This window comes from Lepus europaeus, chromosome 1 (genome assembly GCF_033115175.1).
Source record: "Lepus europaeus isolate LE1 chromosome 1, mLepTim1.pri, whole genome shotgun sequence".
Classification (NCBI taxonomy): domain Eukaryota; kingdom Metazoa; phylum Chordata; class Mammalia; order Lagomorpha; family Leporidae; genus Lepus; species Lepus europaeus.
This window is the reverse complement of record NC_084827.1, coordinates 130,829,133-130,964,480: the sequence shown is the minus strand read 5'-3', so window position 1 is coordinate 130,964,480 and position 135,348 is coordinate 130,829,133. Positions and strand designations below refer to the sequence as shown.

At 35.5% G+C, this 135,348-nt stretch overlaps 1 protein-coding gene across 2 annotated transcripts; it reads left to right on the top strand.

Moving 5' to 3' along the window:
* The first annotated feature begins 24,480 nt into the window (after positions 1-24,480).
* On the top strand, positions 24,481-123,032 carry CALCRL (calcitonin receptor like receptor). Of its 2 annotated transcripts, XM_062188908.1 has the most exons (16): positions 24,481-24,725; positions 39,104-39,171; positions 77,266-77,353; positions 77,538-77,627; positions 79,038-79,129; positions 81,233-81,365; positions 85,669-85,779; positions 85,873-85,985; positions 87,659-87,750; positions 101,843-101,969; positions 105,610-105,763; positions 107,085-107,145; positions 107,554-107,620; positions 113,304-113,522; positions 113,679-113,720; positions 120,019-123,032. In XM_062188908.1, exons 5-16 carry the CDS (start codon positions 79,076-79,078, stop codon positions 120,241-120,243), a joined length of 1,398 nt encoding a protein of 465 aa, XP_062044892.1. In that variant the 5' UTR covers positions 24,481-24,725; positions 39,104-39,171; positions 77,266-77,353; positions 77,538-77,627; positions 79,038-79,075; the 3' UTR covers positions 120,244-123,032. The 2 variants fall into 2 exon arrangements, with proteins under 2 accessions (XP_062044892.1, XP_062044902.1); XM_062188918.1 differs by lacking the exon at positions 39,104-39,171.
* Positions 123,033-135,348: the final 12,316 nt, after the last annotated feature.

Genomic DNA, 135,348 nt, shown 5'->3' with positions numbered 1-135,348 from the left:
ATCTGAAGTCGACGTTCAACTAATGTCCACTTAAAAAGCACAGTATTTTAAGTTGGAATATGAAAAGTCCTAGCATGAAATCACAAAACATTTCCATCCTGTGGCCTAGAAACTACATAATTAAAAAACAGTATCAATTTGTTCAGCTTAAGAAAAGTTTTATAAGTTGATTGCAAAAATTCAGTGCATAAATCCTTGCCTTAAACTGGGTTTTTGCTGTGGAATCAAAAGCCCGAGTGGAATATGTTCAGTTGTTGTGTGTTCATGGACAGCAATAGATTTAAATAGGAGGAAGTTTTCCTTAAGGGTAAGTTGCCACCGAGGACATATGAACATTACAATGGTGAGTTCATCTTGTTTTCCAGCAGTATTCATTCAAACCACGAGATGGTCTACAATGTTTGATTGCATGTGGTTGTCATTTTTACTGTTTTTCTAAGAAGTCCTCTGGTTGTATTCTGTTCCTTTATTTTGCAAAAATCAAATGTATGTAACTGTGAATTTTATATTGAATTTCATTAGGTACCATATATGTGTATTTATCTCCTTTGTTGATTCATTGTCTATATTCAAAATTAAGTTTTCAGGCTGAAAATTAGTTAAATAATTTTTTTTTACGTTGTAAGAAATAAAATTTATTATCCTGAATAATCAAATCTCATTCTTGTACTTATATTGTATTAAATACTTAAGGAATAGGACTTTTATAGTTATCACAAAGACAAAAATGTACAAAGACAAAAAAAAAAACCTTGTTCCCTCAGTTCCACTCTGCTTTCCCTTAGCTGGAATTTGCTAATAATCTCCATTTAAGGGCATAGTCACATTTCTTTTTATTTGTCAAACAAATTAGTACAGTATGTCTTATCAATTCATATATTCTGTTTACCCCACTGCACATTACATACACATTCACATCAATGTCTTTATATATAATTGGATACATATGAGCAGATGTATATTTAAATACAACCATTCATTATATAAAGAATTCCAATCCTGACTATTGTAGTCAGCCTGGCCTTCTACATTCCAAAGTAGGAAGAAAATAACATGAAACTAGCCTGCTATTCAGCTGGTTTATTAACACTTTTTTTTTAATTTGACAGGTAGAGTTATAGACAGTGAGAGACAGAGAGAAAGGTCTTCCTTCCGTTGGTTCACTCCCTCAGTGGCCGCCACGGCTGGTGCTGCGCCAATCCAAAGCCAGGACCCAGGTGCCTCCTCCTGGCCTCCCATGTGGGTGCACTTGGGCCATCCTCCACTGCCCTCCCGGGCCACAGCAGAGAGCTGGACTGGAAGAGGAGCAACCGGGATAGAATCTGGTGCCTCAACCAGGACTAGAACCCGGAGTGCTGGTGCCACAGGCAGAGGATTAGCCTAGTGAGCCGCGACGCCGGCCAGCACCCACACTTTTTTAAAAAAGATTTATTTGTTTATTTGAAAGGCAGAGCATCATAAGGATATAAAGATATACCATCTGCTGGTTCACACCACAAATGGCCCCAACGGCCAGGGATGTGCTATGCCAATGACTGGAGCCAAGAACTCCATTTGGCTCTCGCATATGGGTGTCAGGGGTCTGAGTGCTTGGGCCATATTCTACTGATATCTCAGGCGCAATGGCAGGGAGCTAGATCAGAAGTAGGGTGGCCACGACTTGAACAGGCTTGGGATACAGCATCATGAGTGGTGGGACATCAGCCCTCATTCACACATTTTTCTCATCCACTTTATTAGCTCCACATATGAGAGAAAACACGTATATTTGTCTTTCTACATGGTGATAAGAGTTTTAAAAATAATCCCATTAAAGTCAGGAACAGGACCAAGATGCTCTCTACTATCTCTTCTACTCAAATATCCAAGCATTCTTAATTTTACAGTCAATACAAAAAAATAATAGAAATTAGATGTAGATATTACTATGGTTATTATAAAATGTGCTTGTCATAACTGAAAATTCAATAGAATCTAAAACATAAAAAACTAGATATCATACTAGCATTCAACAAAATCGCAAGTTAACATATGAAAACAATGACATTTCTAAATACTGGCTTGAATAATAATTTTTTTCAAAATATATGAATAATAGCCACATTTTAAAAATCCCTAATGTACCTAATAGTAAATATGGTAAAAATAATTTTTGAAACTTTCAGGGAAAAATCTCATACAAAAAATTCAAATACATTATGAGGAACATTAAAAAAAAAACACAAACCTAAGGGGCTGGCATTGTGGTAAAGCTTAAGTTGCCACTGGTGACACTGGCATCCTACATGGCAGCAGCAGTTCAACTCTTGGCTCCCTTGCTTCCCATTCAGCTTCCTGCTAATGTGCCTGGGAAGACAGGAGAAAATGGCTCAAGTGATTGGGGCCCTACCACCCACAGGGAAAACTAGATGGAGTTTTTGGGTCCTGACTTTGGCCTGTCCCAGACTTCCCCTCTCTTTGTTGCTCTGCCTCTTAAAATAAATAAATAAATTATATTTAGAAGATAAATATTTTTACATTTATTTTAACATTTATTATTAGTATTTACAAAGAAATAAGCTAACAAAGGCTTATGAAGAAAAAAGTGTTATAATTATTTTTTTAAACTTTTATTCAGTAAATATAAATTTCCAAAGTACAGTTTATGGATTACAATGGCTTTTCCCCCCATAACTTCCCTCCCATCTCCTGCTCCTTCTCCCATTCCATTCACATCAAGATTCATTTTCAATTATCTTTATATACAGAGATCGATTTATATATATATATATATAAGTATATATATATATATTTAGTATATATATAAATTTCATCAGTTTGTACCCACACAGAACATAAAGTGTAAAATACTGTTTGAGTACTAGATGCCCTGGGTATTGTTGCTCGCCTGCCTGCACGCTGCCTTTACTTTTCCTGATCTAGCATGCTCCTTCCTACCCAAGAGCTGCTTGGATGACCACGAATATGGTGAGTGGGAATCTATGCGTATTTGCAGTTTGTGTGTTTGTTTTCTTCATTATGCAAGACTTTATAGGCTGGGCCTGACCGCAGGCTTTTAAATAGGATTGTATTTCTCATTATTTTTTGAGCTATTTCTATTTTGTTGCACCTCTGAGTCTGTGTTTAAAGAAACAGGTAGTATTTGTTTAACCTGGGGAAGCCGCCACCCTTCCACAATTTCTGTAAGGGTTGAGGTGTTTTCTTAGTACACCTTTTGGACCTGCCCTTGGTCCTGACAGTTCACCTTTTGAGAAACTTGAGTCTTATCAGCCCTGCCATTTTCCCTAAAAGCCCTATGGCCTTTTGGATGTTTTGAGTCTCAGGAATCCTTGACGTCAGTGAGGATGCTTTCGTATGTATCCAGTTATGTCTGCTTTTCCCTCCAAATGGACTCAGTTCTCAGCCATAGTACATTTTCATACACCTCCACCAGAGGGGAAGAAAACGATAAGAAAAGAAATAATAAATGGCTGCTGATTGTATTCCTCCCAACTTTGCCTTCCATCCCTGTTTGCCAAAGAAGGATGTATCCATGAGTAATTACATTGGTTGTGACTGAAGTAAAAAAAAAAAAGTGTTATAATTAAAATACAATCAATTTTTTAACGAATTCAAGTAATAGAAAAAAATCTTACGCTATAGAAAGAAAAAGTCATAGAGAAACAAAATGGTATGTAAAAGATAAGGAAATTAGGCAATCAATGCAGCAGCCTCACCTTGAATTGATAAAACATTCTAGACAATAGAAGATAAAATAAGGGAGGGAAATGTTACAGCACCAAAGACAGATTCCATTTCTTGAAATGGTGAATTGAACCAAACAAAGGAAAACCTACTCAGCACATCCTGCCCATCACATGAAATTTCACATATTAGAATGAGAAGACAATTTATAAAGGGAGAGGATAGAATGTAGGGGAGTAAATCTCATGCTTACAAGTAATGAATTGTACCCCCATGTTCATTGCAGCTCAATTCACAATAGCTAAGATACGGAATCAACCCAGATGCCCATCAACTGAAGATTGGATAAATAAGTTTTACACACACACACACACACACACCATGGAATACTACTCAGCTGTTAAAAAAAAAAAAGAAACCCTGTCATTTGCAACAAAATGGATGCAACTGGAAACCATTATTCTTAGTGAAATGAACCAATGCCAAAAAGACAAATACTATATGTTTTCCTTGATCTGAGGTATCTAATAGAGCTCCCAAAAGGTAATGTATAAGATTGAAATTGACGTTTTGAGATTCGATGATTGTTTATAGCTCTTGTCTCGTCTGTTGAGGAACACTTTTATTCTTTTTACTATTGTTGAACTCTTAGTGCAAGGTTAATCTTATGAGTATAGAGTTAACTGAAAACAGACCTTTGAAAAATTTAAGAATGGGAATAGGAGAGGGAGGAAGAAGTAGGGTAGGAGTATGGGCAGGAGGGATGGTAGGGTGGAAAGTATCACTATGTTCCTGAATCCACATCTAGGAAATATTTTAAATTTGTAAACTTTTTAAAAGATTTTATTTATTTTATTTGAGAGGTGGAATTACAGACAGTGAGAGGCAGAGACAGAGAGAAAGGTCTTCCTTCCTTTGGTTCACTCCCCAAATGGCTGCAATGGCCAGAACTGTGCTCATCCAAAGCCAGGAGCCAGGTGCTTCTTCCTTGTCTCCCACGCAGGTACAGGGCCCAAGAACTTGGGCCATCTTCTACTGCTTTCGCAGGACATAATAGAGAGCTAGATTGGAAGTGCAGCCGCCAGGACTAGAATGTGATGCCAGCACTGCAGGCACAAGATTAACCTACTGTGATGCCATGGTGCCGGCCCCAAAATTTGTAAACCTTAAATAAAATTCTTCGAAAAGAAAAAAAAAAAAGTAGATATGGGAAGGAATTGTAGGTGCAGACATTGTGGCACAACATGTTAAGCTGCTGCTTGGGATGTCTGCAACCCTTAACACAGTGCCTAGGATACAGACTGGCCACTGATTTCAACCCAGCTTTCTACCCAGCACTGATGGAACAAGACATAAGCTTCAGCCATTCTCAGCCCATTGTGCAAAAGAAAGATAAACACTGGGATTTATTCCTTGTGCTTGAATCTCATTTGGGTCTCTCACACTATTATTGCCTTCATACTCCATCCACCACAGCACCTGAAAGACCAGTTCCAGGAATTCACCTCAGCCTGGCACCCTCTACCCCACCCCCATCCCTAGTCCTCCGAAAACATAGAAAGTTCCCACCCCTGGCAGTTGGCGCCTTCTACCATGTGTTCCATCAATGTGCACATGGGCAGTTGGTGACCCAACTTTAGGAATTTATTTTCTCTGAATAAATTCATTCTGGCTGTAAATTCATACACCGGCTCCTCTCTATTCTCTGCCTATTTTTAATATTTATTTATTTATTTATTTATTTATTTATTTATTTATTTGAAAGGCAGAGTTAGAGAGATGCAGAGGCAGTGAGAGAGAAGTCTTCCATCTGCCGGTTCACTCCCTAGATGGCCACAACGGCCGGAGCTGAGCCAATCCAAAGCCAGTTGCCTGGAGCTTCTTCTGGGTCTCCCAAACAGGTGCAGGGGCACAAGGATTTGGGCCATCTTCTTCAGCAGAGAGCTGGATCGGAAGCAGAGCAGCCGGGACTAGCACCCGCGCCCACATGGGATGCCGGCACTGCCGGCTGCAGCTTAACCCACTATATCATGGTGCCGTCCCCTAATCTGCACCTCTTTTTCTAACATTTTTGGTGCCCCATATGAGGAGACACCAATCTGCATCTCTTTTCCTAACAAGCACAACTTGGAACCAGCAAATGGTGGCCCAAATACTTTGATCCTTTTCACCCACATGGGAGACTTCATGGAATTCCTAGCTTCTAGCTTCTGGCCTGGCCAAACCTAAGTTTTGAGGGCAGGCATTTTAGAGTGAACCAGTAAATGGTTGATATTTCTGTTTCTCTCTGTCTCCCTTTCAAATAAATAAAAATAAACAAAGGCATTGTCTACATCAATGTAAAGAATGTAAGAAATTCATAAGAGGGGCCTGCATTGTGGCTTAGGCAGGTAAAGCCACTGCCTCTAATGCTGGCATCCCATATGGGCACCGGTTCGAGTCCCGGCTGCTCTACTTCCAATTTACCTCCTGCTAATTGTCTGGGGAAATCAGTGGAAGTCAGGCCAAGGGTTTGGGCCACTGCTCACTACTTGGGAGACCCAGATGACACCCCTAGCTCTTGGCTTTAGCCTGCCCAGCTATGGCCATTGCAGCCACCTGGGGAGTGAATCAGCAGATGGAAGATTCTCTCTCTCTTCTCTTTCTCTCTCTCTCTCTCTTCTTCTCTCGCTGTCACTCATTCAAAATAAATATATCTAAAAGTAACAAGGGAGCAAGCCACAGGATGATTGATTGTGGAAATATAAGGGATAAGGAATAGCTGTTACCTTGTTAGAAGTACTTCAGTATTAACTGACCTCCCAATTAAATATATGAGGTATTTTCCTGAAAATAAAAGGTTAAGTAACTAAAGTAAATACAAAGGCTTTAAATGCTTTCCCTTTCCAACAGAGTTTGTAGGGCAAAGTTCTGGAGCTTAAGATTTTTTTCTTTTTTTTTTTCTTTTTTTTGCAAAATGCACATACTATACAGATAAATGAGATTTTGGTCCTGTGACAACACACATAACCAACATCCAAATTAAGACCAAAACATTACTAGTACTCTAACAGTCTTCACTATTCCTCTCCTCTCCATTTCTTTTTGTTTTTTCCTTTTGAACATGGAAAAGGAGAGTGTATGATCATTTACGTGATGTGACTCAGTGAAGCATCCTAACTATATGCCAAATGATACATCCAACAATTTTTATATTTTCTGTATATATTAACTACCATAAATAAGAGAAAACATTTGATGTTTGTCCTTTTGGGCCTGGCTTATTTCATTTAGCATAATGATTTCCAGTTGTATCCACTTTGTTGCAAATGTCAGGATTTCCTTAGTTTTTATGGCTGAGTAATGTCCTGTTGTGTGTGTGTGTGTGTGTATAACATATATATATATATATGTATATATATATATATATATATGTACACCCCATTTTCTTTATCCATTCACCCATTGATGAACTTCTAGGTTGATTCCATATCTTAGCTATTGTGAATTGAGGTGCTTTAAATACGGTATGCAGGTAATTCTTTCTTATGATTATTTCATTTCCTTTGGATATTTTTTCAGGTGTGGGATAACTGGGTCATATGATAGACCTATTTTTAGTTTTTTGAGCAATTTGCATACATCTTTCATAATGGCTGCACCAGTTTATATTCCCACCAACAGTGTATTAGGGAACCTTTTTCTCTATATCCTCATCAGCATTTATTATTTTTTTAGTTTTGGATGATAGATTTTCTAACTGGAATGAGGTGAAACCTCATTGTGGTTTTGATTTGCATTTCCCTGATGGCTAGTGATCTTGAAAATTTTTTCATGAAGTCTATTGACCATTTGTGTTTTCTCCTTTGAAAATTTCCTGTTTTTATCTTTGCCCATTTCTTAATTGAATTCTTTGTTTTGGTTGTTGTTGAGTGTCTTGAGCTCCTTTATATTCTAGATGTTGATTCATCATTGGACACTCAGTTTGCAAATATTTTTTTGCATTCTGTTGGTTGCCTCTTCACCTTGTTAACTGTTTCCTTTGCTGTGCAGAAGCTTTCCAACTTGTTGTAATCTCATTTGTTTATATTTGGTTTTATTACCTGTGCTTCTAGGGTCTTATCCAAGAAATCTTTGACCAGGCAAATGTCTTGCAGCATTTTTGCTGTTTTCCTCTAGTAATTCGACGCTTTCAGGTCTTTAGATTCTTGATCCACTGTGAGTTGATTTTTGTTTAGAGTGTAAAGTAGGTCTTGGTTCTAACTTCTGCATGTGGAAATCCAATTTTCCCAACATGATTTGTACTTTCTCCAGGGAATGATTTTAGCTCATATGTCAAACATTAGTTGTAGATGCACAGAATAATTTCTGGGGTTTCTATTCTGTTCTATTGGTCTACATGGTTGTTTTTGTGCCTGTCACAGGCTCTTTTGATTTGATTATAAAAGTCCTATAGTATGTCTTACAATCTGGTATTGTGATGCCTACAACTTTGTTTTCATGGTTTAAGATTGCTTTGGCTTTGGGGAGGGGTCTTTTGTATTTCCATACAAAGTTTAAGATAGTTTTTCTAGATCTGTGAAGAATGTCCTTGGTACTTTGATTGGGATTTCATTGAATTTGTAAATTGCTTTGGATAGTATAGACATTTTGATAATACTAATTCTTCCAATTCATAAACATGGAAGATCTTACATTTTTTATGTGTGTCTTCAACTGTTTCTATCATTAATGTTTTATAATTTTCATTGTAGAGATCTTTCACATACTTGGTAAATTTATCCCAAGTTTCGGTAAATTTATCAAAAGTTTTGGTCGCTATTTTGAATGGGACTATTCTTGTAAGTTCTTTCTCAGCAAGATCATTTTGGGTGCACAAGAATGCTATGGGTTTTTGTGTGTTGATTTTGCATTCTCCAAATTTGCCATTCAATTATGAGTTCTAATAGTCTTAGTAGAGTTTTTTGGTTCCCCCATATATAGGATCGCGTCACCTGTAAAAAGGGATAATTTGACTTCCAATTTGTATCCCTTTGATTTCTTTTTCTTGAATAATGACTCTGGCTAAAATGTACAGAAATAGATTGAATAACAGAGGAGAAAGTGGGCATCCTTGGCTGGTTCCAGATCTTAGTGGAAATGATTCACTATGTCTCAGGTTATGGGTTTGCAATATATTGCATTGATTGTGTTAAGATATTTTCCTTTCTTACCAAATTTTAAATATTTTAATCATGAGCAGATATATTTTATTCTTTCTCTGCATCTATTGAGATAACTTGTGGCTTTTAGCCTTCATTTTATTGATGTATCACACATATTGATTTGCATATGCTGAACCATCCCTGCAGTCCTTCAGTAAATCCCACTTGGTCTGGATGGATGGTCTTTTTGATGTGCTGTTGGATTAGATTTTGTTGAGGATTTTCACATTTATGTTCATCAGGGATATTGGCCCCAGTTCTCTTTTTTATTGTATCTTTCTATAGTTTTGGAATTAGGGTAATGTTGACTTCATAGGATGAATTTGGAAGGGTTCCATTTCTTTCAATTACTTTGAATAGTTTAAGAAGAATTGGTATTAGTTTTTAAACATTTGGTAGAGTTTAGCAGTGAAGTCATCTGGTCCTGGCCTTTTCTTTGTTGGGAGGTTCTTTTTTAATGATTCAATCTCACTCTTGCTTATGGATTTATTCAGGATTTCTGTGTCTTCATGCCTCAATTTTGGCAAAGGATCTGTATCCAGAAATCTATTAATTTCCTCTAGATTTTCCAATTCGCTGGCACATAACTGTAATAATTCTTAATAATTATTTGTATTTATTTCATATCATTTGTAATATCTCCTTTTTTCATCTCTGATTTTATTAATCTAGGTCTTCCCCTCGCCCAGCTTTTTGGGTTTGTTGGGCAATTGTTATATCATTTTTGTTTTTGTTTTTTTTTTTTTCAGAGTTATGTATTTATTTGAAAGACAGAGTTTGAGAGAGGGAGAAGGAGAGACAGAGACAATCTTCCATCCATTGGTTCACTCCCCAAATGTCCACAACAGCCAAAGCTGGGCCAGACCAAAGCGAGGTGCCAGGAGCCAGGAGCCAGGAGCTTCTTCTGGGTCTTTCATGTGGGTGGAGGAGCCCAAGCACTTGTATTCCTAGGCACAAAACAGGGATCTGGATATGAAGTGTAGCAGCCGGTATGTAAACAGGTACCCATATGGGATGCTGGCACCCCAGGCAGAAGATTTACCTTCTATGCCACAGTGCCAGCCCTTTGTTTATTAAAAAACAAAAACAAAAAAAATCTCTTCATTTCATCAAACTTTTGTGTAGCTTCTTTTTTTTAACTTTTATTTAGTAAATATAAATTTCCAAAGTACAGTTTATGGATTACAATGGCTTCCCCCCACCATAATTTCCCTCCCACTCACACCCCTCCCATCTCCCGCTCCCTCTCCCATTCCATTCACATCAAGATTCATTTTCAATTATCTTTATATACAGAAGATAGATTTAGTATATATTAAGTAAAGATTTCATCAGTTTGCACCCACACAGAAACACAAAGTGTAAAAATACTGTTTCAGTACTAGTTATAGCATCACTGCACATTAGACAACACATTAAGGACAGATCCCACATGGGATGTAAGTACACAGTGACTACTGTTGCTGACTTAACAATTTGACACTCCTGTTCATGGCGTCAGTAATCTCCCTAGGCTCTAGTCATGAGTTGCCAGGGCTATGGAAGCCTTTAGAGTTCGCTGACTTTGATCTTATTCTGATAGGGTCATAGTCAAAGTGGAAGTTCTCTCCTCCCTTCAGAGAAAGGTACCTCCTTCTTTGATGACCAGTTCTTTCCACTGGGATCTCACTCGCAGAGATCTTTCATTTAGGTCCTCTTTTTTTTTTTTTTTTTTTTCAGAGTGTCTTGGCTTTCCATGCCTAAAATACTCTCATGGGCTCTTCAGCCAGATCCGAATGCCTTAAGGGCTGATTCTGAGGCCAGAGTGCTATTTAGGACATCTGCCATTCTATGAGTCTGCTGTGTATCCTGCTTCCCACGTTGGATTGTTCTCTCCCTTTTTTATTCTACCAGTTAGTATTAGCAGACACTAGTCTTGTTTGTGTGATCCCTTTGACTCTTAGACCTATCAATGTGATCAATTGTGAGCTGAAATTGATCACTTGGACTAGTGAGATGGCATTGGTACATGCCACCTTGATGGGATTGTATTGGAATCCTCTGGCACGTTTCTAACTCCACCATTTGGGGCAAGTCCGATTGAGCATGTCCCAAATTGTACATCTCCTCCCTCTCTTTTTCTCATCTTATGTTTAACAGGGATCACTTTTCAGTTAAATTTAAACACCTAAGGATAATTGTGTGTTAATTACAGAGTTTAACCAATAGTACTAGAACAAAAAAAAATACTATAATGGATAAAGTATTAACATTGTACATCAACAGTCAGGACAAGGGCTGATCAAGTCACTGTTTCTCATAGTGTCCATTTCACTTCAACAGGTTTCCCCTTTGGTGCTCAGTTAGTTGTCACTGATCAGGGAGAACATATGATATTTGTCACTTTAGGACTGGCTTAATTTACTCAGCATAATGTTTTCCAGATTCCTCCATCTTGTTGCAAATGACCGGATTTCATTGTTTTTGACTGCTGTATAGTATTCTATAGAGTACATGTCCCATAATTTCTTTATCCATTCTACTGTTGATGGGAATTTGGGTTGGTTGCAGGTCTTAGCTATTGTGAATTGAGCTGCAATAAACATTAATGTGCAGACAGCTCTTTTGTTTGCCAATTTAGAGTGGACCATGAGAGAGAGAGACAGAGAGAAAGGTCTTCCTTTTCCATTGGTTCACCCTCCAGTGGGCACTGCAGCCGGCGCACTGCACTGATCCGAAGCCAGGAGCCAGGTGCTTCTCCTGGTCTCCCATGCATGTGCAGGACCCAAGTACTTGGCCATCCTCCACTGCACTCCCAGGCCACAGCAGATAGCTGGACTGGAAGAGGAGCAACTGGGACAGAATCTGGCGCCCTGACTGGGTCTAGAACCAGGAGTGCTGGCGCCATAGACGGAGGATTAGCCTATTGAGCTATGGCTCCAGCCTTGTGTTGCTTCTTAATATCAATCATATTTCTTATCTTTTATTTCTTTCCTTCTATGAATTTGGGGTTTTGGTTGTTCTTGTTTTTCTAGATACCTAAGATCAGTGCTAGGTCATTTATTTGAAACAGTTCTGATTTTTGATGTAGGCACTTATTGCTATAAACTTTCATCTTAGTCCAGCTTTTTCAGTGTTTATTGTATTGAAGATTATGTCTCCCTCTAGAACCATTGACATTTGTTTTGGTGTCTGCGCATTGGGTACATGTACCTTACAATCATTCTTTTGAATTCTTTTTTGAGCATTTCATCAATCTTCCCTTCTTCACAGTCTACTATTAATTATTATTGTGTTCCTCTTAGAGTCAATTTGCCTTCCTTGTCAAAGCTTCTTGTTTCCATGTTTATTTTTGCACATTTGGGGGATCTCTTGTTACTGACTCCTCTGGAGAATGGTTTCCTTTTTTTAACCTTTTCTTTTTTTTGTTCGGTTTGAAGGCTTTATTCTTGGAGACGGGCCTCTGGGGCTCACAGGATTGCCTATGGGTTATGCTTGAATTCCAGGGTGTGTGTTGGGTGGAGTCAAGGAGCTTGGGCCACTTGGGGTTGGGACAAGAATCCAGAGTGACACCTCAGATGACCATAGAGCACCTCCTGCTACAGTCAGAGGAAGCAGGGGATGTTGGAACTGGATATTGAAACCAACCCATTCACAGCCTAGCGTTATCTCATAGTGTCGGCATACCCCACCCATCCAAGCACACACACCACCCCAGAGCACCAACCCACTATGCAGTGTGTTCTCTGACCCCTTCTCGAGATTTATCATCAGCATGCTGGGAGCTAAGTCTGAGCTAAGTCAGACTCTGAGCTAAGTCAGAGCCAGTAATGAATCTGAAAGTATTCAGGGTTTAAATATATATATATATTTGGTCTGTATTTCCACAGAAAGTGTATTTCTAATTTGCCCAACTCCCTAAGCTGTAAGTGCTCTCAACCTCAAAGCCAGAGGAAACTGCTACTTTCATCTCCTTCGTCGGGTTTTGCAATCAGAAAGAACCTTGACTTTCCAATAGTCATCCATTTTAAAAAAGAAACTCCCCGCTCTCAATAGAATGTTCCACAGAATTTATAAATCACTCGAGGGAAATTTCTAGGGAGTTTCAAAATGTGAACAATTGTGGGCTACCTACAGGATTCATCTTGCCAAGAAATTGCTATTCTAGAGAAGAGGAAATAAATAATAACCATTTTAATTTGAAATATCTGTGCTGTAGAATGAGAAACCCTTTAAAATGTAAAGTTCTGTTTGGAAACTTTCAATTTAGTGTTTTATTTATTCCCTATTTTTACTCCTTCTCAAACGGCACACACAAACACTCACACATGTTTAATTATGGAGAACATCTTTTAAATGCAGTGTATTTCACAACTTCCCTCATTTTTTATTGGCTGACAATAAACTCCTAGAAATAAATGAATATTTTATGTATTTTGAAAAATATGATAAGTAACATAGGATTTGAATTCAAATCAACATGGATTTGAACTCATCTGCTTTTATAGCTCTAATCTCTATTGCTTTGCTATGAAATGATTGGGAGGATAAATGAGAACATACATGTAAAACAATCAGCACAGTGTTGGCTACAGCATAAGTAGTCAATGAAATGGTAGCAGTTGGTCTTACAACTTACTGAATAATGTGTGAAAGTTCTAAAATATAGTCTCTCTCTTTTTTTTTTTTTTTTTTTGACAGGCAGAGTGGACAATGAGAGAGAGACAGAGAGAAAGGTCTTCCTTTTCCATTGGTTCACCCCCAAAATGGTCGCTGCGGCCGGCGCACTGCACTGATCCGAAGCCAGGAGCCAGGTGCTTCCTCCTGGTCTCCCATGAGGGTGCAGGGCCCAAGGACTTGGGCCATCCTCCACTGCACTCCCGGGCCACAGCAGAGAGCTGGACTGGAAGAGGAGCAACTGGGACAGAATCCGGTGCCCCGACTGGGACTAGAACCCAGTGTGCCATCGCCGCAGGCGAAGGATTAGCCTATTGAGCCTCGGCACCGGCCTAAAATATAGTCTTTTAAAGCCACAGCAATTACTTGTTAGGCAACTTAGAACAGAAAGTTGGGCAAATTTTGTCTGCTGAAATAACATAAAATGAGAAATGTGCATTAATATGAAGTGATTTTAACAAGATTAAGAAAATGTAGAAAAATATACATTTGAGATTTTAAAGAATTTTTAAATTAGATTTTAGATAATTGCCTAAGAGTTTTAATGATATTTTTATCATGGAAGTTTCTATAACATTTATAAAAAGGTGTAAAAACTCTGAATTTCTCCTTTTATTTCTTTTTAAAAAATATATGTTAAATTCATCTTTTTAATTTTATCTTATTTATTTATCTAAGAGGCAGAATTACAGAGAAAGATAGAAGGAGAGGCAGAGAGAAAGGTCTTCCACCCACTGGTTCACTCCCCAATTGGCCATGTTGGTGGGATATGAGCTGATTCAAAGCCAGGAACTTGGATCTTCTTCTGGGTCTCCCACATGGATGCAGGGGCCCAAGTGCTTTCCTAGGCCATCAACAGAGAGCTGGATTGGAAAAGGAGTAACTGGGACATGAACTGGCACCTATATGGGATGCTGGCACCTCAGGTGCAGTTTCAGCCTACTATGCTACAGTTCTGGCCCCTAAATTCATCTTAAATATATATATATACATACACTTCGTTTATAAAAAATTTTTAAAAATTTAAAAATGACTAGCATTATTCTTTCTAATTATGTCATTCTGCAATATAATTAGAAACTTACATAATATATCATCCATATGTGACTACTACTATTATTGATGATTACTATAGTATCAATAATGTAGTTATTCAAATATCATATATAATTAATATAATAAAATTATTAATAACTATATTCCTAAAGTGATTTATAAATTCTGTGGAACAGTAGCCAGAATACAAGATAGAATATAGCTCAGTGGGGTGATGTTTTAATGTAAATGTACTCAACATTTTGCTATTTTTGTTTACTAATCCTTTCCATTTTTTTTCTCAGTGTGGAATTATCCAACTGAAGCCTCAATAATCATTATCAGTTGACATGGTGCATACAATTTTCTTCCAAAAATAACTCAAAGAGTTTGCCAGATTAAATGTTTTGCAAATAATGGAAATTGGTGGTAGGCAGCTTAGTAACTAATTCAAGTTCCTATTCTACCAGTTTGCAGTTGTATAAACCTACAAAGATTCTCTTCCATCAGCTGAAAAGTAGAGATGCAAATTTCACAGAATTAGATAAATATCTAAAATATATGGCAGATTTATGAAAAACATATTTCCTTTGTGGCTCATCCTCCTCTAAAACAAAACGAGACTTCACAGGACTCTAAGATAATGTTAGCTACTTAAACCACACTAATTACTGTAGCACAAACTGACTTTGTTTGTGTTTTCTTACACTTAATCAAAAAGGAGAAAATCCAGACTAAAGCAGTTTCATTTTATGAATATCCACAAAAACCAAGAAAAAATGAGTTCTAAGGGTGTCAAATATATGAAACTATGGTTAACACCGCATAATTTCAGAGATACAGTCATTACCTTCAACTAATAGTTTGTGGGAGGACATAAAAAACTTCCCTGGATAAATTTTGTATTTGCCTCCTTAACCCCATCCAGCACCACCAGAGCAAAAGCATTTTCTTAAAACATGCTTTAGTAAACAGAATTTTTAATACAATCTACATGTATTTCATTCTATGTCCTCACATAATTTAATAAGATTCTCTCACTGCTCAGTGATAGCTAAGCTCCAAGAAGAATCCAGTTGCAACTGAACAAAAGTGTTTTCTTATAGTCCCACATTTTAATATCCCCCGTGCTTCTGCTTAGAAATCAATAGCTGATGGTCCAAATATAATACTACTGCTCTGAAGTACCAAGTATTATCTTTTTAAAAACAAGATTTGGTTTACTTGAAGGGCAGAGTGACGGGGGGGGGGGGGAAGAAGAGGAGGGAGGGAGGAAAGAGGAAGGGAGAGGGACTGAGGGAGCAACAGGGAGAAAGAGAGGTCGACCTTCTAAACACTGGTGAATAGTCTCCTCATATATGTACTTGTTTTAGATATATACACACATATGTAATATATATTCATGTTCATATATTCATATACCTTTATAAATGATCCAGGTGCAGCCTAGAGCAACAGTCTTGGTGGTAGACTATTTTGGTTCTCCTCCTACATGCCCTTTACTGAGCCCTGTGTATTCATCCCCCAGTGGCTAGGAGAATTGGCTGCTGATACCTCCCAGCTGCATCCTTCTCCAAACAATGGCCCTCAGCTGATGGTAGTCACCCTTCCTTAAAAAAAAAAAGTGTTCTCCACACCTGGAGAGGCTCATAAAAGGACAAACTCACAATTACTAAAGACAGCCTCTTCTGCATCAGAGGAGTATAATTCTAATTTGCACTTCTGGTTCACACCTGTGGATTAGGTCAAATACAGATTTTTTTTTACTTTTTTTTTTTAGTTTTTTAAAAAGATTTATTTTATTTATTTAAAAGAGAGTTATACAGGCCAGTGCCATGGCTCACTAAGCTAATCCTCCGCCTGCGGCGCTGGCACTCCAGGTTCTAGTCCCGGTTGGGGCACCGGGTCTGTCCCAGTTGCTCCTCTTCCAGTCCAGCTCTCTGCTGTGGCCTGGGAAGGCAGTGGAGGATGGTCCAGTGCTTGGGCCCTGCACCCCATGGGAGACCAGGAGGAAACACCTGGCTCCTGGCTTTGGATCCGCGTGGTGCGCCAGCCACAGCGCATCGGCCGTAGCGGCCATTGTGGGGTGAACCAACGGAAGAAGACCTTTCTCTCTGTCTCTCTCTCACTATTTAACCCTGCCTGTCAAAAAAAAAAAAAAAAGAAGAAAAGAGAGTTACAGAGAGAGGTGGAGAGAGAGAGAGATGTCTTCCATCCGCTGGTTCACTCCCCAGACGGCCACAACGACCAGAGCTATGCTGATCCGAAGCCAGGAGCCAGGAGCTTCTTCCAGGTCTCCCACACAGTGCAGGTGCCCAAGGACTTGGGGCATCTTTTACTGCTTTCCCAGGCCATAGCAGAGAGCTGGATCAGAAGAGGAGCAGCAGGGACTAGAAGCGGCGGCCACATGGGCTGCGGGCACTTACAGGCCAAGGCTTTAATCTGCTGCGCCATAGCGCGGCTCCCAAATACAGATTTTGAACTGAGACCTCATGCTTGCTCACCTTATTCTCCTCCCCAAATGCACTTCAATTACCTTCTGTGTTTTCCTAAAACCTGTAGAGCACTCTCAATTAAACACCCTCACCCAAACGCTTTTCTTTGACTCTGCATCTGGGAATCCCTAAGCAAACAATAATTTCCTATCTTCATGTTTCGCTTTTTGGGTTCCTTTAGAAAAAAATGCTTTTCTATAAGACATACATTCTCCATCCATCATACCTTCTTATCTTCTCAGTTCTGCTGTATTTCAGACATCAAACATATTGCAATCTGAGTATAGGGCAATATGATGAAAACTAAGCATTTTTTTCTACATGTCTAATGTGAATTCATTGAGAGCAGGAACTATAAACCTATTACCAAATTTTGTATTCTTGGCATCTACTCAAAAATTTGAAACATGGTAAATGGTCATTTAAAACACACTTGATGGATAACTATGCTTGAGAAACCTTGCTTTCTCATAATACCAATATTGATAGAGGTAGACCTTGGAGGTAATTAATATGTCCCAAAGATTTTAATTTTCAAATGCAGCTGTATTAAACCAGAACAGGATTAGATACAATTCGTGATGGACTATTTTCCTAACAGATAGTGGTACAATAAATTTTTATTTTTTATGCTTGGAACTGTGAAGGCCTTTTTTTTTTTTTTTATCAAATGTGAGTAACATTTAACATTCTGTTTTCAGTGTTTGAAGATCTGATTTGTATTCCTGATCAGATATGTAGGAGTTAATCCACTTTGACTTAACCATAGTTTACAGACACACCTAGCTTTGGAATATGAATATATAAATTGTAAAAAAATACATGAAAGATAGCATGTGAGTTGGGAGCAAGATTAGTGGCTGGCTGCGAAACTCCAGCAACCACCTTTCCACTAAGAAGTAGTCTGGACGTCTATTCATACACCAAGTCATCCTACACAAAGATAAGGCATCTTAGAAAAAGATGGTCTCATAGAAATTAGAAGTATAATGGTTGGGAGGGTTATGAAGGGATTGATTGATGGGCACTAAGTTATAGCTAGATGGAAGGATGGAACTCTGGTGTTCTATTGCATATTCTCGATTTCTCTATCAAAAAAGACACCAAGAAAATAGGACTTTAGATGTGTTTATCATGAAGAAATGTTAAATGTTTGAATTGTAACTTTATGAAAAGATATTTACCCTGATTAGACACTTACAAAGTATACATATATTAAAATATTACCTAGTACTTCTAAAGAATGTACAATTTTTATGTTGGTTGAAAAATTTATCTTAAATTAAAATTTTAAAAGATATATGTAATTTTGCTGGCGCCATGGCTTAACAGGCTAATCCTCCGCCTTGCAGAGCCAGCACACCGGGTTCTAGTCCCGGTTGGGGCGCCGGATTCTATCCCGGTTGCCCCTCTTCCAGGCCAGCTCTCTGCTATGGCCCGGGAAGGCAGTGGAGGATGGCCCAAGTCCTTGGGCCCTGCACCCGCATGGGAGACCAGGAGAAGCACCTGGCTCCTAGCTTTGGATCAGCACGATGTGCCGGCCGCAGCGGCCATTGGAGGGTGAACCAACAGCAAAAAGGAAGACCTTTCTCTCTGTCTCTCTCTCTCACTATCCACTCTGCCTGTCAAAAAAAAAAGAAAAAAGATACATGTAATGTTAATTTATTAAAATGATACATTTTAACATTTATTTAACTCTTGTTTGCCTTGAACCTTAATATTTTATGGTTATAATATTTTAACTATATATAAGTTGATGCTTGAATTAGACAGTCTACAGTAATTACTTGTACATCACAACACCAGTTTTCAAGTGCATCAGATTTTTTTTTAAGAAATCTTCCCTCATTGTTTTTATGTTTTACTATAGTTAGGGAGCAACTCTTTGTAATTTGATACTGCTCAACACTAGGTGGCAGGATGAGACTATGGATACCCAACTACTAAGTAAGTACTAAGTATAAAAAGGCCCGAGTCTTTCTCCAAGTTAAGATTTCTGTGCAGATATATTGTATTTTTCTTATATATACATTACATATTTTTGAATACTTGTTTATATTTAAAAGCTTTCTATATAATAAAAGATGTTACCTAATACAAATTAGCTTTTTAATAAGCTAGACAAAATACAAACTCTTAATAATTTTACAAGTAAATAGCATGGATAGCCAAATAAAAAACTTGATATTGAAAAAACATTAATTTTCCTTAGCATCATTAGAATATAATGACAACTATTTAAACAAAGTTTGGGACTTGGTTATTTAGGTCAAGATACCTAAATACACATTTAAACAAACCTTTTCATAATCAAGATTGATATTCTGCAATTAAGCATTTCACAATAAATTCACACTACATACATATACAAAAAATGAAAAAGGCATCTTTGATCCTCAAAGTAGGAAGAACCATTTTAAACTCTTCTGGGAAGAGATTAGAGTTTCACAAATGAATCACTCTCTCACTAACCTTTTAGTATTTAAGTACCACTTCTCAGTATGATATGGATGACAATGGCTAGGGTGACCATGTATACTTTTTCATGCAAACTTGAATATATTTAAACATAGAAATAAAAACCAAAATGCCCAAGAAAACTATGACATACGAACACCCACAAAAAGATGTTTGCCTTCAGGAAGTTCATTTTGTCCTGTTATTTAAAGTAAGCATTTATAGTTTTGTGGCATTTAAAAATCCATCTTTAGGTAGCCCATGGCATATCTCATTCGCCAGTGCTAGCTCTTTATTCTAGCAATAGTTACCACCTAAAAATATAAATTGAATATCTGTAAGATATTATTGAGGTCCATGAAAAAGTTAGAATTTAATAACTAAATAAAAAATGACAAATATTGAGAAAATTATTTTGATGTTATTTGACTCTCTTTAGGAAACATAAAATATAAAAAGAAATACTATAATAATCTAGTTAGTATTTTTTTTATTTATAAACTGACCTGACATATTGATGGCTGATTTCAAATTTACATTATTTTTTTGCACTTTTCATATTCTTATTCATGGTAAGCTTTTCAAAAACATTATAATTTCCATTAAAATGATAAGTATCATGCAGTTAAAGTGAAAATCAGTCCTTTGCTTTTATTAATAGGCAATAGTATAGCCATTTTCTCTCTTTTTTTTTAAAAGATTTATTTATTTATTTATTTGAAAGTCAGAGTGACACACAGAGAGAAGGAGAGACAGAAAGAGAGGTTTTACATGCGCTGGTTCACTTCCCAGTTGTCCGCAATGGCCGCAGCTGCATCGATCCGAAGCCAGGAGCCAGGAGCTTCTTCCAGGTCTCCCATGCAGGTGCAGGGGCCCAAGGACTTGGGCCGTCTTCTACTGCTTTCCCAAGCCATAGCAGAGAGTTGGATTGGAAGAGGAACAGCTGGGACTTGAACCAGGGACCATATGGGATGCTGGCACTGTAGGCGGCAGCTTTACCCACTATGCCACAGCGCCAACCTCTAGCCATTTTCAATAGTTTATACATTGAATCCAAATTATTTTACTAAATGTAATTCATTTTGCTTTACTTTGAGAAATAACTTGAAAATGCTAAGAGCAACTGATAGGTAAAATAATAAAAGGTGAGATCAATTAATTTCCTTGGGAGAAGTTTTTGATGTCAATTACAATCCCTTCTCAGCATTTTGGCTAAGATCAAGTGTAAAGAATATTGCAATTATTTGTTTCTTCTCAAATTGCTGGTACACTTTTAATAAGGCGTGGTATACATAACTTTGTTGGCCCTACAAATTCTCCCCAAGTATATGTAATGACTTTCAGAAAATTATGAACACAGAGAAATTAATTAAATCAACATATAGTAATTGAAAAATTTCATGAAACCGTATTCAAAGTGATTTCTCTTACTTCTATTCTTTGCATATTCATCAGAGATGGTTTATCCATAATATGCTTCATGTAAGTGTTTTAATTTATTTTGTTTATTTTTTGTGGCAGAACTGTGCTCCAAAACAGTATCCACATGAATTCCAAATAAGGGATCAGTTCTGTCAGAAGGAAACTAATTTTTTTACTAACTTAATCAATATAAAAGTAATCTAGAGATTTTGAGTAACCCTCTGCCTTACTGTGATGCAAAGTGTGTTTCCCATGGTAACCTAGTGCAAGACCATGAAGCTTCTAAGTCCTAACATGGGACCACAAACATGGCACAAATCTTCAGTACAGGCTTCTGAAGTGCCCCGGTGTGACTGTTTATCATACATGTCATTCTTCATTTATACACCATCCCTCAGTTCTACAGAAAACTGAATTGACTGATGGTGCTCGCATGGTTTGTCCAGACACTGCTGGCAGCATCAGTTGCTAACTGCTGAGAATTTGGCACTTGGTTCCTCATGTGCTAGTCAATCTGTGCTGTAGATGACTAGGTAGCAAGCTGTGTCTCTTTATTCTTAACTCCCTAGAACAACCTTCATAACATCTAGCTCAAAATAGAGGCTTAGTCATTGCATATTATTTTTAAAGTATTATTTATTTGAAATTAAGAGTTATAGAGAGAGGGAAAGTCAGGGGGAGAGAGAGAGAGAGACAGAGAGACAGAGATAGAGAGAGAGAGAATCTCACCACTGGCTCAGTCACCAGATGGAAACAATGGCCAGGGCTTGGCCACAGCTGGGTCAGGCCAAAGTCAGGGACTCAAATACTTGGGCCATTCTCTGCTTGCTTTCCCAGCTCTTTAGCAGGGAGCTGGAGCAGAAGTGGAGCAGCTGAGAACATAAACTGGTGGCACCCATATTGGATGCCAGCATCACAGGTACATTCACCCACTAAACCACAAGGATGGACTCACGATTTATTAAATTATATCAAATGGCTTCCATGTGTTCTGGAGAAAGATTATAACATACATACAATATATACATTTGTCATATATAAGGCTTAATTAGCATATTAATGCCACAGAGGTTAAGAACTACTTCACTGATTATTGCAAGGCTTTTCATTTAGTTCTGATGCAGATTTCCAAATATTTGTCCTCATGTTTATTTGTGTATTTGAGAAGTTTCCATGATGTATCTTTTCAACTAGCTTTATATAATTTGTTACACCAGAACAACTTCCTGGAAGTCCTCATACTGGGATGTGGTTTTCCAATTATTCTGAGATATGGCTTATAGATGATATTGACCAAAATTATCCAAGAATCTTCATGGACTGCAAGCATGGGGATATATGTCTAATCAATAATTTAAACATAAATACTATAACTTCTATTAGACTTCCCATTTAGTGTTGCACTTACTTTACAGTAGAGCAAAAAGTACACTTAAGTCTGTGGCATAAACTCAAGCATGGATTTTTCCACATACTAGACTTTACTACTCCTAGACAAATAAAAGCAGTAAGTCACTGGGACAACAAACTAGTAATGCTTTCATAAACTTAATAGAACAAATTTAGCTCTTTATGATTCAAAATTCAAACACTATACACTGATCTCTTTGTGTCACATATGATGGTTTGCATGTGCAATGATAAGACAAGGATTGTGCTCATTTGATTATTAATCTGGTATTTGATTTTGCTCTGAATTTCAATATGCAAATGCCAAGTTTGTCAAGATCATATTAGAATCAAGTCCAAAATTTCATATCCCATGGTCCAAACCCTAGTTTTGTTGGTCCAACCCCAGAATCCCAATCCTGTTTCTCAATGGATCCCTGAGCAGTGAACTACTTTCACATAAGAATTTGAGAAAGCTTTCATTTAGGAATATCCATGTCAGGTTTCTGGTTAGAGTCTCTGTTGAGCCAGCAAAAATTTGCAACACTGACTTTTCATGGGTTGAAAGAAACAGCTCAAAAGAAACTAAAACACAGTATCCATCCAAAAAGAAGAAAAAAAAACAAGCCTTCATTCTGAGATATAATATTCTATAATATGCTATAACTCCTCTGGTTACAATGATCACAATGGTGCAACTCATTATTTTGTTTACAAATTTTTAACTATGATTAGTAGAGATTAGTAAGCCTCTCTTTTTGTATGTATTTTTAATTGATCTTGATCTTTCCACAGATAAAGAAGCACATTTATTCAGAAACATGATATTCCTTAATTTATGATGCCTTTTCCTCCATGGTTAGCCTACAAGAGCTTTAGACACCTTATTTTGTTTCTGGACTGTGGTCATTTAGCTATTTCTCTATGCTTCTGATCTCAATGTAATAAGAATGGAATTATCTCCACAGCATCTTACTTGTCTCTAAATTACATAGATTCATTGATTCAAAGTCTTAGAGAGATAAAGGATTTTAGAAACTTCTTGATCTTTCTCTTCCAGTTTATAGAAAACCGATGCCCAGAACAGATTAAATGACTTTCAATATCATTTAGGTTTCAGGAGTTACAATTATTATTTCATATCATATGCTTACAAAATGATAAATGCATTTTAATTTAACAATTTTCTCCCTGATCATATATCCCATGACTTATTAAACATATTCAAGATAAAGTTATGTTTCAAGGTAAATTTTTTTCAAATAAATTAAAGTATGTTACATATTTTATAATATTTCTTGATATATTTGTAAAATATGAACATTTTCTTAAAGATTTCTGAGGTATAAATGTCAGCATAATTTTTTAGATTATAGATGTGAACTAAATACTTCAAGTATTTTGAAGTGTGTGCAATTATTTAAAAATCATGAATTCCTTTGAAAATATTATTTTCTCTAACACATATACTTTCATATATATTATGAAAAAACAATATACATAAACACACTTTGGTTTTGCAACACATACATACTCATGTCATGAACAAAGTAAAACAAAATTTAGGAAACCATTGCATAATGTTTCTTGATCTAATTGTGGAAACCTAATTGAGGAATAGCATTTGATTATCAGAGCTCAAAAATCAATGAGTCAGATGGCAGAATTAATTATGATGAATGCAGTTGCTTTTTTTCCATGCTTACTTATGAAGAAAAATGTGTTAGATAACATTTTCCTAGATGCTTTGTAAACTACAATTCAGAATACATGCACACACACACACACTCTCCCATGCACACACACACACTCTCTCCCATGCACCCACACACACACATACACACACATATCCCTAACTCCTTTGATTCTTTGAGCAGAACATTATATTCAGATTTTCTTACAATCATCGGCAGCTCTGTTTGGCAAGTTCTAACAACTCAGTCAAGGTGAAAGCCAGCCAGCTTTTGCTAGTAACAATGTATTCATACAGCACATGATCTCTGTCTGTTCAGGCTGCTTCTTGCTCTTGTCTCAGAATAAGAAAGGAGTGCTGCTTTCCTGGGGTATGCTATTTGAGAAAGAAAGTAACCTAACACTAACTGCAGGCGGGGTCAGAGTGATGTAACAGGAAGCTCTGATGTTTCCCTCCTGCTGCTGATCACTTACAATCTGACAACACTTCCAATCTACTCAGAACAACCCTTCTCTCTCCAGCAGTGTCAACTCCTGCCTCTTAGGACCATCAAGCTCTGCTAACTGGATCTCACCCTGCCTGCAGGATCACATTCTAAGGCTTTCTCTCTTTCCCACCTTGCCTGGGGGGTAAATCTCTTCTGTGGAAACTCAGAAAGTCAAACTCCATCCTGAGAACATTTCATCAAGAATTCCTTAGGAGCTGTGCTGGGTGAGTGCATTATTCAAAATAATTTATTTATTCAGAATAGTACTCTCATGCAGTCTTAACGATATTTTTACTATGGACTTTAAAAAATGGCATTGAAATAATGTTTGAAACTGTCTCATTTATTTCACGTTAGAGGAACTATAGCATGTTTCTTGCCCCCAGCACAAAAAAATGCATGCAAAAATCCTTTACTACTGGAAGATATTGTTTACAGTGGTGTTCTGGAAACTAAAATTAACGATAAATAAAAACTTAAAAGCATGTTAAAACTTGGAAGTAATATTTCTGAACAAGTACCTTAATCAGAGAACAATGCCTTTTAAAATTAGCTCTACTAGAGCTAAGCTTTAATCTTGACAGCTGGAAAACATTTTTCCCCCAGGAAGGGTTTTTAACTTTCCATATAATCAGTATTCTAAGAAAGGGATGAAAGAATAACTCCTTACCGGTCTTCGGAGTCTCATTCACCCTGTTGTAGAACACAATACAAAAGGAAAGCAATCACTTTGGATTTATTATATTTGTATTTATTATATTCGCTTCTATTTGCCTTTCATATCTATTTGTATATGTATCTCTAACTACTGAACTAATGGACTTTTCATTGTTTCAGTATCTGTAGCTGCCAGATGTATTTAAATCTTTTGTAGCCCTGAACTGTTTCTATTGTATTTGGATCCTAGGTTGGACCACAAAGAAAAAAAAAAAAAACTTCTAGAGTTAATAAAATGTGGAAATTTTTATATTATTTCTTATTTCCAAAACTCTTTGGCTGAGAGAATGTGTTTCTTCAACTGATCAGTATCCCTTGCAAGCTTTTGGGGGAGGGTGTGATATGGAAACATCTGTGAATAAAGAAATGCCACAGAACTTTCCCAAATGAGTATATTAGACCCTTAAACAGAGGAATTAAAGTATGTATTTAAAAGAATTTTCAGGATAAAACTCACTGAACTGTTGAGATGAAACATCTGTTAATGCTCTTTCCAACAGTACAGACTGTTCTGGACAATTAAAAAAATCTAGTGTCTACTTACTAAGTTCTTGGTATAGCGATATCATAACTTTGTTGGTAAAGAAAGCTAGATGTCAGATTCGGGTCAAAATGACCCGAATTATGATAAGTGACATAACTTTTTACAAATGTATTTTCTTACCTAAATGAAATTATATTCTGAAATGTCCTTTAATGGCAGAGCCCTATACTTAGTCAATCATCAGTAGGCTACAAACTCATCTTGAGTAATTTTTGACTAAATTTTCTCACAAATCTCTGGACATCAAGAAGTCAGTGAATCTTTAAAAATACTTTGGCTTATTTCTATTTCTTTCGATCTTTAATTGTGGTACGTAGTTCCTAGACACATGTGCAGACATGGGGAAAGTGTGTTTAGAATGTGAATTTGTGAATAGCCTTTAGATGATTTGGAAAGGAAATGGAAACAACATATTAAATAATCTAATGCTATGTTAGCATCTAAATTAAAAAAAAAAACTCCAAGTCTTTTCTTTGGAATATTATATAAATATAATATTTTATGATTAATTTTCAAACTTGTCTAATTTGTATTTAATTGCTAACTTCAAACCCTTAATTTTATTGCATAATTCAGTTAAATATCCATGTCCATGCTGATAGCATGGTTCATAAACTTTATTTTCCAAAAATACTGTTTGAAACACTAGGCAACGAATAATGAGGGTCATTAGCAAAGACATTATTTGAATAACTAGCTGGAAATTTGAAATAACAATTCATATTATTCTTTGCTTTCTTCAATAATAAGAAAAAATCTGATAATTAATGTGTGCATTTAATCATAAAGATATTAATTTATTTCCTAGATGATATTTCTCTGTAGCATTGTAAAGCCAATGCATAGCCTAAGGTCAATTCTAAAGATGTGAAATGAAACATAGAAGTGAAATTATATGAATAATTTGAGCTTAAATATGTTTTATGTCAAATATTCTATCTCTTAAGGGGATAGAGTTTTATTTATTGTTAGGTTAGATCTTTTTTTCTAATATACCTTACCAAGTGCCAAAGCATTATTGTATAAGTTAAATATGTAGATATATGTAGATTTTCACCATATATATAAAACAATTCATTCATCCTGAAAGAAACTGAATTAGAGAAAGTGAAATCATTACCATTGGGTCTTTTAATTTTATAAATGATCCTAAATGAATAGCCAAGTGTTGTGCTTACTCACTGGTGGTTCCTAGTATATTATGCAGCTTAAATTAAGTTAAGAGTCCAGTATATTTATAAGAATATTTAACTTCCCTTGCATATATTCTACCATTATATCCATGAATAACAAATAATTCCAGTCAAAAATTCAAGATAATGTTATCACACAAAAATACCTTTTTAGTTTACATTAATTGAAAAATTACTTGATGAACACATTAAAAACAAACTGAACTTTAATTAATGGCAGTATTATATACTTCTAACTTAGATCATATTAGGAATCATTATAGCAGTGTTTTTATAAAATTTCTCTACTTAGTTAAAATTTTTTCTTAATTTTAATGATTGCTTTACATCTTTATAGAAAAATTAACAAAATAACTTTAAAGTTAAAATATTTTTTCAAAATATTGGTTCACTAACCATGTTTATTACATATTTTATATATGACTTCAAATGTAGCTTAAAATTATTCTCATTTTAGACCTATAATGATTATTGTTTTCAGATATTATTTGATATCTTCAAATTTATTCCTTAAGCTATCTTTGTTTATAGAATTGAGAGAGGATTTCTTCCCTTAAATATAAGCTGTATCATTGCAATGGAGTCAATGAATGACATTGAAAAAGTCAAGTGTGTATAACATGTTAGCTCTTGATTTGATCAGAATTTCAGAGAACTTTTTGGGCAAATGGTATACAACTATTTAAAACATTTCTCTGTGTCTGGTTTTGTAGTCCATAGGTAAACTCTAATCCTGCATAATTTCTCAGGGGCAGTCTCTTATTACTACTAAAGTACTTGTATTATGATGCATTATTAAATTATTTTGAGAAGTCTAATTTAATATTTGAAAATCTTCTCATGCAATTAGGTGGGAACAAAAATTTACAAGTAATGCAAGAGAAGGACTGCATACTAACTAGAAACATCAGTCTTTTCCCACTTACTCACATGGAAAACCATTCCTTCCCAAATTCTTTCATCAATGACAATTATATAACAATGTATCTAGACAGTTTTTGTCTAAATTTTGGTTTATCTACCTAGCATTTGGTATATCATTTCAAAAGTGGATGGCACTAAATTAGTGTAAAATTGAAGGAAAAAACAATACAATTCATAGTAAAATTTAGACTAAAAAATTAGGCTAGCACGATTTCAGAAAAAAGAACGTATGTTTTATATATGTGATCATTAAATCATCAAAACCAACATAACTAACAGGAAATATATAAAGAAAGAGTACCTACACAATAGGATGGAAAAATACATTTGTATTTTGGTTTAAGATGATTTATTCTAAGAGTTTGTCTTGTAATATTTAATAAATTCTTATGCACACAGAATCTAATGAAGACTATACTCATAAGGGCTCATAATTTATACATAATTGCATGAGTTTCATTGTGTGTCTCTTTTTGATGGACCTCTTAAGAGTTCATAGACTCTTCGTTTAGGAACCTATGTTCCAATAAATTCACAGGAAAATTACATGTTCAGAATGAGTTGTTACACATGAATATTTTTAAGCCACTTCAGATACTTACATAAATCAGATAGGAAGAGGCAGCACTAAAAACTCAGACATGGACACCAGAAATAAATGGTCTATAAAACCGGGGGATGACTCTAAGTGAAAGCCATATAATAGGTATAATCTGCAACGGGCAATTTTCCATGTCCCTTTCTATATCCCTTTCCTTCCACTAAGTTCTCTCACCTATGCTTACCTAAACCTAACCTTCCTCCAAATCATATGCCCAGTGTCTACATTCTGTTCTCAGGTAATGAAGAATATGTTTTTTAATCATCAATACTAGGCACTTCAGAATTGTAACCAGACACCAATGTAGTGTATTTGATTTGAGAGGAATTCATTCTGATCTCAGTTCATGTCATAATTTAATCTTGTCAGGGAATATCTTTTTAACACATATAACCACCTACTTATTTCTATCAGGTGATGCTAGGATTAAATAGCACAATTCTCAGTTTAATAAGCACTTATCACTGCCAGACCATGTGCTAGGTGTTGAAAGCAAGCAAAACAGACCCCCTGCTCTGAACAATATCAGCTCTACCTCAGTGTCATGACTGTATCCAGGTATAAACTCTTAATCCATATAGCTGGCTGACATACTTTTTCATCTTGTTGCAAATTAGGAGTCAATGTCTTCATTATGGCATTTACTAAAATGGTGAAACTTGATAAATCAAATATTTTTGTGTATATTTATTACTCTGGGTAACTTGGGGTTGCAGATTTCACACCAAAAAAGAAATATGAAATTAAGTGCAATCTTATTCATGTCTACTTTGCTTAAAACTTTATATCCCTTGATTAAGATATTCTGAAATATTTTTATTGCTTCTGACTTTGATCTTTCATATACTAACAAAAGAGATTTCCCTGAATCCACTGCCATAACTGTATACCAGCACTTGTTAATTTTTAAAGCAAAGTGTATGTGATTAAAGACAACAGTATTCTTAGGAATAAAACTTTGAAGAATGTTTGGCTTTATTAATTTGAACAGGAATGCCTTAACATGACAATAGGAGCTAATATGTTCTAGAACCACCTAACAGGAGTGAATTCATAATATGAAAATTCCTTAATTTTTAAAATTTTTAAATTATTTCCACACATTAGCTAATATCTTACTTAGGTACTTCATAAAATAGTTTCGTATAGTTTGTTCCATGTTATCTATATAGAAATTATTAGTTTAACTGGTTTTGATCATAAAATTAATATATGTCCATAGTTAATGAACTGGATTCCATCTATCTTTCTTCCTCCAAAATAAATATATCAAAAATTAAGAGTTTATATTTGAGTTTTTATATATAACTTAAGCGTCCTTTAAAAATATTCAGTAAATGGGTAATTTTTCAGTTTAACCCTGAAATTTAAGTTTATTCACCAGCTTCTCAAATGTCAACTCTAGCACTATAAAAGACTGCATGCTCAAACTCTTAAGTGTTATATATAGTTTCCAAACCTAAGGGATTGACAAATTTAAATAACTCTAGATAATGGATCATAACTTAGAAATAGTAGACTGCAGTTCAATGTGTCCTCAGAGGGTTACATTAATTCTAGCTATGATGTAGGCCTCAGAGTAAAAGATGTTAGATCTTTACACTTAGACAACATTCTGCTCCTAATTACTCTAAACAGTTTAGTTTTCAAGGACTGTCCTACATTCTGACCTACATTTTCATTCCAGAAATAATTACATAATGCTATAATCATGGGAGAGAAGCAGTCTTTAAAAATAATGTATAAGTTTTTCTATATGAACATCATCACATGCATCAATTCGAATTTTAACCACTGTTTGAAGTGACATTAAAATTGTAATTATAAAGGTTACTGTGCAACAGATTATTGATATAAGATTATAATATAAAGCAGTGGGAGAGTACTTATTTGAATGAAGTAGATGAGTAAATTTCTAAGTTTATCATGCTTTCTTTTCTTTACTGCTCGTCATATGAGCATCATTACAGAACATGAACATGAAGAAACTTTCTAAACTTATTTGTACCAATAATTCCTGGCTCATGGATTGATTGTCTCTTCCTTTTGTTGAGTCCACTCCTCTAGACAAGTTTTCTTCTTGTTAATACTTCTAATATGAATTAGCACAAATGTAAAGGAACAGAAGTATTTTATCTAAAAGAATCATAAATTAATGAATAAGGGGTATAGTTGGGTCAGAGGAATAACTTCTAATGTTCTATAGCACAGTCGAGTAACTATGGTTGGCAACATTCCACTGTATGTTTTAAAATAGCTAGTAGGGAGGATGTTGAATATTTCCAATAGAAAGAAGTGATAAATGTTTGAAGTGATAGGTATATCAACTTCCCTGATGCATAGAATGCATATATTGAAATACAACACTGCATCCCATAAATTGTACAATAATTTTGTCAGTTAAAAATAAAGTATTCTTAAAAATCTGTATCTGAGTTTCACTCAAGTGTACCTCTCCCTGATATTTATATACCTCAGTTCCTCACCTATCAAAATCTTCCCCACATATAAACCTTTCTATGGGGCCTACCCAGAACAGTGTATAAAATCAACCCATAACTACACCATCACAATTCTTTTATTCTCCTAATTTTAGTTTTTCCTAAATTTTTCTAAAACACTAATTACCTTGCAACAAATATTTACTGTAATTTGCATATTTGCTTTGTTACTGCTTAAATTCTTTCAATTTTGCTAACACGTAAACACCACAGCACAAGAACATCTGCCTCCTTTTTCCCCCACTAGCACATCCTAAACACCTAGAAAAGTGCCTGCACATTGTAGGTGCTTAAAGGAATGAATGGATGTTTATTGATATCAGTTTCTACTTCACAGAAAACTGGACATTGACTTGATGTGATTTCATATGCAGTATATTATTGATGCTGCATTCTGTAGGTGTTAACAATCAAAGAGAAAATATTTAGAAACTAATGACTATTTCATTATACTTAGATTAACTATATCTATCTCTTCACTGTCTTTATATGGGAAAATAAATTAATAAAGATGTTTTGTGTAATGAACTTAGTGTTCATTATGCTGAATTCCAAGTAGCGACCTTTCAAACTATTGTAAAGGAGAGTGTTGCTCAGTATATTACTACAAAATGTTGAAATTTTTCCCCAAATGGCCAAACAATGGCTAAAGCTGGCAGAATTTCTTGTTGAAACTGGCAGATTTGCCAACTATTGCTTCCCAACAAAAGCCTTAGTCCATTACTTACTGCCTTTCTAAGCAATACCATGAAGGAGATTATAGAAAGGGAAAAAAATTATCAGATAAATGGAAAGAAAATAAATCAATATCTTACAGAAGCACATATAGTAAAATACAAATCGCGTTTAATTACCAAAACCTTAAGTGCCAGTTTGGAAAATGATGAGTTACATTTTACTAACCTGTAAGTTAGCAAGTCTTTAAGTATTAATCTTAAAATGTTTAAAAACTTAAAGAATATCAACTGTCAGTGCCTTTCATCATTGTATAGTTTTGCAAATTTTCTAAAATAAATACCAAAGGACTATGCGAAAACTTTAAAAACTTCATGGAAAATGTGTATTATGACAAAACCATGACTTTAAAACATTTTGGCACCAAAATAAACTTATCTTTTAATTTCATTTTCTCAAGAACTTTTTGTAGTGCCCACATGTGTGCAAACAAAATTAAATCCATGCATATGAGCGAGCCTTTCAAAAACCAAAGAAACATATATATTAAGAAATAACTGGGGCTGGTGCTGTGGTGTAATGGGTAAAGCTGCCACCTGCAGTGCCAGTATCCCATATGGACTCTGATTCAAGTCCCAGCTGCTCCACCTCCAATCCAGCTCCCTGCTATGGCCTGGGAAAGCAGTAGAAGATGGACCAAGTGCATGGGCTTCTGCACCTGCGTGGGACACCTGGAGGAGGCTCCTGGCTCCTCACCACTTTGGTCATTGTGGATATCTGGGGAGTGAACCATTGGATGGAGGACCTCTCTCTCTCTCTCTCTCTCTCTTTCTCTCTCTCTCTCTGCCTCTACCTCTCTATAACTCTTCCTTTGAAAAATATAAATCTTTAAAAAACAAAGAAATAACTATGGATGGATTTCCAAAAACTTTTTGCACCAAAATAAACTTATCTTTTGATCCTATTTGGCACAAACATGTTGAAGAACCCTTATCTTTGCAATTAAATCAAATCATGATTTGCTTGGAGCCTCATGATGGATTTTCCCAAAACAGATTTTCTGAATTGATATAACTGAGATGTTATAAAAATGCAGTATTTCTATTTTAGGTTCCTATTTATTTCAGCCTGGTAGAGCTAATTTTGTGGGTTTTCTTCTTTTAAACAGAATGCTAATCACTCATTCACCCAAACACATTACAATTGAGCTTTCTTCATCTAAGTCCAGAGATGTGTATCATTCAATGAAACAATAATTTTTCTTTGACAAAAATACTTAAGATATGTCCATAGAATTCAGGAAAAGTATATGTATGTACATAGAATTTGTAATTTTTCTTTTAGCATACTCTCTAGTAAATAATTGAGTGGGTGTTAATTCCGAAGCAACAAACTAAACTTGATTAAACTACCCTGTCTGAAACAAAGTATTGCCCAAAAGGAAAAAGCAAATCATGTGATGGCGCCTTCTTACCCTCATCCTTTCCTGTTCTTTGCCTCTTCTTCAATTTTCAGAATTACTTTGATGTGGTCATGGCCAAATAGTATACTTATGACAAGGTTATTATAAAATATGAAAATAAGGACAGTGCCCTGGCTATCTAGGCTAATCCTCCGTCTGCGGCAACGGAACACCAGGTTCTAGTCCTGGTCGGGGCACTGGATTCTGTCCCAGTTGCCCCTCTTCCAGTCCTGCTCTCTGCTGTGGCCCAGGAGTGCAGTGGAGGATGGCCCAAGTACTTGGGCCCTGCACCCACATGGGAGACCAGGAGGAAGCACCTGGCTCCTAGCTTCGGATTGGTGTAGTTCCAGCCATGGCGGCCATTTGGGGGGTGAACCAATGGAAGGAAGACCTTTCTCTCTGTCTCTCTCTCTCACTGTCTAACTCTGCCTGTCAAAAAAAAAAAAAAAGAAATGAAAATAATAGCATTCCAAAAAAAGCTATCCTTTTTTAAAATTTATCTTCATTTCTTTCTGGTATGTTTATGTAGAGCAAGGCAACCCATTCTTGTATAACACCTTTTCTTTGTTCCATTTTTCTCAAAACAGAAAATCATCACAAAATAAAAATAGAACCAGTAATAAATTTTAGGAAACAAAGCAATGACAATTTTAAGCTGCAAGACTTGATGATATATTGGAAAGGATCTTAAAAATTTCACACACGTAGAAAGCTTGACATAATTTTAATTGAACAATTTTGTGCTTAAAATTGAAATATGAGTAATTTCTCACAGCAAGCAAAACACTTCACACTTCTAGCACTAATTCCTACAATGACAAATAGGTACTCCCAGTATTGCTGTTCAGAAAAAGGTAGTATTTACTACAGTTAAACAGTGAGTTTTCACACTCTTCTAGATTCAATGATTTAGCAAATATTCTTGAGAGCCTTTTCTAACAGAATACTACTTGTACATTGAAGAAATCTAATTTGAAATATGAGTAATTGTCTGAAAGTAAATTAAGTATAATATTTGCTGTAAAATTCAAATGTTTGTTTCAATTATTGCAGTTTCTCTCTATTGCACAATGGATTTTATGGAATGGCATAAAATTTATAAATATCTTTATAGCCCTTCAGCTCTTAACATATATGCTGGATAACCTTGACTGTGAAAAAAGTCTCTATCCTAGATTGATAGTAACACTAGAGGAATGATAAGCTAGTTCACGACATCGAGCCCAAAATCACAAAAGTGATTTGTGATGTTTCCCACTCCCAATGTTTTTAACGATTCTCTGATACATTCTGTTTTAACTCGTTTCTATTGTTAACTAGTTTCTTACTGCAGATATTGCTAAAGCAGTGGGTGGGCTTTCCATATTTATAAATACCATATTTTTCTAATTTTACATTTTCAAACAAATATTTTGAAGTTTTTATACATCCTAAACTTTTGTCCCTGTAAGTGTATCCAAAACACTACATACTATCACAAGTGTGTGCTGGAGTTTTTGACACATGGCAAGGTAAAGAATTTGAAAATTCTTTCAGTTGTTGATGAAATTAGAAGTGGAATGATCAAGATTAAGAAGTGAAGTGCCAAGCAGGAGAACAGAGAAGACTTTTTTTTTTTTTTTGACAGGCAGAGTGGACAGTGAGAGAGAGAGACAGAGAGAAAGGTCTTCCTTTTGCCATTGGTTCACCCTCCAATGGCCGCCGCGGTTGGTGCGCTGCGGCCGGCGCACCACGCTGATCCGATGGCAGGAGCCAGGGGCTTCTCCTGGTCTCCCATGGGGTGCAGGACCCAAGCACTTGGACCATCCTCCACTGCACTCCCTGGCCACAGCAGAGAGCTGGCCTGGAAGAATAGAGAAGACTTTTAAAAATTCTTACCTAGAGATTGGAATGACTGCAAGAATAAAATTAGCAGTAATTATTGCTTACTGAGTGAGAAAATGTATATAAAGCCAAAGTCAGCAAAATCAGGGATTCAAGTTGAAAGTTAAAGAAACAAGAAAAGAAAAGGGAGTAAAAAGACTGAAGAGGCAAAAATATAGAGAAAGTAAGAAAAAATAATAGTTTATTTGTCGGAAAGGTAGTCAATAAATAAAAATTTATTGCTGAAGCACATCAGTTAAGATGTGGAGAGGCTATGGAGACATGGCCATGGACAATGGGTACTCTAAAGAATACCCTTTATATGCAAATGTATTCTAGCTGCTTGGTGTAAGATTTTGGATGGGAAAAAACTATCTGCTTTAATGTTCAGGAATGGAGTTGAGTGTTAAGCCTTGGGATTACTCCTTCTGATAAGCGCTGAGAAGTGTTTATTAAGAAGCTGTGAGAAGAACCATCATCTTTTGGGTGATAACTACTGCCTTCATGGTCTGAGAATGGAATCAACTTGGTCAAATGATGACTACACTTTTAAGCAGAGGGGTCATGAGTCCAACTTACTGGCAAGCCTCAGTCTCCCAAGATAGTTTCTCAAACAGCATAAGCAAGCCAGGAATTGGGCTAAATTAGTCATATCACACTTAAAAGAACAGGGCTATTTGGTAAAATGAAAAGCCTGTATTCCAAACCAATTGAATCAGTCTGGTGGCTCAGCACATGGAAGGAGGTGATGCTCAAGTGATCCCTGCAAGCCCTAAAGCACTCTTTTCTGTCATTGAACACTGGATATTCTAAGAATAAGCCATTCCATAGATTATAGTTAAATTTAAAATAACAAAATAGTGCACAATGCTCATGTTTTAAACAAGTGATTGTCTTTTAAAATACCTAAACTCTAAGTATAAATTCACGTTGAACAGCTCACAAATGCCAAAATGTATGTAATATTATCTCTTCTAATTCCAGCCTGAGAATTATTTGTTTTGTGATTTGGGGGCACATTTTCTGTGAATAAACATACTTGAAGTCTTAGGAACTTAGTAATATAAGAAATTCAGTTTTACAGGCCTTTTCCATTTTCATTAGACTGGGGGTAAATACACACACAGACACACACATACACACACACATTGATTCAAGAGCTTGTCTCAGATTCCAAAATTCCCTCTACATAGCTACAAAAGTAAACTCAAATCAAATATAATTTTCCTCTATTAATTATATTTGTAGAATTCTAGGTCTTCAAATTGTTCATATGACTGTAATATAATTGTAAAATCTTATAGGTGAATCCTAATATATTGAAAAAAGGAAATACATTTTCAAATTGATCAGTACTCCATGAGGAAACTCCATCTCCCACGCTAACCTTCTAATCTGTCCAAATGCAAATTGCATTTTCATGCTTTGACTCAGAGATTTAAAACTAATACATGACTCCAGGGAGGAATCATATTCTGCTTAGTGTTTCATAAAAAAAATTTATCTTTAAAATTCTTAGAGAACATTATATAAAACATAAACTTACTATTTAAATAAACACCTGTATGCCTAGAACTCAGCTTGAACATCACGTTATTCCATGATTGACCACACATACATCCCCAGAAGTCAGCTGTTACCCTAGATTTGTACTGTTCATTCCCTTGATCTACTTTGTGACTTTACCACATGTGTGTGTGTTTCTGAGTGCTATATTATTTAGTTTTGTTATTTTTAGTTTTACCTTTTAGTTTTTTAATGTGGAATAATCCTGAATACATTCCTTGGAGACACATTTCTTTACTTCAGCATTATGTTTTTGAGATGAATCATTGTTGTTAACAAGTGTAGCTGTGGTTCTTTCTTTTCACAGTGTTCTACCATATGAATGTACCACAATGCATATAATCTTTTTTTCTGCTGAAAGAAACTGTGGATTGCATCCACAGTTTTTCTATTAGAAACAGTGAAGGCACAAGCTATTTTATTTTACGTATCTTCTTGTACATAGGTGTCTGAGTTTCTTTAGGGAATATCTATATGAGAAGGAATTCAAGATTCTAGCAGTTCAGGGTCCTTGTACCAGTTCATATTCCTAATAATGCAAAAGGTTTTCATTGCTCCATATCCTTTCTAAGACTGTATATTATTGTCAAACCTTTTAATTTTTGCCAGTCTGATGGGTGTAACATAGTATCTCATTGTGTTTTTAATTTGCATTTCCCTGATTATGAATCACAGTGATTTTGCATGTAAAATGGATTAGGATTTTCCTCTGAAACATTTGTTTCTAATTGTTAAGCAGTGACTGGGTTTTGTAGAATTATGGGTAATCTACTTGTAGCTATTATTAACTACTTCTTTTTGGTTAGGTGAGTCAGGGAAAGGAGAGTATGTATCATTGTTTTTAAAACTGGAAATGTGTGAACTGGATTTCTTGTCATGAACAAGAACACAGACTGAAAATGTTAAGAATCACACTCCTAACATTCTATCTCCCTTTATTCAAAACACCCATCAATTATGTGTCAAAATCTCCTTTGAAAATAAAGGGAGTTAAAAACAAATAATCCCATTGTGTATATGTGCCCTTTTAAAAATCTTTTCAGTATTTAACAAAGTTGATGGAGTTTACAAGTCTTGTGAATGTGGCTGTGTCTCTTATTGCTTTAAAAAAAATCATTTCTTTGCATCAAAATATCATAAAACCCTTGGAGTTTTCTATTGGTATTTTTATCATTTTTCATAGAACTTTATAATGATTTCTTTCTATCCTCTCTTATTTGATACTAACTTATTTTAGTACATAATTTGTACTCCAGGTATTGATGTTTTTTTAGAAAGAAGTGTAGCAAGTATATGCTGACATATACACAGTAATTTCATTAAAATATACAACACATGAATTAACCAAACTTCACTCATCAATAAATTTTCTGTTATCCACAAGGATGAAAAATGAAATTTCTTGAGCTATGCAGAAAAAAACAATAATGCTCTTCAGTCATTTCTATTTCTAGTGGCATTTTCCAGCAAGTTGTTAAAATACTCAAAATAGACTTCAACTTTGAACTTGCTGAATTCCATGTGTATGCCAAATTCACTCATGCACCGTGCTGATCCTTTTTCTGTCTTTGGACCAGCCAAATCATTTTCACTTCAGGACCACTGACCAAAATCATCTCTTTAAGAAGCAATCTTTGTCCTGCATGTTTCATGGTGGTCTCTCTCATTTCTGGTCCCTGCTCATAAGCTCTTTTTTTAAGACTTATTTTATTTATTTGACAGGCAGAGTTATAGAGAGAGGGAGAGACAGAGATAGAGGTCTTCCTTCTGTTCCCTAAATGTCCTCAGTAGTTGAGGCTGGGACTGGGCCAGTCCAATGCCTGGAGCTTTTTCGGGTCTAAGCACTTGAGACAGCCTCTGCTGCTTTCCAAGGCGCATTAGAAAGGAGCTGGATCAGAAGTAGAGCAGCCAGGACTCAAACCAGTGCTGATATGGGATGACAGTATCTCAGACAATGCCTTAACTCACTATGCTACAGAGCCAGCCCCATAAGTCACCTCTTTAGCCAGACTTTTTATGAACATTCTGTAGAGCTATCATACCCTCTTACCTGCCTTAATTTTCTTCATAGCACATATCACTACTGAACCTCCAAATATTTACTTGTTCATTGTTGATTTTCTCCTTATAAAATAAACTCCATTATGGCCGGGGCTGCTATATCCTCAGAACCTATACCTGAGCTATGAATCCATAGATTCTACTTTTCCTATTGTTAAAAGACTTTGAACAAAAGTGGTCATCTGCCTACATGTTTAGACCCCCATAGAATTCTGCTTCTTAGGACATAAGAGTCTAAGGACAATATTCATTACTATTTCCAAATTAGCATGATAGTAACCTACTAAACATGCCTGGTAGATCTCCTCCCAACTTCCCATTCAAATGCTCCATTTAAAATAATGTATTTATAGTTTTAAGAGAGAGAAAGAGGGAGAGAGAGATGGAGAAAAAGAGAGACAGAGAGGGAGGTATAACTTTAAGTTAAATTCTGTAAAATTTCACTATCCACTGGTATTATTACCAAATTCACAGGAATGTTCTTTTGTCATCCAGGGTGCTACGATGATACATCAACCACTTATGCTGCCACCTGTCAAAACTTTGGATGACTCTACTTTCAGGTATTGCATATGCTACAAAAGAACATTCATGACCTAATGAAAGTAACATGTTGGATTTTCAATAAAGTCAAGGAAAATGAACACATTAACAATAAATAGAAAGGCCTTATGTAATGGTATATAGTTAAATTTCAAAGAAAGGAAATCTATGAAAGGAAATTCAACAAAATACTGATAACAAGGGCATTATACACGCCTGTCAGACTTACAAAATCATTTCCTTGGAACCTTGGTGAACAGAATTAGGCCCTTTTTTTTTTTTTTGCTTTTCACCAGAATAAACTTATATTTTATTGTAGATCCCATATTCTTTTTATTTTGGCCAGAGGACTAGAAATAATATTAGTTTAGTAATATTAGCCACAGATATCATACATATGTATATTTTACATATCACTACATAGATACAGAAAATATACTATGTTGAATGTTTTAAAATAATACAAATAAGTTGCTCATTTGAAATAAGCCCCTTTCTTCTGTGAATTTGATTGTTTTCTGCTATATTCCAGTGCTGTTATAATCCTATCAATATGTAAACTGTCCCATAATTAGAATAAGAGAATACCTTATAGATAAGTGAACAGGAAAATGATGGATAAATTGTGTTAATATTTTAAACTATTTTAGATACTATTATTAGATTTCTCTGATAAAGCAATTTCAATTTGAATCTGGGTATTAACTACCCATGACAAAATATTAATTATGCAGCTATCCTTACACCTCATTATTCCCTTTTCTACAAAATTAGATTTTTTTATTAAGATTTATTTTGCTTATTTGAAAGAGTTACAGAGAAAGGTAGAGACAGAGAGAGAGAGAGGTCTTCCATCTGTTGGTTCACCCTCCAGATGTCCACAATGGCCAGAGCTGCGCCGATCTGAAGCCAGGAGCCAGGAGCTTCTTCCAGGTCTCCCACTCAGGTGCAGGGGCCCAAGGACTTGGGCCATCTTCTACTGCTTTCCCAGGCCATAGTAGAGAGCTGGATCAGAAGAGGAGCAGCTGGGACTAGAACCAGTGCCCAAATGGGATTCCAGCATATCAGGCCAGAGCTTTAACCCACTGCACCACAGCGCCAGCCCCCAAAATTAGATTTCTATCCCTAACTATTTTTGGATGGCAAAGTACTTAATAATTCAATCATGTATCATCCTAATAAAGTATAATATTAATGAACAATAAAGGTTGCTAAAGTATTTTGTCTTGAATTTAAAGCTCCATGACATAATCCCTTCTTCTGTACTGAAGTGTGATATTTAAATTCCCAAGTCATATTGCTGGCACCAAAATAGACCCTCTATAATTGTTCTTTGTTCCAATGTTTGTCTTTGGGAACTCATCATTGTTGTTCTATCCTTTTATGTGTCAGCTTCCTTTGCACATTACATTTCACATGACTCACTGTTCCTCTGAGCAAGGTTTGAATGCTCAAATTGCCTATTTGTATCTGACAGCTTGATTTTTCTTCCTGAACTTTTTTATGTGATGTGGTTCCAGATCAACTTTTATATAAATCCTCCATTTTTCTTAATGAAGACATAAAGGAAAGAACAGATAATGGAAGAAGATTCACTTACTAGGAAAGAATTTGTTTTGGTCTCCCACTGTGTGTATCACACCTGTCTTCATGAGGAAAGTGAGAGGATTACACAGCATCTTTTCTAAGTATTTTTCCAATTTACACTGTAATATATACTTGCTAGTTTGAAGAGGGGTTGGAAGTAGCTTGACGATGAAAGACCCAAACTTACACTCCTTTCGCTGCATTACCTTGATCTCACAGACATGCTGAGTATCACTGAGCTTTTCTGTGAGAGGTTAATTGAGTCCTTCATAATTCTTTTTATTTCTCACATATAGTTTAAGGTGTAAAATATTTTAAATTTAAATTTGGAAGGAGATTGAAAAATTACCCCTAAGGATATTAAAAATATGAAAACTAGAATTCCAATTTGTTCTCATGTTAGTTTGAATTGTAAGTGGTTGAGTTTTACCTAAGAGGAACCCTAAGTGAAAAGTTAGAGTCTTATCCACCATAGCTATGGAACTGTAAAGCAAACCACTAAGCCAGCCTGAGCTCCTAATTTCTAAATTCATAAACTGGATTTTGGCAATAGAAAGATATATGTAATTCTAATTATCAGTGATCTTGCTGAAAGTTCTGACTCCAAGAAAATATTAGCTTATAAAAATTTCACAGTTAAATAGGTCTATGTTCAAATTTAAATCTTAACCTGATATTAAATCATGTTTTTCCTAATATTTATGGATGGTTGAATACTTTTCATTAAATATTTGATCATTTCATTATTGACTTGAAAATCGAACATTATATTTAATAAATTATTAACAAAATTATTTTGTATTCTTGGCTCCATCTATTTTGTGGTTTGTTATTTGTTTAACTGAACTGTAGAATAATTTGTTCTTTTTTAAAGATTCATTTATTTATTTGAAAGTCAGAGTTATACAGAGAGAGGAGAGGCAGAGAGAAAGACAGAGACAGAAAGAGGTCTTCCATCCACTGCTTCACTCCCCAACTGGCCACAAGGGCCGGAGCTGCACCAATACAAAGCCAGGAGCCAGGAGCTTCCTCCAGGTCTCCCACGCAGATGCAGGGGCTCATCTTCTGCTTTTCCAGGTCATACCAGAGAACTGGATCGGAAGTGAAGCAGCTGGGTCTCAAACCGGCGCCCATGTAGGATGCTGGCACTTCAGGCCAGAGCATTAACCTGCTGTGCTACAGTGCCGGCCCCGAATCATCTGTTCTTTTGATTATATTTTGAGATTATTTTGAATGATTAGAATTTTTATAAACTTTAGTTTTGCATCTATTAATTGATGTCTGTTTATTAAAATAATTTTGTGTGTATACAAATTATATATTTTCATCAAAAAAAGCTCCATGTAGTGAAAGAGACTGTTGATCTCTGAAGGGTGAGTTAACACTCACAACAGGGCAGGATGAAAATTTTCCTAGCTAATTATATACATAGTTCAGAAAATTAGGAGAGTTCTAACAATGTGAAACAAATTATGGTTAATATGAAGAAAAGAAAGGCTTTCCATTGAACTCATAAAGTTTTTAAGCTCCAAGACTTTCATTTGAATAACATTCTCCCAAGACATGGTATTTATTTTTGTACTTATGATTTTGTTCTTTTTTTTTTTTTTTCTTAAAGAGGGTCCCAATTAGTGTGTTAGTTTTGTCCAATCCAAGACCACAACATGCAACTCCTCAAGTTGTCAGTGATTGGGAAATTATATCTCATCAGGTATAAGGGTTAGGGACAACAAGGAGCTAGGGTACTCTATAACACAGCTTAGGAGACCAGCCACTGAGTACTGGCCTGGTTTGTATCAGATATTTCCTTCTAGCTAAGCTGTTGTCCTATTACATATATATATATATATATATATATATATATATATGATAGATAGACTGGCATATCACATATATAGATTAGAGTTTTGTTGCCACATCTGTAAACTAGGAGATTGACCTAAATTTGAAAAAGATAATAAAGGTTTTTCCTAGGTAAGTTCTAAAGTCCTCCCTAAGTTTAGTTCTTCCAGATAACTTTGGCTCACAGCTTTGTCTCTATCATTTAATGATATAATTCACATTCTTTCCTCTGTCCTTTAATCTTTTAGACCTATGTTTTTTGTCCTGTTCCTAAATTTTAAAAGTTTCTATGAAGAACTTTTTTAAATCTCTAAATACTATAAGTCAAATTGCCTGCTGTATCATATAAACTCAATTTTATTAAAATATTCCAGAAAAATATGCCTTTGGTGTTTTAAAACACGTTTAACAGATCAAGCTCATGAACAATTGTCTTATTATCTCTTGAAATTTTTAAAGCACACTATGACTTAACTCAAAGTTCCAAATAGAAATACTACCATGTGTGTAAGAGACAGAATGGATGGCCTATTGACTATAATTATTGAAAGAGTCCAAAGTAGAATGCCCACAAATTAATATGTATTCTTATTTTGTTGTATCATGAGCAGGGTGTACAATAAAAGTGATGGATTCAGTAAAACAAGGTTAGCATAATGGATAAGGAAAATGATATATATATAATATATTTGTCATTGATGTTATATGTATATATATTTGTATACATATATATATGTGTATATATATATATATATATTTGTCATTGATGTTAACTTAACATGCACTAAAGCAAAATAAAGCATGGACCTAAATATAGCACCCTGCTCAATAGCTAAATATTGGTATGATATTTGACCTCGTGTTTTGTGGGGTCTCATCTTCAGTGCCATGAATCTACCAGTAATCTTTCTAACTACTAAATGTTTGCTATATTATTATCCTTCCTGTAAAATGTACTATCTCTTATCGATGAGCTTCCTTGGAACCTCCTTGCCAACTTGGTTTAACAGCCTCTCCTCTGGTGCATAAAATTGTTCTGCTTTGCATTGAATGCTGAGGCAGTCTTTTCTTTGACTTCTGTAAAACAATTCCAACTCACACAAATTGCTTGAGTGTAGTAGTTTTCATTGAGTATTTTCATGATAGAATATTTGAGAGAGGTTCACATACTAGCAATAAAACAAGCTAAATACTACTCTTCACTATTATTAAAATATCACTTACTTTCCCAATAATCTATTTCAGCCTCTCTCCATCCTTTTTGTTCCCCTTCTGCTCCATTCAGCTTTCCCTCCATTCATTCTTCATGAAAACTGTTTCCTGCTTCCCTTCCAGGACTAAAAATAATGCATTTTTCTAATCTTGGAGATTTAACTTTTGATATTTGGGCACATGCTAACATTTACAACCAAGAGTCTGTTCTATCCCAGATGGATTTTAATGTATTTTATCAGAAAATAAACCAGTTCTTTACATAAGAAGGGTTATGATGTAACTGTTAGAACAAGTTTCATATGTGAGTAAATAAAAATAAGTAACATGGAAATTTATTAGAAAGCATGTTAGATGCGGAATAGCTAATGAAGTTTCCTAAAATTATATACTCATATATTCCTTTTCAGATTTGCTTTACAATAAATTAGAGCTTTTGTATTACTTATAATTTTTATTACATTACTAAGCACAATTGTTATCAAATGCAAGTCATTTTTATTTTTGGTGAGAAGATTATTTAGAACTGAACGTTATAGCTTAATGTATCTTATACTTTACATCAATGATCTACAAAATAAGGGGATACTTACACTAGGCATAGGCAGGGGCAGCTGGTTTTACAGAAACCAATTTCTAGATCCTCTACCCCAATTTGAATAATAAACATATCATGAACTGTACTATAGAATGTAGAGCCAAGCTAACTGTCCCAACTCTAGAATTGATCCCTTTTAATCACTTGTGAAGTTAATAAACACAATACTTCAGTTTCCTCATGAGTTAACCTGGGTTAATCATAGTTTTACATGATATGCTCTTTCATAATGTGATCATAAAATCAGGAAAGTTAAATGCTACTTTTTCATGTATTATACAGTAACATTAATGAATCACTTATTATGTAATATTTGTGTTTCCAGACTTGGTGGGCACTCTGCATATGAATAGATACAAGTAGAAGTGTAAGTAGTTACTACTTAGACTAGTTTATGGAATTTAGTAAGCCTTCCAAAATAGTTTGCTACTGTTGTTATCAACATCACCATTATTATCATTATTACTTTTAATAAGAAATAAGGTGTAATGATATTGCAATCTGCAATGAAAAATATCTATTTATAGCCACTTAGCACATTTTTCAAAATAAAATTTTAATCTATGTATATTTTTATTTCATAAACGTTCTTGATCTGGGTGACAATTTCTGGAAGAGAAGAAGTTTATATAGTAGCAATGCCCACAACTTCAAATGAAAAAGTAGAATCTCAAACATCACAAAATTCAAAATGTCCCCAGAATTCTATTTTCACCTCTCTGCATCCTTCAATCTTTATCCTCTCTTTTAATCATTTATTTTTCTGTATCATGAGCTTACATTACTCTGTCAAGGTTTCACTTAAAATGATTTGGAAAACATCTCAATAGGATAAAATTCTATGTGGGGGGAAGGTGCGTAGTGATGTGGAATATGATTTCAAGGAGAGAAAGAAATGAAGTACAATTTTCAACTGTTAAGAAGAGCACATTCATTTATTTTTAATATGAATGTGGTAGATATTAAGTTGTTCTTGTATTTATATTTCTCTGAGAACATTTAAAAGAATGATATAATAGTTATACTTTAAAAGTGAACATTTAAAATGTGCCAAAAAATACATGCTTTGCAATTGAGCTGTCAATTGAAATGGATAAAGTTCTTTCAAATTATTATACAGAAGGTGTCAACAAAAAATTTAGAGAATACTGCTTTAGACTAGAGTGCTTCATTCATCTCTGCAAGTCCTCCCCCATAAAGAACACACTCAAGTTTATCAAGAAGCATGCATATAAGTTTTCTTTTCATAAAAAATGTTATTTCAATGTTTCATTGTACTTGTGATCTGAACAACTAACCTCATCTTCCAAACTTGACTTAATTACAGGAGGAAAGATTGAGTTTGAGATAACATAACTTGATAATACATATATCAAAGAAAGTATGCTATTGGTGCAAATACAAATAAGACTTGCAACTAACGGGTTGAAGATACCAAAAGGAATTCTCCTTTGTTATTAAAAATAATAAATTATAAGGAATTTAAGAAAAGTCTTTTGCAACTAGAGCTGCATAGTTCCATGTGGTATGCATATTAGCAAGTTAGTTTATTTTTATTTCAGATAATAAAGAGCATTATACACTTGCAAAAGCATAAGAAGTTATCAACACTTATGCTGACACAAATGTGAGAAACCCCAATCTTTTTCTAAGATGGATATAATAAGCAGTCAGTTGAACAGAAAGTGTCTAAGAAAGAGGTGTTTATCAGATTCCAAAAGTCTGTTTGGTGGGACCTAGCATTAAGATTCTGACCAGTCAGATAAACTTGCAGCTGGAGTCCATTAGACCCCAAAAGAATTCCAATAGTAAATTTAGTGGGACTTTCCCCTATGTAAGAAACCCTACATTAAAAAACAAAATGAAACAAAAGCCTTTGTTTAATGGACTTAAATATTTTATTATTGTTTCATTTGTTTTCCTTTGTGTCTCCCAGGCCTCACCTAAGCTTTCTTTCAAAGGAAATTAATTATCTTTTATGGGCTACATATAAGTTTTTACAAAGCACTTCCTCTTCCTAAAATATGTTATCCTGATATGAATAAGATAAAGTGAAAATTTCAACCAGTCTATGCCACAATTTATTTATACCTATCAGGTTTACAGACCTGCCAGTTCTTAACTTCTAGTAACTTCTTCTTAAGCTGTTAATCTTTATATTTTTCCAAGGTAATCCAATTTTCAATTTTAATTTCTCCATATATAGGATACCTATGAATATGAATGGCTGGATGCTTTTTGGCTTGCTGCATTAATATATGGGGTTCTGTAATACACTTAGCAATATTTTATTTATATTTTTATTAGTTATTAGAAACAAATGGAAACACATTTATATTTATCAATTAGTGTTACACTGAGCATATTTTTAACTAACCATTCAAGAAATATCTAGAATTTATGAATAAACAGGAGTGTGACATACAAGGAAAATACAGCCATTTACTGTATTTTTGCAGGAAGTTCCTGCTGTGGCTAGATGTTCTTGCTTTTTCAGACTGCAGTAGATATCCCACAAAGGAAAACCCAACACAAATATTTGCAGTTTTTAAGATGCTAAATCTAAAACACATATGCCAATGAAAAACAGTCCCTGAATTTAAGAAAAAGAAAAGATATGATTCAATAAACCCAGTAAATGGGCCTTCCAAACTGTATATTCTCATTTACATTTTGTCATGGCTGTTAGGAAATATCTATTTCTTTGAAGTCAGAACAATTTTTCTAATACGTTATGTTGTTATTATCCAATCTTCCATCTTTAAAGGTGAAATTAGCCTTTGAAAAATTTTAGTACTGAAAGAGGAAAGAATTACTTGTTTCTCTTCCAGTCCTTTGTGAATGCATTCTATATTCTGTGTGGCAACTGTAGTACTTTGGTGCCACTTCTGGACATAGCACTTTCAAAAGCCTATTTGCAAACATTCTAACATATTAGGCTTATAACTTCTTAAGATTAGAAGGATTCTTATAGGTTTTTTAAAACTCATCTTGCAAATGTAATTATTCACCCTGTGCTACTGAACATTATACATTGAACTTGGATTCAACAATTATTGTAGAATTCTAACTATTGTTAGAAAAATTGGAGAAATATTTTCTTTTACAATGTTGCAAAGCAAATTGTCAAATAATGTTAAATCTGGATTTCAGGAAACCACACCATTTTGAATTCCTATTCAATCCATTGTCTATTGAATATTGCAAGTTATTTTCTTACTGGGAGTACATAATATGCTGGTGAATGTTAAATTTTAGGTTAATTGTTGCTACAAAAATCTCTCATGAAGCTATTATGGAACACCTATTCAAATAATCTGTACAATTGATATTTCCATTTTAAAATAACTTTCTGATATTGCTCACCATATCCTAACATAATAAGATTATCACTCAACACACATTTCTTTAGAAATTTTGTAACCACTCTATATATACCAGATCTCTCAATTCTCTTTTTACTGTGTTTCTCACCCCTATGGCAAGTTGTACCTATTTAACACCAAACCCTAATATACTGAGTGGACAGTATTTTTATATTGGAAAAGGATTGAGAAAAGTATACTTGATTGCACAAGATGAAGCAAGACTGATACAGGGGCTGTAAGCTGCCTTCATATTGGTGAAGCAGGCAGAAAAAAAAACAGTCTATTTACTAAATTAACTCTTTTAATTCAATAATTATTTTAATTTGTCTCAACTCATATATTGCCATTATATGTTTTCTAAAAACACTAGCTTTCATTTGAAATTTCAGTAAAAAAAGAACAGTAGATGTAATGATACAATTGGCTGGCTCTCCTTTATCATGTTATCCCTACTCTTTATTTTTACTCTTTTGGTAGTAGATTTTTGAATGTCACCATAATAAAATCCTGAAAATGTTTTCTTTTTTATTAGTAAAGTGGAACCAGGATGGAATATTTGTTCCAAACACCTTTCCTTTCACCTACTTCCTGCCTCTCTTCTACTACCATCTATACTTGGAAGATTAGAATAATATGCAAAAGAGCTTTGAATTTTCTGAACAAGGGAAGAAGAAATTGGACTTACCTGATTTGTGTTGCTTTGTTACATGGGACCTGATCTACGATAATGAAAACAGGAAGGTTCAAAGGGTGGGCTGACATGGCCCCTGACCTTCGCTGGACACTTAAAACTGACTAGGAGCTAGGGGGCTAAAGATGGAAATAATTTCATGAGCAGAATATTAACTCTTGATAGGAATTTTGCTGCATTTAGGCCCAGGTGGCAACATAGTAGAGCGGACATTGGAAAGTCATTTTTCACAAATTCAACATATAATGCAACAAAGCTCCAGCATCCCAAGAGTTGATGCCTTTGACATCCTCAGAAGACAGTGTTAGGAAAAAGTGGTACATAGTAGCAAGATGAGGGTCATTTCAATTGACTCAAAGGGCAGAAGACATTGGCAAAGTAAGTTAGAGCACTAAAGCAAGAATAGTGTGTGGTGGCTCTGTGAAAGACACTGGCTTCTGAATTAGTCCTTTAGGAATGTTGAGAAAAATTTGAAACTTTGCAGGTTTCTGAGGGTTCCAAGTAAGATACAGATAAAATCAGGACTTTGTGAGTTGTTGATAATATGATTCAATACCCAAAGACTTCTGAGGCCTAATAAGGTTTCAGTGAAAAGAGTGCGCAATTACTTGAGAGTTTATTTAGATATAATTAAGATTAACATTTAAATAGTATGGAACCAAGAGAAGGTTTCAAAGTGTTTGAGTTTGTGAAAACAGTTAGTGAACTAGAGCATTATGTAGCTAACTTAAAGTGTCTTATGTTTTCATAGGAGTCACCTGGCAATCAGAATGTATGTGACACTTCCTAAAAAAGTTGTTTTCAGATGGGAAAAAATGAATATAGATACTCCCACATGGGAGGCCTTGTTGCTGATCTGCATTACCTATGGATTAAATCTATTCCTGGCTCTGACTGTTAACAGTTAAGAGAGGCAACATGTAAATTATTGCAAGTCAACCACAGTATAATAAACTGGCATTCACAGGTATGCACAAGTGTGTTGAGAGAAATGGCTATCTCAATCCTTTCTCTAAACCCATTAAACATTCATATATGTTGTCCATTTATTTTAAAGATTTATTTATTTATTTGAAAGGCGGAGTTACAGAGAGAGGAGAGACAGAGAGTGTGAGAAAAAAAAAGCACTGGAACAGGATAGGCTGAAATCAGGTGCCTGGAACTTTAAAACATCTCTATGTGAGCAGTAGGGGCCCAAGCATTTGGACCATCTTCTGCTTTGCAAGGCACATTAGTAGGGAACTGGATTGGAAGTGGAGCAGCCGGGACTTATTGGTGCTCACATAGGATGCTGGCATTGCAGGAAGAAGCTTAACTCACTGCACCACAACACTGGCCCCATGTTAAGTATTTAAAAGTAAAATCATTTGCATGTATTATTACCCTATATATGTATAAATAATTGAAGGATAGGTTTTAGAAATTTATTGTCCTCCACCTTCTGTTCTGAACACTAACTTCCTCCATATCTCCACATTTTTACATACCTTACACATATATTAATAAGTTATTTTTTTTACTCCATCTGTATGAGTATACTCATGAAAAGTAAATTAAGATGACCTCCCATTGATTTTTAGGCTCTCAATTAAGTTTGTGTGGGGACCTAATGATTTATTTTTCTCCTGGCACTAGCTGACAAGAATTCATAACCAGTTTTAATGTGTTCTTTTAATAGACTACTTTTTTTTTTTTTTGCCTGCCCGGAGTCTTTTTGAAGCTGTAGGCAAATAAATGGAACTTGGCAAAAGGAAATAACTTCTACAGTCATCTTCACTACAGGATCAGTGCCTCTTCCTATCAGTCAACTTCTTTAGTTTTGAAAAAAATATCGAAAGAATAATAAATATGTTTAGGGCTCTTTCCCTGTTTGAGCTATGCCTTCAACTAGTTTCATTATCTTTTTACTTTGGAAGAATGATGTTCTAATGAATAAGAGATTTTCTCCAAGATACACATTATAAATATTATTTCATAATCTCATGAATGAACTTTGGTCTCTTCCAGAATTAGTTCATTAAATGATTCTTTTAATTAAACTTACTGATGTGAAAGAAAGAAACTTTTGCTTATATTACAACTATCTGGGAAAGACAAGAGCTCTTAAACACAGAAATGCCAACATATTTAGTTAATCTATTACATTAAGATCATTTTAATGTAATTATTCTCATAGGAATATTAGCCTCTGTCCAATTTTAAAGATTTCTGAGCAGTTTCTGTTAGGAATTTGTAACTCAGTGTGACAGGAGCAACAAAGGTTTGAATGATTAGTAGGGCAAACAAAGTTTAAGTCAGTATATCAGCTAGCTTCTGCTCCCAGAAAGATTAGCATGTGCATCCAGAACTAACAGTTATTAATCATAACTCTCTAAAGCTGCTCTATAGAATGTCATTATTATGCTTCTGAACCTCCGTATGTTTTTCAGGCCTCTATCACAGACCTTTAGAGATAGATTTATACCTCTGTTGAAACAATTTTGGAAGAACTTTTCAACACATTTTAATTTAACTTCATATTCAGTATACATTTTCTCTAACATAGATTTTTCCTTTGCAAATTAAAATACGTCTTTGTTCTTATATTTGAATAAATGAAATGACCTACTTGTAAGTAGAAAGTATTTAAAATGAGATACTTTCTTACCATTTTTAAAATCTTGGAATATTTTACCAGCTACCACTTTTAAGTAAAGCTGTGAAAGCAGACTCAGCCAATGGCAGCAGTTTGCTCAGGCTGTCACATAAAACACCACGGATTAGAAGGTCCAAACAACAGAAATTTATTTTTTTCATAATGCTGGAACAAGGAAGTGTGAAAACAAGGTGTTAGCGGAACTGGTTTCTCTTCCTACTTCTCTGTTTGGCTTCCAGGTGGCCACTTTCTGGCTGCATTCACACATGGACTTTCCCCTGTGTTCACACATCCTGTCCAGTTTGAGGGCATCAGTTGTGCTGGATTAGGGCTCCAGGTTTATGACTTCATTTAACTTTACTTCTCTAAAGACTCTATCTCCAATTACAGTAACATCTGGGATTATAACCTAAATACAGGAATGTAGGAAGGACATCATTTAGTATGTAAGTGCAACAGTTTCTAACAGATGAGTTTAAAGAAGAAGCAATGTTCTATAATACAAGGAAAACTGAATAGAGATGAAAAAAAGCCATCTCTGAACCTGAATCTTATCTAACACCGAGAAACTATACAACTGCAACTCAACTTTGCACAGGTTGGTGGAATTCTGAGTATTTTGACACTAGATCAATTAAATAATAATTTAACCAACTTTCCAAATACCTGCTATGTATTGTTTTAAGTGTTAGAGAAGGTAAGGATGAATGAACTTTGGTGTATATCCTTGAAAATTTCTAAGCTAGCAATGAAAATAGACTTCTAGGACAAAGGATTGCCTACTATCATGAAGAACTTACAGGCTAGTGCAGAAAAAAAAAAAAAAAAAGTCAAGATCAACATGACACGCCAGCGCTGCGGCTCACTAGGCTAATCCTCTGCTTGTGGCGCCGGCACACCGGGTTCCAGTCCCGGTTGGGGCGCCAGATTCTGCCCCAGTTGCTTCTCTTCCAGTCCAGCTCTCTGCTGTGGCCCGAGAGTGCAGTGGAGGATGGCCCAAGTGCTTGGGCCTTGCACCCCCATGGGAGACCAGGAGAAGCACCTGGCTCCTGGCTTCAGATCAGCGCGATGTGCCGGCCGCAGCGGCCATTGGAGGGTGAACCAACGGCAAAAGGAAGACCTTTCTCTCTGTCTGTCTCTCTCACTGTCCACTCTGCCTGTCAAAAAAAAAAAAAAAAAAAATCAACATGACACAATCAATGTCATTAGGCAGATGGTATAGGAATATACATAGAAAATAAAGATTTCATGTTGATTTATATATTCAGAAAACCAGGGTTGGAGGTAGGGGATGTGGCACAGTTAAGCAGTTACTTGGGATACCTGCAACCCATATCAAGTGCCTAGGCTTGAGTCCCACCTTTACTTCTGATCCAGCTGCCTGCTAATGCATATCCTGGGAGAAAGCAGATGATGGCTCAAGTTCTTGGTTTTCTGTTACCCATATGAGAAACCCTGATTTAGCTGTTGATCCTGGCATTAGCCTGGCCCAGCCCCAGCTGTTGTGGACATTTGGGGAATGAGTTACCAGATGAAAGAACTCTCTTATTCTGTAACTCTGCCTTTCAAAAATTGGGGCCAGCCCTGTAGCATTGCAGGTTAAGCTGCTGTCTGCAGTGCCAGCATCCCATACAGACACCGGTTCAATTCCCGGCTGCTCCACCTCTGATCCAGCTCCCTGTTAACGTGCCTAGAAAAACAATGAAGGATGACCCAAGTGTTTGGGCCCCTGCACTCACATGGGAGCTCTGGATGGAGTTCTTGGTGCCTAGCATTACCTTGGACCAGACCTGCCTGTTGTAGCCATTTGGGGAGTGAACCAGTAGAAGGAAGGTCTCTCTTTCTCTCCCTCTCTCTATGTGAAGCTGCATTTCAAATAAAATAAATAAATCTTTTAAATATATATTAAAAAATTTTGGTGGGCCGGCACTGTGGCGCAGCAGGTTGATGCCCTGGCCTGAATCACCGGCATCCCATATGGGCGCTGGTTCTAGTTCCGGCTGTTCCTCTTCTGATCCAGCTCTCTGCTGTGGCCTGGAAAGGCAGTGGAAGATGGCCCAGGTCCTTGGGCTCCTACACCCACGTGGGATACCCGGAGGAAGCTCCTGGCTTCTGGCTTTGGATCGGCACAACTCTGGCCGTTGCAGCCAACTGGGGAATGAACCAGAGGATGGAAGACCTCTCTTTCTCTCTCTCTCTCTGCCAATCCTCTCTCTGTGTGACTCTTTCAAATAAATAAATAAATCTTTTTTTTTTTTTTTTTTGACAGGCAGAGTTAGACAGTGAGAGAGAGAGAGACAGAGAGAAAGGTCTTCCTTTCTTTGGGTTACCCTCCAAATGGCCGCTATGGCTGGCACGCTGCGCCGATCTGAAGCCAGGAGCCAGGTGCTTCCTCCTACTCTCCCATGCAGGTGCAGGGCCCAAGCACTTGGGCCATCCTCCGCTGCCCTCCCGGGCCACAGCAGAGAGCTGGACTGGAAGAGGAGCAACTGGGACAGAATCCGGCGCCCCAACCGGGACTAGAACCCGGGTGCCGGCGCCACAGGCGGAGGATTACCCTAGTGAGCCACAGCGCCGGCCTACATAAATCTTTAAAAGAAAATCAGGGTTAGCTTTTGCATGATTTTCAATTAATCCTTTTGGAATTTTCTAACTGTAAGAAATTATGTGCCAAGTTTAATTCTTTTAAAAAAAAAAAAACAACTGTCTAAATACTGGTATGGAAAAAACTTTTGAAATTGATGCTGAGTCTGATAATCAGGAATTTTTTTAATGACAAAATTCACAGACTTGCAGAAATACTTTAAATTTTAAGTGAAACACTTTTGGCTATAGTTCTTATAATTTAAAATCAACATTGTATCATATATGTAATTTCACTGCTCAATCTTTTTAAATAATCATTTTATTTTATCTTAAAAAGCTTTTTTTATTTTTAATTTTATTTAAAAGGCAGAGAGACACAGAGATTGAAAGGCAGAGTCAAAGAGAGATTCTCCATCGTTTTGCTTTATTCCTCAAACTCCTACAACAGCTGAAGCTGGTCCAGGCTGTGCTAGGAGCCCCAAATTCAATCTGCATCTTCTATGGGGGTGGTAGGGTCCTAAACATCAAGCCATCACCTGGCACATCCCAGAGTTATCACCAGTAGGAGTCAAGAATCATGTGTGGAGCCAAGGAACAAACCTAGGCCACTCTGATATGTGATGCAGACATCCCAAGCAACATCTCAAGTGCTTCACCAAATGCCCACTCAAGTCTTTAACCATAATTTAGATGCTACAGTTGTTCATGATGGATAAAGACATGGGGAGGAAGAGACAGATGGAGGTTGGATAAGGAGTACCAAAACACAGCTAGATAGAAGGAATAAGTTCTAGTGTTATACAACATAGTTGGGTGACATAGTTCAAAATAACCTATTACATATTTTATGAACATAAAGAAGAGAGAGGCTTGAAGATTCCAAATATAAAGGGCAGGGAGATGGAAATGTTAATTTCTATGGACAAGTACTCATTGTATACATATTTTTTGAAATGTGTAAACAGTAAGTATTAATTTATACTTTCTAAATATTAAGGGAGAAAAATATGTTTATATAAGACAAAATAGTTTTTCACAATGTGTTTATACCGTTACATGGAAAAATGGGAGAAAGAGTAATATTTTCAGGTTTTATGGCTATCTTTAGGGAAGAGGAATTCTAGTTTCTATGACTTACCTTGGGGGTAAATGAGGGATGAAATTAGGACAGCAAAAGAGTTCAGAGGCAAACTTTGCACCTGAGGCTTTCATTCTGGGGTATAATTTTCTGAGGACCCCTAACAAAATGTGATGGGAAAGAAATTCCTCTGATAAAAAAAATTTGCACATTAATTAAATTTTTGTTAAGCTTCTGTCCCAATTTAGATATAATGCTTTTCATTCCTCTTGTTGGATGACAATGGTGACACTCCATATTAAATCTGCATCATAGTAACAACCTATGTTTGCTGAGACATTATTTTGTGCCAGAAAATGTTCATAGCTCTTTTCTAATTTTTCATGTAATAGTGATATCAACTCTACATAGGGTGCAATATCACTATCCTCATTTTATGTATATAGATACAGAAGTTAGAAGAGTAATTTGCCTAAGTTACATAGGTACATTGAGAGAATCAATGTCTATCAGAGCTGAAATAATAGAGTCCCAATCAATGGCTAACTATATCATTAGATACCAGTTTCCATTCTTTAAAATGCCAAATAACTCTCAATTGTCCCAAGACGTAAAAGTGAGGGAAGCAATTTTGGATTGCCTTATTTACTGAAACACAATTCACAGTTTATGTGTGTGTCAGCCCTTGAGCTGACACATATGTTGCAGAATATAAATGATTATTCAAGAGCAGGCCAGTAACAATTACTATGTGCCATTTTTTGAAATAAACATCCAGTGTGGAATGCGAATGACTTTTTCTTGATGTGGTTTAAAGACAGAGATGCTGGAGAGTCAACTTGTAAGAGCACTGAATGAGGGACCCAGGAGCATGGGTAAATCCTTACCAAAATAAACTTTCAGACCTCCCCAGCTTTCGATATACCTCCATTAGTCACTCACTTCCCCCTAATGTTTCAACAACCAGTGTTTCAAAAGACAATTTCATTACCTTCATATTGTACCTACATACTTTCAAGACTAAGTATCCTTAGTTCCTCTTTCTCAGCTTTTAAAGCAATGCCACATTACCTTCTCTTTCCTAAGACAGACTGTCAATGCTTGGAGTCCTGTTCTGTTCAGTTTCGAGGGATTCTTAGTATCTGTGTGGTGTCTTTTATATACTCAAATGTTCTCACTCAAATGGATCCCCAATTAGTATTTCTAAATGTTCAAGTCAATGTAGGTTCTCCTACATTCTTTTAGAAAGCCTACACTTCCTATACCCACCACTATTCTTCCTTCTTTTAGAAAGCCAGCCTTCTCAAAAATAATTCTTTATTCTCACTGTTTTCCTCTCTCCTTAACTCATTTCCATCTGACTTTACTCAACACAAAGCCAAATCTTTTCCTATCAGCCAATTACTTGAAACACATGAATGCAGGTGTCATGGGACATAGGCCAGAGTCTTTAACAAGGTATCTAACTCCCACTTAGTGGGGTCCCTACACACACTCAATCTCCTCTCACACTACTTTCCTTCCCTATCTGCCTTCCACTCTTTTCTGATTGGAGGTATTTGCATATGTGTTTCCCAAGTCTCCAGCCCTCTCCCCTATCCTCCCACCTTCCTCAGCCCTGTCTTTTCCTAATGAATAACAACCCAAATCTCAAGATCAAGTAAAATATCATTTCCTCTGGGAAATCATCCCTGATCCTGGAGATTAGATCATCTCCTTCCTCCTTTATAGGAATTATCTTCCTCTGTGGTTTTTAAATTTGTATGAATATTTCCAATTAAAATTTTATAAGGACATTCATTTAGTTATCTTTTATTAACCATTATTTTACCAATATTTAATCACGTTTAAGGTACATACTACTGGCCCAATAAACATTTTTTGAATGTGTAAATAAGTTAATAATTTGTAGAGTACAGAATGTCATTCAATAATTTGACTATAGAGATGTTTTAGACACTTGCTGTCTTCAATGGATTATGCAATCCCTGTATTCAATTTACATTACTATAAAATCAAATTGTGCTTTAGAAAGGAAATATCAAAACCTGTTTACTTTTTGTCACATGCTTGGATCACAGGGACATCTCCTTTATTGGTCCAGAGAGAAATCCTCACACTCCACTAAGGTTATGCCCTGAATCAAAACAAATATATTTTAAAAGCTGGCCCTGTGGTGAGGTGGGGGTTGCTGGCTGCTGGGGTGGGGTAGAGAAAAGACTTGATGTTGTAAACAGTTTCCCTGGGAGATCAAGGCTATTATTTATCATCTGCTAAAGAGAGTCAACTAAAGGCATTCACATGTAAAACATTCCCTTACAAAATGCTCTCAGGGACTGCTACAGTCTTGGGAGAAAGGGAAGGCGGAAGTGGGGCAAGACTTCAGACCTCTAACCAAGAGGTTGTGAACATTTTATGTGCTCTGAATTGATTTACCCGTGCTCCCTTGAAAATGTGATTGTTATTTGTTTTTAGGAAAAAGCAAATTCTATACTCCAATGAAACATTGTTTAAATACTAACTCTATAGAGCTTTCAAGAAAAAGAATAAATATGATTAAAAACCATTTATAAATCTTATTTCTTTGTTCTAGCTATTCTTTAGCAATTGCTGGCATAGTGCTAACTATTTCCTTTTCAGGTTGATACAGTTACTTAGTTTATTTTACTACAATTTTCTTGGTATCTTTTCTGAGATGTGAGAATTTGCACATGCATAACAATAAGACCTAGAACCATCCATCCTAAGAGCAAAAGCAAAATCAGCTGTAAATCAGTCTTGGCTTTTTGTCTTTTAAACTGCACAGAGCAGGTTATACCCTTTCATCCCATAAAAGGTTGTACTGGATTCATTTACTGATTTCTGCAATGGGCATCTAACTTCTTAAAAATAGAGTACATAATATAATTTTGTGAATATTGTATTAAATAGCTTTAGGTTTTTTCTAGGTTTTCTACTACTCAGTGATATAAATGAACTTCAAATATATGTTCATACTTTTTCGAGTGTTGCTTTACTCATCGATAGCGCATTGGGTAGAGAAAGAAAAATTCATATTAGCTAAAATAAAGAATCCAAAAATACTTTTCTAAATATATAAAAACCATGAAAATAGAATTATGTGGCAACCTGTAATATTTTGTTGCAATTACAATCTGAAGTAAATTAATAGGAAAAGTTCTTTGTAACTTTGGCTTTGAAAATGTAAAGTATTTGCATTAATATATGTGCCTTGGATATAAGAATGGTAGTTTTCCCCTAAGAGCAATAGAATTGAAGAACAAAGAAAGCACATTTACAATCTAGTGGAACAACTTTATTTTACAAATTAAAAGAAAACAAAGCAATGGAGGCCACCAAAAGATAAATGGTTTTGCTCCAACTATTATTGGGCTTGCTTAGTAACAGAAACCAAGACAACACATGGAGGTGGGAATACTAGCAGACATTAATGTACCCTGCATGAGAAGCCTTTGAATCGCACCTGTTGTTGCCAGAACAGCCTCCATTCTGTCTCTGCAGTAATCCTCAGATTTGGTTAAAATTAGAAACTAGGTTTACTCCCATTCAACTTAATGCTATTTGAAATTTTAAATGCAATGTGCGATCTAAGTATATGTTCTTCGCTAAAGAAAACTTTGTATATGTCACTGTATGTCAGTCTTTAGCTACACTAAAAATAGAAGGAGCTTTATAGTGTTTCTTGGGACTGATAGAATCAAAGTCTTGAAAAGACAGTAATTAGATCCTTCTCAAGTCATTATTGGCATTTTTGAACAAAATAGTTCTATTTTCTCTAAAATTTTGCTCTTCATACATCTGACTAAAATATTTTTCAGTTAAATAGTTAATTTGTGTATGTAATGATGTTGATTCTATCACTTTCTCTAATAGGAAATAAATCAGAAAAGACTGTCCTCTTGCAGTTATAACACTCTCTCAGCATCTTTTGCTGTATATGTGTTTGTGTGTATTAATTTTATAATAAACACTACAATAGTTGATCAAACAAAAAAAATTTTATATTTAGTAGTCTTTTATTGAGTACTAACCAGATTTACAATCAATGGTTAGTTTAAAAGGCTGTAGGCAAAAAAAAATACAATGGAAAAAAGAAAAATGCAAATGAAAGAAACAAAGAGAATAAACAGAAGGGAGAGGGGTGAGAAAAGCATTTTGGTGCCTAGTATTTCATATTTTTGCTTCTTCCTTTTTCTCACCAACTAGTACCACCAATCTTGCAGAGGCATAATCCTCTTAAAAGTTTATGAGATGCTTTTTAGCAGAATATTTTAAATTTGACATGTGAACTGAATACTCTTTACATCTTCAATGGTTAAATAATTTAGTTCCAACTTTTAACAGTACATTTTCTTACAAACAGTTTTTTCATAAATAGTGATCAAAATATATGCAATATTACAGGACAAATTATTTGAGTTGTTCTTGAGCTTAAAATAATCCTTTGAGGTGATGAATTGCTGTTATTCACACACAGCATTAGCAGCATTTGCTGGTTTTGTTGTTGCTTTTTTTTTTTTTTTTTTTTTTGGCTTTTGGTTTTTGGCTGAGGATGGTTGGTGGTGTGGTCTGCTGTCAAGTTTTGACAAGTCGTTTTATAAATGACTTGGTAAAGCTCAGCAGCTTCAAAGCCTGATATGGGTACTCTTTCATTTGAACACATACAACATTAGATTGTGTGTTCAAAAAAGTCAAAACGTATAAACACACAAATACATACAACACACACACACATGCAACATCACAAATACATACAACACACACACAGTAGGATATGTACTTTAGAAAGAATAAAATTTCTATTTTTTTCTTCAATTGTTCAAATCTATTTATTTGACACGCAAGGAGACAGAGAAAGACGACAGACTGACAGTCATGCAGAGATCCCTTCTGCTGCTTCACTCCCCAGATGCCTCCAACAATTAGGGTTAGGCCAGGCCAAAACTGGGAGAAAAGAATTCAATCCTGGTCTCCCAGTGAATGGCAAGGACCCAGGCAGTTGAAGATCACCTGCTACCTCTAAGGGTGCACATTAACAGGAAGCTGGAGTCAGGAATGGAGCCGGGCTGAAACCCAGACACTGACATGGGCTGCAGGCATCCAAACTGGCATCTTAACTGCTGTGCCAAATGCTCTCCCCAGAACAAACTTTCTTATTTCCTTAGTTCTTGCATGATTAGGAACACAACAGCCTTTCCTCCAAGCTACAAAACTTTCTCTTAAGCTTACCCAATGCAGGCTTTTCTTTCTTTTTGAATCATTTGTGTTTTATCTCCTTGCACCAATTTATCTCCCTAATAACCCCTGCTATTTCCACATAATATATCTCACACCTTCAGTTTCATTGGCTTTCTTCTTGATCTGGAAATTTAGTAAGCAAATGAAAACCAGTTGTTGACAATGCAAATCTAGAAATCTTCTCAGTCTGTGTATTTGACAAAGCATAAAAGACTCCAACTTAATATTGTCCTTAGGGTGTTGGGAAAAGATCAGAGAGACATCAACCATCACTGAGATTTATACCATTCTTACAGGGGAGGATGGAGATATATATATATATATATATATATATATATATATATATATATATACACACACACACATACATACATATCACTGCCTAACAGAGCAAAAGAGTCAGCAGCATTATGCATACACAGCAAGGTAGTTTTGCTAAGAAGGCAAATGATTTTGGGGACAGAGTCCATCCTCATTCTCTTGGAAATATGAAAATCCCACTGCCTTCAGTGACCCAGTGCCCTTTTTACAAAAAGCTGGAAATGCTGACACTGTTAAATGGATACATACAGTGTTACTCAAAGTTACAAATCTTCTAATGGGGGACAGCTAAAGCAAATCAAGCCATTCCCTTTCTGAGCAGTTATCCCTTGTCAGATACTGGGATAGGTGAGTTACTACATTTAATCCCCACTATACACTTATGATCTATGTATTGTCCCCATAAGAGAGCTACAGAGACAGAGGTGAAAGTAGCTCACACTCCCAGTCAGTAAACCTCTCAACAGATTTCCAAATCCAGAACCAGCTTTCTCTGCAAAACTGGTGCTGCTCTGCACCTCTATGATTTTCTTGTTGTTTTCCCCAATACATGTCTCCTACTGTTACTTTTTAAATTGTTATCTGCCGCCAAAAGTAGCACACTATTCAGATATCCGTATTGACTTCTGCTCCAGAAAGCCCCCTGGAAGTTTTCCAGCTCCAGCCACCATCAAAGTAGCCAGCAGACAGTGTTTATCTTACACTTACTTTCATCTTCATCATCTTCTTCTCCTTTTTTTGAGATTGCCACTGTTTTTGTAGTTCAGAAAGCCTTTGGCGAGGAAGGTTCACTGGGATGACAGACCTTTGTAGTACTTAAAAGCCATGCTGCATTTTGAGCCCTCGAAGTGAGATAGGATTCATTCTGAAATGAGCAAGACAGAACTTAGGATGTTCTAGCTCTTTGCTTTGTCCATAATCAAACACATAAAGACTTACTAGGCACTAGGAAACCATTCTGTGTGATTATTTTTTTCTTTCAGATTAACTTTCATGTAAAAGTTATTTTCTTTGTAGTTTTTTTGTTGTTGTTAGGAAAAATATTCTGCTTTGATGAAGATTTTTTTCATTCGATGTCTTGATTTAACAGGATAGTTTTTTTGAGAAGGTGTTGTTTCAGTACTGTCAGGGTATTTTGCATTTTCATAAAAATACAGTTCATGATGGAGGGAGCAGTCATTAGAAAAATGTTTTATGTTGTCCTTAAGGCCTATTAAACCCTGTCAACCGTGACAGGGCATTTTTTCTTTAACACATCCTGGTCCAGTTAAGACAGAGACTCAGAAAAAGTGCTTGGCACAACAATTTAGCAGGAAAGAAAGCTATTTTAAAAGTCTTTTGGGAACATGTTTGCGAAACAGGAAAAAACATACAATTGAGTTGATAATAGCACTCCATAAAGGTTAGACTCACTGAAATGGCTTTGCCATCCTTTTTCACAGGGGACGTGTTGTTCTCCAGCGCCAGTTCTCACTTAAGCACAGCTTAATTCAGCAAGGAGCACCTTCCTGTGCTACTGCTTTTAAACTGGAAAATCTATTTTTAAATTACAACCCAGACTTAGTCACATAAGTAAATAATTAAAAATAAGCTGTGTTTGGTGTGTGCAAAATTACAGAAGTTCAGAGTGCATCATGGGACAATGTCATATATCCGGGTTTTCACTCATTAATTCCCCACAGAATCTCAAGTTCCTCACAGGCGATACCCTTGTCTTTGCTCACATGGCCTTCTCCTTTCTGCACTCCTGCCTTTGACTCCTCATTCCTCGTTCCTAGAAAGCTCTACTCTCTGCTCACTGCTAATATGCATTCTTGCTTATTTTGAAGTCCTTGAAGACCAGAGTTCTGAAATGTGCTCTAACTAAATTCACATACACACTGCTTAGAAAACACGGCCTCTCCTCTTCCCATTGTACACTCTTTCTTTATTTAACAATTTTTAAAATTTATGCAAGTTTCATGTATTTCATATATACAGGTATAGGAACATGGTGACACTTCTCACCCCCCACCCCCATCTGCTGCCCACGTTCTAACCCTTCCTCCTCTCCCCTCTCATTTTTTACTTGGTTTTTACACAGGCTTATTAAGATATAAATCACATAAAATATAGTTCACTCATCTAAGATGTACAATTCAATGGTTTTACTATAAATATTTACAGGATTGTGCAACTATCAAATTTCATTTAGAGCATTTCATAACCCTAAAAAGAATTCCTGTGCTTGCTAGAAATCACTCCCCATCACCAATCTTCCCAAGTCCTGGGCAACCAGGAATATATTTTCACCTCTACAGGTTTGTCTATTCTGGGCACTTCACATAAGCGGAGTCACATAACAAGTGTCTGTTTTGACCAGGTTCTTTACTTACCATAATGTCTACAAGGTTCATGCTCATCGTTGTCCATATTAGTATGACTTTTTTTGGAGTGCCCAATAATCTTCTATTGTATGGATCTAACATATTTTGTTTATCCATGCACTAACTGATGGATATTTGAGATATTTCTATCTTTTAACTATTAAGAATATCAATGTTAATTTCATTCATGTATATGTGTTTAGTCATATATGTGTTTTCATTTTTCTTGAATTGCTGTATCATATGATAACTTTCTACTTAACATTTAGAAGAACTGCTAAAATATTTTCCAAAGCTATTGTACAATTATCATTCCTACCAGCATTGTATGAAGGTTACGATTCATCTACATCATTTCTTAATATTGTCTGTTCCTTATTATTATAGGTGTCCCAGCAGGTATGAAGTAGTATCTTTGAAACTTGTTTTCCTAATAATTTATAATATTCAGCACTTAATGACTAATAATATTCAACATTCTTTCCATGTGCTTATTGGTTATCTGACAGATTCTCTACCTGTTTTTTATCAAATTGTCTTCTTTATTTTTGAGTTTACTGTATGTTCTAGAAAAGCCCCTTATCAAAAGGTGAGTTACAAATATTTTCTCCTATTCTGTGAGTTGCCTTTTCATTTTTTTAATGGTATCACTTGTACACAAGGATTTTTTCCCTTCCCATCACTTGTGCTTTTGATAGCCTACCTAAAAACAACTGCCTAACTGAAAGTGACAAAAATTTACTATATGTTTTTGTTTGAGTTGTATTTGCTTTTTGATCTAGACACACTTTAATTGTGGATCATCCAAGAGCACTAGTATTGCTAAGTCTATTTCAGATTTAGAGAAGAAAATCACTTCATAAATGTATTTGGACAAGTAAAGTTAGTTATAAATTCCATTTGGCTGGTTATGGAAAATGTTTTGGCTATGGCTAATGATGTCCTGATTTGGTGAAGAAGAAAATAATCTGTATTTAGATTAATGATGGACAGGATCTTGGAGTCATCTCATTTTGCATGTCAAGAAACTGAGGCCTACCAAAGTGACTAATCCACTCCATTTAATCACAGTCATATTACAACATGGAACTTTCTTATTCCACACTTAATGATCTTTCCACTACAACAGCATTTCACAAAGTGCTACTGAGAAATATTTTGATTAAAAAAAATCTCGGCCAGCGCCGTGGCTCCATAGGCTAATCCTCCGCCTTGCGGCGCCGGCACACCGGGTTCTAGTCCCGGTCGGGGCGCCGGATTCTGTCCCAGTTGCCCCTCTTCCAGGCCAGCTCTCTGCTGTGGCCAGGGAGTGCAGTGGAGGATGGCCCAAGTGCTTGGGTCCTGCACCCCATGGGAGACCAGGATAAGCACCTGGCTCCTACCTTCGGATCAGCGTGGTGCACCGGCTGCAGTGCGCTGGCCACTGCAGCCATTGGAGGGTGAACCAACAGCAAAGGAAGACCTTTCTCTCTGTCTCTCTCTCTCACTGTCCACTCTGCCTGTCCAAAAAATAAAAAATTAAAAAATCTCCAAATCAAACCATTTTAGAGAAAAAGCTATAATTTAATAGTTAAATTGATGAGGAATTCCAGAATTGAAGCTGATTTCATATATGGTTTGACGCAGAATTTCAAAAAAAAAAAAAAAAAGTCAGGATTCTTTACTAATCTTCAGATCTTGCATATATGTGTGGCTCCATCTTTTAATAAGATTTCTTCATATGATATGAAGGATGCCTGAGGATAACCCCATAGTCATACCCTAGTTGCTGTTCAACCTTAGAAGAAAGAGGAAAGTTTTCCTTTTAACACTGGTAAAAATGTCCTTGGGAGAATCCTGAGAGTGTTGCTTGTATCACATGTCCATGACTAAGCTAACCTAAATCAGAGGATTGTGCTAGCTTGACCATATTTCAATCAGTTCCTATCTTAGTTACCAAGACTGTCATCTCATTTAAACCAGAGGGAATAAATTTTCTGTGGAAAAGGGCTCATTCTACCAAAAGATAACAGAACACTTGTGTTCCTACATGGTGAAATCTATTTGGTGCTGTACAAATTCGTTTTTATCTAGAAAGACTGGAGAGCTCCATAAAACATTCATACTGTATCTTTGAATGTGGACAACTAAGCAATTCAAATTAAAATTCTATTTTCATTTTTATGTTATTGTTGATTTTACTGTTGGTGAAAGAAAACATGTTTTCACATAGAGTTTGACTCTTGACTTTATGAAAGGGAAATAGGTATAAAACTCAATCCAGAGAGATGAAAAGGTGTGTTTTGTTTCTGTGCTGTTTGAACAATTAATTCTTTCCATATTAGATCTCCTGGAGGGAGAGTGTTCCATCAAGTAAAAAGCATTTTTTCAGGCTCCCTCCCATCTTTTACTAATTGAGCTGTGATTTGGCCACTTGCCTCTTTCAAATAAAGAGAGTGACCAAAATCACCGGAAAATGGCTAATTATGCCCACAAAGGGAAAATTATTCCCGTGAGTAAGTACTTTAAAGCGTAAAATGAAATTCCAAACATAATCACAAAATCATCTCTCTTAATAGTTTTTCAGCTATTCAACCTGGAATGTTCATTAGATAAGCAAATAAGCATAAAGTCAATTTCCCCCCATAGAGTGTTAGTAAAGGCTATTAGATCAATTTGAAATTGAAATCAGATTGCAGAGATTTTATATATGATGTTTAATTGGATTAGCATATTATACTTGTGACTATGATTATATTCTATTTCATTACAATGTGTCCAAAACATTGCTAGAACGATAGTTTATATAGACTCAATATTACAAAAATTTCAGTTATCAATATCATGTCTGCAAATATACTAATGACTTGCATTATTTGATATTTCCATAACTACTTTATTGACAAAATAAAAACAATCATATCATTTCTGCAGAAAATAAAAAAAACTCAAGATACATATATCTACTGCTTTGAACTACTGTGTTAACTTTCTACTTATTTCATTTTGCATTCATCAGTGGATGGGTTTTTCAGATTTTCAGCTATTGTAAATAGTGTTGCAATAAACATGGAATTTCAAATGTCTCTTGAAAGACAATTCATTTCCCTGCATATATACCTGTGGTGGGATTGCTGGATAGTAGTTCTATTTAGGTTTTTGAGGAAACTTCATGTTGTTTTCCACAATGGCTGGACTAATTTACATTCCAACCAACAATCACAGTGTTTTCCTATTTTCCACATCCTTGGCAGCACTTGCTACTAGATGATAGGATTTTGGATGTTTTCACTATAAATAAATTTTAAATGTTTGAGGAAATAGATATATTTTTCCTGATTGTATACAAGTATACAATATATGCTTGTTTCAAAATATCAGATAGCACCCCAGAATTCTCACATCTGTTAAAAATCTATTTTTTTTCTATTTATGCTTTTGAGATTCAGGTAAATAAGTCAAAACATCTATAAGCTGACTTCTAAAAATTTTTACAAAATGTAGTAATAATTAACATCCACCTGCTTTCAATAAGTTTGTTTATGTTATTTCATTTTCCATTTTCTGGTTTAAGAACCATTTTGCAGATGTGAAAACTATTCTTACAGAAGTTGTTTAAGTTGCTAGTGTGTAGGTAAATTGGATTTTAAAATTAGGAAGTCTAGCTCATGTTTGTAATCAGTACAACTACTGTCTTTATTTACAATAGTATCATATTATTCTTCCATTATGATAGCTATTAAATGTCCATTAAATGCTACTTTATTTTAATATCTGCCTGAAAGAAGGAAAACTGTGTTATTAATCAATGAGACAAACTTAAAAAATGCATGTTTTTTTAGGAAGTGGGGCATAAAAGGTTATAATTAAATTTGCATGTCTCTTCCAGAATAATGTGGTTTCTGGATTTGTTTGTGAGAGTTTTCATTTACTTTTTAAAACTGTCCTTTAGATGTGCATTTATGTATTAAATCATCCATAGAATTTTGAAGAATTAATTGTAATATTTAATTTTTTGAAGATTCATTTATTTGAAAGCCCGAGTTACAGAGAGAGAGGGAGAGACAGAGAGATCTTCCAGCTGGTTCACTACCCAGATGGCCACAAGGGCTGGGGCTAGGCCAGGCTGAAGCCAAGAACCAGTAGCTTCATCTAGGGCCCTCCATGGTTCCAGGGTCCCAAGCCTTTTGGCCATCTTCTGCTGCTTTCCTAGGCAATGAGCAGGGAGCTGGATCAGAAGTGGAACAGTGGGGACTTGAGCAGATGCACACATGGGATTCCAGTGTATCAGGTGGCGGATCTACCTGATAAGCCACACTACCAGCCCTGATTTTGCTGTTGAGTTTTGCACAGTTCAATCATTTTTTAACATGTTCTTTTTTATTGCCCTATAATTTTTATGACCCTGTAATATAAGAATTTTAGCTAAGTAATTTCCTGTTAAATGAAAATCAGATTAAAAGCTCAATGTATCCAAAATTTAGAAATTGTTGATTTCAAGAGCCAGGAAAATTAGAGCTATTCCATTTGTGATGGTAATAAGTTTATCTTGGGCTAGATGAACTTATCAGATTCCTGTTCTCAGACGTGTAGCAAGGAAAAGTGTGTTTGCTTTTTCTAATCTGAACTTTCTGCAATGGAGAAGGGAGACCTACGCTTTGCCTGAAAGGCAAAAAACAGCCCCACATAGAAGCAGTGAATGACAATGTAGAAATAGGATAAGTGGTTTTATTTGTATTCCTGATACCTTTCCCCTGAATTTCCATTTAGTGAACAATCATCTAGATACACGGTGCATTTTTTACTGTCTTAAATTCAAATTCATACTCGCTTAATTTATTATTGAGCAGACTTACTTCCTATTGAGGAGACTGGAGGTACGTCTTCCTGAGCCAGGTGGGACATGCTTTCAAAGCTATTTTGGATTTAAGTCGCTTTAAACAAAAACTGTTCCTATATAACAACCTCATTTTTCCATTTATAAAAATCTGGAACTCCTAACAAAGGACTGGGAAAAGCAGTGGAAGATGGCCTGAGTACTTGGGCCCCTGCCACCCATGCAGGAGACTTGGATGAAGCCCCTGGCTCCTAGCTTCAGCTTGGTCTACCTGGGGAGTGAACCAGCAGAGGGAAGTTTCCCTCTCTTTCTGTCTCTCTCTGTCTCCCTCTCTTTCAAATAAATTAATCAATCTTTTCCAAAATAAATAGAGAGATAAATAAATAAATAAATAAATAAATAAAACAATGAACTAAGACTTTAAAAATCAGCTCAGCAGGTTGTTGCAGTTTAACTGGATAACTTTTTTTTTTTTTGAGGGCAACAATTTAATATTTTACTTCTATCTCCCTGCAAAACAAGGTGGAAGTAGATGCTCATTAAGTAGGGTAGGATGAGTAATGGAATTTCTGCAAGTATTTGTCACTTAAAGTGTATTTTAAAGTGCTCAAAAGCGAGACAAGACACATGGTTTTATTTTTGTATCTTACCAAAATGTCAAGTCTGAGCTTTCAAGCCTATTGCAAATGTAAGTTTAAAAGAAAAATATCAAATATGACAATACTACCAAAAGAAGAAATTGTGTAAGAAAAAGTATAATACGTGTGTTTGATGAACAAAAGTGAAATGAAATGAGAAAACTGTATGGTTAGGCAAAATAATTCAATAAACAAAATAGAAATAGAATTGTACTTTTAAAACTTTAATTAATCAAGGAAATAACTCCATTCTCTGAGTCAGTGTAATATAGGGCAAAGGGTCCTGAATGAAGTGTGAGTATCTGGAGATCTGAGTTTGGAGTCAGCCCTGATCATCTCCATGTTCTTGGCCAAGTCACTTAAATCTGTGCATTGGACTTGCCTAGTTCACTGAGTTGAGACATCATCGTCATGACTAACAGCAATGCAGATAATACAAATTAAAGCGACAGTAGGTTTCCTATGAGATAAGGATTTTTGTTTGCTTGTTTGTGTTAAGAGGCAAATAGACAGGCAGGATGGCAGAGAAAATACCCATCCACTGTTCTGTTCTCCAAATGTGTGCAGCAGCGAAAACTGGACAAGGCCAAAACCATGAGCCAAGAATTCAATCCAGGTCTCCCAGATGGGTGACAGGAACCCAATTTCTTGAGCTATTTCCTACCTCTTCCCCAGATCTGCATGAGACTGGAACCAGGAGCCAGAGCCAGAACTCAAATCCATGCCCTCTGATATAGGGTGCAGAAAAGCCAATGCCCACCCTAAGATATTTATATTTATTATATAATTTATTACTTAATTTAACAAGATGAATTGTGACAAAAATTAAAGTCAACATTAAGCTAGGCATTAATAGGCATTAATTAATAGGCATTAATTAATAAAAAATAAAATTTTCTTATTTACAAGTCACATCATATCTACCTCCTAAAATAGGCACTACTTGCACATCCATTTCCAGGTCAGAAAATCAGCTTAGAGATAGTCAATATTAAGATCAGGAGTTTATTTTTTTTAAAGATTTATTTATTTATTTGAAAGTCAGAGTTACACAGAGAGAGGAGAGGAAGAGAGAAAAAGAGAGAGATAGAGAGAGATGTCTTCCATCCGCTGGTTCACTCCCCAGATGGCCACAACGGCTGGAACTGTGCCGATTCGAAGCCAGGAGCCAGGAGTTTCTTCTGGGTCTCCCATGTAGGTGCAGGGGCCCAAGGACTTGGGCCATCTTCTACTGCTTTCCCAGGCCATGGCAGAGAGCTGGATCAGAAGAGGTGCAGCTGGGACTAGAACTGGCGCCCATTTGGGCTGTTGGCGCTTCTGGCCAGGGTGTTAACTCGCTGCACCACAGCGCTGGCCCCAGGGAACTAGATTTAAGCTCCACTTTGATACTCAATATTTTTAGTAGAGAAAACCAAGCAAGAAAGAGTTGAACTGACTTTCTCAAATTCACATGGTACTTTAGGAACAGCACTATATACATATGTATATCATGAGTATATTCTGAGGTTAAAAGGAATAACTAGCTAGTTGGGAAGCAGACAGTTCCCATTTAGGTTTGATAGGAAACTCTGACTTTGACCAGGTGAGGATTTGTATTAGTTTTTTTTTTTTTTAATCTGAGCCATAAAAATTATCATAATTATAGTTTAAAACAACATGCATTTGCTATCTCACAGATATGCAGTTCTGTGGGCTTGGCTGGTTTCCTTCGTTTAAAGGGTTATAGGCCAAAATCAAAGCGCTGGTAGAGCTGCATTCTCTCTTGGAGTTTCTAGGGGAGAATATGCTTGCAGACTTACTCAGGTTGTGGGACTCAAGTCCCTATTTCCTTGCTGGATATCCGGTTGGGGCTGCTCTGAGCTTTTTCCCTAATTGCATGTTGGCTCCTACATGCAACAGTAGATCAATGTTTCCATATCTCTTCTACTCATGCGTTTCCGTATCTCTTCAACTTCCTCTTCCTCTGCCACAACTTTCTGACTGGCAATTCACTCTTAAGGGCTCATGTGATTAATTCAGATTTCTCTAGATAATCTAGGGTAATCTTCCTATTTTAAGATCTGTCATCATAGATTCTGGGCAATAGGGTATATAAATATTTATGTGTACATTGGTTTGCCTACCATAGGATTAAAAAATGAACATTTCAGAATAGTTTTTGAATTTACAAAACAAAAATTGTGAAGCAGTACTAAGAGTTCCCATATATCCCACAGTCAGCCTCCCCTATTATTAACATGTTCTATTAGCATAACATACATGTCACAATTAACAAGCCACACCCAGCTTCCCCTATTATTAACATTTAATATTAGTATGAGAATTATCCTATCTCTAATATTGGCTATCAGCTCTAGCTATGTATTTGAATCATCTGGGAAACTTAAAAAGAAAATACTTATCCCTGAGCCCCAATCAAGAACTGAATCAGAATTTCTTGGCATGGAATCAAAGCTATTTTTTTTCTTTTCTTTTCTTTTCTTTTCTTTTCTTTTCTTTTCTTTTCTTTTCTTTTCTTTTCTTTTGTTTAATGAGATAGAAAATTGTAACACTCTTGGAAGGGTAAAGAATATACTGGCTTTCTTCAACTAGATTAAATTTGTTCATCTACTCAAAGATGCTTTCCACATTCCCACTTTATGCAGTCCTTCTGCTAGGGTTAGCAGCCAGGGAGATGCATTTGATGATGCCTGACCTATTCACACTGCGTTCATAATCTAATGGTACACACAGACACATAAAGAAACAGTTATAAGATTACAAGCTATGTTTTAAAATACAGATTTTAATAACTTGCTGTGGGGGTTCTGAGACATTGATTTCTCCTGGAAACTTTGGAGAATGTTTTGCTTGACTTACACTTATTTTGAAAAATGGTCTGGCCTATACCTAGAGATAGAAAGAAATTAACATACTCAAGTCTTAGTATGGCTTAGGGAGTATGGTGTATTGATATTGTGAATCCTCAAATTTACCAAGAAAAGAATTTCTTTGGGTGCTTACTAAAAATGCAGATTCTCAAGTTTTTTCCCAAAGATTCTGATTCAGAGTTTCTTTGGTGGGGCCTGGAGGCATTTTCCACAGGTTCTAGTGGTACTTATGATGCAGATGACCCACAGGTTCACTCCAGGAACATTAGTCTACATACCTCAGTCAGTATCAATTTACACAATAGCCTAAAACATAATGCAAGCCTCAAACATCACAATAAGGATATATAGTTTGCATTTCTTAGTAACAGAACTTTAGGAAAGAGGAGTCTCTTTATATTTTCATTTTCTTCTTGCTTCATGTATCAAAGCTGTGAGGAATATTCCAGTCCTGATTGGAATGGGGAATTAAAACCTTGTAGGAGGGCTTGGTCAAGAGCTTAAGGTGCCTGCAATCCATAAAGTAGTTTTTTGGCTTCAAGTCCTGGCTCTGTTCCCAATTCCAGCAGGTGATAGTTCAAGTAGCTGGGTCCCTGTCACCCACACAGAAGACCTAGATTTATTTCCAAACTCCCAGCTTTGGTCTAAGCCACCTCCTTCTGTTGTGGATATTTGGGGGTGTAAACCAGCAGATGATCTCTCTTGCTCACTCTCTCTCTCTATGAAAAAAAATAAAATCTTACTCTTGCTTTTTTTCCTCAAACACTCCTTTGGAAATACAGACTGTAACTTGCAACAAGAATTCTAGCACACATACTTAGGTTTTGCTAAAAAGAAAAAAAAAAGCAGTGAAGTGTAAATAAAAGGTAACCAGGTTATTGTACTCTGACAGTACTCGGTGTTGTATAGAATGACAAAAGTTTCCTTTTGCCATACATACATGTACATGTATAAAATGCTGAGAAATGAAGAAGAGTACTCATTTTTTGTTGTTTAATGATTTATTTATTTGTGCAGAGTTATGGGGTAGGGAATGGAGAGAGGAGAGAGAGGGATCTTCCATCTGCTAGTTCATACCTAAGTGGTCATTAAGGGCTGAGACTGGGCCAGGCCAAAGCCAGGAGCCAGAAGCCTCATCCCAGTCTCCCATGTGGGTATAGGCGCCCAAGCATTTGGGCCATCTTTTGCTGCCTTCTCAGGCACATTACGAGGAATATGGTTCGGAAGCTGGATCAGAAGTGGAGTAGCTGGGACTTGTAGGTGGCAGTCTAACTCGATGCACAACAACACTGATCTTTTTTCTTTCTTTTGATTTGGGAGAAATATGGTTTAATATTACATAAAATGGGAAGACATGCATTAAATAGCTGACAGCTCAGTTTTGCTCCATTTATGATACTCAGGGAAAATTAGATATGTGTGGGAAATACTTCTGTTAGCCAAGTTTACAGTGACTAAGTAAATAAATGGAAAAAGAGAATATAGTGTAGGTCTTGCAAAATCCAAGATATTTTGGAAGTGGAGTAGAAGTTTAAAGGCTTTCTTCCTTAATCTTGGATTGAACATACTTTTAATATTAGGGTTAGGTGACTCACCTAAAAATAAGAATATAAGGAATAATAAATTCATGAAAATATAGAAATGAATAATAATGTTTGAGAAAATCAGAAGCAGGTTTGCAGGGCACTGGTATACATATTTTTGTGTTCTGTTAGTATTGATTTAGTCACATTGGCTTATAAATTTTATGTAGAATAAAAATATCCTTTTATATTATGGTAAGCCAAGAATATTGTCCTCTTAAAATTTATGAACTTTGTTGCTGGCACTGTGACATAGTGCGCTGTCTCTGCCTGCAGTGCCAGCATCCCATATAGGTACTGGTTCATGTCCAGGCTGCTCCTCTGCTCATCCGGCTCTCTGCTAATGGCCTGGGAAAGCAGGAGAAGATGATCCAAGTGCATGAGCCCTTGCACCAGCGTGGGACACCGGGAAGAAGCCCTGCCTCCTGGCTTGGGACTGGCCCAGCTGTGGCCGTTGCAGCCATTTGGGGAATGAACCAGTGGATGGAATACCTTTCTCTCTGTCTCTCCCTCTCTCTGTAACTCTGCCTCTCAAATAGATAAATAACATCTTAAAAAAAATTTATGAACTTTAAAATGTGGATGCAGGGAGCTGGTACTGTGGATAGGCGGTTAAGCTGCCATCTGCTTCTACAGTGCTGGTCTCCCATATGTATGCTGGTTCAAGTCTTGGCTGCTCCACTTTGCTTCCAGCTCTCTGCTAATGTGCCTGTTTTAGCAGTGGAACATGGCCCAAGTGCTTTTGCCCCTGCACCTACATGGGAAACTTAGATGAAGCTCCTGTCTTCCGGCTTCAGCCTGGCCCAGATCTGGCTATTGCGGCTATTTGGGGAGTGAGCCAGTGGATGGAAGACCTCTCTCTCTGTCTCTTCTTCTTTGTAACTCTGACTTTCAAATAAATAAAATAAATAAAAAAAAGAACAATAAATAATAAAAAATAGAAATGTAGATCCATGAAAAATTTGACATAGAGGGGTGTACCTGTAACACTTTCAAGAAATAAAACTAGAATGGTAAATTATCTAAAGTCTTGAGTGAATTGGCAGTTATATTTCAAAATGTATTTGATATTTTATGACATTATTTCTAAATATTCTTTCTATGATGTAATAAATTTTTTATTTTATTTTATTTTTATTTTATTAAATGAATTTAATGTGAAGACTTCTTGGGCAAGAAGCATAAAGAATATGTAGAAATGAGCATGTATTTCTTTTTATTTTTAAATAAAATTATCCTATTTTTAATAGCAGAAGCAAATCTTCCACTTCAATTTAGGTAAAATAGTATGCATCTGATCCTTGACACTGGCAGCTTTAAGGAGAAAATGTCGATAATTACTACCTGTATACTGTGATTACAAATTACTAAGAGTATACATTTCTCAAATCTGCCATAGTCTTTTAGACAAACACTAGCATCTGGGAAAGTTCACTGGCAGACATAGTGAATTTGACCTTCTTTTATTATTTACTTACTCTTTCTCCCAAACTGGATGAGAACTACTGTATTTCTTAACATACAGTTGAGCTACAAAGCTGACATTATTTCCATTGATAAATATCTTGTGAGTTGAATAAAGTCCTTCATAATTGCTACTGCCAGGATGATTTAGTTATCATTAATAGATATTTCACTAAGATAGCTTTTGAATTCTGATTTTAAAGTCTATTAGATAAGCGACAAAAACAATATTAGAGTTTGGTGAAATGTTTTTCAGATATGTTGGACTGGGGAAAATGCCAAACTTGTTTTTTGAAGCACTTTCCCCTTCAATTTTTGAGCTCCTGTACATATGAAAGGTAATTTAATCCTGACTCATATGTAAAGCCTCAAAGCACTGTTCTGTAAAGTCTATCTGAATTCCAAATAGAATACTATTTATTTACATGTTTAAACACATATACTTTTATACAGAATGATCAATGTTTAAATATGAACTACCAATCTTTTAAATTTGGGTTAACCTTTATGCATTCAAATTCAGCACAGAAAACAACTGCTTATTCAGCATCCAAAAAACCACAGCCTTGGAAACTGAAGAGTTTTCAGAATTGTAAAGAAAGTAGAAGTGTTGATATAAGAACTTTTTCCATCAATTTTCATTTCAGTAAAGATTCAAATGCAATCTAACGCCCTCCTAAGTAAAAAATGACAATTAACGGTCATGATCAACATTCTTATTTGTGACTTTAGGAATTGTATTGGTCCATGTTTTCATTATTCATTATAAAGGTTTATTAACTGCCAATGACAAAGGCTGTAGATATAAATCAGAGAAACTGTTTCAGCAAGAGAAATGGATACACAACTAATAATAACAATATGTTCCAATAAATAATTAAAGAAAGGTATTTTGAGGAAGATTAAATTTTAGTTTAATTCAAAATACCTTTTTTTTCATTGTTCTTTGAAATTTACCCAGTGTCCTGACCATCCCAGATAAGTGAAAGTGGTTGTAAGTTTTTCCATCTAACAGAAAATAACAAATAATTGTAACAAAATATAACCAAATATTAAATATAACTGAAAAATATCTTGGCCGGCACCGTGGCTCACTAGGATAATCCTCCGCCTGCGGTGCTGGCACTCCAGGTTCTAGTCCCGGTTGGGGCACCAGATTCTGTCCCGGTTGCTCCTCTTCCAGTCCAGCTCTCTGCTGTGGCCCTGGAGGGCAGTGGAGGATGGCCCAAGTGCTTGGGTACTGCACCCACATGGGAGACCGGGAGGAAGCACCCAGCTCCTGGCTTGGGATCAGCGCAGCGCTGGCCGTGGCAGCCATTAGGGGAGTGAACCAACAGAAGGAAGACCTCTCTCTCTCTCTCACTATGTAACTCTGCCTGGCAAAAAATATATATATATATATAAAAAAAGAAAAATATCTTGCTATATTAAAGTAGTTTGAAAATTTTATAAATTTTCTAATATAGATTACCCTTTAAATTCTAAATAGAAAAGTGTGATAGTATAGAAATGTGAGACTTGCTACACTGGCGTCTATCTACTTAGAACAAAATGCCAAGCCTTCTACATAATTTGATACCATCTGGCTCTATTCCTATTAAAAGAAAAACTAGTAATTTTTTAAAATAGGGATATATTTATAAAGAGTAGCCAGAAATAAGTAAATTAGCCATTAGAAGAAAATAACGAAACTTGAATTCATTTTGATCAATATTATTTTAGTTTTTTAACCTCTAATTTCTAAATTCTGCAGCAAAAATTCATGAACATTCACTTTGTGTCATACTATTCTAAGCAATGAATAGTGTTCAACAAAAGCAATTTTATTTAATCTAGTGAACACAAAAATAACCTTTCTTTTTTTTTTAAATTTTATTTATTTATTTTGACAGGCAGAGTGGATAGTGAGAGAGAGAGACAGAGAGATAGGTCTTCCTTTTTGCCGTTGGTTCACCCTCCAATGGCCGCTGCGGCTGGCATTTCGTGCTGATCCGAAGCCAGGAGCCAGGTTCTTCTCCTGGTCTTCCATGCGGGTGCAGGGCCCAAGCACTTGGGCCATCCTCCACTGCCTTCCCGGGCCATAGCAGAGAGCTGGCCTGGAAGAGAGGCAACCGGGATAGAATCCGGCACCCCGACCGGGACTAAAACCCGGTGTGCCGGCACCGCAAGGCGGAGGATTAGCCTGTTAAGCCACGGCGCCGGCCAACCTTTCTATTTTTCAGAATGGATTAAATGATGTAGTTTTACAAAAGGAATAAAGAATATAATACTTTTTAAATTACAAATTAAAATAAAATCTATGCAGTAAAGTTTAAGTGACTTGTATACAGAATGTATAAAATTATGTTAACCTAACAAACATAAACATATTAGTATTTCACCTGTACATTTATGAGAAATAATCTTGGCTATTAATAGACTATATCAGTAACTCTCCAGGGTCTGTAACACAGTAGAAACCATTTAATGATCACAACACATCTTGAAGGTGTCCAATATCAGTCCCTAGTTCCAGGTGAAAACATTAATCCAAGGTTGGAATATAACGAATAATTTAAATTGCTTTAACTTTTACTTTTTAACCAAAAGTCCTAATGCTATCATTGATATGGCAAGCGAAGTTTTAGGGATTTTACTGTGTCTGTAACTGTTTTCAACTCTCTTCAATGAAAGCACGAACAAAACAAAAACAAAAGATCTCCTTTCTTTTGTCTTTCTATGACCACTGGATAATGATTAAAGCTCCACTGAGAAACGGGAAAACAAAATTTAATTTCTAAAGGTAGTGTAATCCTGAATGATTGTATAAATATACACATACAGATATAATAAATATAGTATATTTGCCTAAGTTACAAAGCCTAAGGAAACATTTTAGCAATTCATGAAAAAAAGGAAAATTAAAATTTAACAATTCTCATGTGAAAACAACATAAATCATTCTTTAAAATTTATTCATAGAAAATATTTACATATAGACCAACTGTGTTCTCCTTAAATAGCTATAAAATTCACATTGAAACATTAAATGCTAATATGTAGCAATTCAAAATATTATAAGCAAATGAGATTTTAAAAAATTGACGCAGCTCAATAAAAATATAATTTTAACAGCATTATTTGAAATTTTTAATTTGTCATGGAAGTAATTTTGGTTCATTAACTATGTTAAATTATTATAACATCAATCAATATTTCAGGTCATGACCTTGGATTTAAGAAACTCCTCAAGACTATTTTGAATATGATCCAAGAAAATGTGATTTGAGTCTGGAGACAATTGTGCATGTAAGTATTGGAAAATTAGATTTTCTTATAGTAAAATGTAATAAAAACTAAAATACAACTGATTAATTACTGAATTGCTGAAATCTGATTCATTGTTTCCTATCTATTTCAATAATATGTTTTCATATTAATATGAATACAAAAGATTAATACATTTCCTGTTTTTTGGTTATATTTCTTTAAGATCATCTAATAATAAAAATCCAGGATAGAGGATTGAAGAGAAAACAATATTAGAAACACTACTATAATTAAATAGAACAGCTGCTTCCAGGTGAGTCATTGGTGAGGGTGAATAATATAGATTCTATTTGCTAATTAATGGTGACAATGCATGTGACATGGGAATAATAAAATATGTGACCATGTGGAAAACACTTTAAATTCTTATATTGATGTTAACCCAATAATAAAATCATGGCGTATTTTCTAACATTATTAAATCTACATTCATAGTTCTATAGCAAATAGCTATAGCTTGGAATTTTCTTGCCTATTTTTGAAAACAAAATTTTTACTTAGTTAAATTAATCTTCTATTCTGTGGCTATACTATGGCAATTCATATCTGATTAAAATAGTATATAATAAAAATTAATTTTAAAAAATTGCATCTAAGAGTAGATTGTTGCTGGTCTTTTAGGGAGTAAATATTATGAACACAATCCAGCAATATTTGTCTCTTAGAATTAAGAAGACAGTGAATTTATTTTATTTATTTATTTTTATTTATTTATTTATTTATTTTTGACAGGCAGAGTGGACAGTGAGAGAGAGAGACAGAGAGAAAGGTCTTCCTTTTCCATTGGTTCACCCTCCAATGGCCGCCGCGGCCAGAGCGCTGCCCAGTGCACCAGGCTGATCCGATGGCAGGAGCCAGGTGCTTCTCCTGGTCTCCCATGGGGTGCAGGACCCAAGCACTTGGGCCATCCTCCACTGCACTCCCTGGCCATAGCAGAGAGCTGGCCTGGAAGAGGGGCAACCGGGACAGAATCCGGCGCCCCGACCGGGACTAGAACCTGGTGTGCCGGCGCCGCAAGGCGGAGGATTAGCCTAGTGATCCGTGGCGCTGGCTGACAGTGAATTTAAAAGCTATTTTTATTAACTCAGGATTCTATCTGTAACCTCATTTCAATAATGTAGATGATTTAAGGAGTCTTTAATTTCCTAAGTTCAAAAGCATCAACTATATTTAATGATTAATAATTTATATTTAATTATAAGTACATTTTTATGATGTGTAGATGATTCTCAAGAAATTTTCTAAGAATGATTTCTTCCTTGAATTACTGTAAAATCAGAATTTAAAAATGAGATTAACACATAAAATAATCTGTATAACAAATATGATATCAAATTTATGTGACTATGTCCACATTAAGCTCTTTAAAACTTCTATCATTATATCTCAATTTTGGCAAAGGCAAAGAAAATACTTTTTTTCTAATTACTTACAAGTACATATGTAAGAAACTTTCTTGCTTTTAAGTTTAGCTATATTAAATTTGAATGTTTATTAAGTTGTTTAGTACTTTAAACCATTATCTTCATAAACATTTTAACACATAATACATTTAATTAAATCCTTAAAAATATCACAGAGTTTAAAAAAATTTCTGTTGAGAACCATTTGTATTTATTTTATAAATATTGATGAATTTTAATTCTTTCATTTTCTTTTGCAGCTTGATTTATACCAGATCCATATTTCATTTTGGCTTTAATGATGGAGAAAAAGAATATACTGCATTTTCCGTTTCTCTTGCCTTTTTTAATGGTAAGAATAATTTCTTATGATTTATCTCCTTACATATGATTGTTTCTGTTTTCACTTCCTTATAATTACTTATAATTAATAATTATTAACAATAACAAAATATTTATTAGATATGTAAATTAATTACATTTTCTATCAAATCAACATAATAATTTCTTTCCTTTCAGTGTATGCTTTTAATTCAGGCATAGTATGATGGAGTAGTAGTGTGGAGTCAGAATAAGGAAGATCAATGGATACAAATGTGCAATACACTAGAGAAAATAATCATCAGAGTTCGAAACAACAACAACAAAAGAATGGCTCTATAGTCATATATAGTAGCTGAATGTCTTCAGCCTGACTTGTTGATTCTAATGGACTCTCATCTTGCCAGCTGATTGATATCAATTGTTCCAGAGACAATTCATAACAATGCCCTGTGTTTTAAACTAATTTTCCCATCTATTCTTTCAAATAAGTAGGCATGGATGATAAATTGGAGGCCTATGTGTGTGTGTGTGTGTTTGAGTGCTTGTGCACACACACGTATGTCTGGATTCATGTGCCTCTGCGTGTATGTACTGGGGATGTAGGGCTGGAGGCAGAAAGGAGATAAAAGATGACTAAAAATCAATTGCTCTGCTACAGGGTTAATATGCCTCATACAGTTAATTTCATTTTTATTTATATAAATGTTTTATTCATATATTTCCTCTCTCAAATTGAAACAGAAACTGTGTGTTTATCTCATGTCATGTATAGACACTGAGAGACATAATCTGACCAAATCTGTGCCAGCAAAAATTATCCTGTGGTGTTTCTAAGTAAATGCCACAAAGAATTAAACAAATAAATTCAGGAAAAAATACAGAAAACTTAGACAAGAAAAATGACTACATTTCTGTCAGCATTTGTATTTGAAAACATTCTCAAGTCTAGGAGTGGTTCAAATTCTGCACTTTTTTAGATGCTGTCTTGATTAAAATGACGAGACTGCCCTTTCTTCAGCTCACACCCTCCACTGAGAATGCCAGGGAGCTGCCCAGGTCAAAGCTGGTTTCCTGCAGGGCATCTATGTACAGATTACCAATCTCATTATTGCCTATAAGGAATTGTGACCTTTGCGTTTGAATTCTTTCACAAACAGTATGTAAATCTGGGTATTTCAAGTAGGAATAAAAGTGATTCATGCAATTCTTCAAACTTCCTGAGAAGAGTGGGAGTCAACTTATTTAAAAGTTCATTTCCTAGAGGTTCTAATTTTTCATTCATCACTTGTGCGGCAGAACTCTATTTATGGCAATTAAAACCAAGCAAAGGATGAGAGAGTTTGTTTTAAATGGCGACCAAGTGATGGTGCAACTTGAGTGGTGTCCCTGAATTAGGAAATATTATTATGTTGACTTCACCAGGTTCAACTGCCTTCTATAAAACAGAAAATCAAGAATGTGGGGACAAAAGAAGAGTAGAAAGATAACCCTTACAGGAAGACAGCTAACAGAAATAACACAAAAATTGAGAAATGGGTTGAAGACTGGTTTATATAGGCTTCTTATTGTGAAGAACTTATAAATTCATAAGTTGTCCAAAACCTTTACCGATGTGCATACAATAAAAAAGGTATTTGCCAACTTCATTAGTGGATTTGTCATTATATTGATTCTCTAAATATCCTAAAAATAGCAACAAATTTTGAGTCTTTCCCAGGTTCCAGGTATATCCCTTCTATTACCTTTTTGTTATTACATACTGTTTTAAACAAGAAAGCAAAGGTTCTTGTCAGGGTGCAGTTGGTAAGAATCTTGCCTGCATTCACAGAGCAGGTAAAAAATTTGAGGCTGTAGCTCAGTCTGTATTTAGAGTGTATGTATAGGAATGCCCTGAATCAAGCTTCTCAACTCCATCTTTGCTGATGTCTGGTTGGTTGTTTGAAATCGGACACAGTGGAGATATTTATAACCTGGAAACTGTCAACAACGACCAATCAGAGATTTTTCTCCCAAGAGACGCGATCAACAAGCATTTCACCACAGTTGTTGCTTACAGTGTGACAGATGCCTCTGACAAAGACATTTTAAAAAATCTGAAGTTGCTATTGTTGTTTGTTTTTTAATCCTTTAGATTCTTGTCACTGCAGAATTAGAAGAAAGCCCTGATGACTTAATTCAGCTGGGGGTTACTAGAAATAAAATAATGACGGCTCAATATGAATGTTACCAAAAAATTATGCAAGATCCCATTCAACAACCAGAAGGTAACCATGACTATGGAATTCTAAATGCACCTGATATTTTTTTAAAAGGTTATTTCATTATGCCATTATGAGTTCCTTAGGTCCATTTAAAAAAAATAGTTGCTAGTTGTCTGTTATATATGCAGTTTTAACTATTTGTTTATGAGGAGCATTTTATGATAAATACCTTATATTTATATTGCTCCTTTAATACATATTTATATATTCATATTTATATATTTAATATATTTATATATTTTATATTTATATTGCTCCTTTAATATGGTGTTTTCATATATATATATATTTAGAGAGAGAGAGAGAGAGAGGCAGAGAGAGACACACAGAGAGATGACTAAATATAGCTAATTAATATATGTATTACTTCCCACAGTTATCACTTTGTGGTTGGAACATTTAAAATCCACTCTGAGCATTTTCAAGAAATAGGTGATTAAATATTTTGATAGAAAACTTTTATTTAATAAATATAAATTTCAAAAGTACAACTTTTCGGCCGGCGCCGTGGCTCAACAGGCTAATCCTCCGCCTTGCGGCGCCGGCACACCGGGTTCTAGTCCCGGTCGGGGCACCGATCCTGTCCCGGTTGCCCCTCTTCCAGGCCAGCTCTCTGCTGTGGCCAGAGAGTGCAGTGGAGGATGGCCCAAGTGTTTGGGCTCTGCACCCCATGGGAGACCAGGAGAAGCACCTGGCTCCTGCCATCGGAACAGCGCGGTGCGCCGGCCGCAGCGCGCTACTGCGGCGGCCATTGGAGGGTGAACCAACGGCAAAAGGAAGACCTTTCTCTCTATCTCTCTCTCTCTCACTGTCCACTCTGCCTGTCAAAAATTAAAAAAAAAAAAAAAGTACAACTTTTGGATTATAGCAGTTCCTCCCTCCATAACCACCCTCCCACCCCCAAACTATCCTATTTCCTACTCAATCTGCTATTCCATTCTTCATTAAGATTCATTTTAATTATCTTTATATACAGAAGATCAACTCTATATTGAGTAAAGATTTCAACAGTTTGCACCCACACAGACACACAAAGTATAAAGTACTGTTTTGAATACTAGTTTTACCATTAATTAACATAGCACAACACATGAAGGACAGAGGTACTACATGAGGAGCAAGTTCACAGTGATTCCTGTTGTTGATTTAACAATTGACACTCTTATTTATGATGTCAGTAATCACCCAAGGATCTTTTCACGAGCTGCCAAGGCTATGGAAGCCTCTTGAGTTCACAAACTCTGAACTTACTTAGACAAGGCCATAATCAAAGTGGAAGTTCTCTCCTCCCTTCAGAGAAAGGTACCTCTTCCTTTGATGGCCCCTTCTTTCCACCAAGATCTCACTCACAGAGATCTTTCATTTAGGTCATTTTTTGCCACAGTGTCTTGGCTTTCCATGCCTGAGATACTCTCCTGGGCTTTTTAGCCAGATCTGAATGCCTTAAAGGCTGATTCTGAGGCCAGAGTGCTGTATAGGGCATTTGTCATTCTATGATTCTGCTGTGTATCCCGCTTCCCATGTTGGATTGCTCTCTCCTTTTTAATTCTATCAATTATTATTAGCACACACTAATCTTGTTTATGTGATCCCTTTGATACTTAATCCTAACTTATGATAATTATAATCAACACATTGTACAATAGAGCTCTTGAATTTATTCCTCCTGTATAAATGAAATTTTGTGTCCTTTGACCTACATCTTTCCAAGTCCCCCATTTTGTTCCTATTGCCTGGTCCCTGGTAACTACCATTCTACATGTATACTTCTATGAGATCAACTCTTTTAGTTTTAATATACAAGCGAGATTATAGGGTTCTGTGTCTAATCTGTTTCAGTTAATATAATATCCTCCATGTTGACATAAATGAAAGGATTTCATTCTTTTTTATGGTTGAATAATCGGTTACGAGCATCCTAATCAGTATTTTACCCACTAGGCCAAATGCCTCTTCTTCTAAAACTCTTTTGCACCAAGATTACTTATTTATTTATTTATTTTTTGGACAGACAGAGTGGACAGTGGGAGAGAGAGACAGAGAGAAAGGTCTTCCTTTTCCATTGGTTCACCCCCCAATTGGCTGCTACGGCCAGCGCTGTGCTGATCCGAAGCCAGAAGCCTGGTGCTTCTCCTGGTCTCCCATGTGGGTGCAGGGCCTAAGCACTTGTGCCATCCTCCACTGCACTCCCGGGCCACAGCAGAGAGCTGGCCTGGAAGAGGGTCAACCGGGACAGAATCTGGCACCCCGACCAGGACTAGAACCCGGTGTGCCACTGCCACAGGCAGAGGATTAGCCTATTGAGTTGCGGTGCCAGCCAAGATTACTTATTTTTAAATTCCATTTTTCCACAAACTATCTGAATTACCTTCATATTTGTAATTGGCAAAATGAACTTAATTGTTAAAAAAGGGCATGAAAAGCATGTTCTTTTCCACATTGGACAACTTTTTAACTCTTAATCTAATGAAATAAGGAAATATAATCTCTTGGAGACACATTTATATGTTATCTGTCAAAATATTTTTATATCTATCCAGTTAAAAATGTTTTAAAACATGCCAGAAAATGACAATTTATTCCATTTTGGTCAATAGGGGTGGAATTAGTAATTAAACTATTTATATTTATATTCTTTGTTAATTGACCCAGCTTCTCACTTTATCATTAACATCTTGATGTTTTTAGAACTACTGAAGTAACCCCATCCAGATCATCTAAATATATGTAAAAGCAGCTTTTAAATATAATTGTCTAACAACAGGGATACTTTTATAAGAGTTTATATAATTCTGTAGTGAGGTAAGTATGGGATAATGAAATTAATTCAAATGGTCTTGAAAATCTTGCAGTAAAGAATTGTCTTTATTTTAAATTCATATTTCCAAAATCCATCTGACTACAAAAACTATATTAATGGAATGACTATTCAAACCTCACTGAAATGCCATAAATCACAATTTGAAAACCTCTAGACCTTTCACTCTATCATGCTGCTTGTGTTGTAGTTAGTTAGATAAACCCTTTGGGGCCTATATAAAATGGATATGTTTGAGAAGATTTCTGAAACTATATCAAGAAGACTTTCTCTGAAAATTGTATTTAAACTAGTAACATATGGATGCAAAGAATTTAAATAACTAGAAATCACAAGAGAGAAAACAGATTATGTGAGGTGTTTCTCTAGATTTTATAACATTAGAATTATTTAGACTTTCAGACTATCAGAAGTTTTCTAAATTCACAAGAACTAGATAATTTCAAGATTGCTGTGCAAGTCTGTTAAGAAAAATGAACATCTCATGCTGCTTTCATGGTTCTATCCATACTTGACAAGTTAGAAAATTACTTTATTTGATTATTGCCTGCAATAACACTGGAACATTGACCAGTTAATTTTTCTATGCCTTTAAAATTTTTACATATTGTAATCTAACAGGTTCTTCCTCTTCTCATTGGAAAAAAAATGTGAGATTTTGAAAAGAAAGGGAAGGAAGACTAGAATTTGGTGGAAGAGCCTAAATAAATATCTTCCAGGGTTAAATGATAGGAAATACAGTGTGTTTGTTGAGAAACACACTTTGTCCTAAAAATAAGGTTTTTAAAATAAACATTTCAGAATCCCATATATTTTGAATTTCAAGTGTGAAGGCACTATTTAATCACTATCTTATGGTTAAGGACCAGTCCACTAGACTTACTGAGCTAATAACCACATTAGAAAATTTGAATTAGATCTAGACATTTTTATACATTTAGCTATTTTAATTTTTTTTCTTTTTGACAGGCAGAGTTAGACAGTGAGAGAGACAGAGAAAAAGGTCTTTCTTCTGTTGGTTCATCCCACAAATGGCCGCTGCGGCCAGTGCACTGCTCCGATCCAAAGCTAGGAGCCAGGTGCATCCTCCTGGTCTCCCATGCGGGTGCAGGACCCAAGCACTTGGGCCATCCTCCACTGCACTCCCTGGCCACATCAGAGAGCTGACTGGAAGAAGAGCAACCGGGACAGAATTTGGCGCCCCAACTGGGACTAGAACCTGGGGTGCCGGCGCCGCAGGCAGAGGATTAGCCTAGTGAGCCGCGGCATAGGCCCATTTAGCTATTCTTAAATTTGATTCAGAAATTAGTTATTCTAATAATTACTTGCTACAAAACCAATGTAATTACAATGGAATTTATATGACACCTTCATTTTCAGTAGACAGGCTTTATTTCATGTCATTGTGGAACCACCCTTAAAAGACATCCCACCTGCCAGCCTGACCAGAGAGAATTTTCTTATCCCCAGTGTTCACTCCATTTGCAGGTGTCTACTGCAACCGCACCTGGGATGGGTGGCTGTGCTGGAATGATGTTGCCGCAGGAACAGAGTCAATGCAGCACTGCCCTGATTACTTTCAGGACTTTGACCCTTCAGGTAAAAAGCAGAAATTTCTGCACTAATCCAATTAACATCTGTTTAATACATCCTAGGCTAATTAAGTGATTGATTTCCTCTTTAATCTTAAAGAGAAAGTTACAAAGATCTGTGACCAAGATGGAAACTGGTTTAGACATCCAGCAAGCAACAGAACATGGACCAATTATACCCGGTGTAATGTGAACACACATGAGAAAGTGAAGGTACTTTTATGATCATGAATTTAGATGTAATATACATGATTTAAGCAGTTTCTCAATACACTATTGCAGAAAACTCTGTGTGCCATTTCATTATAAAATCTTTTCATAGTATAATTTGAGAAGAGCCATGAAGAAAACTACATGTGGAAAGAATTCTTGATTCTGTCATTACACTGATGAAGCAATCCTGTTAGGTAACAGCCTATTTACAAACCAAAGTCTTAGTATTGGTGTTTCAAATTTCCCAAGGAAAACGTACCTTAAAAGTGTAAGAAAGGGGACACTTGTTATTTGTGGTGGAATTTCTACAATAACCTCAGAAATTGTGCTTAAGTAAACAGGATAAACTCAGCAGGGTTTGAACAGCCCCATCTTGACTGCAGCAAAAGACTACTGTTAGAGTACTTTCACTCAAGTTTCCACTTTATAGTTATTTTGGATATTTATTTAATTTGAGACTCAGATACACACAAACACACAGAGAAAGAAAGAGAGCAAGAGTGAGAGAGAGAGCACTCAAATTTACCAGTTAATTCCCAAATACCTGTAACAGCTAGGACTGATACTGGCTGGGCCAAAGCCAGGAGTTGGGAACTCCATTCAGGTCTCACAACATGAGTGCCAGGAGCTCAAATATTTAACCCATCACCACTGCCTCCTAGGGTGTCCACTGGCAGGAAGTTGTAGTCAGGAGCCAGAGCCAGATACCAAACTTCGGTTCTCCAGTGTGGGACAAGGACATCTTAAACGGCCATTTAACCACTAGGCTAATGCCCATTTCACATTCTCACTTTTAATATCATACATTAAAGGCAAGTTTAATCATAGTTTATAACAATAAGAAAGCTTTGATTATAAAAATGCCTGCATGTATTTGCACATGTGTGTATATGGAGTTAGTGTGTGACAATGATATCCAACTTCTTGCTTCTGCTCCAAATCAGGTGTGTGAAATCAGGGAAAGCTTTTCACTTCTCTCTGCATCAGTTCCCGCAGGTATAAAATGTTAATAACAATAGATTTATGGCTTTCATAAGGTTTCACTTAATACAAGGAAAGTACTTAGGAGATTGGCATATAGTAAGCACTTGGTAACTATCAGCTCTTATTATATTTATAAATCATAAATTCCCTGATTATTCAAAGAAAGACTTGAAAGAAAATTAAAAAAAAAAAAAACACCAGATTGATAGGTTACAGTGAAACAGAATACAGACAAAAATGAAATAGAAAAGTCAAAATGAGGAGAAATAATACAATTGTGTACATGAATGAATCTCATGAATTATCATATTGGGATTTGACTTTGAGCCTCAAATTTGTCAAAGGAAACACAGAGATGCCTTAGTGAAAGAAAGCTTTAGTTTGCTGTTAAGTCTGACTAAAATAAATCATGTGGAGCATTTGATTTAAGGTGCACAAAACATAATATATTGGTTTCTTATATTAAAAAAATAAAAAATCAGAAAAAGTATGATTTCATAGATTTTATATGTGGCTTTTCATTTGTGAAAATTCATTTATGAAATAAAAGAGCATATAATTTATAACTTTTTCTAAGTCATCTGATAATTTGCATATTTGGTAAATGAATTTGAGCTTCTATACATGTAGGATGGTAGATATTCATAGTATTAACATGAGCCTAATTTTTTTATTCATACAAATTATAGACTGCACTGAATTTGTTTTACCTGACTATAATTGGACATGGATTATCTATTGCATCACTGCTTATCTCACTTGGCATATTCTTCTATTTCAAGTAAGTAAAAGATATTTTAAAAGCTACCAGGTGTCTATGGTGAATGCAGTGTCACAGGCATATTTAACTCAAATGTTGACACAATACATAAGATATCGACCATTAATAATACTTAAAATAATTGGAATATTTTAGAAGTTGAAATAGTTGACTTTGCTTTGTAAAATATGAAGAGAAAAGTTGATGAAATGTCACCAATTTCACAAATTAACAGAATATAAGAATCAAGTCATATTAAGAAGGGGATCAAGCTAATACATAAATCTAACTGTATTTTCTTTGGTAATTAACAAATACTATAGATCACCTTAACTGTTGAAATTGTTAATCACTTTTAATTATATGTACATGTGCATTACAGGTACTGGAATTTTGTATGAGTATCAGCAATGGTATCTAATATGTTATTGAAAATGTAATATAAACATATTAGAGCTAGGTTATTTTTCTTGGCTTTGAGGGCATTCATTAAAAAGGTTAAATTATATTTTCAATTTTACTTGTAATTGACTCCTTTTGTGTGGGTGAGAGATGTCAGCACCAATTCTTGAATCAAACAATCAAGAAACTTTTGAATTTACAGTAGAGTAAATTTCAGAACACATATGTATTATTATATGCCCTAACATGGTTTTTATAATTTTGATCACTACCAGCAATTATAGAATACAGTCAGACAAGAGTAAATATCTATATTTCATTGTATTTTCATCATTGTCATTATTGTCTTCTCTCTACTCTCTTCTTCTTCCCCTCCTTTCCATCTCCCACTCTAGCTTCCCTCCTCCTCCTTTTGGAACATTAGCAACAACACCACTATCTAGAGTTGCAACTCAGCGTAATAATCTAAGTCCAGGGATTATTAGATAGTAAGATTTTTTTACATATTGACTTGAGCCCCAGCTTTTAGCCCATACTCGAAGGATTAAAATTACTTCAATGGACTCAAAATTGTGTGATCTAGAGATTACACTGGAATTGCTACCTTTGGAAATTTAAACCTTTTTAAACATCCTTACCAACAATTATTTTGTAGAGCCTGAAAGAATACCTTTCAATGGCACTTTTGTTTTACAACATTATCTAGGCATCATTTTAAACTGACAGCAAACACCAAAAAACTAACCTATGTGAATAAATCTAATTCAACATTTCTGTACAAGTTTAAATGTGAAACTTTATTTAATAAACTGTAAAATTATATCAATATTAATTGTAAAGAGTTTTTTTTCTAAAATTGGAAAACAATGCAAACAATTAAATTCATCATTCTATATTTTACAAGTTGCAAAAATTTCTTGCTCAAAATAAACTTCCAGTTTCCGGTCACTGTCTTTATTATTAATAATATCATATCAGTTGATTCTGGACAGCCTATTATACTTTCATGTCTTTACTCTTAAATACATTGTTAGCTAAGATAAGGTTTTCTCTTTAGATGAAGGCTATCTTTAGCATAGGAAAAATCACTATAATTGTGTAATAGATTAAAATATCAGTTACAAAGAATAGAAAATGGACTATTTTCCATAGTGACATATTATTTATGCTAATTGACAACCTGAAACAATGTTGTTGGTGCTAACACACTTATTGGGAAAATACGGCAATAAAACTAGATTAACATTTAATTTAGTGAATATAGAAGATACAAAATGAAATTAAAAATTCAAATTCTCATTTAGCATAATAGACTAACCTAATAATTTGGGATATAATTCATGGTTTTTCTTTATCCCTGATAACAAAATCTTTGCAATTTAACAGTAGAAGGTATCCAAATGTAAAAGTATGACTTTTTGCTTTTGGAATTGATGCATCACAATATGTAGCAAACTGCCCTAATATCTATGCAGTACTGTAGAACTCAGATTTTTAAGTTATGACAATTACCTATCATATACACAAATAAATACACAGAATTAATTTTCATGTAACTAATATTACGTAAGTTTTTAGCATGAAGAACTTTAAGTCTATGAATGGATATAAAGTCAATCAGCCACTACACTAGTGGCATAAAATATAAATCATAAGGGCTTGAAAACTGTCTAGCAGTTTTCTTGGGCAAAGTATCTACAAGTTTTAAAGTTTTTTTTTTTAATGCTAGAGAAAAATAATGCAACCATTAATTAAAAGAAACTGACAAGCTTCAGTTTTAAGACTGGGATTTAAATTTGCAGTATTTTTGAAAGAGTAGAAAAAAATCTAAGCATATTATTAATTTTTAAGGAAAGTATACAATACTGTTATAATTCTTACCTCCTATCCAGAAATTTCTTGTATTTTTCCAGTTTTATTTCATACTTACTTATTTTTAGTTTTATTTGTAGTGTGTAAGCTATTTTAACAATTTTTACAACTTGATGTTTGTTAGTGCTTTATATGTCACTTAATTTTTTTTTTAAAACAGCCATTTAAATTGGAAATAATATTCTATTTCATGGGTTCACAAAGTTTTACTGAGTCAGTCCTCTATTTTGGAACATTAACATTGCTTCCATGTTTTTCTATTAATAAAAAACACTGCAATGGACATTTTCAGCTATAACTTTTCCCATATTTTGCAATATTTTCTTAGGCTACAGTCCCAGAGTCTTGGGATATCTTGGTCAACAGCTATATATCTTTTTATGGCTCTTGAAACACGTCATCTCAAAAGTTTGTTCAAAACAAATTCATTATATCTACCTCCTTCTAACCTGAAGTTGGTTTTCTTCCAAAGTGACCCATCTTCATGAATGACACCATCAGAAATCCAGTGGCAATAGCCAGAAATTTAGGAAAAAAATCTGATACCTTTCTCTTCCATTTCTCACTATTTCCTCTGATAACCTGCAAATCTAATTTTTTATTATTATTATTTTTTTTAATTTTTTGCCAGGCAGAGTTAGACAGTGAGAAAGAGAGACAGAGAGAGAGAGTTATGGACAGTGAGAGACAGAGAGAAAGGTCTTCCTTCCGTTGGTTCACTCCCCCATGCCGGCACTACGCTAATCGTAAGCCAGGAGCTCGGTACCTCCTCCCGGTCTCCCACGTGGGTGCAGGAACCCAAGCACCGGGGCCATCCTCCTTTGCCCTCCAGGGCCACAGCAGAAAGCCAGACTGAAAGAGGAGCAACCAGGACTAGTACTCGGTGCCCCAACCAGGACTAGAACCCGGGGTGCTGGCGCTGCAGGCAGAGGATTAACCAAGTGAGCCACGGAGCCAGCCACAAATCTAATTTCTTAAAATTCCTCGACTCAGGTCCAGATATGAACCAAGTGTAGAAATTATCCACTTCAACATGCTTTGTAGTCTATCATTTAATTTTCCTTGCTTTTTAAGTAATTAACTTTTCCAAGGTTCCTCCCAATCTGTGTTCTATTTGGCTTAATCATTTTATTTGACTTTCATCATCTTTAAAAAATAGAGTTGTACAGAAAGAATCAAAGCTACAAATTATATTTCTTTGCTATTCATTGTCAGCACTTAGATTAAACGTGAGAAACCTTTTTCTAGTAAGATAGAACATTTAAATATTTTTATATGTATAAATATAATTATAGGAGAGAGTATAAACCAACGTTAAACATAATATCACCATTATCAGTGAGAAGCCGTATTAGGCATTGTCTGGCTCAAGAAATATATCTATTCTTGGCTATGCTATCAGTTTTCATTGTTAGCCCAGTAAAAAGTCTCAATGTGGATATTCAGCCCTGGTAGGAATATTATGCCAGAAGGGTCTTTAAAGATGAAATTAAAGAATATAATTCTAGTTTTAGATGGACCACATTTATAAGTATTTTTAAAATAATTTTCATGTAGCACAATAATTAAACATAAAATGCATATTTTACAAATCAAATTGTTATAATTGTGCTAGAAAAACATGATTAAGTAAATCTGTCTAGAGTAATGAGACTTTATTTATTTATAAGCAGAGCAACTGTCAAGGGGGAGTAAAGAGAGAGAGAGAAATATTCCATCCACTGTTTCACTCCCCAAATGATCTCAACAGTCACGTCTGGGCCAATCTGAAGCCACAAGCCAGGAACTCCATCTTGGTTTCCCACATGAGCGGCTGGGTCCCAAATTATTGGATAATTCTCCACTGCCATCCCAGGAACTTTATCAGGAACTTAGTTCAGAAGCAGAGCAACTGGGACTCTGACATGATGTGCTGGCATCACGAGTGATGGCTTAATTCATTATGGCACAACACTGGCCCTGAGGCTTCTTTTATAACCAGAGAATACCATGTAGCTTATTCTGTATATGTTCTATATATTATCCTGAATATTAAAGAATTTGTAGTTTTGAATTTAGACACTTCCAAAATACACCCTTCAAAACTATCTATTGAAACAAGAAAAGCCTCTACGAGTAATGGAAAGGATGTCTCTCAGCTTTGTTAGAGCAGGAGACCTCTCTGTTTTGTTTCCTTAAAAATCCCTGGGTGCTCAGCATAGAACCCTGTGCACAGTGTGCACTGAATAAATTTTTGAGGAATAAAGACATGATATGGCTTTGAAGCTTCCTTCTAGGACTGACTTGCTCATCTCGTATATGTGACCTACAATACTTCCCTTGATTTTGTCTGGCCTTTGTTGTATCCTTTAACAAAGAAAGGCATTATTGTACTAAGACTCCTTAAAATTCTAATCAGTAGAAGCATCTGTGTAAAACAAGATGGGATGCTCTGCAGCTAGATCAAAGGAAGACCAGGGTCACATCAGAAAAGGCTGAAACTGAATGGTTCATGAAGCATGCTCATGTATAGTCAGGGCCAATAGAAATAATTAGCTTTATTCCAAGTAACAACCTGGAAATAATTCCTAGAAGAGCTGATGTTTCAGATAAAATCATGGTGTATAAAAGAAAATCTACCAACATATCCTTTCTGCTTTGTAAACTAGTTCCCGTCTCTGTAGTTACCCTCACTTAGCCTTTGATAGAGAAAACTCTCCTTGCTCCCCGCCAGCCCCGCCTTTGCTAAATCAAAGTCACTGATCCGTGCTAATAAAAAACAAGAACTATACAAAATGTTGATTTAGGGTACTGTTTGCTATTTCTTATTTATAAATGGAAATTCTACTACTCATCCACTTTAAATTAGAAACAGAGAACATGAAACATGATTCAATAGATGTACTTGTTTTATTTTAGAGCCAACTTAAAAAAGGAGAGCAGAAGATAAAAGGTGGAGGGAGTCAGAGACAGACAGACAGACACGTAACAACTTTGGGGTTTGCCAAGCCCTGAGAGGCAATGATTTCCTTATAATGATCCTTGGAAAAACAAAGCAAAACCCTTTAGATAAAAAATAAACTGTTCTGGAATTAGTTATAAATTATATTTTAATTACTGTTTAAAATTTGAGAGCATAGCAAACCTCTCTGACTTTCATCCCAAAGGGCTCCATCCTGTCGCGTCTAAGAGTGAATAATAATACCTGACTTGCTTGAAGAAAAAAGCGGTTCTTTTCTTTCTTTTTGAAAGATTACCTTTGCTGACATCCCAGACATTGATTCCAGTCAATTTTAAAGTCAAGTTGAATATTTGCAATTATATAGACAGTGCTGTTTTCTCTAGGCAGTTGCCATAGTTTGCAATTATGTAAAGTTCAGCAAAAAAAAAAACAAAAAAAAAAAAACAAAAAAAACCTTTTCAGCTGGCAGGCCAAAGCACTCTCAAATTATCTCATTAAATTAATCATTTACTACTTGTATTTCTGATTTTCAAGACAATTACTTAAGGGCTCACCCTTTTTCTAGACCATATATGAATAAATTTATCATATTGTGAACTTCTATGTCATTTCAAGTTTCTTCCTATTTCTCTTGAATTTGAGCAAGTGTAATTTTTAATTTTAGCTATCATTTTTCTCCTGAAATTGTGCAATATTTGGTCTTTAAATTAAATTTAAACAGCGGTAATTAGTTAAAGAAATCCTACACTGAACCTCGGACAGCAGAGAATCTCATTCTATAGAGCACTTTGATGTAACTTTCCGGACAATCAGCACTATCACTTAACTAATTTATTTAAAACTTGGCAAATTTGCACAGGTAGAAGTTTGATGAGGTCTGAATTCAAAAATAACCATCTAGCTTTATCTCAGTAGCATACTTCTCAGTGCCTATCTAGCATCATCCTTGCTTTCTTAACTTTGAGGCACATCCATTTATTGTAAATTTGTTATCCACTGTTGTCCTAAGATCTGTTCTATTCAATTACATGCATCCCAGGCTTCCCAGCTTAACATCAGATATTATTTATTGAACTATAGTTTTGCTTACAATGTTTTATTAAATCATACTCAGCCTATTTCCAAATTAATCAATTTTAATCAATGCACTGATAAAACCATCTCCCACATACATGAATGTAGTGAGAGCTGAAAACATTATTACTCAGTAATGTGAATCTTGTTTGGAAAACTTTGAATACATGTGCGCTGTAATTATATAATACAGTAATTGCATTTCCACATTAGAGCATCAGGTCTAAGGACAGAGAAGTGCAAGAAGAAATAAATTTGCTTCAAAACAAAACAGTTCCATTGTAAGGTAATTGGTATTACTGGCATATGGAGGAGAATTCTAGGTACAAAAGTGAAAAGCAAATAACTGCATTTGAGAGTTAGATTTATTTATAACAAAAAAAGCATTATTTAGTCATAAATGCCTTTTACAGATAATGTATTTCCATTTCTGCCGAGACTTTTGATAAATATGCACTTCTTTACAAATCTGTTTCTTTAATATTGCTTGAGAAAATTAAAACATGCTGTGCTATTTAAGCATACCTAATTTTTTGTGGAAATAGAATGGTAATCATTATGACAAAACTTATTCCTTGCTTAGCATATTTGTTATTTGAATAGATTAAAGCTTCATAATTTCAAAGAGAATAAAAGTAAATAACTTTTTTCTCTCAAAAGTCATGTTTTATAATATTATTTTCCATTCTTGCAGACACACATTACTTTCTTAGCCAATACTCAATACAGATATGAATATGTATTAGGGGAAATTCAAAGTAAACTCTCAAAATTGTAGCATCTTTTTTAGAATTTAGGAAAAACAAAAATCAGGAATGAGTGAATACTATGTGCTAATAGTTGTCAAAGAAACATTAATATGTGAAAAAGTGAGGTCTTCAATTGAAAGATGAGGATAAGATAATAAAAATAATAGACAAGTTCTCATTAATAGGCAGAAAAAAGATACAGTATGAAAGGGGATGAGCTTCAGAATCAGGAAGTCATTGAGTAAATTATGTTCCTAAATTTTTCATCTATGAAGTGGAAAAAAATGTGGACTTTTGCTTTGTCACATTGCATGTTATTCTTTCATCTCAAAAACATTAAGCTCAGAGCTTTGACTCAGGATACCTTTCCTGCTTGGAACTCTTTTCTTCTCTGTCTTTTACTGTTTCAGTTGTATGTAGAGTATCCTCCTCTCTCTGACCATAACCTCTTTCTATCCCTTAATCTTGTTTTAATATCTCAAATAACACATTTCACTATCTGGAATTATATAAATTAATTTATGCAACTATGTACCTCCCACCATAATGTGAGGAACATGAAATTAGTCATCCTCTGTATTACTCACAACTGTTCCTTCAGTTTTTTGAAATAGTGCCCAGTATATTACTCCGCATAAATAAAAAGCAAGTAACCAAGTGAATAATAAAGTAGAACAAAGCCAAATTGCTTCCTTAAAAATTTCAGTGTCCAAATTCAAAAGATCATCTAGTACAAATATGACCTTGCCCAATTTATCTCAATGTATTGAAGAAGTTGCTTTAAGGAGTTGTTAGATAATGAATTTAATGTGCTTATCTTTGTGCCTGGGGTACTCAAAGGACTGAATGAGGGGGAGCTTCCATTATTCTAAATTTTACTTATAAAACATTTTTTGGGGGGAGGGCAATAATCACAAGATTCAAAAAGACAGATTGGATTGTTTCCTGCCTATTAGGAGACCAATAAGAGTACTTGTACCAGGGTAATTCATAAATAGGAGAAAATTAGTTGGCCATACGAAATGAATATGGCTGTTCCTTATGCAGCCATGCTTCATATGTTAAATTTAATTAGCAGCTCTGAAAGGCAATGATAGGCGAGAATGTCCCAGTGGAGGAAGACTATTTCTACCACAGAGGGATTTTTCACTGAGCATTACACTCTTTGTAATCTGACCAAATGAATCACCAGTAACCATCAAACGGGAGCTATTGATGGAAGTTAGATCTACTCCTTGTCATACATAAGCAGCTAATTCTATCAGCTCCGGGTTTTGTCCAATAGATAAAAGACAGTCATATTGCATTCATTTTCTTGTTAGTACATTTGCTGTTTTCAGCCTGTTGTTTTTTGTTTGTTTGTTTGTTTGTTTTTTTGGAAAGGCAGAGTGGACAGTGAGAGAGAGACAGAGAGAAAGGTCTTCCTTTGCCATTGGTTCACCCTCCAATGGCCGCTGCAGTAGGCGCGCTGATCCAAAGCCAGGAGCCAGGTGCTTCTCCTGGTCTCCCATGGGGTGCAGGGCCCAAGCACTTGGGCCATCCTCCACTGCACTCCCTGGCCACAGCAGAGAGCTGGCCTGGAAGAGGGGCAACCGGGACAGGATCCGTGCCCCAACCGGGACTAGAACCCGGTGTGCCGGCGCCGCAAGGCGGAGGATTAGCCTAGTGAGCCGCAGCGCCGGCCGCCTGTTGTTTTTGGCAGTGTCCAGATTGACAAAAGCGTTCCTCTCAGATTTATGTTAATGTTTACTGGAAAAAAAAATCTGAGTATCTGGGAATTAAATTAGATAAACTAGAATAAGAAAGCACTACTTTGCAGACTGGTTTATATTTGTATTGCTTGTATTTCTTCCTCCTATTATTTGATTTGCTCACGATTAGCATTGAGAAGAGTGGTTTGGAAATTCCTACTCATGTAAACATCAAATGGAAAAGGAAAGGCAAGTTTTTTGCTTGTACTAGTGCAGAATTGTGAAGATGGAACAGTATGGTATGTCACCATGATAGTGAACATAGTAATTTGGAGACAACCATGGGAAGGATGAAAATTATGGGGAAAGCAACTTAAGTTGCTTGATCAGTTTTTATTGATCTTGGGGAAATTTCTTCCTAATATTAAATTCTTATTTTGTAATAAAAAGATGACAGTTTGTTTACTGTTTCATTGATGTATTTAAAACATTTGTTTTAATATATTTGCAATTTATATTACTGAGATAAAAATCAATGCTACTTTATTACTTGTGACAGGAAACTAGGAATAATTGATTAAAATTCACCAGGTTATAATAGGTTAAAAATAACAGCAAGCTAACAATGAGTGTACATTATAGGTTAAATATTACATTACAGTAAACAAATGATATGATTTATTTCATTTAACCTTCAAGCCAATCCTATGAAGTATTATTACGATACCCATATTACAGATGAGAAAACCAAGGATTAGCGATGTTAAATAACTTACTCAAACTTATAGTGTAAGAAAGTGGCAGATTCACTCTCAGTACATGGCTCTAAACTATATGTACTGACTCGAAGAACAGAAAACATATGATCATAATTCATATGAAGTATAATGATTTCATTGACACACTTGCCCCAACTTCCTCTATAACCCAGCCTGCCAAAATTGCATATTGAAATGGCATTCTAAAATGATTACATGTCGAGTTTTGAAGTGGAGACAGTCCAGACCCACAAACCACATATTCCATTTTGTGGTTATGCTAGATTGGAAAAGGATATCATAAAATTTAAAGAAAGCCAAGAGAGTTTTTTGTAAAGCATTCTCTAAGCCTATAAATAATTGATTCTAGTATTTTGAATGAAATATGGACATTTAAGAATTTGCAGTAGATAAAATTATTTATAGGTTAACATTTGAAAAAGACATCTCATAATTTTAGGGCCTCATTTAAAAAAATCCTTTGTTTACCAATCACATGTTTCTGGTTTTCAATTACAAGTTTATTTTATTTGTACCAATATATTTACATGTGTTAATGAATATATTTAGAAGAAAACAATATGCATCACCAGAAAAATCTGAGCCATTTTTACCACCACTGATGGATACCATATGTGAGATATCATCTCTCTGCATTTGTTTAAGTTGCACAGTGCCGGCAGGCAGAAATGGAAGAAACTATGGTAACAGGTTAATGTTTAGATAGTAGGACATATTTATACATCAGAAAGTGAAAATGCTTTGGCAATGTTCCAGTTTATTAATTTGGACAGCAAAATTGGATATCATGGTTTCTAAAGCAGAAGTCTTTGGTTCGAATTATCCAAAGTGGATTATCTAGGGAAACATGCTATGTGGATAATATTATAAAATATTCAAAATCAGATTTTATGTCTCTGTAATGACATGTTTTTATGCATCCTCTAATCTCATTGTTGTATTTTTAAATTTTGTCCATAAAGACATTGTTTAGATATAAAAAAGGGACACTCAGTAAATCTCTTTATTTTCTACTGAAAGAGTAAGAAGGGCTTTTGTGGTGGCTGTACTCACAATAGTCATGTCTTTACAAGAGAATATATACCAGCAGTTCATCCCTGAGTCCTTGTCTTTTGAGAGAGATTGAAGGGGAAAAAGAGTCCTGAGAAAATAGGAGGTTCTGAGAGGAAAGGAAATACAGAACACCATAGAGGAAGACAAGACATTTAAGTGTTAAAAAGCAAACTAAAATCATTTTCAGTTGACCACAATGAGCATTTTAATTAATCTAACCTTATCACACGTATTATACTTTCATCTCCTATCCTTTTACTTTTACCTCATGATGATTTTGTATTCAAGCATTGCTTTTTTAAAAAAAGTTTTCTTTAGCACTTGTTTTCTTTTTCTTTTAATTTATTTGACAGGTAGAGTTATAGACAGTGAGAGAGAGAGACAGAGAGAAATATCTTGCTTCCGTTGGTTCACTCCCCAAATGGCTGCCACGGTCGGCGCTGAGCCGATCAGAAGCCAGGTGCTTCTCCTGGTCTCCTATGTGGTGCAGGGGCCTAAGCACTTGGGCCATCCTCCACTGCCCTCCGGGGCCACAGCAGAGAGCTGGACTGGAAGAGGGGCAACTGGGACTAGAACCTGGCGCCCATATGGGATAGCAGTGCCACAGGAGGAGGATTAACCAAGTGAGCCATGGCGCCGGCCCCAGTGCTTGTTTTCTTTCTTTTCCAAGTTACTACTTACACATATTTCAGGTTTGCTCTCTAAGCAGCTCTTCCCAATCTTTTGGCCATAATTTCAAAACTCCAAAATTATATATATCATGCAATGTTCCTAGATATAAGGGTGTTCAACAGAAAATGGAAAAATGGCTCAGTTAAGGAAAACATTTTACTTTTTTCCCATCATGGTAACCGAGTTACTTAAATTCTGTTACAGAGAAGTTGCATGTTTACATGGGTAAGCAGTTCCTTTCTAAACAATACTTGGCACTCCATAGAAACAGGATAAGCTTAAGGCAGTGATTTCTAAAAAGACCATGTAGCCATTGTGTATGTTCATATCTTATATCATACAAGAGTGATAAGTTACAGAAATAAATGATATATAATATAAATATTTTGGAAAGAGTATTCTGTACTAGGCTTCTTCTGCTATACATCAGTTCAATTCATAGTCACTTAACAGAAAGCAGTGCTATGGTATTTTATTGAAAATTGAGCTGTCTTTCCTTTGGTGTTGAATTGCCTTAAACAATAACAAGAATCATGCTCCTTGCTTATTCAAAATTCCCAAAGATCCTTCATTTCTGTAGAAAATTATCAACACCCTGTTCTCAAGCTTTATCCCAGCCAGCCTCTTAACCACTGTATGCATTACAAAGTCAAGTATGTGACTCTCTAATATGAAACAAGCTGTTCTCAGTTGTTTTGATTTTGAGGGACTCCAGCTGGATTTCACACACATGCTGGTATTTGACCGTCTTCTCATACTCAGTGATCTTTCCAAGAGCCATCTTGTCCATGATGTCTTTCAAAGAAGTCTCCACTAACAGCACTCACGTTTTTTAGTGGAATGCACATTTTGACAATCTGTAAATATTATCTAGGTTGAATACATTTCTAGGTTCTTTCAAATATTAGAGCTGCATATATAAAACCACACATATATAGCTGGAAGAGGTTTCAGAAGCAACATAGCTTAATTTTTGCATTTTGAAATATAGAAAACCTTGGTATCCTTTCCTAAGTCTAATATCCTGAACACATAGGTATTTAGGATAATGGAATGCAGTCATAAAATTAGATGAAAATCTCCTTAGAAGTTTCTTTTAAAAAATAATTTACTTATTTGAAAGGCAAAGTGACAGAGAGAGAGAGAGAGAGAGACAGAGAGACAGAGAGAGAGACACACACAGAGAGAGAGAATCTTCCATCTGCTGGTTCATTCCCCCAGAGGCTGGAGGAGGCTGAAGTCAGGAGCTGCTACGTGAATGTCAGCAGCACTAGCAGTTGTTCTGTCCTCCGCTGCTTTCCCAGGTGTATTAGCAGGGCATCGGATTGGAAATAGAGCAGCTGGGACTCAACTGATGCTCTGATTGGAGATGCTGACACAGCAATCAGCAATTTAACCCACTGTGCCCCAATGCAGTTGCCTCCTTGAAGTTTACGATGTAGAAGTCTTTGGTTTAAATTATATAGGGTGTATTATCTAGCATGATGCTAATAACTGTATAACTTAGTTAAACACGCAAACTGAGATGTTTCTGTAATGAAATGATTCTTTGTGTTTTCCTAGATGTGTTTAGACTTGATATGTTTTCAGCTTCAAGGGGATTATATTCTTTCATTTTTAATGTTACCCATAATAAGCTTTTAGGTAAATGTTTCATGAAGAAGGTAGTGCTTTTATTTTTTTTTAATTGAGCTTGTGTAAGGCAGTCTATATAGAGATAATTTCAGAGTGAATGTAGATTCATTCTGAAGAGTGGTGCTCCACTTATCATGAACAATTCCTCTACTTTATCTACTTTTACACAAACTCCACATGATCAGTGCACCTCCACTGTTTTATACAAGAGGAAATACTTTAGTAAGTGATACTATGTATGTTTGTATGTATGTATTTTGCATGATTGGGCCTATCATAAAAATGTGGTAAAGCTGAATAATGAAGCTGAATAATGGGTTGTTAAGTCTATATTTTTTATCAGTTCTTCTAAATACAATATTATCTTTCTCATGATGTGTCTGCATAACAACCACCACCACCATAAAAACAAAACAAAAAAAGATGGTATACATAGAAGAGCCTACATATTGTAATGAAAAGCACATCATATGTGTGAGAATTTGACAGACAAATCTAAGATGTTCAAATTAATTAGCTGCATAATTTTTTATTGATTACCTAACATCAGTAAATCTGTTTTACATTTGAAGAATTAAATTTTTAAATAATATGTTCTGAATTTTTTTTAAAAAAGATTTATTTGAAAGGCAGAATTACAGAGAGGGAGAAACAAGTGAGGAAAGGGAGGGAGAGGGAGAGGGGGAGAGAGAATGAGTCTTCCTTCTGCTGGTTTACTCTCCAAATTGCAGCAACTGCTGAAGCTGGGAAGGTCCAAAGCTGGGAGCCAGGAGCTTCCTCCTGGTCTCCAGTGTGGGTGGCAGGGGCTTAAGGACTCTGGCTGTCTTCTACTGCTTTCCAGGCACATAAGCAGGTAGCTGGATCAGAAGTGGAGCAGACAGGACTTTTGACCAGCGTGCATATGGTTTGCTAGCATTGCAGGTAGTGGTTTTACTTGCTATGCAGCAATGCCAGCCCCTCATGTTCTGGAATTAACAGAGGAAATTCATGTAGGAGCTTTATAGGGCAAATTTCTTATTCCATATGTAATCTACCTCTGCTAAAGCAACTTATTTGTCTCTAGGATGAAGAATTACAGGTTAGCCTTATTTAAGATTTTATCATGAGTGACTCTTGGATAGAAAAATATTTCTTCCAAAATTAGAAAGGTGGATGTGAATTGGGGCTGAATTTTATTTGAGGGAAAATTAACAAAAATGTGGAAACATTTTATAATATCTGAACTTTTTTTCTCTTGCCTTTTAGGAGCCTAAGTTGCCAGAGGATTACCTTGCACAAAAATCTATTTTTCTCTTTTGTTTGTAATTCTGTTGTAACAATCATTCACCTCACTGCAGTGGCCAACAATCAGGCTTTAGTGGCCACAAATCCCGTAAGTAAAATAAAGTGCCTTTAGATCCAAGGGTTACTTAAGGAAGAGAGAGTGGAGACAAGACTGGGGGTGGAGTAATCTTAATATATGTATTATGTGTTTAATAATGACACATTTATAGATCCGACATACTGAAAATATATGTGGCTATCCTGTAATATAGAGATAAATACTCCTCAATATTCCATAAGATATGAGTGAATATTAAAAGGAGGATAATTGATTTAATTGTTTATCCATGGTACACATATTTTCAGCTCATTTTCTGGCTGTAGAATCCTGCTGCTGTTGGAACATTGAGTTTAAAACAACATAACATTTACTTAATCCAACTGAAAAATCAATTGAAGCAACTATGGGCCAGCACTGTGGCCTAGCATGCTGAGCCACCATTTGTGACACCACCATCCTGTATCAGAGCACTGGTTCAAATGCCCAATGCCCTACTGGGAAGGATCATACAGCTCGCTGTAATGCACCTGGGAAGGCAGCACGTAATGGCCCACATATTTGGGTCTCTGCCACCCACATGGGTAACAAGGATGGAGTTCCTGGCTCTGAGCTTCAGCCTGTCCCAGAACTGGCTGTTGTGGCCATTTGGGGAGTGATCTAGGGGATGGAGGATCTGTTTCTCACTCTGTCTCTACCTCTGTCTCTCTCTTTCTCTCTCTCTGTCATTCTGCCTTTCAACTCAGTTGATCAATTTTCATAAAAAAAATGCTATACAGCTAGAAAAAACAACATGAAAAGAAGAAATTAAAATTATAAGACAATAAAATAAAAATAAAACAAAAATAATGAATTACAAACTGTAGATATTATACTTTATTAACATAAAAAAGTAAAAGATCTACCAAGTACTCATTGCCTCAATAAACTTTAATAAACTTTTTCCTTGTAAGCCATATTCTTAAGACATGCTAAAATTTATTTATACAAATGCATACATTTTATGTGAGCCATATGCACATGCCAGCTATATTTGAAACTAAATGTCTGCATCTATGGAAAAAAGATACCAAATTTTTAAGATTATCTGGTTTCACAATGTTTATAGTAGATACACTAGTTTTGGATATAAACTTGTGTATGTGAGTTCAATAAGCGATTTTTTAAAAGATTAAGTTATCTAGTTACTGAAATCAGAGAAAGGAAGGAATTGTTACCAATAGGTCAATAAACAACACTCTCATGTGTGTTTTATGTGTGTTTTTAGGGTGGTTTCCAAAGTTCTAAAATTCCCTGCATTGTTTGCACATGTGTATCCGGATGGTTTAATCTTGTATATGTTCCACTCTACGGTCACCGGGTTAGGAAACACACTGGGGTATAATTAGTAATATAAAAAATTGGCCAGTGTCCCACCATTTTAAAGTGAATTTCTCTAGGCAGAGAGATGCAGTGCTTTGTCACAAAGCAGCAGAGCAAGACAGTCCAAATTTTGCATTTATAAACAAGGATATTGTATTTAAAACACAAAATATAAATTGTAATGTATTTTTAATACCATCTTGGAAAAATTATTGTCTGCATTTGACATAAAAACATTTTTCTGATGCATCTCTAAATTCTTTTTATCACAATGGTTTGTAGATTAGTTTTTAAATTGAAATAAAAAATCAGAAGTCCATTTAGATATGAATAGCTAAAAACTAAACAGATAAAAATTTGAAATTGAGGTTTATCATTTATATATATATACATATATATAGTTGAATAATTCAGTTTGAGAGGACCTTAATATAAAGTTGTGCTTCATATAAAGGTGTATTATTTAAAATTCAGTGTCCTACATTCTTCACATAGTGTAATGAAGGAGCAGGTTTTACAAATACCCTTCAATCAGGATAGTGATTGTAGTAAAAATAAACTTGGAGTTATAGGAATTGTATTTAGGGTATAGCTTTGATGATGAGTGACTATTAACAAGTCTTTTAACTTTTGTAACTTTTCTGTCAATAAAATATGTGACAATGATAATACATACCTCGTAGACATAAGGATTAAATAAAATATATGTAAATATTTTAAAAATCATTATTTTATTTCAAAGGCAGAGAGGGATCAAGATTCTAGTCTCTTCGGGTGGGTGCAAGGATCCAACTACTTGAGCCATCCCCTGCTGCCTCTTAATATGTGCATTAGCAAGAAGTTGGAATCAGAAGTGGAGCCGGGGATCAAGCCTGGACACTCTATTATTGGATGTGGGGATCCCAAGAGACAGCGTCTTAATCAACTAGGCCAAATACCTGCCATGATATGTTTTTAAGAAAATTCCTATGAAATGTTATTATTAATCTGTGATAACCCAATATTTATTTTCCAGTGCCTTTCATTTCTACTTTTCTTTAGTGAAAAATATTTATTCCAAAAATAATGGTGATTTCCACTAAATATTTATTGGCTTTCAGGCATGAAATTAAAACTGATGAGAGTAACTCTCCATGTATTTCTGGGAGAGTTTTAAATTTATTCCTCTTGGTAAGAGAGTAAACCATATCTCTTACTTCTCTATGCTTACTTTATACTTTAACCTCCTTCCTGCCTCTTGAGGAGATCTTGAAAAAAGTAGAAGGAAAACTATATTTTTTTCCTTCCTTTTACCTACATGAAACTCTCCAATTCCATATTTGTATTGGATATATGGACTCATTACATTATTATTTAATAAGTATTTGCACAGGTGGCCTGCAGTATACAAGAGTTTCCAAGTATTTGGGCACTTTTAGCGAATTGTTTTTTAAGTTATTCTTTTCCCCCAACAGGATGCGGCAATCTAGAAGTTCATGATGGTTATTAACCTATATATAAGTAGATATAAAGTGATTCATATGCGAAACTTTTATACTTATAATTGCATAATAATGACCAAAACACAGTAGCAAAACACACATTCACTAAATGAAGTAGATTTGGATATATACTATTAATTGTTGAAGGCTATGGCTAAAAACTTAAAGACACAGTTAGGTGAGTTTAAGACTGGCATTTTAGGCCGGTGCCATGGCTCAATAGGCTAATCCTCTGCCTGCGGCACCGGCACACCGGGTTCTAGTCTCGGTTGGGGAGCCGGGTTCTACCCCAGTTGCCCCTCTTTCAGGCCAGCTCTCTGCTATGGTCCGGGAAGGCAGTGGAGGATGGCCCAAGTGCTTGGGCCCTGCACCCACATGGGAGACCAGGAGAAGCACCTGGCTCCTGGCTTTGGATCAGCACGGTGCGCCGGCCGTAGCGGTCATTGGAGGGTGAACCAACGGAAGGAAGACCTTTCTCTCTGTCTCTCTCTCTCTCTCTCTCACTATCCACTCTGCCTGTCAAAAAAAAAAAAAAAAAAAAGACTGGCATTTTAAAAATCTGAATTGTTTGTGTGCAAGATTGTATGAAGACTTGGGCCCCGCACCCGCAAGGGAGACCAGGAAGAAGCACCTGGCTTGGATTGGTGCAGCACGATGGCCGTAGCGGCCATTTGGGGGGTGAACCAATGGAAGGAAAACCTTTCTCTCTGTCTAACTCTGCCTGTCAAAAAAAAAAAAAAAAAAAAGATTGTATGAAGAAACCAAATTCTATGTTTAGTGAGCTAGACTATTGTTTATATACAGATTCATAAATGGCTAAATATTAATTGTTTTCCTTTTTCTCACAGGTTAGCTGTAAAGTGTCCCAGTTCATTCATCTTTACCTGATGGGCTGTAACTACTTTTGGATGCTCTGTGAAGGCATTTATCTGCACACACTCATAGTGGTGGCTGTGTTTGCGGAGAAGCAACACTTAATGTGGTATTATTTTCTTGGCTGGGGTAAGTGCCATGATATAAATAAGTTGATTCAACTGATTAAGAAAGCATTTTTCCCTATAATACAAAACTAGAATTATCAATAGTCATTTTAAAAGACTATTAAGTTATTTACTTTTGATTATTGCTTTAAATTGAAATATCTAAAGCAGAATATTGCTGATTTGTTGTCAATAGTCACAGTTTGATTGATAATGTCTTTTTGATATTAAACATTTCAATTAATAATGTATAATGTCTGGATATTTAATGACTGAAACAATAGAGTTAGAATCATGAATTAGGGATGTAGTCCTAGAATAGTTCTGAATCTCCTTTTTGGTCATGTGTAAAGTGAGTACATTGCATCAAACCATCTTTGAAATTCCATTTTAAAAACATGGGTGTTTCTTGAAAAAAATTGCCATTTTACAATAAGAGAGGTCAGTAATAAAGGCGTGCAAAAGGTTGTTTTTTCCTATATATTATTCACAAAGCAAGCAGAGGCACACTTCTGTCATAAAAAAAGGTAACTAGAATAACACAAAATATCAAATACCAGAAATGAATTTAATAGGACTAGAATCTAGAAACAAAACTGAAATTTTACTTAGTTGTCATCTGTATAGGTTTAGGTAGATATATAGATGTATGTATAAAGGCTCTTTAGAAAGCTCATGGAAATTATGTATTCTAAAAAAACTATACATGGATTTGAAAACTTATTTTTTGTGATAAAACTCATCTTTGCATTTCATTTTCCAACTTATTGAGGTCCCCTCATATACAGATACACCAATCTTTAGCACATCCTGGCCTCTTTTATAATGTATTTTTTCATTTCATGCTTGAAAACTCTGAGTTAGAATGTTGAAAATGCAAAATTCTTAGTACATAAACCATCATTTTCTCTTCTTCAAATAAAGGTTTATGATTAATCTATCTCTCATTAATCTGTCCTGGAAATTCTTACCAATCAAACTTTTCCTCATATCTGATCATTGACCAAATATTGGCCAATTCCATCTCAGAGAAAGTATATGAATGCTTAATTTCTTTTAAGCCTTATAGCCTAGGAGGCATATTTATGGAACTAAGCTCTGGTGTCCACCAACTCAAAATGACTTAGAATAACAGACACACACACACACACATACACACACAAAACATAAATAGCTAATAGTTTATCATATTTGTTACTTAATCATACAGACATTTGTTCAAATACTTGGCATCCAGTTAGTTTTACTTCTATAGAATCTTTGGTTTTCATATTTCATAACATAATCTAGGAATCTCATCTATAAAAATTTGCCTATTTACTTTTTTTCTTTGACATTTTCAGGATTCCCACTGATTCCTGCATGTATACATGCCATTGCCAGAAGCTTATATTACAATGACAAGTAAGATAATCTCTTTATGATTTTTTTAAAGATTTATTTATTTTGAAAGTCAGAGTTACAGTGAGGGAGCAAGAGACAGAGAGCTCTTCCATTTGCTGGTTCATTACCCAGATGGCTGCCATGGCCAGGGCCGAGCCACACCAAAGCCAGGAGCTTCCTTGTGTCTTCCATGTGAATGGCAGGGGCCGAAGAACCTGGGCCATTTTCCACTGCTCTTCCCAGGCCCTTAGCAGAGAGCTTGATCAGAAGTGGAGCAGCCATGCCTGGAACTGGCACCCATAAGGGATGCTGTCATCACAGGCAGTTGCTTTACCTACTATGCCTCAACACCAGCCCCATTTTTAGGATTTCTATTAGAACTAAATACAGCAAAAATCTTCAATATGATTTCTTTATTTTTTCCCCTAGTTGCTGGATCAGTTCTGATACTCATCTCCTCTACATTATCCATGGCCCAATTTGTGCTGCTTTACTGGTATGTAATTACAATTCTCCTTTTCTCATTATTGCTGATATTTCAACTTTATTCTTCCTGAATCATCTGGCTTATGATAGCCTTCAGAATCAGTACTTAATAGAACAGGATTTAATGAAGGTGCTACAATTGAGGCATGGTTAGGAAAGGCAAAGGAACTCATTTTGTAGTTGTGATGAGGCACCAGTGACCAACAGTGTGAGAAGATGGTATTACAGCTGAATCTGAAAAGGATACCAAATGGTGTTACTGGAATTGGGCAAGCATTGGGAGCAATGACCCAAGAACTCTGGCTTTGGATATAGGAAAACAGCCACAGCTAAAACCAGACACGGCAGGGAAGAGCAGAAACAAATACTCAGATTTCTCAGACACTGATCTCTTGGTTCCTCCCTTTAGCCAAATGCAGCCAATGTCAGAGATCAAGAAAGTGAGCCTGAGTTCCCATGCTGAATATAGATGTCACTTTCTGGATCACAGAGCAGAACAGGGATGGGTTCAGTTAAGTAAGGAATACAACAAAGAAAGCAAACAGACCTATGTAAGATTAACATTCCATTAAAGATGAGACTTGACATTAGAAAAAGAGAGCCTTTAAAAGGTTTGTAATAATCATCACTTTATTGAGTACACCAATTGGATATCTTTAAGTGTGATTGTAGGGATATAGAAATCACATTCAAAACTTTTATTATGCTATTTTAAATGGGGGAAAAAATGAATACAAATCAGTACTTGTATATTTAGGTATAATATATTCCTTCACCAAAATTGAAAGTTTCCTGGCTGTGTTTTTCAACAATTTGTTTCTATACAAATATTCTGTAACTTTACTATATTTACCATTTGCAATTTAGTGTATGTTTATATTAGAAAATTGTTAAAGCTATTTACAAAATGTATCATTGTTAAGTCATTCTGGTGATTGTTGCATGAGTTCAAATTGCACTTGCACCTCTTTCATGCTGGTGACTTTAAGCAATTAAAATAATCACTCATTGCCTCAAGTCCCTCATTTGGAAAATAAAGAATGTAGAGAATTTAATAATAGTATCTTTTATAGTTCTTTTAAACAAATATAAGGATTAAATGTGTTAAAACGTTAAAGCATAAAAAGTACTTAGCCTTCATGCAGAAAACACACAAGTGTCACATTTCTGGTTTGTGCCCGGCCACACGAGACAAAAAGTTCACAAATCAACACTTGGTTTCCTTTAAGTCTTTTATGAACATTTTACTGTATCTTACTGTACATTGCAGTGAATTTCAAAGGCAGAAGTGCCTCCTTTCCTTTCTGCCTCCACAGTGAGACACTGTGTTTAAGCTATATCCTGAGACTTCCTGCTTTGTAGTCTTTGTGCTCAGAGAGCCAACACTGAATCTTGGCTCTACCACTGTTGACTGTATTGCAAGACAAGTTCTGTTTTATTTTGTTACGTGGCTTTCGGGAACTTATTTTTTTCTCTGTAGTGATGAATAATAAAAATGCATATTTCAGAGGGTATTATACAGATTAAATATTTCCTTTAAGGTGATTAGCATGATGTTTTAAACACAATAAACTCTTGAAAATGCTTTAAAAGTTTATGCATTTGTAATTTATGCATGATACCATAGTTCTGTTCTGAGCAGAGCTCAAATAAATTAAAGCATTGTTTGGGCCACCCAGGAGCTTCCAGAACAGATACAAGACATTTTATTACAAAAGACCTGATTGCAAAGGGTGATATGCAGTTCAAATTCTTAAATCACAAAGTTTCAACAGTAAAAGCTCCCAGCAAATATAGAGTATAACAGCTCTTAAAGCTCTTTTAACCACAATCAGTTTCTTTTCACTCAGACTTCCTCTATGAATTTCCCCTCGGGCAGGATGGTATTGGAGTGACCACAACATTATTGAGGTATTGCTTACACAGAAGTGAAGAGTGGTTATATTTAATTTAGGTTTAATGAGCTATTTAGGTCACTCCAGAGCATAATTAAGGAATTGCTGGCCATTGTTGTATGTGACTGGCTCCAGGAATCCTTCTACTGTCAATGTACTGTCACCCACTTCCTATTGTGATACCAGACTGATATTGTGATATATAAAATGTTTTGTGTCTATAGCAATGTGAAGTTTATATGAGTTGTAGTAAAAAGAGGCTTTGGGTTTTCTTAACTATTTTTGCTCTCTAAATTGGATGAAATTCAGATGTACTTCATGTGAAATTTAAAATTCTTATCCTATTTTTTGCTTAAAATTAATGGAAATAGTTATAGAAAATAAAGTAGGATGAGAGAGTCATAATTCTTAAAAGCATGTTCTGTGAGAAATAAAATGGAGAATTGGGTCATTTCACTCTAACATGACTGTTCATACAATAGATAATGTGAGGACTAATACCACTGTCAATTCTAGTTTCTAGTTGCACATTTTAAATAGATTTGCTATTTTGGAAAAGTAGTCTTCATTTAAAAATTTTTCATATAATGGAATCTAAATTACAATATTTCTACTGTATTTTCTTAATATATGATTTAGAGTTTATTAGATTATGAAATATTCTATATTATAAATTCATAATAAAATAAAAAGGCTGTATTGCCTTTACTTCTGTGAACAGGTAGTGATTTTATTGATTTAAGGACTTTATTAACAAAATAGGGTCATAGCAAAAATAATTACAACATAATTCTAATGTTTATGTAGTAATAATATAGAGAACAGAGTTAATGTAGTTCATAGATACAATTCTAAGAATAAAATGATACTTCTCTGCCCCTTTCCTATCCCCTCTTCTCTCCTCTCCTCAAATGTCCATATCACAAACATACAGTAAATTTTACATTTAGTCCTAACTTTTAAAACATCAATGAATGCTCAGGAAAGCATGACAACAGGTTGTGAGAAATAAAGCTGACATGTTGATTTGTCATGTTTCATTCTAACACCTGTTGAGAGAGCTTATTGTGCTTTGTATTTATCAAATCCCTGTGTCTATAACATGTTCCTTTTTATAGATGCATTGCCATCAGTATTATACTGAGCTGTATATTTATAAAGCATATGTCCCAATGAATTCTCTAAGAATAGTAGTGGAATAATTTTATGCTCAGTTGTTTTCACACCAATTGCCTTAAATGCTCTGTTATTTGCAAATTGTTTTCTATATTAAATTATTCATCTCCCTTTTTTTTCAAATTTATTAAGGTATGAGGATATACAGTATATATTGATTTGTAGTTGGATTTGTACAATTATCAAATAAAGGGTAGATGCCAGAAGTCAAGGTGAGAAGAAAAGAAAGAGAAGAGCAATTTGCCTCCTTGGGACTTTTCTGGAGTTAATGTACAAAATTCTATGGAAGTCATAAGTACTGGGTGTAAAGTAAATAGACCAAAAAAATGACATGAATAAATATCAGAGAAAGTAATTGAGAGAGAGAGAGAAAGAAAGAGAAACACACAGAGAGATTATGAATCCAATCCAGCAGGACTGTGTTTCCTGATTCATACTATATTTAAGTTTTATGTTCCCCTTTCAAAGAAATGGTGTGTCTTGAGGAAGGTTGTAAAGCCACAGTAAATACATAGGGTCCTATGGGAAGCCAAATGATTTTAGCTCTGGGAAATACCAGGTTGAATATTAACTGGTTCAGTTATATGACTTAGTCTTCTATAAGGATAATGAGTATTAGACTGCTATTTTGGAGAGTTGTAGTAAGGATTATTGTTACATAAAGAAACATACAAAGAATAAACAGATGAAAATGGCTATCATGATAAAATATGCATGTGGAAATAATGTAGTGTGGACATTTATAATGAAGTGATGCTTTAAAATGTAGCTGTTTGTTGTAAACAATTGTTTCCTTTACACTAAGAATATAAAATATTTAAAAATTGATTTGAAAAATGAGCTGAGAAAAACGCTCAAATATTTTCACTACTGTAATTTTTCTAAAGCTTAAATACATTAAAGCTTTTAAAAATAAATCACAATTCTATAAAAACAAATTCATATCTCAGAGAAAACTTCAATGCCATCTCACTAGTCCAAGTGATCATCTTCAGTTCACAATTGATCACACTGATAGGTCTAAAAGTCAAAGGGATCACACAAACAAGACTAGTGTCTGCTAACACTAACTGATAGAATAAAAAAGGGAGAGAACAATCCAACATGGGAAGCGGGATACACAGCAGACTCATAGAATGGCAGATGTCCTAAACAGCACTGTGGCCTCAGAATCAGCCCTTAAGGCATTCGGATCTGGCTGAAAAGCCCATGAGAGTATTTTAGGCATGGAAAGCCCAAGACACTCTGGCAAAAAAAAAAAAAAAGAAAGATCTCTGCGAGTGAGATCCCAGTGGAAAGAACTGGTCATCAAAGAAGGAGGTACCTTTCTCTGAAGGGAGGAGAGAACTTCCACTTTGACTATGACCTTGTCTAAATAAAATCGAAATCAGCGAACTCAAAAGGCTTCCATAGCCTTGGCAACTCATGACTAGAGCCTAGGGTGATTACTGACGCCATAAACAAGAGTGTCAAATTGTTAAGTCAACAACAGGAGTCACTGTGTACTTACTCCTCATGTAGGATCTCTGTCCTTAATGTGCTGTACATTGTGATTTAATGCTATAACTAGTACTCCAACAGTATTTTTCACTTTGTGTTTCTGTGTGGGTGCAAACTGATGAAATCTTTACTTAATATATACTAAATTGATCTTCTGTATATAAAGAGAATTGAAAATGAATCTTGATGTGAATGGAATGGGAGAGAGAGCGGGAGATGGGAGAGGTGCAGGTGGGAGGGAAGTTATGGGGGGAAAGCCATTGTAATCCATAAGCTGTACTTTGGAAATTTATATTCATTAAATAAAAGTTTAAAAAAATGTATATAAGTGATCTTCAAAGTGGAAGTTCTCTCCTCCTTTGAGAGAAAGGTACCTCCTTCTTTGATGGCTCATTCTTTCCACTGGGATCTCACTCGCAGAGATCTTTCATTTAGGTATTTTTTTTTTTTTTTGCCAGCGTGCCAGAGTGTCTTGGCTTTCCATGCCTAAAATACTCTCATGGGCTTTTCAGCCAGATCCGAATGCCTTAAGGGCTGATTCTGAGGCCACAGTGCTGTTTAGGACATCTGCCATTCTATGAGTCTGCTGTGTATCCCACTTCCCATGTTGGATCATTCTCTCCCTTTTTTATTCTATCAGTTAGTATTTGCAGACACTAGTTTTGTTTGTGTGATCCTTTTGACTCTTAGTCCTATCATTATGATCAATTGTGACCTGAAATTGATCACTTGGACTAGTGAGATGGCATTGGTACATGCAACCTTGATGGGATTGAATTGGAATCCCCTGGCACATTTCTAACTCTACCATTTGGGGCAAGTCTGATTGAGCATGTCCCAACTTAATACTTTATCCCTTTTAGTATTTTTTTTTTGTTCTACTTAATACTATTGGTTGAACTCTGTAATTAATACACAATTATTCTTAAGTGTTTAAACTTAACTGAAAAGTGATCCCTGTTAAATATAAGAGTGGGAATAAGAGAGGAAGAGATGCACTTATATACATTTTTAAAAGTCTTGTACATTTAAAATATTCTAATATTATAAAAATTGGAGATTTTTCAATAATACATATTAAATATAAAACAATTTTTATATGCCATTTTATTTTCTATTTAGGTGAATCTTTTTTTTCTATTAAATATTGTACGTGTTCTCATCACCAAGTTAAAAGTGACACACCAAGCTGAATCTAATCTCTACATGAAAGCTGTGAGAGCTACTCTTATTCTGGTGCCACTGCTTGGCATTGAATTTGTGCTGATTCCTTGGCGACCTGAAGGGAGGATTGCAGAGGAGGTATATGACTACATCATGCACATCCTTATGCACTATCAGGTATGGTGTTCATGACATCAAGAAGGCTGCTTACTTGAGAAATTTGTTAGTAAACTGGCATACACTTGATGTTATTTTTGATTTCTTATATCAATTGGTTATAAATAAACACAACTTTTCCTTTTGGATTCAGAGAATTCTATTTTTCTTTTACAGGGTCTTTTGGTCTCTACAATTTTCTGTTTTTTTAATGGAGAGGTATGTTGATTGATTTTATTCCTTGCATCATTTTGATATTTACAATATATTTTTCTTTTGAAAAATTATATAGAATTATAAATTCCCCAGAAACAACTATTTCAAGTACCATTTCCATAAGAAAAGTAAAAAATTAGTTAATATTAAAGTTTGAGGCTACTGAAATTTCAGCCTCAGTTTAAAATATTCTAGTAGTGGCTTCTATTTGTTGAATCCTTTGACCTACCTTTGAATCCTACCAAGTCTATACCTTGTCCCAAGTACGGTGCTAAGTAATCCTAACTTCATAGAACACATAAAATAACAGGAAATATAAATGACTCATTTCTCTTTTTTCTCTCTCATTTTTTTTTTTGTCTCCTCCATGGTGTGGCCTATGGAAACATTTTTACAGTGGACACAAAATCATTAAAAAAGAGAATTCTCAATTATACAAGGAGGAAGTACAATAGGTTAGGAAATTTAGAATAGAATGCTTTAAATTGTAACATGGATATGTGATTTTAGATATTTCTTGATTTTTATTAAACCTTTTCTACTTCAGAATTTTCAGACATTTTGAAAATTGATGCCACATTTCTTTTGCATATAGCTAGTATTATAGTTCATGGGTTTGAATTCTATTGAATTCACTATTTATGTGTTTTTAATCTACTTGACAAATTTTAACCTGTAGGAGGATTTAGCAAAATTGAAGAAAGTTTGGAAACCCAGAGCACAACTGAGTGAGGTACAGACACTCAATAACTGAGAAGTTTATTTCAAAAACCTTCTGATGGGGACCATGTGGAACCAATTACCATAACTTTATGAGAACAATTCCTTTTTTCCTTGGCATATAATAAAACTCAATTTTCAATTAATTGGATACATTTTAATTTCAATGTACAGATATTTTAATTTATATAGGCTGTAGAACTGTCAAACATGGTCAACTATATTTCAGACCTACAGGTAATGCTTCATAATTTTTCTGCTTTTCAGAAAATAAGAGTATCTTCTATTCTGAAGTCAATTAAAAGTATAGACAGAGGATGCAACTAAGAAGCATAGATATTTGTTTTGTTAAAAAAATTCAAATAGAACTTATTAGCTTATTTTTGTATCCATTGATTAGGTAATTTTTTAATGCTATGTAGGTTGTAAAAATTAAACATAGATAAGAGTGATATGCACACAAGTCAAAGAACATGCCTGACACCTAAAAGATGCATTTCTGAATCTACAGAAACAGATCTCGTTTTGTAAAGTATAATTTTAAGTATCCCAAACCCAATCATTATTAAAATATTTTGCGATAGGCCCCAGTGTATAATAAATGGATGAAGCCATTTGAACCCCAAAGATATTACTTTCTTCTTGGTTGTCTTATTTTTGGAAATGCTCAATTTCTAGGAGTATGTGTCTTTCTTTGTCAAGGCGGGGTGGGGAGGGGATAAAAACAAGTTCCTTACACAAGTCTCACAAGATTTAATGTCAGCTGGGGAATGTAAAGATTTTAGCATCTGCTTCACTCTCAATAGTTACTCAATTTATTACAGACTCATTATTAAGGCTGTCAACGAACTCATTTTTAAAAACACATGTGCAAATGTGTGCATCTCAAACTGATCCTTTTATTAGCAAGTGTGCCCAAGGAATATCCAAACTAATGCCTGGTACTCTTGTTGCACTCTATCTGTGTAAGCAAAAGGGACAGAGAACATTGATCTTCAGCCATGTCCTAAGATTAAGAAAATTTGGCAATAGATAATTAAAATACAAAATCATTGAGCTTGGTTATTGCCAAATCCTTCAATTCTTCACACATCTCTAATATCTGTCCCCTTTTCTTAATCTCTAGAGATACAATCCTTGTATAAGTATGATTCATTTCTAGTCTTAAGAAATATTATAATCCTTCTCTTTTTGTCATGTTGCCTCTTAGGTTTTCCCATTCTAATAACATGAAGGAGTAGCTGCCAAAGACATTTTCTGTGGTTCCAACTATGTCATGTACTTCTTAAAATCATTTGCCCAGGCTTAGTTTCCTTTTTGCTTTCCACATTAGGTCAAATGACTTGTCTTTTGCTTAACACATGTATTTTTTTCTACTCTCACCTCTGTTTACTATTATAGCTAATACTTTCCTTCTGTTATTTCTCAAAAGTTAAATCACTGTTGCCTGGCAAGTACTCAGGCAACTTTTGCCTCATCCCCTATTCCACACAGACAAAATGTACTCTGTTAACATAGCTATCTAGAAACTCTGATCATCAAAGAGTATATTTCACAGTTGAGGGTAGATATTTTTATAAAATGAACAAGAAGATTTGTTGAGAACAACTGATTTCACATAAGAATTTTTATATGAATCTAGTAAATATTTTTAACTGAAGTTAGATTAAGAAGGATAGAGTTGGTTGCTTATCAAGTGTTTATGGGCATATGAAATCATAATGTTAAATTCTAAACATCTGACTTGACAACACTGTATACAACATTCATGCAAAAAAGTGAAAAATATATTCATATAGTTAATAACAGCAGGATATCTTCCTTTCAGTTTTCCTCATTTAAGTTTAAGTGCCACTTTAATATTCTGTTGAACAGGTTCAATATTGAGTTAGAGGACACAGATGAAAATTGTAGGATCCTTACAGAAAACAATATAAGCAACAATATAAGCAATATAAGCAAACAGATGTCTACAAGGCCTGTGTGTCTTTGATTAGGTTTACTTATTTTGAAATTTTATTTGAAAAGTAGAGAGAGACAGACAAACAGAAAGAGATCTTCTATGCACTGGTTCACTCCCGAAATGCCTGCAACAACTGGAGGTGGGGCCAGCCAAAATCAGGTCCCAGAATGCAGCCTTGGTCTCCTATGAAGGTAGCAAAGACTCAGGTATTGAAATATCACTTGCTACCTTCTAGGATAAGCATTAGCAGGAAGCTGCATTGGAAATGGACCAAAGTCTCAAAACCCGGGCACTATGATTTGGCATGCAGCCTCCCAAGCAGTGTCCTGAAAGACCTGGCCACAATTAGATTTATTTTTGACTTTAGGAAATAATAACCAAATGTTTATCAAGTTGATTTTCCCTGATTTTCCTGATGATTTTGTTGAAAGGAAGAAAAAGTGTAATAATCTTAATCAAAAAAAATTTCAAAGGCAAAGAGCCAGATATTCCATAGCTATTTTGGCTTTTAGATTTGCATTTAAGCTTTAATTTTTAGGACTTTACTAGAGTCACAACTATGATAATTCTTACTTTCAGCTTCTCAGCATTTATGTACAATGTTTAATAAAAGGCTATATTTCATTTGCATTTAACAAGGAGCTATATAATTTAGGTACCTCAAAAGTCCGAAATTAGTAACAAACTTGAAAAATTTATTAAGCATAAAATGGCAATATCAAAAATAATTTCCATAAGAAATACCTAGATAATTAGTCAATATCCTTTTTAAAATCTCCACATATTTATTTAAAATTTATAATTCTTTTTTAAAACTTTTATTTAGTAAATATAATTTTCCAAAGTACAGTTTGTGGATTACAATGGCTTTTTCCTCCCCCATAACTTCCCTCCCACCTGCACCCCTCCCATCTCCCGCTCTCTCTCCCATTCCATTCACATCAAGATTCATTTTCAATTCTCTTTATATACAGAAGATCAATTTAGTATATATTAAGTAAAGATTTCATCAGTTTGCACCCACACAGAAACACAAAGTGAAAAATACTGTTGGAGTACTAGTTATAGCATTAAATCACAATGTACAGCACATTAAGGACAGAGATCCTACATGAGGAGTAAGTACACAGTGACTCCTGTTGTTGACTTAACAATTTGACACTCTTGTTTATGGCGTCAGTAATCACCCTAGGCTCTAGTCATGAGTTGCCAAGGCTATGGAAGCCTTTTGAGTTCGCTGACTTCGATTTTATTTAGACAAGGTCATAGTCAAAGTGGAAGTTCTCTCCTCCCTTCAGAGAAAGGTACCTCCTTCTTTGATGGCCTGTTCTTTCCACTGGGATCTCACTCGCAGAGATCTTTCATTTAGGTTTTTTTTTTTTTTTTTTTTCCAGAGTGTCTTGGCTTTCCATGCCTACAATACTCTCATGGGCTTTTCAGCCAGATCCGAATGCCTTAAGGGCTGATTCTGAGGCCACAGTGCTGTTTAGGACATCTGCCATTCTATGAGTCTGCTGTGTATCCTGCTTCCCATGTTGGATTGTTCTCTCCCTTTTTTATTCTATCAGTTAGTGTTAGCAGACACTAGTCTTGTTTGTGTGATCCCTTTAACTCTTAGACCTATCAGTGTGATCAATTGTGAACTGAAATTGATCACTTGGACTAGTGAGATGGCATAGGTTCTAAGCCATCCATTTATCATTTGTCTTAAGGTTACATGTGAAAATATTATTTTAAGTTGCCTTAATTTAAATATTTTACTTGGAGAATTTAGAGTTAGTAAACTAAACATGAAATGGATTATAAACTTTTGTATAATAAATACACTCGGTTCTATAAATGCTTTTATTTTCAAGGAACATTAGTATGAATAGAAATTATTTAGTTCAGATCTGGTTGCCATATACATAGACATAAGCACAAAGTTACTGAACATTATAGTAATATAACTTTACAAACCACATTATTGCATTTTAAAAATATGAGTATTCAATTACTGAGAAGAGGGACACTAGCCAGAAACTCTAAATCATTCTTGGTTTTACCTTAAGCAGTTGTTGCCTTTGTATTTATCTTTCCTTTTTTCTGAACTGTAAAATATGAAATGAGACAGTAAATCCTTGTGCTCATTTCAGGTGATAGTGCATAGGAGATTTCAAGATAAATTTATGATATCCCATGGAACTGCAAATCTCTTCAGAATACCTATTTGCTACAAAATATTTGTAATTTGGAGAATTGTTTTCTTGATCTATTAGAGAAATGTGTAAGCCCATGTAGGATCTCTGTCATTAATGTGCTGTACACTGTTATTTAATGCTATAACTAGTACTCCAACAGTATTTTTCACTTTGTGTTGCTATGTGGGGGCAAACTGTTGAAATCTTTGCTTAATATATACTGAACTGATCTTCTGTATATAAAGAGAATTGAAAATGAATCTTGATGTGAATGGAAGGGGAGAGGGAGTGGGAAAGGGGAGGGTTGTGGGTTAGGAGGGAAGTTATGGCGAGGGGGAAGCCATTGTAATCCATAAGCTGTACTTTGGAAATTTATATTCATTAAATAAAAGTTTTTAAAAAAAGAAAAAAATATTTAATATTGATAGATATATATAAATATAATGGATAGAAAGTTGAGGAATTGTATAGAAGTAGTAGAAAGTTAAACAATTATTATTAGTAGTATGTTTATGTTATTTTGATTATTGGAAAATTGCTTTTATAAGCTTAGATTCCCTTTGGGAAGTAATGTAAGATGCAAGAGTAGTGGAGAACTTCAGGAAGAACATTCAAAGCAATGTACACTTTGTCCAGAAACATTTCAGGCCACAGGGATTTGCCTAATATATTTGGACTCAGAGGCATACTACTCCAAGCCAGTCTGTTAACTCATCAGATTGGGAAATGTCCAAAAGGTCAAGTTGGAGATGTGTCTGACTATTCTCATATGTGCCCACTGGCTTGATATGAAGGAAATTACCTTACTGCCTTAAGTTCAGTTGAAACCAAAGTCACTATATAGGACATATCTAGCCTTGATCTCTAGCTCCAAATAAAGATGGAAAACTCATTTAATTTTTGAAATTTTTACTACTAATAATCATTAGTTGTGCATTAACATGTTCAAGACAATGCACGTAATGAAAAATGTTAATGTGGGGTGGGCGTATGTTCTAGCGATGAATTTGCTGGTTAAGATGTCCATATCCAATATCAGAATATTTGAGTTTAGAATCTGGCTCTTGCTCCAGATTCCAGGCAGCAGTTGATTGCTCAGGTATTTTGGTTCCTGACAATCACATGGCAGAGCTTGATTGAGTTTCTGCCTTTTGTTTGGGCATTTTAGGGGTTAATCAACAGATGGAAGCTCTCTCTCTTTCTGTTTGTCTCTCTGCCTCTCAAATAAATAATTAAAAATTAATGGAATATAAAATAAAGTATTACAATATATTTACTAATGTAAAGATGACAATTTTTAAAACAAGGAAATAAAAATATATTAACTACATCAATTTTTTAAGAAAAACTTTTCTACAAAACATTTTATTGTGCTTCAAATGAAATATCTTCATACCAATTAATGAATGTTTTTGTTCTGTTTCTTTTTGATTCATAGGTTCAAGCAATTTTGAGAAGAAACTGGAATCAATACAAAATCCAATTTGGAAACAGCTTTTCCCACTCAGATGCTCTCCGCAGTGCATCTTACACAGTGTCAACAATCAGTGATGTTCCAGGATATAGTCATGACTGTCCTAGTGAACACTTAAATGGAAAAAGCATCCATGATATTGAAAATGTTGTGTTAAAACAGGAAAAGTTGTATGACTTAGTTATATAAAAATAGAGGAATCATTGCCTGTTTGGTGCCACTCCTAAATCAAGGACTTGCATCTACAACTATACAACTAGAAGACATGGATGTTTATTCAAATTCTAGAATGCCATGAAGAAATCCCTTACAGTAAATGAGAAATGTGTTAACAAATGTTTAAAAACCATCTCTGTATGGGGAAACCATCCTGATTTTAATGTTGGCCTGTAAATATTGTCACTGTGACTGATATTCAGCTACCAACCTTAAATCAGTGAATATGGACTTGGAAAAAAATAAGTACAATCAATTCTTATGAGCTGGAATGAATTCACTTAAGAATGACCCTATTCTTATTGTTTATAGAACCCAGCTAGATCCTATGGACATGAAGGGAAAATGAGCTTTTTGTTGGTTTGTCTTTAAAATCTTCAACTTATTGTCATGGATGTAGTTTTTTTTTTTTTTTTCCCCCTCAATTACCATCAGAAATGGACTAGACAGAGTGAGTGATTTCTATTGGCTTACTCTCTTAAGAGAAGGAAGTGAGCACAATTGTTATAAGCTATTCATTTGCTGACTCACCACATTTTTTTTTTCCCTTTGGCATATTCATTTTCAAGACTTGGTGAACAGGATGGGTAACATACAACCTTATTTCTGTCTCATTTGGGAGACAGCTTGGTTGATACCACAAACACCTTTTCAGCTACTTCCCATCTTACTACACAAGTGGGAATGGGGATCATTTTCTCTGTATCTGTCAACAGAAACTGGACCGCTTCCATTTCTACTGTATAGACAACTTAGGAATCATTTTATATGAAGGAAATCAATGAAGGATTTCTTATTTTCTCAGAAGTTTGTAAAAAAGTTTGTTGTGAAAATGAGCTTGTGAATATTCCATTACTTTATTTTGTGGTCTCAAATCAAATATATACAAGCTAGGTGATTTTTAAAAGCTAATAAGTAATGCAATAGTGTATGCATGTTAATACCTGATACTGTGTCTGGGCTGATTTTATAATAAAATAGAGTCTGGAATTCTATTTTGGTAAATATTTTAAAGACAACCAGATGCCAGCATCAGAAGTTTGTTTGAGGTCTAAGAAAACAGAAACATCCATGATAAGATATAAAATATTTATTTTAAAAATACAATGCCCATTATTTTATTGGTACATTAGCTTTGGTGATTTAAACCTCAATAATAGGTATGCTTGACATAGTTCTTTTTACATTTTGATGGTGAGCTAGTATTTCAATCCAGAAGTTTTAAACAACTACTGTACTAGATGCCGACCTGCTACTCTATGGGTTTTACCCTATTAAAATATTTCTTTACTAACTTTAACTTTATGAAGATATAGTCAAATACATATTGGAAATATTCTAGCTTTTTAAAGAAAAAAGAACTTGAGGAATATAATATCATATACAGTGTTTTAACATTTTAATAGAGCTACTGTATATTACAATATAAACTTGTGAAAGCTTACATACATTATTCAGAAATAATTGCTTTAGTCATTTATAATTAAGATGGAAGAAACCCTTGCTAATGAATTAAAATGACATTTAAATGGGATGCAGTTTCTCTAATGTTATTTGCACTGAAATCTCTAGAGAACAAGAATTATTTTGACTAGCAAAAGTCAATTTTAGGAGATATTATGTGTATGTGTTTTTGAAGTATGTCAATCTGCTTAAAATGAATTAAACTAATAACTTAGTCCTAAGTTGTCTCCTAAGCTGTCAATAGACAATGAGTCAGAAGTCATACAAAACTGCATAGGAAAATTATATAAATTAGTAAGAATTAACTGTGGTCACTACATTTATTTATCTATACAATAAAGGTATTATTAAGTTAGCTTCAAATTTATGGATTTCACAATGAGCTGTCATAAAAAGGAACGCCGGCTGTTCTGGACATTTAGCTGTTTAAATTATACAACCAATTCCTTTTAATAAACTCAATTTTTAGCTATTTATTATTATTAAAATATAGATTAAAATTCTTTGCTGACAGTGTTCATGTATTTCAGCATTCTTCTAGATGAACTGTCAAGTCTCAACCACCAATGACATTAGAACATGCTGAATTATCAGAGAGCATTACATTTAAGTGACATTGTAATTTCCAGTATTTTTTATTGTGCTTTTATTATATTCAGTTTAAGTCAGATTTCTTTTTTTCACAAGGGCTCATTTTTTGTACATTCTTTGAGTACCAGCCACTCTGTGATTAATCAGTGTTATTTTTTACCCATATATTGTTAGCAGTAATATTTTTAAATGTTAGATTTCTCTAAAACTTAAGTGCTAATTAAGATCTTCTTTGTATTCTCCTCATAAAAACAATTAAATATGATACTTTTTAAGGCAACTTCTTTGGTATATAAAAATTAATTTGGATCATTCTAGCTTTCAATATGTGTATCTGCCATTGTCCTGCAATTATTGCAATTGTTGGGGAATTTACATTCTAATTTTCTAAAAACTTGGATCTGTCACTCTTTTCTAAAGTTATTTTCCAATGTACTTAGTCTTCAAATATCCATTTTGTAATTTAGTGTTTGTTTAAATATAACCCAATGTACATAGAATTAGAGGTAGTTGTAGTGCTGTATTTATTGCTTATAATTTTAAATATGAATTTATTTTAATTTTCTTTTGGTTTTAATCTGCTAATAGAAACCCATTTTATCTGTACAACATATTCAAGATATTGATCAATTAAAATAACTCATACCTATGTAATGTATATCTCTATTTCTTGACTTTATACAAATATTAAAATTTTGAGTTCTCACTCATATTTACTGAATGTTGAATAATCTATTTTATAAAGTTAATACTTATACCAGTCTAGGTGATATACTTCTTAAAAATTAATAAATATATTTTACCTTGTTTGAAGTCTTCAATTATCCAGTAAATGAATTTAATAAACCAATAAAGAAAAAGTTATTAATGGGCTATTCAAGGTAGAAAAATGCAAATGGGAGGCAGTGACTCAAGTGCTTTAAACATCATTTGCTGATTTCCTGGGTGCACATTAGCAGGAGGCTAGATCAGAAGAAAATTCCTTCTTATGCAGAAAGGAGACTATACCCAAGAACAGGATAATGTTCAGGGATTCATCTTTTTTCTCCATGAGTATATTTCAAAAAATTATGAAAAATGAAATAAAAGTTTAAACTTACTTTAATGAAAAATAATTTGAAAATCCTGTCATCGCTTTTTCATAATATGCAGTTTCCCTGAGCTCTTTGAAGGATTCTTTTTTTTTTTTTTTTTTGACAGGCAGAGTGGACAGTGAGAGAGACAGGGAGAAAGGTCTTCCTTCCGTTGGTTCACCCCCAAAATGGCCGCTATGGCTGGCGTGCTGTGCTGATCCAAAGCCAGGAGCCAGGTGCTTCCTCCTGGTTTCCCATGCGGGTGCAGGGCCCAAGCACTTGGGCCACCCTCCACTGCCTTCCCAGGCCACAGCAGAGAGCTGGACTGGAAGAGGAGCAACCGGGACTAGAACCTGGCGCCCATATGGGATGCTGGCACCACAGGTGGAGGATTAACCAAGCGAGCCACAGCGTGGGCCTTGAAACAGTGTATTCTTTAGCTCCATCATCTTCTTCCTAACCCTGTTCTCACTCTTAACTAATCTACTTTCTAAATAAATACATGTCTTCATTCTGACTTTTAAGAGTGGAATCATATAAATACTCATTTATGACTAACCTCTTTCACTTAAAATGCTCTCAAATTCCATCCACATTTAAACATGTATCAATATTTCATTCCTTTTGTTGCTTATGTAGTATTCTATTATAAGGATATACTCAATCATATTTATCTATTTGTCTGTTGCTGGACATTGGAGTTGTTTGTACCTTTTAGTTAGTGTGAATAATGATTGTATGAGCCTTTGAGTACAAGTTTTATTTGCAGGTATGTTTAATTTGGACTATAATTATATACCTCAGAGTAGAAATGTTGGATTATACGGTAATTATGCTTTTATTTTAATAACTGCCAGAGTATTGTTCAAACAACCGAGATCATTTTACATTCCCACTAGCAGAGTATGAAGGCTCTAATTTCTCTGCATCCTTGTTAACACTTGTTATTACCCATCTTTACTTTAGCCATCTTATTTGGCACGAAATGTTATCTTGTAGTTTTAATTTGCGTCCCTCTTATGTCTAATAATGTCAGCATATTTTCCTGTGTTTATTGAAAACTTGTTTATCTTCTCTGGAAAAATATCTATTCATATACTTTCCTCATTTATGATTTGGTTACATATATTTTCATCATGAAATTTATACTCTTATATTTGAGTTACAGGTCCCTTATCAGATAAACTATTTGCAAGTATTTTCTCATTCTATGATTTTCTTGTCACTTTCTTGTGTTATTGAAGCAATAAAGTTAATAATTTTACAGGCAAATATTTCTTGAACTTTTATGGGGGCCATCACTGGAGCACAGTAGGTAAAGCCACACCTGTAACACCAGCATCCTATTTGAGTGCCGGTTTGAGTCCTTGCTGCTCCACTTCTGATCCAGCTCCTTGCTAATGTGCCTGGGGAACAGCAGAAGGCGCCAAAGTACGTGGGCCCTTGCCACTCACTGGATAGATATCTGGGTAGAGTTCCTGGCTCCTGGCTTTAGCCTAGCCCAGCCCTGGCTGTTACCTCCATTTGGCAAAGTGAACTAATAGATTTATGAGAGCCCAAGAAACAGTATTTGCCTTCCTATTCAATTAAAGGAGCAACACATACTTAAACAAAAAATACCTGAATAACACATCTTAAAAGTGTTTGTTTCTGGCCAGCGCCTTGGCTTAACAGGCTAATCCTCTGCTTTGCGGTGCTGGCACACTGGGTTCTAGTCCCAGTCGGGGCACCGGATTCTATCCCGGTTGCCCCTCTTCCAGGCCAGCTCTCTGCTGTGGCCCGGGAAGGCAGTGGAGGATGGCCCAGGTCCTTGGGCCCTGCACCCGCATGGGAGACCAGGAGAAGCACCTGGCTCCTGGCTTCGGATCAGCGAGATGCGCCGGCCGCAGCGGCCATTGGAGGGTGAACCAACAGCAAAAAGGAAGACCTTTCTCTCTGTCTCTCTCTCTCACTATCCACTCTGCCTGTCAAAAAAAAAAAAAAAGTGTTTGTTTCTGAGTGAAGAATCTTTGTGGTCTTTATATTTGCTTGTTATTGCTTTCTATTGATCAAGGATATAAGAAAAGTGAACACAATTTTCAGAAAACTAATTGAAAATACTTGAAATCTTTCTGGCTGATTACACTGAAATTAAGGAGTATTTTCAGGTAAGCCAAGGATCCAGGTCTGGGACCAAGCACGACTGAAAGGTCTGCTATAGTCTTAATATATTTCATAGCTTCTTTGCAGACTTGGATATCATAAACTAAAGAAATAAAATTCACTTTACAAACTTTGTTTTCATTGTGTTACTTTGTATTCTATATAAACTAAATCTTTGTAATAGATTCCAGGGGATCCATTATGTAAGAACCAATGCCACAGTTTACTACAATGTTATTGATATTAATATGTAATATATTGGTAAGTTCAAATGCATCAAAGTTAAATATTTTTCCAAAGTTCTTACCTTTAATTACACAGTAAATATCAGCATTTATAATCCACAAAGAGAAACTCTTTGAGATCCTTAGCAAGTCTCAGAGGTATAAAGGGACACAGAAACTAAATAAGCAAACCAATAGCAAAAGCCCGAGTTGCTACTGCTCAAATATTCTTCCTATATACAACTTTGACCAAAGTAACTAATTTCTGTGCACATGCTTGATTTTAGCCAAAAGGCTGAGGAGCGATCTAACCTCTGCTTAAGAAGGAGAATGGGGCCGGTGCTGTGACATAGAGTGAACCCGCAGATGGAAGACCTGTGCTCGCTCTCTCTCTCTCTCTCTCTCTCTGTCTTTGCCTCTCAGTGACTCTGTCTTTCAAATAAATAAATATATCTTAAAAAAAAGATGAAAAATGAGAATGTTCTTTCATATCCAAAGAATATATCAGGTAAGCAAAGCTCATGAAAACAAGTAAAACAGTTCTCTATAGATACATGGATCCCTTTTATGCTTTCACAAAATGGCAAAGCTAAGCGTGACTCAAAGATAAAGTGTCTCTATTGTTTGTAAAAACAATAAACAAGTAAATAAACTTAGAATTATGCTTAGTGATAAATTGTTGAGAGAAAGGTCTTCTATCCACTGGCTCATTCCCCAAATGGCCACAATGGCCAGAGCTGTGCTGATCTGAAGCCAGGAACCAGGAGCTTCCACTGGGTTTCCCATATGGGTGCAGGGCCCCAAGTACTTGGGCCATCCTCTACTGCTTTCCTAGGCCATAGTAGAGAGCTGAATCGGAAGAGAAGTAGCCGGGACTAGAACTGGCGCCCATATGGAATGCCAACGCCGCCAGTGGAGGATTAAGCTACTGCGCCACAGTGCCAGCTCTGGAGGAACTCCATTTTATACTATAAGGACGCTAGTATTGTGCTTTTGAAACAATAGATGTCAATATGCTTTGTTAATTTAAACTATTTAATAATATGATTTCTTTTTTAAGATAATACAATTAGCTGATATTTGAGTTTATAAGCATTTGTTAACTTATATCATACTTTAGGAGTTTCAACCAAAGAACACATCTTTAGGGCTTTGGTCTGAAAACTCCATGGGTAGCATCTGTTCTGACAGGTTGGTGACTATGTAATACTACTGAATATTTTTACTTTCACCTTTGAATAGCTTGGAAAACTATATTTAGCTTAGTTGTTTTCATTTTTCTTTCATTTTTAAACTAACTGTAAGTACTTTGCTTTTATGTTATTCTTATGCTGCTTTTATCACAAAGCAACATTAGTATAACCAATTATTTTGAATCTATGGAAGCTACAATACAAAACTATAACATTTCTCATAGAAGCAGATGTAACTATTAAAAAGAACTTAATTAAATGTGTTATCCTTGCTCCCTGATACAAAATGAAAAATTTTTTTTTTTTTTCTTTTTTTTTTTTTTTTTATTAAACTTTTATTTAATGAATATAGATTTCCAAAGTATAGCTTATGGGTTACAATGGCTTCCCCCCTCCCATAACTTCCCTCCCGCCCGCTACCCTCCCCTTTCCCGCTCCCTTTCCCCTTCCATTCATTTAAAGATTCATTTTCAATTCTCTTTGTATACAGAAGATCAGTTTAGTATATATTAGGTAAAGATTTCAACTTTTTGCCCATATAGCAACATCAAGTGAAAAAACTACCATTGGATTACTAATTATAGCATTAAATAGCAATGTACAGCACATTAAAGACAGAGATCCTACAGAATTTTTTTTTTTCAAATTAATTAATTTTCTATGCCATTTCCATTTTAACACCAGGTTATTTTTTTTTTTCATTTCCAATTCTCTTTATATACAGAAGATCACTTCAGTATATAATTAGCAAAGACCTCATCAGTCTGCGCCCACACAGAAACGCAAAGTATAAAAATACCGTTTCAGTACCAGTCGTAGCATCACTTGGCTTTAGACGACACATTAGGGACAGATCCCATATGGGGTGTAAGTACACAGTGACTCCTGTTGCTGATTTAACAATTTGACACTCCTGTTCATGGCGTCAGTAATCTCCCTAGGCTCTAGTCATGAGTTGCCAGGGCTATGGAAGCCTTTAGAGTTCGCTGACTTTGATCTTATTCCGATAGGGTCATAGTCAAAGTGGAGGTTCTCTCCTCCCTTCGGAGAAGGGTACCTCCTTCTTTGATGGCCCCGTTCTTTCCACTGGGATCTCACTCACAGAGATCATTCATTTAGGTCTTTTTTTTTTTTTTCCCATGATATCTTGGCTTTCCATGCCTGCTATACTCCCATGGGCTCTTCAGCCAGATCCGAATGCCCTGAGGGCTGATTCTGAGGCCAGAGTGTTGTTTAGGACATCTGCCATCCTATGAGTCTGCTGTGTATCCCACTTCCCATGTTGGATCTTTCTCTCCCTTTTTGATTCTATCAGTTAGTATTAGCAGATACTTGTCTTGTTTGTGTGATCTCTTTGAGTCTTAGACCTATCAGAGCTATCAATTGTGAGCTGAAATTGGTCACTTGGACTAGTGCGATGGCATTGGTACATGCCATCTTGATGGAATTGTGTTGGAATCCCCTGGCACGTTTCTAACTCCACCATTTGCGGCCAGACCGATTGAGCATGTTCCAAATTGTTCATCTCCTCCCTCTCTTTTTCCACTCTTAGATTTAACAGGGATCACTTTTCAGTTAAAATTTAAACACCTAAGAATAATTGTGTGTTAATTACTGAGTTCAACCAATAGTACTAGAACAACAACAATAACAACAAATACTAAAATGGATAAAGTATTACATTGTACATCTAAAGTCAGGACAGGAGCTGATCAGTTCATTGTTGCTTATAGTGTCCGTTTCACTTAACAGGTTTCCCCTTTGGTGCTCAGTTGTCACCGATCAGGGAAAACAAATGATAGAAATTGAAACAGTAATAAAGGCCCTCCCAACAAAGAAAAGCCCAGGGCCAGATGGATTCACTGCTGAGTTCTACCAGATATTTAGAGAAGAACTAACTCCAATTCTTCTCAAACTATTCAGAGCAATCGAAAAAGAGGGAATCCTCCCAAATTCTTTCTATGAAGCCACCATCACCTTAATTCCTAAGCCAGAAAGAGACGCAACATTGAAAGAGAATTACAGACCAATATCCCTGATGAACATAGATGCAAAAATCCTCAATAAAATTCTGGCCAATAGAATGCAACAACACATCAGAAAGATCATCCACCCAGACCAAGTGGGATTCATCCCCGGTATGCAGGGATGGTTCAACATTCGCAAAACAATCAACGTAATACACTACATTAACAGACTGCAGAAGAAAATGAAAAATTTTATGTTCCAAGTGGAGGCTATAATTTAAAAATCTCAGAATGCCTCTACAAGATCCTATGCTATTTTTAAAAAGTGCAGTAACTATCTTGAAACATCTATCTTGGCTTACATCATTCAAGGAAAAAAGACAAAACAGAACAAATGGGATGAAAGAAAGTCACCACTTGCCCATGCTGCTGTCCCTTTTGGAACATGAGCTCTACTTGTACGTGTGTGGCTAGAACATAGCAAGCACTCACAGTGGAGCTTCTTTCTGCTGAACTCAGAGAGTTTCACAAAGTTCACATTTCTGGCTGCATATCCATGCTATACAAAAGCAAGATACATCCAGAAAACAAGCAACTTATTTCAACTCAAACACAAGGGAATTTTCTTTTTTCTTTTATTCTTTTTTTTAAAGTGTGATGAATAACTTTGCTTCAACCCTAGTTTATATCAGAATGATCATCATCTCAGGGGGTCTGAAAATATCACTTTTTACCAAAAAGAAAGAAAGAAAGAAAGAGACAAAGAGAGAAAGAGAAAGAAAGAGAGAGAGAGAGAGAGCAAGAAAGAAGAAAGAGAAGGAAAGGAAAAGAAAGAAAAGAAAAAGAAAAGGAAAGGAAAGGAAAGGAAAGGAAAGGAAAGGAAAGGAAAGGAGGAAAAAAAAACTGTTTGATACAGGACATCTCAAGACTGCCGTTCACACTCCAGCATGTGCTCCATAAATTCAGATTATTCATGCATTCTAGTTTACTGAACAACCTAGATTTGTTGCTTGCCGTCCTTGCATCAATTCCAGCATAGCATCTGCAGTACTAGCCTCAGATCGATGAAAAAGAAGCCTCTGTTTTGTCTGTGAATTTTGGACACACCAGTTCTCCTTACTCTTACTTGACCCTTCACCCTGTGATGAGGAGTTATTTGTTCACATGTTCACCACAGGGCTTCAACTTACAATTTATTACAGTGTCCTGTGCACCTGAGACCTCAGAGCCCCAACCCAAACAGTTTATATTCGTGTCCAAGACCTGCATGCCGTTTTTGGTCAGACTCCATTTCCTGCTAATGGACTATGAATCTGTAGGGCCACCTCTAGTTTTATGGAGCAGCCATGAAATGGCTGTTTGTAACTAAAAGTGGCCTGAACTCCAATGTGCAGGCTGAAGTATGTACGACATACAACAGGGGTACCAATGCACCCACGTTCCTTCACAAAACTCAAAGGATTCTTGGTTCATTCTAAATTTGAAGTTAGGCTTCCTGAACATTATGAATGATTATTTGTAAAGATAGAAAGTTTTTTTTAATAGTTTTGTAGCTTCCTAAATCTACTTGAAATATATCAAATATATATGTTTCCATTTGTGCTCTTGTCTGAGATCACAAAGATACATGAGCATTTGTGCCAGGTAAAACTATCCTGGTTTTGGCATTAGCATTGAGGCATAGTGGGTAAAATCACTGGTGGTGATGTTGGCATCCCACATAGGTGCCAGTTTATCTTTGGACTGCTCCACTTACAATCCAGCTAATGGCCTCAGAAAAGCAAGTGACCCAAGTGTTTGGGCCCGTCCCACCCATGTCGGAGACCTGGAAGAAGCTCCTGGATGCGGCCTGGCCTCACCCTGGCTGTAACAGCCATTAGGCGAGTGAACCAGCAGATGGAGGATCTCTCTCTCTGTCTCTCCCTCTAACTCTGCCTTTCAAATAAATAAAATAATCTTAAAAAAGTATCCTGGTTTGGATAATGAACTGCATATACCTATATTCACTTCTCATCTTTCCTTGTCCACAGTTCAAAAGCACATGTTAAGTAGTCAACCCTTCACTTTTTGCCATAGATATATTCCATGCTTTTATAATACAAACCAATGCTTACTTTTACCAACTATTTCCAATGTCACAACTTAATAATTATTAGTGATAATCATGAATTACTAGCAATAATTATTAACAATAACAATGAAGACAATATTATCCTAACAATTCTATAGTTCAAATAAACCTACATTGTACTGGGTAGTATTGGCCACTCCTGAAAATAACCAACAATTATTGACTTGCTGAGAGAAATTTCAGAAACTGTGTAAATCCTCTCTTATCTACATTGGTCCAACTCTCCAAATGTAGCTTTTATGTATGATATATTAATATAGCAACTAACAGAAAAATGCAGCAGCCCCTCCCCATTCTTGTCAGTTCAGTTCCACATTAGGCATATTTTCCCTGTCTTCCATTTTACTTCAATTTTCCATTGCAGCTAAACATTTCTACATCCCTGGCAAAAGCTAAAGGAGAAAAGTCAGAGCACTCTACATAACCAAACACTTGGGTTGGTTCCTGCTAGCACTGATTTTTTGCAGACACACTTCACTAAGATGCTATGGGTTCTCTGTATACAGTAGTCTCATTGTTCTGTGCACCTCACAGTGGGCGTCTGGCTCCCTGATTGCTGTAGCATCTGCAGAGGTTCATGCTCCTTTCCTCTGTCCCCATGGGCCCAATTAGTTGTGTTTCTGTCTTTTCCATGCTACACTGTATGCACTATGTTATGAGATCATGGGGTATGGTAGACACTCAATGTGTTCCTCCTCCCTCATCTACTAAACAATTTCAATCAATGGGGCAAATACAACCTTGAATTGATAACTGATGAAATTGGGTCTTCATAAATTTATGTTGCCACATGGTTACCAAATTATAAAGATGAAATCAGTGTCCATTTCAGTTTAACAGACTGCTTATGTTAGCAAAATAAACATAAAAGAAAATATAATAAAGCCCTCCAAAGAACTTTCTACCATCACTTGATAATAGGGTATAGGAAAAAATCTAGAAATAATAGGAGATGAAAGATAAGTAATACAATTTTAAAATAATGGATTCTGAAAGAAGAAATAGGCAAAAATTCATGTTATACGAAATCCCATCTAGAAAGTATGAATGTGTTCCTCAAATGCCCACAACAGCTGAGGCTGGCCCACTCCAAAGTCAGAAGTCCAGAACTCCATACAGGTTTCCTAATGGGTGGCAAGAATCCAAATATCTGTACTGTCATACAGGCACATGGCAGGAAGCTGGCTAAAAAGCAGAGGTGGATCTGGCTCCTGAGCAATCTGATAAAGGATGTTGGTGTTCTGAGAGTTGGCTTAACCTGGTATGTCACAAAATGAGACCCTCCCATCCATATTTACAGTGACTGCTTGAAGCTACATAAAAGGAAAACTCAGTGTTTCTATCAGGAAGGGAAACGATCTTCATCTGGGTGAAAGTACCTTGAACTGCTAGAAATATAAAACCTTAATAAACCTAATAAAGCCACTGTTTTATAGCGTACACTCTTGGTGAAACTGGAAGCTGAGACTTCCCAAGAAACTGATCTTGGGAACACACACATAATAAAAAAATTTCAGGAAGCCAACTGCTTTTCTGGAAGCCTGGTTACAATTTATGGGAAATACGACATACTAGAAAAGAAAATAAATCAGAAGGTGAAGGAAGGGGTGAGAGTGAGCATAAGTTTTACAGATGAAGCAGGCTAGGTCACGCAGGGTTTAGTCACACAGGATTCTAAGGTAAAAAAGTCAGCAGGCAAACTTTAGTTTTGCTATTTTCTGCTTTATTCAAGTTGTTTAAATTACTAAGTCCTCATTGCTTTAGTTCTTTAGATTGAATGAAAAATTAGCAACTGTTAGGACTTTTATATGAATTACCTTGGTTAAAATATGCATAACGCCCCAGAGAGAATGAAACTTAGGCATTTCAATGAGCCCAGTTTTAGGATTTGGTTTGTTAAACAATCACTGTATATTGTGCTAGATACTTTATATTACATTAATAATCAAATTTATCATAATTTCATGTGTGAAACACTCTCATAGCCATTTCTTATATATCAGCTTATGTGCTCTTAAGTCATAATTCTGCAAGACACATTTTGTGACTCCCAGTTTTCTTATGTAGAATTGAAAAGAGACAGTTCGACGCTGTGGCTTAGCAGGTAAAGCCTCTGCCTGCAGCACTGGCATCCCACATGGGCACCAGTTTGAGTCCCAGTTGCTCCGCTTCCAATCCAGCTCCCTGCTATGGCCTGGGAAAGCAGTAGAAGATGTCCGAAGTGCTTGGGCCCCTGCACTCACCTGGGAGACCTGGAAGAAGCTCCTGGCTCCTGGCTTTGGATCAGCTCAGTTCTTGCCATTGTGGCCATTTGGGAGTGAACCAGTGAATGGAAGACCTCTCCCCCTCTCTCTTTCTGCTTCTGCCTCTCTGTAACTCTGCCTTCCAAATAAATAAATAAATCTTTTTTTTTTTATTTGACAGGTAGAACTACAGAGAGTGAGAGGGAGAGACAGAGAGAAAGGTCTTCCTTCCATTGGCTCACTCCCCAGATGGCTGCCACGGCTGGTGCTGCACTGATTTGAAGCCAGGAGACAGGTGCAGGGGCCCAAGGACTTGGGCAATCCTCCACTGCCCTCCTGGGCCACAACAGAGAGCTAGACTGGAAGAGGAGCAACTGGGACTAGAACCTGGTGCCCATAAGGATGCTGGCACTGCAGGCAGAGGATTAACCAACTGAGCCATGGTACTGGCCCCATAAATAAATCTTAAAAAAATGAATTGAAGGGCCCGGCGCCATGGCTCACTTGGCTAATCCTCCGCCCATATGGGCACTGGAGTTCTAGTCCCGGTTGCTCCTCCTCCAGTCCAGCTCTCTGCTGTGGCCCCGGAAGGCAGTGGAGGATGACCCAAGTGCTTGGGCCTCTGCCCTCGCATGGGAGACCAGGAAGAAGTGCCTGGCTGCTAGCTTCAGATAGGCATAGCTCCAGCCGTAGCAGCCATTTGGGGGGTGAACCAACGGAAGGAACACCTTTCTCTCTGTCTTTCTCTCTTACTGGCTAACTCTATCTGTCAAATAAAAAAAAAAGGAATTGAAAAGAGTGCAGTCATTTGTCTTGAATTATATAGTATAAGTGAAAATGTAATATTATACTGGGGCAATATTTTTATATTGATTACAATTGAATGTGTCATTTGTCTTTAAAGATTACCAGTTAAAATAACCAGAGAACATTTCTTTCTCATTGGTAATTTTAAAAATTTACTTATACAACTCATTATTCCTAGTAATTACAGGTAATCATGTATGACTGTTGAAAATGGATATGTTTATGGGGAGGAGTGGGGACAATTTGGAGAATTTTCCTGCTCTTAAGTATTCAATAATCATGTTGACAGTTTCCCATTTGGTTCATGGTCTTTGATCCATTAAGTAGGGGATATTGGATAGGAAGTGATAAATATCAAAATATGAAATGCATCTTTCATTGAAACATATTTTTATATGATGATTGCAAAGTAAAGCCTGAATGTAACCAAGGTGATCAGCCTGTTAGGGACTACTTTGCTGGCAATACTAACTGATAGAACAGACAGGCTTATTTTACTACAATGTACATGATGATATATATTGTTGACATTTGGGTCCCAGCCCAAGCACACAGGAAATCTTTCATAAATACATACAGAATACGTAAATTAATGGATTAATTCAAATAATAAAGCTAAAGTAGTCAATATTCTCTTTTCAGTCTCTCAAAAATTTACAAAGCTTGATGATTTTACTTCTTTAATGATTCTCTTTAACTTCTAAGACATCATTGATTTTTCCATGCCTTCACTAACTTCTGTGGCCATTTTTTTTTCTATAACATTTACTTACTTCCTCTGCCTCTGCCTCCGGCATGCTGGGTGTTTGCTGGGTGCCCTTGATCATCTCTCTTAATCACATTCATTCTCTGGGTGATCCCAGTCAGTGTCTGGCCTCAATGATCACATTATCTGAAGAAACAGAGAGTGGCAGGGCAAAAAAAAAAAAAAAAAAAGGAAGAAAGGAAGATAGGAAATGAGGGAGGGAGGGAGGGAGAGAGAGAGAGAGAATTTTATATTGGAAAATCCCAATATCATCTGATATGAATAGAACAACTTACCTTCCTATCTTATCTTGTCCTGCATCTAAATTTAGTAAGTTTGCTTCTGTCTTTTCTTAAATTTCTGGAAACCTCTTACATATCTGTTTCTGACTATGTTCTAATTTCCATAATCTGTTAATTTGTTCTTACTGATGTCTCAGATTTTTCTGTCTTCTTGTCCCACTGACTTAGTTTCTTAAAATCTCCCACTTTAGAGCGT

Coding starts and splice junctions, on each gene's coding strand:
- CALCRL (XM_062188918.1), top strand. CDS start 79,076: ATGATGGAGAAAAAGAATATACTGCATTTTCCGTTTCTCTTGCCTTTT. Junction 107,621..113,303: donor CAATTTGTGCTGCTTTACTG/GTATGTAATTAC, acceptor TTTTCTATTTAG/GTGAATCTTTTTTTTCTATT. Junction 113,721..120,018: donor TCTGTTTTTTTAATGGAGAG/GTATGTTGATTG, acceptor TTTGATTCATAG/GTTCAAGCAATTTTGAGAAG.